General features: G+C 36.0%; 1 long non-coding RNA gene across 1 annotated transcript; it reads right to left on the bottom strand.

Moving 5' to 3' along the window:
- Nucleotides 1-33,507: 33,507 nt before the first annotated feature.
- Nucleotides 33,508-94,388, bottom strand: LOC126957038 (uncharacterized). The gene is made up of 5 exons (XR_007726632.1): nucleotides 94,097-94,388; nucleotides 93,851-93,942; nucleotides 93,465-93,570; nucleotides 42,535-42,708; nucleotides 33,508-34,031 (listed from the first exon to the last, which is right to left on the bottom strand). It is a non-coding gene; the product is annotated as an uncharacterized LOC126957038 (long non-coding RNA).
- Between the last annotated feature and the right edge of the window lie 49,791 nt (nucleotides 94,389-144,179).

The raw sequence follows: 144,179 nt of genomic DNA, 5'->3' as shown, positions 1-144,179 counted from the left end.
ACTTTGATATTTCACTGACAACCTGTCATCTCCTACCTCCCGAAGTACTCTTCCAGATGATTCAATAGCTTAATTGGATGGTATTAGTTTAAAAAAAAAAAAAACTATTTTATTTTCCTCCTACAACATAAGGGACAGGGAAATCCACAGCGTGACACATTGCTTCTACTGATTCTTTTTACACAGGTTACTTGGACTTTTTTATTTCGCTGTGTGTCCAATAACCTGGCATACTTTGGAGGTGCTTAATTCTTAGGACACCTTAGGGATTGAGCTATTATTTTCTTGTTAAGAGTTAGGTCATTAAACCTGAGAACATGTGCATATGGACAGGTAAGATCTCACAATAAATTGACAGAAGAATAAATAGTCTCTTGACTCCTATTACAATATCCTTTTTATTAGAGAATACAACATGCCAAATTGGAAAATCTGCAGGGAAGATAGTGATGATTAAAAAGATACTGTTTATGGCCTGACTTTCACCTTACCATCACAATCATTCATCACCTTTATATTCCAATTAGCCTGTGACTTCCATCCATTAAATCCTAACCACTAAGAAATAAAATACAGAATTATACCACACAATAATAGAAAAATAGCAATTCATAGTTAAAAATAAACAAGAAAAGTCTGCATGCCTTTGTTTTCTATTATGCTTTAGTCTATATTAAAATTCTTTTGCAAAAAATGTGAAAGATAGAGACAACAAATGCATCAGTCTTTAGAAAAGGTAATATGGAATAATGAAATAACTCTGCAAAAAATGAATTTGATGGCCTACAAATATAGTCTAAATTTACTGCAATTGTGGAAAGACTTGGAAGGATAAAGAAAACAGTATAGTCAGAGTGCATAGAAATTCCTAGAGGAACTTCCTGATGTATAGCTAAATGTGCATCACTTGTGCTATGTGGATTTACATTATTAGTTTCGCCCATTCAACCGGGTTGTTTCTTCTTCCTTTAGTGTCATTCACTGTGCATCCAAAAAGATACAACATAAAGGACAATATGATGTAGGTTTGTTTATTGAATCTGATGCATTTCATGTTTTATTTTAACTACCAACGCCAATTTCTTAAAAACTATGAAAGCATTCCCCTAATGTGATCATTGTATACATAATGACAATTAAAAATACATTATTCAGACAGTTGTTCAGATTCACTGACAGCTCCACACTAATTGTTGCTAAAGTCACTGCCTGTAAAGAACAAAAGGAGCTTGCGAATTATCTCAAGCCTTTGTGTTAAACAATGGAGAATTTTTCTTTTCTATTTTGAATCTAAGAAGATCAGTACATAATCAATTTGCATTAATGATTCCATTTTTAGAATAAGAAAAATGAGTAATTTTTATTCAATTTGTAGAAAATTGGCTTCATAAGCAAATTATTAGAAAGAAATATAAAGTAACGCAAATAGTCTGAAGAAATACTTTTAAAGGTCAAAATGGGAAATACATCTCTTTAAAAAGGTTCTGGAAGAAGCTGAAAGGTAAAGAGTGCAGTATTTGAACATCACTGTTATATGTTTACTAGACAAATATTCAGAAAACGAAAATGGTTAATTGTATATGGTAACACATTTTTAGATTTTAAAAATTATTTAAAAGTATCTTCATAATAAACATTTAGAAGGAAGATTGCTTTATATATCCCTGCCCTTAGATAACTTGGAATGTCTGGTACTGTCTCAAAGAGTGAAGCTGTAATCACATTCGTGGGCATTTGTGATATCTGTGGATGGGAAAAGTTCTTTTATGAAGTGGTAGTTTGTGAAATGTGTACCTTTACTCTAAGCAGACAATTCAAACTGATCCTGCAGATGTGTTTATGAGGCAAACTTACAAGAGTCATTAAAGATGCATACTGTGGCCAAGGAAATTATCTGTGGCTTTCTTCTAAGAGCACACTGAAGAACAGTAAACATACTAAAAAAAGAAATTCCACCTGTATTGTTTTAGCGCTGGTATCTAACACCAGGGTATTTTGCTACATGTTTAATCTCCAAGGAGTGGTGAAATACTTCAAAAAGCCTTTCCTAATTGGTGGCTTGGTCTCTAAATTCCTTTTAGCTCCTTTGAAATGCAATTTTAGGTGTGTTTGCATGCATTATCTACAGATATTTACTTTGGCGTATTGCAAAAAAGTCTCCATGGGAGGGTATCTCCTTCATCCTGCTCATGTGTGTTATAATATCGAGGCCTTTGCAAGAGGTTGACTGTCAGCCTGTCATAGAAAATCCTGTTAGATTATTTAAACTTTTATAGGACACTCTCACTATGAGGTGACATTAGCTTGTTTTTTTAAAAACTACTGGTGCTTTATAGAGTTTCAAGATCTTTTATTTTCAAAGTTAAATATAAAAATCCTACAAATATTGCTGACAGCAATGATGTTTCTTTATTAAAAACTGATTTGGTGGAGTGGTTCTTAAGTTCTTAACACAAATATTGTACATAAAATTATTTAGTAATTGTGTAATCCATAAAAGAGTTAGAGTTAATTTTATATGTATGTTTATTTCAATAGTACTAAAAATATATTTCATAGAAAATATATGTCTAGTATGAATTTATAACTAAATAGAATAAGCTAAGGCTTTCAAAAACTGTTAAGTTATTTTATGTGTCCTTTCATCACTTTGCTTTGTTAGTAACTATCATTGCAGTGTCACCCAATGGGGGTGAAGCAAGATGGCTGAATAGAACCCTCCAGTGATGGTCCCCACTACAGGGACCCCAAATTGAAGAACTATCCACACAGAAAAGCACCTACAGAAGAATCAAAACTCAGTTGTGCAATCACAATACCTGGTTTTAACATCCTATCAAGGAAAGAGGCACTGAAGAGGATAGGAAAGACAGTCTTGAATTGCTGACAATGCCCCTCCCCCAGCCCCCTAGCAGTGACCATGTGGTACAGAGGGAACCTGTGCCTTTAGCAGAGAACAAGTGCTGTGATTGTGGGCCTTTGCATTGGAACTCAGTGCTGCCCTGTCACAGCAGACAGCAACATGGGGGAGAATTCAGATGGCACCCACAGAGGAAGCATTTAGATCAGTCCTAACCACAGGGGAACCTTCCATCACAGATGTCAGAACCTGAGTTACAACTAGCTCTGTCATGACGGGCTAAATCACTCTATGGTCCTAAATAAACTTGAAAGATGGTCCAGGCCACAAGGAATGCAATTCCTGGGCAAAGCCCTGGTGCTGTGATGAACTTAGAATGAGTGAACTTGGGGTGCCTGTGACCTAGGGAGAAACCAGCTGCGTCAGCCAAGAGAGTGCATGTATCCCCCCTCCTGCAACTCCAGGTAGTGCAGCTCACCATTCCAGGGGAGAGACTCCTTCTTTCTGCCCTGGGAGGAAAAAAGGAGAGTAAAGAGGACTCTGTCTTGCAAATCAGATACTCACTCAGCCACAGTAGGATAGGGCACTAAGCAGAGTCCTGAGGTCTCCGCATTCCAGACCCTAGCTCCTTGATGACATTTCGAGATACACTTTAGTCCAGAAGGGAACCCACTGCCTTGAAGGGAAGGACCTAGTCCCAGCAAGATTCACCACCTGCTGATTAAAGAGCGCTTGAATAAACATCAGCGGTACCCAGGCAGTACTTGCTGTGGGCCTGGGTGAGACCCATGGCTGTGCTGGCTTCAGGTAGGACCCAGTTTATTCCCAGCTATGGTGGCCATAGGGAGAGACTACTTCTGCATGAGGAAAGGATAGAAAAGGGTGGGAAGAACTTTGTCTTGAGGCTTGGGTGCCAGCTCAGTCACAGTAGAGTAGAGCAACAGTCAGACTCTTAAGTTTCCCAACTTCAGGCTTCTAGATGGCATTTCTGATCCCATCCTTGGCCAGGAGGGGAATCTCAACACCCGGAAGGGAAAGACACATGCCTGGCTGGATTTGCCACCTGCTGACTGAAGAGACCTTGGGCCATGAGTGAATGTCAGCAGTAGCCAGTTAAAATCACAGGTCTTGGGCAAGACTCAGTGCTGTGTTGATTTTGGGTGTGACGCACCACAGTCCCAGTTGTGGCGGCCATAGGGGTGTTTTTGTCACTTCTCTCACAGCTCAGCATGGAAAAACAGACTCCGTTTTTTGGGGTGAAAGTAAAGAAAGAGAACAATAGTCCCTGGCTAGTAATCTAAAGAATTCTTCCAGATCTTACTCGAGAACACCACGGTGATACGTCTACAAGTCTGCAAGAGTCACAGTGTTACTGGGTTTGGGGTGCTGCCTAATGGCAGATGTTGCTGCAGTGTCCAAAGATTTAGATTACATCTCTCAATTTCCTTTGAACACTTAGAAAGCCTTCCCAAGAAGGATGGCTACAAATAAGTCCAGACTCTGAAGCCTACAGTGAATACTTAACTCTTCAACGTGCAGACATTGATAAACATCCACAAACATCAAGACCATCCAGGAAAACATGACTTCACCAAACAAACTAAATAAGGGACCAACCCAGTGATCAATCCTAGATTGACAAAGATATGTGACCTTTTGACACAGAGTTCGAAATATCTGTTTTGAAGAAGCTCAACAAAATTCAAGATAACACAGAGAAGGAATTCAAAATCCTGTTAGATAAATTTAACAAAGAAATAATTTTTAAAAATCGAGCAGAAATTCTGGAGCTGAAAAATTCAATCAACACACTGAAGAATTCATTAGTTTCTCAACAGCAGAACTGATTTAGCAGAAGAAAGAATTAGTAAGCTTGTAGACAAGCTATTTGAAACTACACAGTTAGAGGAGACAGAAATAAAGAATAAAAAAGAATACATTTTCCTACAGGATCTAAAAACAGCCTCAAAAGAGAAAATCTAAGTTATTGACCTTAAAGAGGAGGTAGAGAGAAAGATCAGAAGAGAACATATATTCAAACACATAATAATAGAGAATTTTCCAAACACGGAGAAAAATAACAATATTCAAGTAGAGAGGGTTATAGAATACCAAGCACATTCAACCTAAATAAGACTACATTGAGACGCTGAGGCTGAATGAAATAAATAAAATTGAAACTAAAAAAATACAAAAAAATTAATGAAATGAAAAGTTGATTTTTTGAAAAAAATAAACAAAATCAACAAATGTGTAGCCAGACTAAGAAAAGAGAGAAGACACAAATAAGTAAATATCAGATATGAAAAAGGAGATATTATAATGGAAAATTCAGAAATTCAAAGGATCATTAAAGACTACTATGAACAACTGTATGCACATAAATTGGAAAACCTAATAGAAATGGACAAAGTCCTAGATACACACAAACTACCAAGATTGAACCATGATAAAAAATAGAAAACCCGGATAGACCAACATCAAGTAATGGGATCAAAACTATACTTAAAAGTCTCTCAGCTAAGAAAAGCCCAGGACTGAATAGCTTCACCGATGAGTTCTACCAAACATTTTTTAAAATGAGATAATACCAGTCCTACTCAAACCCTTCCAAAAAATAACCGAGTAGGGAATACTCCCAAACTTATTCTATGATGTCAGTATTACTCTGATACCAAAACCAGACAAAGACACACAAAAAAAGAAAACTGCAGACCAGTATAACTGGTGAACATTGATGCAAAAAATTTTCAACAAAATACTACCAAACAAAATTCAATAACCATTAAAAAGATCATTCATCATAACCAAGTGGGATTATTCCAGGGATGCAAGGATGGTCCAATATACTCAAATCAGTCAATTTGATATATTATCTCAACAGAATAAAGGACAAAGAACCATATGGTCATTTCAATTAATGCTGAATGAGCATTTGATAAAATTCAACATCTCTTCATGAAGAAAAGCACTCTAAAAACTGGGTACAGAAGGAATATATTATCAAACTGAATGGAGAAAAACTTAAAAACTTTCCTCTAACACCTGGAAAAAAGACAAGGTTTCCCATTTTCTCCACTGGTATTCAACATGGTACTGAATGTCCTAGCTATAACAATCAGATGAGAGAAAGAAATAAATGACATCTAATTTAGAAAGGAAGAAGCCAAATTATTCTTGATTGCAGTCAATATGATCTCATATTTAGAAAAACCTCCTCCAGAAAACTATTAGAACTGATAAACAAATTCAGTAAAGCTGCAGGATACAAAATCAACAGACAAAAATCAGTAGCATTTCTATATGACAACAGTGAATGATGCTAGAAAGAAATCAACAAAGTTATACAGTTTGCAATAGCTACAAATAAACATAAATACCCAAGAATTAACCGAAGAAGTGAGTCTTGACAATAAAAATTAAAACATTGATGCAGGAAATTGAAGAGGACACAAAATATGAAAATGTATTCCATGTTTAGGATTGGAATTATCAATATTATTAAACATGTTCATACTATCCAAAGCAATCTACAGATTCAATGCAATCCCTATGAAAGTACCAACAACATTCATCACAGAAATAGAAAAAGTAATCCTAAAATGTATATGGACCACAAAAGACCAAGAATAGTTAAAGCCATCTTAAGCAAAAAGAACAGAACTAGAGAAATCACATTACTTGACTTCAAAGTATACTATAGAGCTATAGTAGCCAAAATGTGATGGATACTGGCATAAAAACAAACACATAAACCAATGGAACAAAATAAAGAAACCAGAAATAAATTCACACACCTAAGTAAACTCATTTTTGACAACGGTGCCAAGAACATATATTGGAGAATGGACAGTCTTTTCATATCAAGTTAAAAAGCTTCTACACAGCAAAAGAAACAATCAAGTAAGTGAACAGACAATACACAGAACAGAAAAAAGTATTTGCAAACTATCCATCTGACAACGGGTTAATATCCAGAATATACAACTCTATAGGAAAAAATCTAATAATCCCTCTAAAAGTGGGCAAAAGATCTGAGTAGATTCAGAAGAAGACATACAAATGGCAAACAGAAATATGGAAAAGTGCTCAACATCATTGACCACCAGAAAAATGCAAATCAAAACTGCAAGGAGATATTATCTCACCTCAGTTAAAATGGCTTTTATTCAAAAGACAAACAACAACAAATGCTGGCAAGCATGTGGAGAAAAGAAAACCCTTACACATTATTGGTGAGAATGTAAATAAATACGGCCACCATGAAGAAGAGTATGGAGGTTCCTCAAAAAACTATAAATTTAGCTACCACGTGATCCAGCAATCTCACTGCTAGGTATATATTCACAAGAAAGGAAATCAATATACCAAAGAGATATATGCACTCCCATGTTTATTGCAGCACTGTTCACAATATCCAAGATTTGGAAGCAAGCTAAGTGTCCATCCACAGATGAATGGATAATGAAAATGTGGTACATTTACACAGTGGACTACTATTCACCCATAAAAAAGAATAAGATTCTGTCCATTGCAACAATATGGATGGAACTGGAGGACATAATGTTAAGTGAAATGAGCCAGGCATAGTCAGACACATTTTGCATGTTCTCATTTATTTGTAGGAGCTAAAAATTAAAAGAATAAAACTCATGAAGATAGAGAGTAGAATAATGGTTACCAGAGGCTGAGAAAGGTAGGTGAGGATGGGAAGAGTTGGGTTGATTAACATTTATAAATAGATAGAATGAGTAAGATCTAGTATTTAATAGCAAAACAAAGTGACTACAACCAACCATGATTTATTGTACATTTTTAAATAACAGAAAGAGTGTAATTGAAATTTTTAACACAAAGAAATAAATGCTTGAAGTGGTGGATACTCCATTCACCTCGATGTGATTGTTATGCACTGTATAACTGTATCAAAATATCTCATGTACTAATAAATATATATGCTTACTACATATCCATAAATGTTTTAAAGTTGCAAAAAATAAAATGCAATTAAAATTAACATAGTAAAAAGTAATAAAATAAATTATAAGTCCCCAAGACATTGAGTAAAGAAAAAGAAATTATTATCCAAATTACATACCTATGAAAAGGGGTTGCCAGAATTAAAAACTAATGCATGAACCCGTTTTAAAATAGGAGAGGATTAGCCTCTGTGAGCCTCTGGAATCAATTGTGTTGGGAATTGGTCCAAATTCTGTCTTCGTGCATGAACAGTTCATATTCAGATGGATGGGGCTGCCCTTTAGAATTCTAGGCCATAATTTATCCCACTACCTACAGGCAATACTGTTTATAAAAGCAGTCCTGTAGAAGGGCTGTTCCTTATATTTCAGAGAAATAAACATTGGTGTAATTTTAAAATCACAGCCGCAGAGGTTCACAGACTGAAATTGTAAACACAAGCTTGCAGCACTGACATTGATTCTTAAAGGTTCAAAATCTTCCAAGCTTCCATATATGGTAAAAAAAATTGTGTTGGAATGTGGAGAAAAATAACTGTTAAAAGATTTTTTAAATAAATTGCTCTTTTTTTAAATGAGCGATTACTTTTCTCATGTGACGGTTCATTCAACTTGTATTTTGAAATATTGCATTATCATAACTGAAATTCTTAAAAGTTACATAAACTACCCTATATTAATAAAATAATAATATTAGCTATTATTTATATAGTGCTTATGTTCTAGACAAGTCTAAGAGATTTTACTTATATTAGTTTGTTAAATAATGGCCAATTGTTCACTAAAAAAGCTTTGGGACACAGATACAAAATATAAAGCATCTACATGAATCAATGGGCTGTGGACCCAAATTTCAGAATGGTTCTAGTTGTTTCCTTGGGCTGTTAAAAAGTGTATAAATAAGTGGTGACAAGATAGCCTGCATTGTCTAGTATAGCACTAAATTAATATGTTCTTTCTCCCATGTTTAAGACTGTGGGATATTCCAGGCTTATAACACATGTTCAGCTATCTGCATTTTAAAGAAGATTACAAGAACTGAGGACAGAAAAGTAGAGGTGACTATTTTGATATAAAAATGAAATCTAACTTCTTATTGGATAACTCCAAGTTAACTTAAAATGTCTCAGGATCCAGTGGATCAAGAGTTAGAAAAAAAAATTCATGGAGGATTCCTCTAAAATTTCAAAAGCCACTAAAAATACAAGAACAGCTGGAGACTCTCTTATAAAATGTGGAGGTATCTTCGGTAGATGCTATTTACTGAGACTATTATCACTGTGAACTGACTTTAAATACAATGTATAAAAATCAACTATTTTTATGACAGAAAAAAATGAGTATAGTAAAAATAAAATTGAAACATTACAAAAAGGTGTGAATTGATTTCTCACTTTCAACTGTGATTACCTCTCTCTCAGGGACAAACATATTTTATTTGTTTTTGTAACATCCTAGGTATTCTGTGCATACAGAAATTATGACCATTCATTTTACAAAAATGAAAAATGGGGAACATAAATAGTTTAAAATAGTAGAATACTATACGTACTATATTTGGAAGATTATTCCAACTAGTATGTATTCATTTTAATGGTTGCGTAATATTCCATTGTATGAATGTAACATAATTTATCCAACCAATGTCTTCATCAGACTTATGATTGGTTCCAGTCTTCTGATATAAACTATACTGCCATGGGTCACCATGTAAACATTTGTTCAAATATCTTAGAAGAATAAATGCAAAGTTAAGTGTCAATATAATCTTATTATTAATATGCATTACCCAATTTCCCTTTGGATAATTTGTAGCAGTTTGAATGCTTATAAGAAATGTATGAGTGTTTTGTTATTCAGTCAGAGACCAACACAAAGTGTTATCAAACTGATCTTTGCAAAACTAGCAGATGAAAAATGAGCTCTAGTATTTTTAATTTGTATTTATTTAATCTTGAATGCCATTGAGTATTTTGTCTTAAATTTAAAGGATATTATTTTTTGAAAAAAGTTTGACTTCTCTAATCATATCCTTTGCAAATACTGTTTTCTCTAGCATAGTTTGTCTTTTGGTAATTAATTTTTTGACAGGCAGAAAATTGTACACTTTGTATAGTTAAAGTCATTAATCTCCTATTTTGGGCAAAATTTGGGTATGTTAATAGAGATGCACTAACTCATTCCAATGAGTTTTTGATTAATTGACAAACTTACAATGGATTTTATTTTTTCTTGAGACAGAGTTGTTCTTAAAATTTTGGCTCAAGATCAGTTTGTCATTGAAAATGAACTAACGAAATTCTTTTCTCCTTTTTACCATATTGAACAAGCATACCTATCCTTATTTTGTTACAGGAGACAAATATTTGGAAACATTAATTATTTTGCAAAATAACATATGTAATAGGTCAATACAAATATTCTGATTTTAAAGGTACTATGCTTCCTACTATATTGTTCTCCTCTCTACCCTAATCAATTTTTAAAAATAGTTTTTATCTAAAATTAATGAATGTCATATTAATGGTTCAGGATGTCCTTTTAATACCAAGTATCTTAGAATGATTCTAGGATGTATTTATCAAGATTCAGTATATGAATAGGACTAAAAGAACTGCAGCAAAGCTAACCTTGGGAAAGTCAGAAACCAACCTATAAATATGGATGATTAATTAAAATATATTATTTAGGATTTGAGGTAGAGATATATGCAATCAAAGTCTAGTTACAGTTGCCAAATAAAATAGATGAATGATAATATAGTTTGACACTCTTGGAATAAGTTCCCAAAAATATAAGGTGCTATTTATCACCATTTAAATTGATTTATATTCACATTTAATACCTCATTAAGGCTGATATCCTCTTTATTGTAGATTTTAATTATTGAAGCCCTATAAGGCAGTTAAGTATATCAATTCCTCCCAAAGCAATTATTACTGTTTTTAAGCAAGAGCTCTTCTACACTTTTCCTGTTAAGATGTTTCTTCTCCTTTTTGATATCTATGGTAAATGTGATTTCAGCTGAAGCACTGAAACATTAATACTTTGGAAATTACAAATGCACCTTTCACTTCTCAGTATCATGTTTCTGTTAGTGACAAGCCTATGCAAGAGGATTGTCCCCCTTTTAGGATCATGCCATGTTCATACTCAGTTTTAGAACTTGATTTCAGGTGTGTTTGTTTTGGGTTCTTACAAAAATAAGAAACCTAATAAAATGATGTCTAAGCCACCTCCAGGTTGAAGTTCTATAATCCTGTGATGCATCCATAAAAAATCTAGAACCTAGGTATGTTTGAGAAAGTAATTGCACTTCAACACAAAAATCATCTTAGATTTTTATCAAGAAATATGCATGTTTTTGAAGTTTTCTCTATTAGATTTTCTATTAGATTTATTTTACTACTAGTATGAATATTTTATAGCTTTGAAAATTTCTCATCCCTTAGGAAATCATGCCACTTAACTATAACCCACATATAACACTTGGAAATGCAGCTTCTTGAAGAATGATCAGGTCGTTTCCCACCATCTCCAACTGCATCTGCCCCATCATCAGTTCACATTTTCACACTTACCCGGTTTCTCATTTATAACCATTTCTTTTTCCCCAACTTGCTAAATGTAATATCAAATTTATCACCAGAATTCAATCTTCTAAAAGAAAGTAAATACTTCCCCTTGAAAGATAAATAAAATTGTTCTGCAAACATAATGAAAATCATTAAAAACATGACTTCAAACTATACCACAAGGCTACAGTAACCAAAAAAGCATGATACTGGTACCAAAACAGAGATATAGACCAATGGAACAGAACAGAGCCCTCAGAAATAATACCACACATCTACAACCATCTGATCTTTGACAAACCTGACAAAAATAAGAAATGGGGAAAGGATTCCCTATTTAATAAATGGTGCTGGGAAAACTGGCTAGCCATAAGTAGAAAGCTGAAACTGGATCCCTTCCTTACACTTTATGCAAAAATTAATTCAAGATGGATTAGAGACTTAAATGTTAGACCTAAAACCATAAAAACCCTAGAAGAAAACCTAGGCAATACCATTCAGGACATAGGCATGGGCAAGGACTTCATGTGTAAAACACCAAAAGCAATGGCAACAAAAGCCAAAATTGACAAATGGGGTCTAATTAGACTAAAGAGCTTCTGCACAGCAAAAGAAACTACCATGAGAGTGAATAGGCAACCTACAGAATGGGAGAAAAATTTTGCAATCTACTCAGCTGACAAAGAGCTAATATCCAGAACCTACAAAGAACTCAAACAAATTTACAAGAAAAAAACAAACAACCCCATCAAAAAGTGGGCAAAGGATATGAACACACACTTCGCAAAAGAAGACATTTATGCAGCCAACAGACACATGAAAAAATGCTCATCATCACTAGCCATCAGGGAAATGCAAATCAAAACCACAATGAGATACCATCTCACACCAGTTAGAATGGCGATCATTAAAAAGTCAGGAAAAAACAGGTGCTGGAGAGGATGTGGAGAAATAGGAACACTTTTTTACTGTTGGTGGGACTGTAAACTAGTTCAACCATTGTGGAAGACACTGTGGCGATCCCTCAAGGATCTAGAACTAGAAATACCATTTGACCCAGCTGTCCCATTACTGGATATTTACCCAAAGGATTATAAATCATGCTGCTATAAAGACACATGCACATATATGTTTATTGCAGCACTATTCACAATAGCAAAGACTTGGAACCAACCCAAATGTCCATCAATGACAGACTGGATTAAGAAAATGTGGTACATATACACCATGGAATACTATGCAGTCATAAAAAAGGATGAGTTTATGTCCTTTGTAGGAACATGGATGAAGCTGGAAACCATCGTTCTCAGCAAACTATGGCAAGACCAGAAAACCAAACACCACATGTTCTCACTCATAGGTGAGAACTGAACAATGAGAACACTTGGACACAGGAAGGGGAACATCACACACCGGGGCCTGTCATGGGGTTGGGGGAGGGGTGAGGGATAGCATTAGGAGATATACCTAATGTAAATGATGAGGTAATGGGTACAGCACACCAACATGGCACATGTATGCATATGTAACAAACGTGCACGCTGTGCACATGCACCCTAGAACTTAAAATATTGTATATATATTTTTTTTTATATATATGATTTATATTTATTTAATAGAGCCAGTGGAGAGTAAAATGTGTACATAATGTGTTTGGGCATCAGTGGTATGTTTTATATATATACACACACACACACACATAGCTCTATTAAATAAATGCATATGATCTCACAACAATTTTGCTTAATCTAATATCCTTTACAGATAACTAGCATTTAGTGTTATACATGTAAAAATCAAGGACTAAATTGTGCTGGATTCTATAAATTCTTAAGAGTACTGAATGTCTTGTGTATATAATAATATACATCAAAATTGCTCTGATTTAGGAAGTAATGTGACTCAATTGTGCATGATAAAAATTGTGAGCAAAAACTAAACAAATTATTGTTTGTACTTTAGTTACTCCATATGAATATAGGAATTCACCTCATAGTGAGCAATATTAAGTTCTTCAATTACAAAACACATAAAAACACAAAGAACTTTCTTATTTTGACCATAATAAAACCAGGGTTATAATTAAACGATATTACATATATACAAAATATAGAGAAGGGTATCCAAAATATAGTATCATTAGGCTATTTTTTAAGGCTGTCATAAAATTTACATATCTATTTTTATTTTGTCCCCTCCCTACCACCCTGATTACAGGCAAAAGGCGATTGATGAATTAATCTAGTTGACTTTTCTGTTTTTGGCTCACTGTCATTATTGGTCTAAGCAAAGTTCCTCTCTATTTTCTTTCTTATTCTACAGGTTACTATTCTAATATATTTATGCATATGCATTCTTTTGTGCCTCTGTGAAATATTTAGTGTTGATGTGCATAGAATTATCTTAAATTTGCATAAATAATATTGTGTTAAGCTGCTGATTCTGTTTCTTACTTTCTCCACTTACCAATGCTTGTAAGATCTCTCTATTTTGCTACATGTGCATCCTATCAGCTGCTTTTCATCCTCTCAGAAACAGACACCTGCACTATGCTTAACTGTACAACATCACACACAGACACACAAAGCTGTAATGGGCATTCTCATTCTTGATTTCCTATTTACCTATCTTAAAATCCTCAGTGACACATAAAACATTAAAAAATTATTTATAAATAATGAGAAAAATACTTTAAAAATATATGTCAGTAAAGGACAAACTAACATTCCAGAATATATGCTCAAACCAATGTAAAAGATTAGTAGTCTGTTAATTCCATCTGCTTGCTATGTAAAGGGGAAAATGTAAGATGGTGTCTGTTGGTGTCGGAGGCCATACAAATAAATTCTTATGAGCATTTCAGAGTAAACATATAGGGATAAATTTTAAGAAAGAACTTTGTAAAACCAATATATGGAAACTTATAAAAATATGCTGAAGAACATAAAAGATGATGAATAAATGGAGTGTCATAATATGGGTCTAGATTAAAGGAGTCAGTATTTTGATGATGTCAGTTTCCCCCAAATTATTCTATAAAACTATAGAAGCAAATACAAAATGTTAACAAAATATATCATGGAATTTTCATGATTAATTCTAAAGTTAACATTGAAGGAAAAACATCTAATAATAGTCAAGAACTTATGAAAAATGAAAAATAAATGGAATGACTTATTCTACCAGAAATCAAACCTATAGCAGTAATGTAAAGCTAGAATAATTAAAATGACAATATATTGGTGAGGAAATACACAAATATCTATGTATCAAAATAGAAAATTTAGAAACTTACTAATGTATATGTGGAAATTTAGTATGATGTAGAAGTACACAGTACTTCAAATCAATGGGGAAAAAAGAAACCTAGGAAAACTTAATATACATTTAGAAATTAATTCCTATTTTATTAAATCCGTATTTTTCATTATTTGCAAAGATATCTCCAACTGGTTTAAAGATGTATATTTAAATCATGAATTTAGTAGAATAACCTACAGACTAATAGTTAATTACCTTGAGATGGTGAGAGTTTAATCTGATTAAAATGAAGAATCCAGAAACCAAAATATAGTTGGATATGAAAAAATGCCCAACATTACTAATCACCAGAGAAATGCAAATTAAAATCACAATGAGATTTTACCTCCCACCTGTTAGAATTATTATCATAAGAAAGACAAAAGATGAGTATGGGTAAAGATGTGGAAATGTCTGTTCATGAAGGAAGGGAAAGCTTGCACACTGTTGATGGGAATGTAAATTAGTACAGCAATTACGAAAAATATGGAAGTTTTTCAAAAAATTATAGAGGCCAGGTACAGTGGCTCACACCTGTAATCCCAACACTTTAGGAGACTGAGGTGGGCAGATTTCTTGAGCCAAGGAGTTCCAGACCAGCCTGGGCAATGTGGTGAAACCCTGGCTCTACAAAAAATACAAAACTTAGCTGGGCATGGCAGCCTGTGCTTGTAGTCCCAGCTACTTAGGAGGCTGAGGTGGGAGGATCACTTGAGCCTGGGAGGTTGAAGCTATGGCAAACCATGATAGTGCCACTGCACTCCAGCCTGGGTGACAAACTGATACCTTATCTCATAAATAAATAAATAAATAAATAAATAAATAAATAAATAAAAATAGAACTATCACACAATATAGGAATCCTAGTACTAAGTCTATGTTCAAATAAAATGAAACCAGTATGTGGAAGAGATATTTGTACTACCATGTTCATTGCAATGCACTACAATGCCAATGCCAACATATATAATAAAACAACCTAAGTATCCATCAATTGATGAATGGATACATAAAATGTGTTTACACATATACAGTGGAATGCTGTTTAGCCAAAAGGGAAGGAAGTATTGTCATTTGTGACAACATAGATGAGCCTAGGGGACATTAAGTTAAGTTAAATAAGCCAGGCACAGAAAGAAAAATACCAAATAATCTCACTTATATGTGGAACTTAAAAAAAACTAATTTAGTAGAAGTAGAGAATAGAATACTGGTTACCAGGGGGTGTGAAAATGTTAGTCAAAGAACAGAAAATTTCAGCTGGATAGGAAGAATAAGCTTAATAGATCTGTTGTACAACATGATGACTGTGGTTAATAAAAATATACTATATTCTTGAAACATGCTGAGAGTGATTATTGTGTTTGCACCACAAAAAATGATCACTGTATATAGTAATGCCTATGTCAATTAGCTAGATTAATCATTCCACAATGTGTAGATACCTCAAAATATCATATTATACATAATAAATATACAAAATTTTATCTGTCAATTTAAAAACATTAAAATAAAAAATATAAACTATAGTAGTTCAAAATAGATACCTACAAATTAACTGTAAATATTTACAAGGGAAACAGATGGCATATATTAAAGAGACAGAAAAACAAAAAGAGAGGAAAAAAACAGGAATAAATATCTGTCACAGATAAAACAAAGGCTTGTTATCAGTTATAAATATCATACATGATCACAGATTAATTTAATTTATTAATTTGATCAATTAATTAATTAATTGTAAAACCTTAATTTTTAAGTGTACAAATATATAAGCAGACAATTCCCAGAAGAATGATTTTAAAATTACAGAAAACATATAAGTACATCCTTAACTTCATTGGTAATTAAGTAATTATAAATGTATTTATTGGTCATCAGCTTCCCAAAGAAAAAAATTTAGAAATTGCTAATACTGAGAGTTGTTAAGGTGTGGCAAATGAGTATCTAGATCTATTTCAGAATGCAAATTGTTTATCAAAATATATTGTGTGCAATTACTACTTTTCTAAGAGATGGAGTTGCACTATGTTGATCAGGCTGGTCTTGAACTCCTGGTCTCAGGTGATACTCATACCTCAGCATCTCAAAGTGCTGGGATTGCAGGCATGAGCCACTGCACCCATAAAGAGTTTTTTTTTCTTTTTTTTTTTTTGAGACAGAGTCTTGCTCTGTAGCCCAGGCTGGAGTGCAGTGGTGTGCACATGTCACGATGCCTGGGGGTGAGACAGGAATCTTGCTATGTTCCTCAGTCTAGTCTCAATCTCATTGCCTCAAGCATTCCTCCTGCGTTGGCCTCCCAGAGTACTGGGATTACAAGCATGAGTCATCTTGTCTGGCTCTCCAATCACTTTTGATTACAGAAACTCCACTGACATTTAGAGTTATACATTATCATAGATATATGCAAGTGTACATATGCACATGGATGTTCTTTACATTTTTTGTAATATTGGGAAAAAGTGGAAATAATCTATATTGTCATCGCTAATAAAAAGGTTAAGAAATCATGTAATTCTATGGTATAAACCACTATGGAGCTTTCCTTCCTAACATGAAATAGTATTCTGTAAATACAATGAAATTATCTTCAAGACATTTTGAAAAGCATAATAAAGCTAGCTGCATAATATGTATAGCATAGGATTTTATTTATGTAAAATGGCACACAACATTCACCTGTGTGTGCACATATGTATTTGAACATATAGAAACTTCTCCAGAAGTAGATGTACCCCATTTGATAATGATTATCTGAAAAGAAAGAGTGAGATTAAAGTGATAGGGTAGAAGTGAGAGGACTTTTACTTACTATTCTATGGAGCCTTTTGAAATTTTTTAAACTTCAAACATTACTACATTTAATTATTAAAGGACAATTTAAAAGTGAGAGCTAAATATAGTAACTACCGATATTGGCATTCAAAGACATGTTTTAATAAAAGACTAAACAAATGTTTTGAACACTGGGTAGAGCAGATAAGATCAATCTCTCTCTGTGACAGATACAAGGGTTTATCTTTTTGTTAGAGTCAGAGCCAAAACTCAAATCTCAAATCTCAAAATCTGGCATTTTAGTTATTTCTTTAACTTGAATGTCTTGACTGCAGAAAAAGCTGCCTGGTTGTTTCCAGGAGGGATGAGGAAAACTCATGGGAGACACTCCCTCTCCATGTGCCTTAGAGCCTGGAGCCGCGGGGAGGACACCCCAGGGCAGCTAGAGGTTTGAGAGCTTTTGTGTGCAGCTGCAAGAACTTATGCCCACGATTTCATCGTGTTCAGTCTGAAAGAGCAGAGAGAGTCATCAAATCGCCTGAATAGAGGGAACATTTTTTATTGAACTGTCTACTGCGCTAAATTAATTGAGCAATGGAACATGACAGTTCAATAGGTGAGATTAGCAAAAGAAAACTGCCCCCCTAGGGCAGGAGCCCCAGATGGGTGCCCGAGTTTTTCTGAGAAAACTGATTGCTTCATGATAAAAATATAATTGCCCCCTATTGTTACATTGCCCTTTAATGAATCCCATCCAGCCCCTAAATATGACAAATAGGAAGGGATGATGTACAAGAGGGTTGACAGTTACATCTGATGTTAAACCATATGAGGCTACATGGTTTTGAACAGATGCTGACCTTTGTCTTGTTAAATCAAAGAATCTTGTCTTGGGTGCTTCAGCTGGACTTTCAATGTAAAACTTGAAGAATGTTGCATCTTATTTTAAATGACCCAAATACATTAATTTAATCTCAGAAAAAATAAACCAAAAAGACTGTTTTTTGTGAGAAAAACATAAAATATTAAGTGAACGGAGATTTGTAATTTAATTATTCCTTTATTAGTTGGCCAAAAAAAAAAAATGTGAGTAAAGGACTAGTTATAATGATAGCATCCATCATTTAAGAGAATCAAAGTTCTTATTTGGTACACAAAATATCTTAATTTTTAACGTTTAAACATCTTAACTTTAATTAGCTAGGATGCTTCCAGCTAGAAGGAATTGAACACTTAGCTCAAACTGGCTTAAACAACAATGGTATTTATTGGTTCACACGTCTGAAAGTCCAGGGGTAGGGCAAGCTTCAGGATTGATTTAATCTCATGTTTCCAGTGCTGTTTCATTGTGATTCTCTAGACCAACACTGTCCAATAGATCTTTCTCTAATAATAGAAATATTCTTTATCAACACTATCCAATGTTAGCCATTAGCCACATGTGGCACTGGAAAAGTGCAAGTGACTTTTAGAAACCAATTTTTCTATTATTTAATTCTCAGCAAGTTAAGTTTGAATTGAATAACCACTTAGGCCTAGTAGTTTCTGTATTACACAGTGCAACACTACACTGTTTCCCCCTTACATATTGTGTGACAGCATCACTCACAGGTTTATAATTTGTTGGCAGCAACCAATCAAACATGAAATCATTCAGATCAAAACAAGAACTAGCTATGAGAGCTCACCCAGAAGAGCAAATTCCTTCTTTTCACATTGCATTGGCCAAAACTAGATCATAAGCCTATTTCTGAAATGATTACTTGCAGAAAGATGATATAATCATTAGTCCTCTTGTGCCCATTCCTGTAATAGGAGAGGAGTTGGCTTCCTCTGGGAGGAAGGGCTATGGGCTTCCTCTGGGGCCCATAGGCAAGGTGAGATGGATGACCAATATTAGTGTTTACATGAGAGGAAGAAAAAGATGCAGTGGGGGCAACTAACTATATCCCTCCTTTCTCTTTAAACTGCAGTTGGTACCAACTAGTCAAAAGGAGCCAAATGTCTGTACTTTGATTCCTGCCACTGCCTCATGTCTAACATTCTCACTCTGCCAGTCTGCCAAAAGTTACGGGGAAAAACTTCTTAAGATATTTCTGCTCATATCCTCAGTAGGGTTGCTAAAAGTGACCACAATCTGCCGCTTTCCTATCCTTCTATGGATCAACTACATTCCCTGACATTCAAAAACCACTAAACTTTCATTTGAGTCTCATAAAGCTCCTGCTGCTCTGTTTTGATGTAGCCATACTTAGATTATTGCAGTTTTCTACCATGCTCCCTCTCAGTTAACATATTTCAAATTTATTATATTTCTTTATGTGCAGCTCCTTGCCACCATCTTCATAAGACATTCCCTGTTCCAAGAAAGCTTCCTAGATCCATTCAAGTTTAAGTTCGGTATCCTGTTTTGTGCCTCTATAGTGTTCCAATCTTTCATTATCTTAGCCCTTTTCAGACTCTTGTTTCCTTTATTTATTTGTGTTTGTCTTCTATTGAACTGAAAGATCTACAATGTCAGGGATTTGATCTTATTCACTTGAATATTCTTAATGTCTATCACAGGTATGTAGCTTTTTGAATTTTAAATGATACATGTTGAATAGATGAATTGGTTAATAAATGAATAGGGTGGCCAGTCTATATCTAATATATCACATCATATAATACACATATTTATAATCCTAAAAATTCCGACATATATCTATAACACATATAAAATGCTTCAACTTAGTTATATTTTAATAGTCAAGTTCTTAAAATATATTATTTTCTAAATTAAAGATATATTGCTAACTTAGTTCTCAGATTTTGGTTCACCAACATTGGCAAGACTCTCCTGATTCAGAAACTTCATAGTTGATCTTTTGGGAATCTATAGAATTTCATTTTCAGCATCTGTATGCAACAGAGTATAAGTCTTTATTTCCAAATAGCTCATCTCATTTAAAAGGCTGAAAATCCTTTGGGAAGTAGATAAACCATTGGAGCAGATCCTAAATAACAAGATACAAAGTCCTAGAGTGAGCCTCTCATGCAAATACTCTGTTTTTATTCAATACAGACTGCCTTTTCATCATCATTTGTTTTGTGCTCACTGCAGAAACCCATTTCCGTCTTTCTCTCTGCATCATTAATTAAAAGCTTTGAGGAGTTAAGATACAATACAGCAAAGTAAGTCATGCTTTATTGACATCATCCATCATGTGAATCTGCTGGACTATATACAGTCCTACATTCCCAGGAAAAGAAAATACAACTCTTAAAGCCCTTTCTCTTTAGAGAGGAAAATTTTTTTCTTAATCGCAGAAGTAAACATAGATATTCTCCACCTTCCTGTGTATATGTAACTTTAATCTTAGATTTTAGTCCTTTATTTCCATAGAAAATAGGTTAGAAGCACATTGAGGACAACAGCTGAGCATCTAGGAATATAACCAAGAAGGCATATATTTGACTACAGAGTCAGAAAAGGTGCTAGTGTAACAAAGTTGCTCCTCCTATGGAAGCTCACAGAGGGGCTACACTGGAAATTTATGGGCATGTATTCTTAATGTATAAAACCCACACATGTCCTGATGCTCAATATGTATGTATAAAAAGAAACTTTAATAATTTTTAACAATTTAACCAACACTTTTACACAAGTTACAATTTCAAACTTTGAGACATAATAGTGAAAATACAGATTATTGAGAACCCACTAGAATGCGACTTCATAAAAAGCTACTAGCAGTGGAATGAATAAGACTATGTAAGGTAGCTTAGCCTTTAATAGCAGTAAGTAAGGGGGAAGACCAAATAAAGTAGTCATCGCCTACAAAAGTCAGTGTTTTTTATCCTTAAAAGCACTCATTTATTTGTTCATTCAACAAATATTTATTGCTCAACTATAACGTGTTACACATGGAAAGGTCTCTGTCCACAAGTAGACCATAGCTCAATAGATAAAATAACTATTAGCAATATAAATTACAAAATCTAATTGATATTGTTTGATACATGGGTGTACCAAATAAAAATGGTGGAAATGAATTATAATAATTAATCTTGACTTTCAAGCTGGGGAAACTTTCATAGAAGAGGGATGATATGGTTTGGCTGTGTCCCCACCCAAATCTTATCTTGAATTGTAATTCTTATAATCCCCATGTGTCATGGGAGGGACCCGGAGGTAATTGAATCATAGGGGTGGTTTCCCCCATGCTGTTCTCGTGATAGTGAGTTCTCACAAGATCTAATGGCTTTATAACCATCTGACATTTCCCCTGCTGGAACCCATTCTCTCTCCTGCTGCCTTGTGAAGAGATGACTTCCGCCATGATCGTAAGTATTATGAGGCCTCCGCAGTCATGCGGAACTGTGAGTCAATTAAACCCCTCTTCTTTATAAATTACCCAGTCTCAGGTATTTCTTCATAGCAGCATGAGAATGGATTAACACATGGGGCCACTTTTGTATGGGACTTGAGACTCATATGAGTTTGGTAGAGGTATGCAGAGGGAAAAGATTCCCTTCAGGCATGTGTAAAAGTATGAACGCATACACTGCATACTATACTTAGGAAATAAAAGAGATCTAGAGATGCAGACAGAGAAAGATATCCTTGAAGAAAACTGTTAAAAGACTAATATGAAAAGATAATTGGGGTCAGAAAGGCAAAGAAACTTATAGTATAATCTACCTTGAACTTGTTCTATAGATAATAAGATAGGCTTTTAAGCAGCATAGGACAAACATAAATCACACATTTTAAAAGATTTTTCTGACAGAAAGGAAGAGAAAGACATGAAGCAGGGAGAGATTGGGAAAGAAGTTCCTTTGATACCACTAGGGGAAATGGTAATCATTTGGATGAAGTGGGCATTGAGCAGGGGATGCAGGTACAGAGGACATGGGAGAGGTAGGCAGTCTTTGTTGATTGTATGGGGTGGAAGCTGTAAGAAATGAGTCAAGGATTGTTAAGGCAACTGGCTCAGTGATAAACATTTCATGCTGGATAGGAAATACTAAAAGAAAAGTACAGTTAAAAAGAAAGGGAGTTTAATTATAGACATGCTGAATCTCTCATATCTCTAAAACCACCAGATGCAGTTGCTCAGTGAGCTGATAAGAATATTGATCTGGAGCTCAGGAAGAAGGTTAGAGCCAGAGGTATAGAAACAGGAGTTATAGCTATAAAGATGATTTGTTCTCTGAAACTAGATGAGATTTTCCACGTTCAGAGAATGTAAAACACATTTACACAGATGTGTAAGACAAAAATGGAAGAGTATGCAAACTACACTTACGGAGTTCACTCAACTAACTAAATAAATAATACACAAAGGTTGAAGGGTCTCTGAAAGGACAACTGGAATGAAGAAGGTTTTTTGCTTGATTGTTTTCCAAAAGTAAGAGTGGAGAGAAATCTGCAGGACCAGATGCTACTAGGAAGTATAACTAAATAGAAAAAGAAAGTCCCTGGACATAGGTAAAGGGAGATCTATAGTGACTTGAGTGTGTTTTTGTCTGTTCAAGTCATGTAGACAGAAACTGGAATGCAGTGCGTTGGACTGTTGATCACTATTCTAGGAAAGCTGACAGTATAGACAAAGGGAGAGGACAAGAGTAGGTGAATACAGTCAAAGAAACTCCATACATACCATTGTGAAAAACGGAGGTATAGCTACTAATAAGGGACATTAAAATGCCAAACTTTGGCAAAAATATCTTTTTTTAGAAGTATTGTGTTTCTAGTTTCACCAGTTGTTAGCCTGTAATTCAGATCCCCCATCAGCTAATTGAAAATGAAAAATATTAAAGAAATAAATACTTGTGGGTAAGTTGGTACTTAATTTTTTTAGCACTATACTTTCTTGAATGTACCCTGTCTATGGCAACATTTAATTATGTGTTTGGGACAGTGGTATTGGGAAGCAGCTATCAGCAACACTTATCTGCGATTCATTACCATCATTGTCACAGTCATAATATGAAATAAATGGGGTATAGTTTTATCTGGAGAGACCTTATTTTGTTTTTCTTTGTTCTCTGCTAGCTAGCTACAACATTTAATTACTGAGGATACAACAAACATAATATCTGTGAGCTATGCATAATTGCCTTCCAGTTCCAGAGAGAACCACTTGTATTTCCCCCTGAAATTAAAATTGAAACTGAAATGCAAACTAGATGACTCATATATAAGATCATATCCCTGTGATGTGTCTTTCTACTCTGGATACATCTGTCATCTTTAAAATGAAACAGTTTCTTTCCACTTGAATTTGTACTTAAATCTTTTACGTAGTCTGAGTCTGAATTAGATTTGGGTTCTAAAAGCTTATTCATGCTATTTATGTGCTTATGAATGTGAATACCTGGTTATATTGAAGGTATTAGTCTTATTTAGCCTATTTTTTCGACCAGTTTCCAGTGTTAGTCAGTTTAGGCTTGATGCAAAAAAAAACCTTAAGCCTAGTCAAGGCAAAGACTCTTGCATACCCCTACACTAGTAGTATAACTGTGGCTCTGAGACTGAAGTGGATCTTTTCCTATCATGTGACCCAAACTTCCCGGAATGAATTCACTTTTACTTTCTGTTATTCCTGAGTCTAGTGCATTAGATGGCACATGTAAGGTTATATTTTATTTTAACTAAAGAAGTAGAGACCTAAGTTGAAACTAAATTTGCTACCATTTATTTGGGTAATTCCCACCACTGCTCACCATCTTGCTGTTGTGTTTTCAAAACTTCTGTTCATCTGCTGCAAGCATCTCAGTCCTCAGGGCAAGCCTCCTTGAATCCTTGGCCTTGCAGAAGACAAAATCTTTGATATTGTGCTCAAATCCATACAACACATACACTGTATGTGTTGTAATGTCTCTCAACTCCAAAATATTAGTTTTCACTCAACAATAAAACTTACATGGATGGTTAGTCTGTATCAGTTTAAAATTATTATTTAATTTAATCATGTCTGTTAAGTTGGATCTCACACATTTTATTACATCATATAAATATGCTTGATAATGTACTAATCCAATGGAAAAAAATCACTTTAGTTGAACACAAATGTACTTTTATACCTGCTGGACTGAGCGATTAGGTAGGTGTAGAAACTATGGCAGGCAGTTTCTGACATCGCTTCCAATTATTCCTACCTCCCAGTCTTCATGCCCTGTGTTATTTCTTCCCTGTGAGTGGAGGTTGGATCTGGTGATTTGCTTCTAATGAACAAAATAGCACAACAGTGATGGAATATCACTTCTGTGATTAGTTTATAAAAGACTGTGACTTCTGCCTTAGTAGGAAGCTCTCTCTTACTGGCTTTGATGAAGGAGGTGCTATATTTGAGTGGCATGGAACTGCGAGTATCCAATGACCAGTAATAGCCAATGAGAAATTGACATCTTCCTTGCAGGAGCCCTGAGGAATTGAACTCTGTCAACAATCACATAAGTGATCTTGGAAGTGGATTGTTCATTAGTAGAGCCTTTCAGGTAACACTCTCAAAGCTTGATTGAAGCTTTGAAAGAGACTGTGATAATTGAAGCTGATTTCGCTGATGTGAGAAAAAAAAAAGAGAGCGAGAGAGAGAGCGAGAGAGAGAGAGAGATAGACTGTAATACATAGGGCCTAATTAATCTGTGCCCAGATTCTGGACTCACAGAAACTATGAGATATTAAATGTGTACTATATTAAACTGCTAAGTTTTGAGGGTAATTTGTTACACAGCTACAGATAACTAACACATTTAACATTCATCCAAATGGCAATTAAGCAGGACTGTAGGACTGTTCAATAGCTAGTAAAAAACAGGATTGGGAAGAGAAAAAGAAATTCTCAAATAGATAATGATCATAACTTTATTCTTTAACAATAGTGTCAGGTCCTGATCCAATTCTTATTTACTCTTACGTCAGAGACAATTCTAAAAATCTAAATTATCAGATTTTCCAACAAACAAACAACAGAAGCAAATTTTTTAAAAATTGAAGTGGAAACTAAAATACACCCATATCACCAGCAGTTAGATGTGACTCTAAGGAATCCAATGGGAAAGAAAGAATGTATTTTGAGGCTAAGTTTTGATCAGATCATTCAACGCATGAAAAAACAAAGTTTAAAAATTCTTTGACAGAATTAATATATTCAACACATTAAAATAATTAAGATATTAATAACTGTTAATAAAAGCTTAGAATATAATTTTAAAATAATTCTAAATATTTTTAAATAGGTTGTAATTTCAATACACTTTGGAAAGATTTATTACAGAAGCATTTACATTGGCATTGAAAATAAACTACTTCAACATTTGTTTTATAGAGCAATTTATTCCTAAATGAAGCTGGGTAAATGAAGTGCTGCTTTTATAAAGAATTGTGTGTTTGGAATAAGTCATTATGTCCATCTCATGCTTTCAAGAAAATTTAAACCATTGCCGAAAGAGAAGTTGACCTGCATGTGAAAACCTCCAATAAAGAGATTAGAATTTCATTGGTTACACATTCCATGCCTTAATAAATATCACTGTCAGAAAATTCTCATATCTAACATAAATCACGTTGGGTTCACTTCAGACCCAAATAGTTGTGTTCTCTCTATCACACAGATGGAAGACAGTTGGTGGCTGAGCTCTGTGAAGATACCATAAGAGACTTGAAAACAAGTTTCACATGCCGGAATCCTTCACACTGATTGATTTATAGCTCAGAGCTTTTAAACAACAGTGGTGTCACTGCCTTCTCTACTCCAGCCCCACTCCAGAGATATGCTTTAATTGACCCTCATGGTATAGAGTTTTGAAAAGATGAAAGTCAACATTTTGAGAGTCAAGAAAACAGCTCTTTCCATAAATTGCACACAGAAGGGCCTATGGCTATGAGAATTCCAAACAAATATGTTCCCACTTTCTCATCACATTTGTTCAAATATTTGGAAATCACTCTCTAATCACTATTATTTTCTCCTGTAGAATGAAAATCTTAATCTTCCTTCTACGTGTTCTTCCTGTTAATATGAACTTGGGATCGCTTCACTATTCTGATCTTTTCATCTGGACACGTTACAGCATGTTTCTATGTTTTTCCAAATTTCATTTTCTCTTTTATTAGCATATAACTCTCATATTCTCTCAATGGACTATGACTGTGACTGAGACTAATGGTATATTTTGTCTACCTACTCCAATTTTAAAAGCTTTTTTCGCTTTATTTTCAGAAATTTGTATTTAAATGTGCTAAAATATTGTTTATGATTTTCAAATTCAAAATAATATTATTATATTGAATTGATTTTCAAATTCAAAATAGTATTATTATACTGAATATCGTTTGAATAATATTATTATATTAATGTTATTACATTCAAACTAAGCATTTCTACCTGTGATTTTTACACCACCAGGAGATTTATGTCACTTACCTCTAGTTCACAATAATTGTACATCAGTTTGAATTTTTTTCTCAGATTATGTGACGTTAAGAGTTAGTTATAACACTCTAAATATTATTTGAAGCAATATAGACTTCAAAGAGATGTTTAATTTCATTCTTATGGCAATATATTTATCACATCATCCAAACCAGGGCAGTTTACTGAAGTTTTGATGTTGAGAGATTTTTATTGAGTCTTTATTATGTAGGCTTGATTAATTGATTGATTGATTTTCCATGTGCTTGAACTCAATCTTTCTTTAAATTGAACCAAGTGACCCAAAGCCCCCACTCTGGAGTGGCCAACTGCCATCCTGAATCACATGGTTAGACTGTCTGGCATGGCCAGCCACCAATCTAACTGTCTAGTGTGGCGAGCCCCACCTTAAGCAAAGGCTTAGGGTGAAGTTGATTATGGTGGGCCTCATTGTTATTTTATTCAGCTTTATTCTGCTTGAAGTTCATTAGGAAAATGTTCTGATCTTATTTTTTCACATATTTTTATGTGCTTTCATCTTTTCCTTTCGTCTTGTTTTGGTATTCCAATTACACATATATTATTAGGCCATATAAACTTATTCTACAACTCTCTGATACTCTGTTCAGTTTTATTTTCCTTGTGTTTACTTTTGATGTTTCTCTTGCTATATCTTCAAGCTCATTAATTTCTTATTCTGTAATATCTCCTATGCTCTCAGTATCATATGATATGTGTTTTTTTTTTTTCTTAGACATTTTAGGTTTTATTTCCAGAAATTTGATTTGGGTCTTTCTTATATATTTTACATCTCTAATGTTCAACCTTTCTTCTGGCTTCTTGAATATATAGAATGTCATTTTAAAAACTGGTTTGATTTTCTTTTCTACTAATTTTATCATCTGAATAGTTTCTGAGTTCTTTTAATTTGTTGATTTTTTTTCCTCTTACTGAGTTACATTTTTCTGCTTCTTTTCACTTATGGTAATTTTAGATGAGTTGTAGATACTGTGCATCTTATCTTAATCGATTTGGATATATTTGTAATTCCTACAAACATTCTTAAGCTTAATTCTTAGATGTAGCTAAGTAACCTGGAAAAAGTTTTATCCCTTTGGGTCTTGCTGTTAACTCACATCAAACAGGAGAAAAGCAGTATTTTAAAAAGGGCAGATTTTGTGTCATTACTGATGTAAAACCCTTCTAAAAATGCTACCTGATGCTGTTTTTCACTTTTGCTGGTGGTAAAAGGAATGATTTACATATTTGTGTTTTAAAGATAGTTCCATCTAATCCTTTCAAAGGTTAATTTCCCAGCCTTGATTAATTTTCCAGCATGAATGACTTCATAAGTGTTCAGCTGATAGAGTTGAGGGAGAACTATGGATATCTGAAATTCTATCTCTGTGTATTTCTTTCCTTTCTGGTATTCTGCTGCAAATTCTAACTACATAGGCCTCCTTAACTTCCCAATTCTGTCTCTTCAATTTAGGAAGACTTTCTGGTCTTGCTTGAGTTTCTCATCATGTTTTGAAAACTGTCTCCACGTAGTAAGCTGAGATAATTATATAGCTCATCTCATGTTTTTACCCCTTATAGATCACTGTCCTGCATTTCCTAGCTTCCCATCTTTTCAAACCATTGTTTAAAATCTATTCCTGGGTATGTGTGTGTTTTTTTAGTTGTTTCAGGTAAGAGGTTAAATCTACTCCCTTTAATTTCACCTTGGCCAAAAGTGTAAGTATTATTTACATTTTTCATATTAAACAATATTAGTAAAAGCAAATTGCCCAGTTTTCCACTTACTGATAGGATGGAAACTTTTAGTATTAGGCAAAATTTCCCTGGGATGCTAAATATTTACTCTTCGATTGAATGGTGTGCATGAATAAAGTGATTAGTTGAAATTTTTGAGGTATTTAATAGAAAATATTAATTTAAGTAAAACCTAATAATAAAAATCTACCTTTCAGAAATTGAAATTAGTTAGTACTTTATGTTAATGGGAAAAGGGGTAATGAAACTTTTTTAAAGTATTAATTCCAGCTGGGTGCAGTGGTTCACCTGTAATCCTAACACTTGGGAGGCTGAGGCAGGAGAATTGCCTAAGGCAAGGAGTTTGAGACCAGCCTGGGCAATGTAACAATACACTGTGTCTACAAAAAATTTTTGAAAATTAGCCAGGCATAGTGGCATGTGCCTGTAGTCCCAACTGAGGGAGTACTGAAGAGGCTGACAGGATGACTGTTCAAGTCCAGAAGTTTGAGACTGTAGTGAGATGTAATTGTGCCACCGTACTCCACAAAAAGAAAATGACAAAGAGGAAGCAAAGACAATAGAATATAACAAATAGTAAAATAAGATGAAAAACAATTTTAAACAATCTTAATGTTATGATAAGAGAATTTATATAAATGAAACCAACAAATAAAAAGAAATAGTGGAGGAAAAGTAAAATGTAATACTAAAGAGATATATTAGACACTATCAGTTAGGCTTTGTGTCCCCACCCAAATCTCCTCTTGAATTACAATCCCCATAAATCCCATGTATCAGGGGAGACCAGATGGAGGTAATTGGATTATGGAGGCAGTTTCCCCCATGCTGTTCTCGTGATAGTGGGTTCTCACGAGATCTGATGGTTTTATAAGGAGCTCTTCCCCTTCGCTCAGCACTCCTTCTTCCTACCACCATGTGAAGAAGGCGCCTTGTTTCCCCTTTGCCTTCCACCTTGATTGTAAGTCTCCTGAGGCCTCCCAGCCACACTGAACTATGTCAATTAAACCTCTTTCCTTGATAAATACCTGCCTCTGGCCATTCTTTAGAGCAGACTAATACAGACACAGTCAGTGAAAAATTGGAATCATAATCTTTTATGCCACAAACAATCTGAGTTTTACCCTGTTTAAAGGAAAAAATATAGATTTTATAAATTACAATCAGTATGAGAAATTATAATAAATCTCAAAATTTGACAGAACAGGAGAAAAATAGAGACGCTTTAAGTATAGTAATTAACATATAAATTCATCTATCTTTCTACTCTTGTACTTAGCAACCTTTTTCTATCTATTGATACAGATCACGGAGTTACAGTTCATAACCCTGACAAGGTGGTCAGAATGGCTTTCTGAAGTTGAGCAGACAAAGCAGAGGAGGAGAATGTCAGACAGGGAAAGTAGTATGTGTTAACTAAGGCACAGAGTCTTGAGAAATAATGCCCCATTCAAGGCTATAAGTACAGAACTAATTCAGTATAATAAGAACATTGGACGGCCTTTTGAAAAATGATCTGAAGGTTGGGCACGGTGGCTCATGCCTATAATCCCAACACTTTGGGAGGCCAAGGCGGGCAGATCACCTGAGGTCAGGAGTTCGAGACCAGCCTGGTCAACATGACAAAACCCCGTCTCTACAAAAATACAAAAATTAGCTGGGCATTGTGGCACACGCTTGTAATCCCAGCTACTCAGGAAACTGAGGCAGGAGAATCACTTGCACCTGGGAGGAGGAGGTTGAACTGAGCTGAGATCATGCCACTACACTCCAGCCTGGACAACAGAGCGAGACTGCTCTTAAAAATAAAAACAAAACCCAAAAACAAAAAATATATATATCCGAAGAGATAAATAAAGAATCAGTACAGAGAGGCTTTTTCTGCCTGCCAGATTGCTTAGATTTGCATCTTGTTGGTGATGAGAAAACAGTATGTTTGTTGCATAAGCTCTGGATGGGAGCAGACTTAGCTCCAACTGTGACTTTGAGACTTACCAGTTATGTAACCTTGTATACCTTACTTGGCATTTCTGGCTCTCAGTACTCTCTTCAGTAAAATGGGGGTAAAAATGCTTAACTATCAGAGTAAGAGTAAAGACTAGAGTTATGTAGCAGTGAAGACTAGAGCTATGTAGTGTGGGACATATTGGAGCTACTCAACAAATGTTAGCATTGTTTCTGAAGCAGAAAGGTAGCATGCTAAGTTTTTCCTTTAAAAATTGCTGCGTTTTCAGCAGGATGGAGCAGGAGACACAGAAGAGCCATAGGGATGCTTTTGATAATCAAGGTGAAAATTATATGGCTCTGAAGTGGAGCAGTGTTGGGCGTGAGTGAATGTGGAGTTGAAGTAAAGAGAGGGGAATACTTTAATTCAACTTTTCTGGTTTAATTTATTCACTTAAAGAGGAATTGCATGAGCAGAAGTAGGTTTGGAGGTAACAATAGTAGCTGCGCGTATACAGCTCTTACTAATTTCAGGAATATAGTGACTACTACAGAAGTATAACTACTGTATGGTCATCAAAAGTAGCATATATGATAACTGCCATCTCTATCTTACAAATAAGGAAAGTGGGATATAGCGAGATACGTTTACTGGCCCAAGGTCTCACAACTGATAAGTGGCAGAGCTGAGACATAAACCTGACAGAAATGTTCCATTTATCATGTCGTTAATCATTCTATTGCATAATTACAAAAATCTTACGAAATATGTAGATCAGATGAGGCAATGTTCTGGGTCTTTCTACTAGAATATTGAAAATATTAGTCTTAGTTTCCTCACCTATAAATTGTGATTATAAGGCTAATTGAAAATTTTCTTTCATTTCTAAGATTCCATTAACTTTACGTTAATAATGGTGAAGAAGAAAGTCAGTGATATACAGAGTTAGCAGCAGAGTCTAATTGGGAATACAAATTTTAAAATCCAATTATTTTTCTATATTAAGGGCTAGATGTAATGGGATTTTAAAATTATTATTCAGCTTTGTTTTGTTCACAGAAAATGTTACAGCACATATGCAAGAAAGCATTGCGGTGAGCTTGTTCTTCTCTCCATCTCTGTTCGTCTTCCTTATCCTTGAACCTTTATCTCATTGCATCCAGCCACCTTTTGTACAAAACATCCCCGCACAAAAATAAAAAGGTAGCATAGTTATTTAACTATGAAAGTACTTTTTAAAAGAGCACAGTAAAATAAAATTAAATAAATATCTTGTGAAATATATTATGGAATACAGTTGTACATGGCTACTCCACTACCAATCTGTTCATTAATACCTCTCTCTCTTTTTTACTCTTTGTTATTCATATTTGGGAAGGAAAAATTAAGAATAAGAGGGAAAAGGAGACTGCAGAAAAAAACATGAAGCCAGCTGTAGGAGAAAAAGCTAAGAGACAAAAGAGAAAACAGAAACAAAGTAGAGAAGAAGAAGAAAATGAATCAGAAATAATGAAAATACAGAGGGAGTGACAAAAGGAATGCTGATTTATGAGAAACTGTATGCCACATTAAATTAAAATCCTTAAACAAGAAAATACACACAGTTTTAAAGGTTTCTTTTTTTTAAAAAAAAATAGGTGGTTATGTGGCTATTTTATCTACTGGCTTTTGATGTTAAGAATTTTAATACCATTTCTTGAGCACCACGTATTCTGTACCATTTGTACATGAGTAATTAATGAAAGTGCTGTTGTTGCCATCTTAGTATTCATCTAAGTGTATACAAGATTATTATGCAAATAAGATGTAAATGAATCAATTCTGACTTAAGAGACTCTAGGTGACTCAGGGCTATCAAATTCACTAAGGGCAGGCAGTTAGGAAACATGAAAGCAGCAGTAACTACTGAATGTGTTATTAAAGAGACTGGCGTGATGGTGATTTGACTGGCCTGGATGCTGTTCAAGGAGGGGCTCTTTTCCAGATGTAATGCTGGCTGTAATGTTACCTAAACCTATAGTTAATTTATCTTCTTCCATCAAGATCCAAATCACACATAATATAATTGCCTTTGTAAGTACACTATTCATCATGACTAATGATGCAAAGATGAACTGGATGGCCAAAGGTCTGATACACTTATCTTTTACAGAATAAAAGAAAAGAACATCTCATTTTTTCATAATATACAAGTCTCCAAAAGGTAGAAATACTTTTAATTCTTTAACTAGTTGGGTTTTAATCAGTATACCCTGGCCATTTCTAATTTTAAAAATACATTGAATTTCAGCAAAATATACCAATTCAAAAATATTTTTTCTACAAGATAATGTTGGAAGTGATGGTTAGGCCACCCCCAGTATGCCTAATTCCTTATGCCCTCATGTATTATGGAACACTTTTTACGTGTCAGGCGGTAATTTATGTTCTTGGAATACAAATATGACAATGAACAACAGGGGTGAGTCCTTGCCCACACAGAACAATAAATGAACAAACAAAAAAGTAAATAAGCCCGGGTGCAGTGGCTCACACCTGTAATCCTAGCACTCTGGAAGGCCGAGGCAGGCAGATCACGAGGTCAAGAGATCGAGACCATCCTGCCCAACATTGTGAAACCCCGTCTCTACTACAAATACAAAAATGAGCTGGGCGTGGTGGCGTGCACCTGTAGTCCCAGCTACTTGGGAGGCTGAGGCAGGAGAATTGCTTGAATCTGGGAGGCAGAGGCTGCAGTGAGCTGAGATCGCGCCACTGAACTCCAGCCTGGCGACAGAGCAAGACTCCGTCAAAAAAACAAAAAACAACAAAAACAACAACAACAACAACAACAAAAAAAAACAAGTAAATACACAGCCTTGCCTTAGTTGCTATGAAAACGTATATATGCTCAACAAGGAGGAGGTGAAGTAACAGGAAATAGTTTCAGGTAGGTATCCCACTCTAGGTTCTGTGACATACTAAGCAGGTGCTGAGACAGAGTTCAGAGTTCAAAATTTTTATTTGTTTTTAATGCTGTGAAGTAAAAGGAAGAGAAGAAAAAATGAATAGTGGAAGGAGTCAAGCTGTGATGCAGGCAAGACACACCTTCTGAGAACCCACTGTGGAGCTCTGGAGCAGGTATTGCTCATTAATGCCCCTGTGGCTCATTAATGCCCCTGTGGGTTGAAAATTATCAGTCCTTTTTATCTCCACCTCACTCAGTGGATGAATGTAGACTGCTATAGGAAGGGCATGACTTTGAATGGGCCATTTCTGCAAAGGAGGCAAACCTTGAAGTTGCTGACAGACCAAGGTTTTCCGCTGATTGTACTTCCAACAGCTCAGCAGCATGTTCTTCCCTGGAATGGTATCTCGGTGGCACAGTTTTATGTCTACCACAATAGGATCACCAGGGAATGCTTTTTTCTGAACAGAAACCTGAATGAAATACAGAAATAAACTTTGCTAACATATAAAAATATATAGCTACACTCTAGACTCTAAAAAAGCTTTTAATAATCTATTTTACCATTCTTTAATTGTATTAAGCAACAACTTTTTTTATAATAATATCTGAAGGAAATGAGAGATAGGCAGTGAATAAAGAGATCAGGAAAGGGGTTCTGGGAGCCTGGGAAGTGATGAGAAGGACAGAAGTACAAGAAAGAGGAGAGAGGATAAGAGTGTATTGGACACAATGATCTAAATATCCATTGAGCCAACATTTCCTAATAATTGAAGGTGCCTCGTGGCAAAGACAGCCAGGTGGCCATGTTTAGTACTAGGCCACCCTAAACCCACCTTGGCATAGCTGTTTGGAGCCAGCACAGATACTTCACCCGGGGAAAACTAGCTCACACAGGCTGGACAGCACGTATGACTTGGCATGTCATAGAACTATAGCATTTTTTTTTTAATTCAAAGAAAACAAACCAAAACACTACTTATTTGAAAAAATCTTTGTTGATTTATTCTATCTTACTTGATGTGCATTATTTAACTTCACAGTGAGATGAAAAAATTCAGCCAAACTACTCATAAATGTGAGAATATAATTTCATATAATTCACTATTTTCATATAAACCTAAGTAATCTACTGTAAGCAATGAAAGGGAAGAGTAGTTGAAGCATTTTAAAGAAAAGAAGAGACACTAAGAACACCAAAAGCGAGAACCAGCAATATTTAGGAATAAAAATATCTGTACAAATCTACTTTCTAGATGAGCAGTTTTTGAATGTGTTTTAGAACATGCATAGGTAAGCCTATACATTTCAAATTATATATTCACAGACAAATCATTTTTCTAGGATCTTAGAATGTGACAAGATAGAAAAACAAAAGGAAACAGCAGTATATTATAACAAATATCTAGTAATATAAACCTCAGGCTGCTTCACAGCCCACCATTATCCTTATTTATGCCAACAGTTAATAAGAAAAGTATTTTATTTGCAATATTACGTGTCTGTGGGAAAGTCATGAAGCTGATGGAGACCTACCAAGCGCAATAGCCCTGCCCAGAATTCACAGATGACAGAATAATAAAGGATGCTGAATTTCATTAGGTGCCTGATATTTAGTAAGCGACACAATTATCATTCATTTTCTTTCCATCAATATTTATCAAAGGAGAAAAAAAGTTGATATTTTACTATTTCCAAAGATCTATTTCCTAAGCAATTAGCCTTTTTAAAATAACCAATTAAATTTGTTTTTTTTTAAAAAAACAAAAAACAAAAAAAGCACAAAAATGTGGTGTTGAATTTTTACTTATGTCTTTTTTTGTATACAGTAATTAATGATAACAAAATGTTTAAGTTCTACCCAAAGGGAGTTATGCTTGAAAAGTATAAGACAATTTACTTTACTTAGGTAACACCCTTATTTGAGCTGCGTTATATGAGAATTTTAAAAATATAACTTTTTTCCTCAATACATTAGGGTATAAACAATTAAAAAGATGAAAGTCAGAGACATTTTCAAAAGTACGTTGAGCTTGGTTTAGCTGCTGAAGGGTAGCAGATATACAGACACGAAGTCTTCAATATTTATTTTGATGTTGTCTGGGAACATCTACTGAGCATGGCAGCCCACTGTCTTTAGATCTGGCTTCAATCTTTAGCAGTGCAGAAAAGGCAGGAAAAGACTAGGCTAGAAGTGGGCTGGCATTGACAGAACTGACCGTCTCAACTCTTAGTCCAAGTCCAGTGTCAAAATATATGACAATATGCAGAACAACCCAGACAAAAAGTTACCAAGTAGGTGAAGTCCCATGATAAAGTATGAGAGTATCTCAGGGGGTGCCTGAGAAAGTGAGGGCTGCAATGGTTGAGGTGATACTTAGGTAATCATGTCAGCAGAAAGGTCCTTATCACTGTGCCACAATCCCACTCACTAGCAAGTTCTCCTCAGACCTATCTGTGGTTATAGGTGTGAGGAAAGCTACTGAAATAAAAGCTTGGGAGAGGAAGCATAGATCAAGCATAATTATGTGATATGAGGCACCAGGTGTGAGCTCCTCTCTGGGACTAGGAAGAAAAACAATTGGTCTGACTATGTGAACTATCTTCAAACGTACTCAGTACTTCCCTATGTCAAATCAAACAATGCTTTTTATTTGGTCATAACTTATCTCTCTTTTTTCTTCCCTTCAAAATATCTCATTTAATGAAACTGAATTAACCCAATTTTTACTCACCAATATCAACAGTACCCAGATAACTCTCAGATCAAATGGTTTCATTTCAGTCCTCACCCTGAAACATATATCCCTGTAGAATACTTCCACTTTTTTGAAATCAGCTCTCACTTCTTTTCCTTCTTTCTCTCCCTTAAATCCTGGGAAAGGGCAGGAAAGAGGAAGAGAACTGCAAGATGGGTAGATTTTTTACAATCCATCCCAAGAGGGAGAAAAGAGGAGCTCTGAGGTTACATGAAAGCCAGGTTTTGAGAATTATCTAGACTCGTCATTGTATTTAGCGGACTAAAACTATTCTTGAAAATAAAAAAAAATGACCACAGTCATTTTTATAATAAGGAATTATGTAGAGAAGGATCTGTTGAAGATGTTATACTAGTGGTTAGGAAATAGCTCTTTGTGAGAGTTTTAAAGGGCAGTGAAAAGAAAGGATCAAGCTATTTTCTGCTTATGAGTAATGAAGTCTAGGATTTTGACATGGATAATTATACTAATGAGTATCAACATGTTATCTTCAGCCCCCAACTCATTTAAGACTCACACTTCCAGTTTCTATTGAGTATCTTCACTTGTTAGTCAGGCACCAGGTTATTTTCAGGCATCTTAACCAAGCATACTCAAACCAAATTTGTACCTATCAAACATGTTTATTTTCCTATATTCTTTCTCAGTAATAAGGACATTATAATTCATCCAGCCTAACATGTTAGACATCTCAAATCAATTCTGACTTCTACTTCTCTCATGAGTCTGACATTTAATTCTTCAAGTACTTTGTCCTGTCTCCTGAAAAAATTTCACTTCTTTTCTTTGTATTTCTTCATGTCCAATCCATTGACTAAATTCTAACCATCAAAATCTTTTGTCTAGACTTTTGAAATACTCCTTTATCCATCTTACTGTCTCCAATGTCATATTTTAGCTGCTCTCCCAAACTACCTCCAGTTTCTCATTTGTAAAACAAATATGATTACTGCATCTTCCTTTGTCTATGTACACTGCACATGATCTTTCCTCAAATAGAATCATATCTTCTGCTAGAGAACTTTCAGGATCATTCAAGAATAACTCATCAGTTTCTGTGTCATAGCAGGATAAGTTCCCAACTCTTTTTCTTGATCCCATCACTTTGCACGAACATGAATTACAACGTGAATCACTATGAATTGTGATTATGCATTATTACTTCCCTCCTCCCTCCAGAGGCTGAGTGCCTTAAGTGTAGGGGCATTTTTCAGTCATTTTTTATTGTCCAAATGCCTGGTTGTTGGATGAATTATCCCAATGATGGGCTACCATATGTGATGCTAGACATTTGACTCAAACTAGGGTTAAATCCTAGGAATTAAAGGTAAAGCTAACCCTTTAGTTTTGAGCCCAATATCAAAATATAATCCTTGATAGAAATGGATGTATGAGGTAGGTGAGGGAGATGAGGGAGTCAAAGGCTGGAAACCAGACTTCGTAAGTACTAGGATTCAGCAAAGCTAAAAGCCATTCATTCATTTCAGTCTTGTTTCTCTTCTTTCAATATTTTATCCCTGTGGTTACTTAGAACTAGAGTTATTTGTTTAACACATTGTTAAGATATCATCATAATTCACTATTTTTTGTTTGATTGTTCAAACATCCTTACAGTTTTTTAATAGAAGTCATTTGCATTATAACATTGTTGCTCTGCTTTAGTACTTACTCAATTCTTCAGATTGTTGAAGAATGAAGTATTACATGAATGTTCAATAAGATTAAACAGTCAGTATGGACTGAGGAGCTGAACACATCTATGTTTAGAAATTGAATGAGGACTGCATCAAGAGAAGATTGTCTACAAAATGCAATGATTCTGCTTATTATTGGAACACAAATGTATTTGCTTTTTATAACTCTTATAGCTTTCTTTTACAATATCTACATGAGAAAAGCTTATTTACTAGAGCTGTCAACTAGAATGAAGTATTGTATTTGGAGGAGAGAAAGTGAGAGAAAAAGATAGCATGTAGTTATCTATGTATCTATATCTATTTATGTGTCTTATACATAAGAAGCTTTAGTGAATATATGGATCCCTGTGTGTTAGTCCGTTTTCATACTGCTATAAAGATACTACTGACTGGGTGCAGTGACTCACGCCTATAATCCCAGCACTTTGGGAGGCAGAGGCAGATGGATCACCTAAGGTCAGGAGTTTGAGAGCAGCCTGACCAACATGGTGAAACCCCATCTCTACTGAAAATACAAAAATTAGTGGGGCATGGTGGCATGTGCTTGTAGTCCCAGCTACTCAGAAGGTTGAGACAGCAGAATTGTTTGAACCCAAGAGGCAGAGGTTGCAGTGAGCCAATATCATGCCACTGCACTCCAGCCTGGGTAACAGCGAGACTCTGTCTCAAGAAAAAAAAAAAAAAAAGATACTACCTATGACTGGGTGATGTATAAAGGAAAGAGATTTAATTGACTCACAGTTCTGCATGGCTGGGGGGGCCTCAGGAAATTTACGATGAAGGTGAAGGGGAAGCAAGGCACATCTTCAAAAGACGGCAGGAGAGAGAGAGCACAGGGGAAACTGCCACTTTTAAACCATCATAGGGGAGATGGCCCCCACGAGCCAATCACCTCCCACTAGGTCCCTCCCTGGACGTGTGGAGATTACAGTTCAAGATGAGATTTGGGTGGGGACATAGCCAAACCATAGCACCTTGATTAAACAATTAGCCCCCAAACTAGGGATCATGTAGCAATATAATTTCCGATGTATGATTAACTAATCATCTCTAAGAATTTTTGTCATAATTTAGAAATTTCCTTTTTATGGTAAAAATTCAACATGTATTTGTGATTTTAAAACAACCTCTCAGTAGATTATGAATAAAAGGAAAATATCTTTATTTTTTATTTTTATTTATTTATTTATTTATTTAAGGCAGGGTATCCCTCTGTCATGTGACAGGATCATGGCTCACTGTACCCATAACTTCCCGGGATCAAGCAAGTCTCCTGCTCAGCTTCTGGAGTAGCTGGGGCTACAGGCATGTGCTAAGTTTTGAATTCTTTTTGTAAAGACAAGGTTTCACTATGTTGCCCAGGCTGGTCTTGAACTGCTGGGCTGCTGGGCTCAAGCAGTCTGCCTGCCTCAGCCTCCCACAGGCATGAGCCACTGTGCCTGGCCCAAAATTTCTTATTTTTTTTCTTAGAATTTTTATATTGACAAATGAAACTGTTTAAATTGACAAATGAAACAACAAGTTATTTTGAAGTCTATATACACTGTGGAAAGACTTAAGTATAGCTAACTAGCATGTATTACCTCTCATAATTAAGATTTTTGTGATGCAAAGACTTTATATCCACTCTCAGCATTTTTCAAGAGTATAATTTATTGTTAGCTATGGTCACCATGTTGTACGATAGCTCTCTTGAATTGAATCCTTTTTCCTAACTGAAATTTTGTATCCTTTGACCAGCTTCTCTCCCCTGCCCCCACCAACCACCCCAACTCCTGGTAACTATCATTCTACTCTCCAATCTATACTAATGTCCTAATAGATAGGATATCTCCAAATGACATATGATGGCAACAGCGATTGATGCATGGAGCAAAATGCAGGGCACTCTACCTTGAAAAATGATACTGTTTTAAATTATAGTAGCAACTGCAATGCTGTAGATGTAGGGTTAGTTAACAATTGTAACCTAAACAGATATATATCCTTAACACCAATAATTTCACTTCTACACATTAACCATTTGAGAAAAGAGATTCTGTCTCCATGTCTCCCAAAATGCCTAACACAGTAGTAAAAAAGATAAATATGTAATGACTGGTTATCTGTTAAAATTATGTAAAATTTTTGAGGAGGCACAAACAAGAACCTACTTCTTTCTTGGGTATTGCAATTTTCTCTTCCCTCCATTTTCTATTACTGTAAACATAGTCATCTTTATTACTTATTTAGAATATGTGACTGTTATGTTATCATTGCACAGACCTTTTCCTTATTATCAATCTTCTTTTGAAGCATTACATGGAAGAACAGGAATAGTCTGAGCTTCACAGTTCAAGATTTCAACAATCAGTTCTGTTTGCCTGATTTACAGGATGAAGGTGACAATAAGAGAAAGTGATCATAATAGTCAATGTTTAATACATATTTAATATATATAGTATATATTTAGATTTAACAACTGCTTAAATCTATTAGCTGTATATCACCTAACCATTTCTATTCCTTCCTTTCACTCTTCATTTCCTATTCTTTCTTAATTCCAATTTTCCTACAACACACACACACATATACACACATACACACATGCACCCACTATCCACAAGACCATCACGCCTGGGGATTTTGGAAATACAGAGCCTAATAAAATTCAGCAACAAAGATGATTCAAATTCATAACTTAAAAATTATCAGGTACAGAAATATATGAGCTGAGATGAAGAAAAGCTAAAATATTGTGAGAAGTGGAATATCTTTCACAAAAGACCTTCTAGGAAGATCATATGGTACTGTTCTGCAAATCTTTCCTTTTACAATATTGAATGTTTTAATGTGAGCTTTACTGATTCAGTTTCAAATCTTATCACTAATCCTGACCTTAAGCAAAGCTGTAAAGATGGTGAAATTAATTTTTGACATTTCCTATTCTGCATTCAGTGATCTTCTCCTTCCTTTGAGGGTCTAACAACCTCCTACCACTTTCTGCTTTTGCCCATTACAACCCAGATTTTCACCTTTTGCACCTGGAGCAGGCCTGGCCTTCCACAATGTTCTATGGGCTATGAAATTCAGTTTCCGCTATTATCGGTGTGTTCTATTATTTCATGTATTTTCTAATAGCCTTAAAGGTTACTTTGAATAGGCCTGGAATTTCTAACACTATTAAATACTATAGCAGGCATATAGTATTACCAAGGAAAGTAAAGCAAGACATGGAACAAACCTGAATGATGAAAACTGAGATAAACTGGAGGCAGGGACTATGTCCATAATAGACATCCATTATTCAACGGTAGCCAAATGTTATCATGTGGGAATGAAGGCCTAGTGTTGCAAGATTTTAGATTTTTCAAGAGGAACCAGAAATGTGGATCTTCATATAAAAATTTCAATATTCATAAAGCACCATAAAAGTGAAAAAAAAACTTATAAATCAGAATTTAGACTATGTTGACATTAACTTGCTACCTCTGTGATAAGCAATTTTAGAATAAGATTTTATTCTTGTTTAATTCTTCTTTTCAGAGATACTTAGTGTAGTAGGAGAATCCAACCCTTAAAAATAGGTCAGGTATGGTGTCTCACACCTATAATCCTAGCACTTTGTGAGGACAAGGTAGGTGGATTGCTTGAGCCTAGGAGTTTGAAAGCAGCCTGGGCAACAGAATGAGATCCTATCTCTACAAAAAATACAGAAATTACCCAGCTGTAGTGGCCTGCACTAGTAGTCCCAGCTATTTAGGACGCTGAGGTGGGAGAAAACTTGAGCCAAGAAGGTCAAGTCTGCAGTGAGCCATGATCATGCTACTGCACTCCAGGCTGGGCAAGAGAGCAAGACCCTGCCTCAAATAATAATAATAGTAGTAATAATAACAATTTTGTGATGGGTGATAAAAATCAGGGGCAAAATGTCATGGGAGCACAGAGATGGGAGAGGGGACTTTCACAAGCCTAGAATGTTCTCAGGGAGTATGTCCCAGAGAATATGAATCTCAAATGAAAGTAGGCCTTTACCAGAGAGAAAGAAAACAAAGGGTATTCCAGAGAGTTGTGTGCGGGAAGATGCAGATGTAAGAAACAGCAGCATTTACTTGGGGAAAAAATAGTTTAAGTTCTGTTCCCAGATAAGTGGAATTATATCAGATACAGTTTTTGAGGAGAGGCTATTTGGGGTAGGAGGACCCCTTGAGTTCTTATTAATAGCTTTAAAATGTGAAAACATCTTACTGCACATTCGGCACATGTACCCCAGAACTTAAAGTATAATAAAAAAAAATTAAAAAAAAAAAAAAAAAGAATGTGAACACACCTCTATTTCTCTCTCCAGGTAATTTTAACATGACCTTGCTACTCCCTTGGATGAAAGAATCATCACAAAGTTTTACAACAAATTTTATGGTTATGGAAGTTTTGTATTTACATTTGGAAGATGACGTTTGCCAGTAGCAGATATTTTAATTAAAAATATTTTCCTTACTATTCCAACATTTCTAATGTTTTAAAAAGTACATTTATCTTACAGGTTCATATGAGATAATTGAAAACATGGTGATCTCAGACACAGCAGCACACATGTGAGGAAATGTAGTAAAGTCAGTCACATTGGAATACCTTCAAAATCTTCAGTAAAATATGGTTGACGTTGACGAATGATTCATTCTCCCTATGGAGCTGTCCTCAGAGGCTAAAAATAGCTATAAATAGGACAATCCAGATAAAATCATGTTGTATCATGTGTCATATCAAGAGTAATATATACAAGTGAAAAATATTGTGAAAATAGTAGAGGTGGAGGACACATATGTTAATAAAGGGGTTTAGAGATAAAAGCATGGATAAATAAATATGGCATAGGTATTTTGAGCCAGACTTTTCAATGACCATAACATATTCTATATTTATATATTCATGTATTTTTGCATGTATACGAACTATTCACATTCCAAGAAGCTGTTGCAAAAGTGTACAAAAATGTCACTAAGAAAAACAAGATTTATCAGGTAATTGAAGTGTTTGCCATTACTTTTAATTACTTTTAAGGGTGAACACGGCAGTCACTCTTGCACCAACTTTTAATTACTTTTAATGGCGAACACCGCAATCCCTTTTGCACTAACCTAATATGTGGCCTCAGGTAATATGCCTGTAATTAGCTTGTTGGTTTTATTTGAAACAACTATTGTGTAGCAATTGGAAAGTCGTTAGCAGGACTCTTTTGTCACATTCATTTTATGCAGGATAACCTTGAGTCTACTCTGTTATATACCTATTTGCAAGAAAAGTCAGTTTAGTTCATCTGTCTCTTTTCCCATGTTCCCCCACCATGTTCTTATTTCATGAATGTATTTTGAGTGTGTTTACTTAGCCTGTAGATTTCTATTTTGTGTGGATTTTTTTTCATGGCATTTTCAGCTGATAATGTTGATTAAATTTATTCATATTCTTAACCTAATCCAAGCATGCTGATCAATATTTCTGAACAGAATTGAGTGTGAAACACCAGATAAGAGGAGTAAATGCACACTCATTGATGTTTCTTTGCAGTGAAAATTATTTTAAGATGTGGAATGATTTGTGTATGCAGATGTGTGTCTCGTGAGATATGATGATATAATCAATATGTTCCATTGAGGACAAAGTCATAAGGCTAAATGGTTTCAGCTGGGCTGTAAAGGAAAGCAAGTGAGAGTATCATTATTTTGAGGAAAATGCATGTGAGTTTATCTAGATAATGACAGTTTGTACTGTAGCAACATTCCTAGATGAAATCTCTGTATACCAGAGGTTTCCTCTAAAGCTTCATCTTTACTTATGTAATTAGGTGAGGGTGAGGCAAGTGTTAGGTGGGCCACTAGAAAGAAACTTCTGTGAGATTCTTCATTATGCTTCTGTTAGTCTAGAATTGTCACACTTGTTGAGTTCCATAGTTTTTATTTATTCACAAATGTCAAGAACAGGAAAAACCAAGCCAGATTCATAGAGCTTAACAAGGAAGAAGATAAAACAGCAAAAGTTGAAAATGAAATGTAGATGATGACACATAAAATTAAGGCATCATTGATTCATTTTTCAAATAATTTTTAAAAAGTCTTTCTTTTGTGAAAATCCAAAGAAAAAGTTCCTGGATACAGCGGGGGAAAGAAAATGGCATTTTCTTGATATCCTTCATCTCAGCCAAGAAAAAAATCTTATGTTAAAAATGAGTGGTTGCGTTAAAAACTTTCTTTTTCTGAGAGTCTTTAACATTATCAGAATAAATTATCATTCTGTATCAAATTCAAATGAAATTTATCTGGAACATTTAATGTAGGCGATATGGCTTGGCTCTGTGTCCCTGTGCAAATCTCATGTTGAATTGTAACTCCCAGTGTTGGGAAGGAACCTGGTGGGAGGTGGTTGGGTCATGGGGGTGGATTTCCCCCATGCTGTTCTCATGATAGTGAGTTCTTACAAGATCTGATGGTTTAAAAGTATGTGGCTGCATAGTATTCCATGGTGTATATGTGCCACATTTTCTTAATCCAATCTGTCACTGATGGACATTTGGGTTGATTCCAAGTCTTTGCTATTGTGAATAGTGCTGCAATAAACATACGTGTGCATGTGTCTTTATAGCAGCATAATTTATAATCCTTTGGGTATATACCCAGTAATGGGATGGCTGGGTCATATGGTACATCTAGTTCTAGATCCTTGAGGAATCGCCATACATATACACCATGGAATACTATGCAGCCATAAAAAAGGATGAGTTTGAGTCCTTTGTAGGGACTTGGATGCAGCTGGAATCCATCATTCTTAGCAAACTATCACAAGAACAGAAAACCAAACACCGCATGTTCTCACTCATAGGTGGGAACTGAACAATGAGATCACTTGGACTCGGGAAGGGGAACATCACACACCGGGGCCTATCATGGGGAGGGGGGAGGGGGGAGGGATTGCACGGGGAGTTATACCTGATGTAAATGACGAGTTGATGGGTACAGCACAGCAACATGGCACAAGTATACATATGTAACAAACCTGCACGTTATGCACATGTACCCTACAACTTAAAGTATAATAATAATAAATAAATTTAAAAAAAAAAAGTATGTGGCACTTTCTCTCTCTCTCTCTCTCTGTCTAGCATGTGAAGAAGGTGCTTGTTTCCCCTTTACCTTCCATTATGATTCTGAGTTTCCTGAGATCTCGCAGTCATGCTTCCTGTTAAGCCTTTGGAACTGTGAATCAAGTAAACTTTTCTTCGTAAATTACCCAGTCTCAGGTAATTCTTTATAGCAGTCTGAGAATGAACTAATACAGTAGGACTATCACTTCAAAATATGTAAGACACAGAGAATAATGTAGTTTGAACTAACTTTTGCAGATGTGAGGTGTTCTTTCCTCTTTTAATTACTAGACAAAACATTTGAATGAATCTTAGATGTATTCAGATGGATGAAATCACTTTTCTACCAATCTATCCCCAAGGCCATCATGAACTACCAGTTAGGAAAATCATATTCTGTGCATTTCTATTCTTTTAGCTTTTTCATTCTATAATTTATACTCTATTCCAGTGTTTATAGCTTTTTGGGTTGTGTATATTTTGGGGGCAATATTACTTACGGATAAGAAAATGGAGGCAAGAGGACTTTATCGATTATTCTTATTTTAAAGTGCAAGTTGCATTGTAAACAGATCTCAAAGTGCTGTGTGAAGTAGATTGGAGTCACAAGTAGTACTATTAAAACTTATGAATAGCCTAATGTTGTAGCTGCAGTTGAAATTTGAACAAGTAATTGTGAATGTGATATAAAATGAGACTGATCAGCCAATAACCACAGAATCACTGTTTTAAGTTCAAGGTCAAAGTCACTTCAGACATGTAGCACAATCTTTTTGAACAGACTTGAGTGTGTAATAAGTGGAATAAATGTTTACCTAATAATTTACCTCTGCAATATAAGTTATTCTAAGGTATGAAATGTTCCTTGAGCATTTTCGTGTTCTCTGAGGTTGTGATGGAATAACTTATTCATTCTGTTGAAGATCAATTGCTAAAGCTGCATAATTTCAGCTAGAAATGAAGGAAAGGAAGAAGCAATTGCATCATGCTTACAAAGGCAAATGTCAGTTACATTGAGTAATAATGACTTACACATTCCAATGAAACCTCTGTGGCCCAGCATCTCCAAAAGTAAATAAGTGCCTTGAAGAAAGTAAGATATAAACCTAATGGTCTGCTAGGCAAGCTCTGATCTAAGGCCTTTCATTTTGTATATCTATTATCCCAGGCATTTATCTTACTAACAGGACTGTAAGTATTGATTTATGCAGAAGGTGTCAGACATAGGAGCTCACATCTTTGGTCTGAATATGGTTTTTAATAATATATCTATCACGGCAGCTTTTTAAAGTTAAGTTATTTCAGGATATAGAAAACCTTTGAAGAAAAAAAAGTGACACATGGAGAAATTGTTTTCTTCTCATTTCCAAGGATTGACATTTCTCTCCTTCCTTCCTTCCTTCCTTTTTTTCTTTCTTTTTTCTTTTTTTTTTTTTTTTTTTTTCTTTTTTTGAGGCGGATTCTCACTCTGTCACCCAGGCTGGAGTGCAGTGGTATGATCATAGCTCTCCACAGCCTCGACCTCCTGGTTTCAAGGAATCATTCCCACCTCAACCTCCAGAGTAGCTGGGACCACAGGCACATGCTACCATGCCCAGATTGCCATTTTTTAATGCAATGTTTATAAAAAGTGTTTTCCAAGTCTATAATCTATGTGATATAAATGGCATTTACCCACTTTATAATCCACAAATATCATTTTTCTCATTTGAGAAAATCCATAATTATGAACATTGTGGCCAAATAATTGGCACCATGCTATTTACATTTGCTGTCTCTAAGTTTTATAACGTATTTTTATTTATTGATCTTGATTATTTTATTTAATGATTCTTCTATACTTAATGAGATGCCTTCTAGTTCTAATATTCTAGATCTGGATAAACAAATACATATTAATCATATTCACATCTTTTATAATTCTATAAACTTTGATTCCTCCAACCCTACGTTCATTCTTATCTCTAAGTTTTTGTCTCTTTAAATCACATATCTTAAAAAGCCCATTCTTCTTTGTATAGTTGTTCTTTTCTTTCTATACTGTTATTTCTTTCCTAAGGTATGGCATACAGAAGTGCATTCAGTACACTAATTTCAATAAATTATATTTTATTCAAGGATAAGAATAAACTTACTAATTTTTCTTTTAACTACATTCTCAATAATAAGCCTTATTGTTCTGTTGGCCTCATGTTTTTCAGAAAGTATTCTTAGGAATGATTCTACAAGAGGAATGCATTTTCCTCACAGTATAGAATGTATGTATGTGGGTATTGTGTGTGTGTGTGTAATTTTTATTTTTCAAATGCATTATTATACTAGTTCATTCAGATACTTAGCGTCTACTCATATGCCAATTTATACATAAGACTCAGTTGTAGCCTATACTCCTCCACCAGACATTTCATTATCTTTAAATATTTAGTGCTATTTGAAAGTCTTGAAGTTTCCCTACTGACTTTCTTTCATAGTGAAGATGTTCAGGTAGGTCTTGGCAGATCACCAAGTAGGTTATATCTTATGTATTAGTCAGGGTTCTCCAGAGAAACAAAACCAATTGAATATACAGAAAGAAAGAGTGATTTATGGTAAGTAATCGGCTCACATGATTATAGATGTTGGCAAACCCAAAATCTGCAGAGCCAATGTCCTGGTTGGTAATGGAAATTGGAAAGCTGCTGTAGAACCAGGAAGAACTGATGTTCCAGTCTGAAGATCATCAGGCAGGAGAATTTTCTCACTCAAGAAATTGTAGCCTTTTCGTCTATGTAGGCCTTCAACTGATTACACAAGGCCCTCCCACAATATGAAGGGCAATCTGCTTTGCTCTGTCTGAAGACTTAAACGTTAATCTCATTTAAAAATACTCTCACAGAAACACCCAGAATAATGTTTGTCCAACTCTCTGGGCACCTGTGGCCAGACACTGTCACATCATGGTATCTGTTTTTCATTTTTGAAAGGGGCCTATCTCTCCCTAGCCTTTGTTTTCTGTCTACGAGTTATTCCCTCCTTAAAGAGTTTGTTCTTCCCACTTCATACTGATCAATTGCTTTTAATACCCTTAATTACATACTTTTGTATAATTTAAATTCTAAATAAATTATATTAACTGTTTCTCATATAAATAATGTCAAATAATTCTAAAGTTAATAGAAAAAATTTCCCTTGAAAAAATACCATATTGCCTTTCCACTAAATTTCTATGCATATTTAAGTGTAAAATAATCTTGCCTTTTATTGTAATTCCAGTCAGATATGGTAGTGCAATTTAACAGGTTGTACTTTTCAGGGTCTTTTCTGGGTGCAAATCACATTAGCTATGAGCTTGTTTCAGTTGTTCAGCAGAATATGGATTTGAATGTTATTTCTTGACAACTGAGCTGAATAATTACTTACTTTAGCCATGACATTGTTTATATGTAAATTCTAGATTGCTAATTAGATCTAGAACAGTTGTTCCTAAACAAATCAATCATCAAAATCACATGGAAACTTAGGAAAAATACAATTGCAGGCCCCCAAATCCATACTTTTAAAGTATTACTTTTCTAATTCTAATTACAAGCCATTGATGAAGAGAATATTTGGATTTACAAAGTACTTTTATTAATTCTCTGTTCTTTTTTATTTTTTACAATTATGTGTAGCTAGATATTTAGCTAACTTTTTCATAATAAAAATCAAAATAAAGAATCCATTGATTCTCTTTGCTGAATTCTATTTCAAAGGTCAGCTTTTCAACTACCATCATTGTATAGTCCTGGTGATTCTCAAGCTGGCATCTTACTGTTGATTTATTTATTTGTTTTTTAGAGATGGAGTTTCATTCTTCTTACCCAGGCTGGAGTGCAATGGCGCGATCTTGGCTCACTGCAACCTTCGTCTCCCAGGTTCAAGCAATTCTCTTGCCTCAGCCTCCTGAGTAGCTAAGATTACAGGCAAGCGCCGCCACACGTAGCTAGTTTTGTATTTTAAGTAGAGATGGGGTTTCTCCACCATCTCTGACTCCATGGGGTCAGGTTGGTCTCCAACTCCCGACCTCATGTGATCTGCCTGCCTCAGCCTCCCAAAGTACAGGGATTACAGGCATGAGCCACCACTCCCAGCTGTTGATTGATTGATTTTTTAAGCTTTTATTATTTTCTTTGGAATACAAAGCACAGTATTCCTTAAAGTCTTGTTTTTTTTTTTTTTTTTTTTTTAGCTAGTCTTACAGGGTTTTTTTGCACTTGATTTACCTTATTTAATAGATTTTCTTGTTTTGTTCCTTTACCAATTGTACCTTTAAAAAATGCCATCTCCTTTTCCTCACCCACAATGACCTCTTTTGCTTTGCCAGTTAGCCATACAGAGTTTTTGTTTGAACACCTGGGTTTCTTGATCCTTGGCACATATTTTGCCTGGGCTTCTAATAAGGTGTTTTAAACAGCTTCCAGGTTTCTGGTAGATTATTTGCTTTTTTTTTTCCCCAACTCCCTTGCATTTTATTCTAACATTCACATTTTGATGTAGGTCTCTTTTCTAAAAGTGAGTTAGCATGTGTTCTATGTTTCTTGGCTTTTCCACCCTCAGTAGAAAGTGAAACTTAATCATATACTAATCACTAATATATAATGATTTGTGTAATTCCTGATTCACTTCCTGTCTTTTATGCAGAACTTGGTGTATTTCCTTTCCATGTGAATTCCAGAATTACTTAATCTAAGAAGCAGTTATTTATTCTCCCAAAAATGTATTCCTCATACCTATCCTTAATGAGAAAAATCTACGAATCCAGATGTGAATAATTAAAACTCTTATTTGATTACCGTCTGTACTGATTTCGAGTATTCTTACCTAGTGTCAATATTCTTAGCATATATATTATATTATGTGTATTGCATATTATACATACTAGCATACATATAGCATATAATATATGCTAAGAATATATATATATAATACACATATGGTATGTTTTTGGGCATCAGATGAAGAGGATTGAAGTAATCATAAATCTCAGTGCATAGCACATTATTTTTATTAGCTTCTCTCTTGATTGACTGATTAATTGATCAATTATCTTCCTGCGATAGTTTTCTATTTTCTCCTTCTAGACATGTGATGATGCTAAGAAATTTAACACATCTTTTTGCTTATTTAGTTCTTGCAAAATGTGCATTGTTGTTTTATTTGTATTTTGTTGCTTATTGTACTTGGTATATTTGTAAAAAGTATTTTGATAGATGCTTCCCACTGTTTCTTATGTTTAAATCAGTGCTCTGCTTCTGTATAGTGCTATGAGTCTATCTAACCTGTTGTTTCTAACTGCTGTATAGTACTCTGTGGTGGACATCCATGACTTTTCCTCTATTTTCTCTTTTAGTGACGGTGACTCAAAGTGCCTCCAACTCTCCTATATTATTTAGCCCTGGTTTATGGCACCATCCACTACTGATTTCTTGATTGCAATTAATTTAGGAAAGACTAATTCTCCTCCAAGTGGTTTCATAGTAAAATCTTTATTTAGATGAGTGCTTCTAAACCTTGGCACTTTTTACATGTATTGTAGGATATTTAGCAGCATCCCTAACTCCACCCACTACATGCCAATAGCACTGTATTTGTGAAAATTAAGTACAAACGAACAAACAAACAAAAAACTTCTCCAGACATTATCAAATGTCTCCTGGGGGAGCAAAATCAGTCATTGATGAGAACAATTGATATAGCTCTTCTAAATTTTTATTTAGATGCTACTTTTGTTAAATCTGATATATTCTTAGTTGTCTGTGACCACCTGTGACTCAGTGGCACTATATCTTAGCTTCTTTTTCTACTCATCTGTTGTTTTTCCAAGATGTCAATTACAGAAGTTTACTCATTTCTTGACAAGCATTCTATTGAGGAATAGAGTCTATCTGCTTGCTTGATTGGATTCTTACATAATCACTAAGGAAGAAAATCCTGGCTTCTTTGCCAAGACAGTTTTGACACTTTTCAGTGACTAACCCCTTGTATAATTTTTGTTTTTCTTTTCTTTTTTTTTTTTTGACAGGTGACTCTGTCACCCAGGCTGGAGTGCATGGCATGATCAAAGCTCACTGCAGCCTCTACCTCCTGAGCTCACACTATCCTCCCACTTCAGTCTCCCAAGTAGCTGAGACCACAAGTGTGCCACTATGCCTGGCCAATTTTTCTATTTTTTGTAGAGATGGGGTTTCACCATGTTGCCCAGGCTGGTCTTAAACACGTGGGCTCAAGCAATCTGCCTGCCTCAGCCTTCTAAAGTGCTAGGATTAAAGATGTAAGCCACCATTCCTGGCCCCTGTATGTTCTTTACATAAAATGATGTTCTTTTTTACTTAATACACAGAAGCCAAGCTTGAGGTTAAACAGAAATGTCAGCACTTGTCTTTAATTACTTAATTTCAAATTTGCAAGGAAACAAGCCCATGATTTTTGTCATATTCTAATTTTCATTATAACCTGAGTTATCCAATTATTTCACAGATTCATAGACTCCTTCTGTCTGTATTAAAAATGAAGCTTCACCAAAAGGTCCAAGATCTCATTACTCAACTAAGTGGCAGATTCATTACCCAAAGAATCCAACTATCAGCAGTTATCTTCTTTTTAATTACTATCATATATGAACAAGAAAATTACATATTTAGAGCCTGAATTAACATTTCATTTCAATGACTCCTAAAAATATATGAAATGTTATGTTGAACTTCCAATTCAAATGGTCTGAAAACATGCAAGCAGCATATTTTAAAAAGTTTAAATTAATGACAAGGTTAAAACTCTCAACAAAGGGTTGAGAGTCAAAATATTTGAGTTTAATAACTGATTTGTCCTTATTCATTTTGCTTTAAAGTCTCTAAATTTTGTTTTTTTTCAACTGAGAAATGGCAAAATTATTTTAAGATAAAATTAAATTAAAGTCCATTAAACTCAAAGATGTTACCAAATAGATGGGATCATTTAATTCCTTACCAGAATTTTAACAAAATTTTGACTCGTCTCACGTATGAGACCTTATTTGTAGTGGCAGGAAATTATCTACAGAAATTCATCTGGACTCCATGAAGCTACCGATATCATCTGATATTCGTTACATACTCACCTTTGATGCTCCCACCCCTCTACTTCTGCTATGACATCATAACTCACCACTTCCAGTTTGTCATTTGTTTTTCTTCCCCATCTTATCCATCTGTTGGTGGCCAACACAAAAGATCTGCTTACTTCTGATTTTTGGTCCAATATTCATCCAACCTGTCCCCTACCCAATTCTGGCTCACAAATATTTCTCACTAAATATTCAATTAATGGACCTAGTCGTAATCCCTAAACTGGTGTTCTTATACGTGGAACTCAAGAATATATATTTCCCGTAAACATCCAGCCCATAGATATTCATCAAAAGAGCAGAAACAAATCCAGATAGTTTTGGATTCTGAGGTCATGCAATGCCCCTAATGAATAGTCTCCATCAGCTTCCCATTTAACTGAGAATAGAATTCAGTATCCCTACAAACACATCCAAACATGATTTGACATATCTATACCATCTGACTTCATCTGCTGCAGCTGTACCCCAGCACATTCTACTTCATCCACACTAATTTTCTTTCTCATCGTTGAATAGTGCAAAATAGACCTTGCAGAGTTGCTTTTCTTTCTGCTTGGAATACATTCCTTTCATAATAAAATGCCTAATAAGTATTTGTTGAATGAATGAATGTTTCATACCTCTCACGTACTTCTGTTGCCATTTGTAAGGGCTAAGGATGAAAGCCAGTGTTCTACTATGTGATTTACAATACCATCTCATCTAAATGCTATGTCCATTCCCAGTTGCTCATTGGTCGTTATCCACTGAACTTCCCTCCAAAAATAAATGCATAACTATGTATCAAGTGAATATTTTCATAAACCTAAAGGAGATCAATATGTAATAATATATTTCACAATATTTTAGACTAGATCACGTGAACTTAAAATATGCATTTTTTTTACCTATTCTGTTTTCCAGCTCTACAAATCATAAAAAATAAAGAAATTATTATGTTAATAACATTAAAAAAATATGTGACCAACTTATTTTGCTATTAGTTATGTGATTTTTTTTTTTTTTTTTTTTTTTTTTTGAGAGAGTCTCGCTCTGTCACCTAGGTTGGAGTGCAGTGGCACGATCTCGGCTCACTGCAAGCTCCGCCTCCCGGGTTCATGCCATTCTCCTGCCTCAGCCTCCTGAGTAGCTGGGACTACAGGCACATGCCCGGCTAATTTTTTGTATTTTTAGTAGAGATGGGGTTTCACTGTGTTAGCCAGGATGGTCTCGATCTCCTGACCTTGTGATCCACCTGCTTCGACCTCCCAAAGTGCTGGGATTACAGGCGTGAGCCACTGCATCCTGCTGTGAAAGTTTTTTAACCTCTGTGTTTATTAATTTATAAAATATAAATGAATTTGTATGGAAAATGGGTAAAATAAAAAATGAAAATGTTTATAACATTCAAAATTGAAATCTGTGATACATAATTTTTTAATGATTACAGGAAATTGGCAGACCCATGAAAAGCAGGTTGAATTATTGTTTGGATTGATTCTCTTTATTCATGCTGAACTTTGCTAATACTATCTAACATATGAGGAAGCTGCAAGCTTAATCTTTGCCATAATCAGAAAATATAATAGTGATAATGTACTGCAGGCTCGCACAGTGCTGTGTAATGTTTCCAGCCAGCTGCAATCTCTCTCTGGCAACCAGATATGCAGAGCCACATCTCCTGGGGATGAAGGAGAGACAATGCATTTATACATTCAAGTGAGTGTGTATCCAATTTGAACATTCTCATCAACGAGAAAGACTTGTAATTTTTTGATCATTTTTTCCTTCTGTTTCCATTTCTGCATAAAATGCTTCTTAAGCAACATAGTAGGAGGAGGTTATTAAGCATAGGTTCAAGCATATGCATTATATAAACTACCTGAATGAAGAACGCCAGCACTTACATGGTAACAGGCCATTGGTGTTGAGTCATAAAAACATCTAAATCTCAATTCTGCCATTTATAGCTAAGCTTGGGCAAGTTTCTTCATTGTTCATAATTTAGTTCATGTCAGTAACATGGTGGTAGGTAACGTTTAACTTATAGGTCTAATTGGAAAGATTACAGTTTAAATGCCTTGCAGAGTTGTTGACCCATTGAGCACTCTAAAGTTTAGGCCTTGAAAAACCACACCATCAATTATCCAACTAATGATAGATTCAAAGCCATGTGGGCAGCACTCCATTGGAGAATTTTTATGTGTATTATGGTTAGGAACCATGTCTTGATTGACTTGGTATGGTTAGGATCTTGCTCCGTGCCCGGCTCTTGTCTGATTAGGATTGTGCTCTTTGCCTCTCTCATAATACGTGCTCATTAAATGTTGATCATTGTTGAATGACACTCAGCTGTTCAAAGTGAATATGGAGAACTGAGGATAGGGGAGAGTGGGTCATCTCTCTTTGTTTACCTTTCTACCAAAGAATTTGTTGATTCTTTTCATCCTAATGATTTGAGTGTTCTCTCATCAACACTTAGTTTCTCAACAACTTTGAGTTTAGCAATCTGAACCTTCCCCTTGTCTTCTACTGGCCAAACTCTGGGTTATTTTTCAATCCCCTGGGTTAAGTCCTGGGTGATTACCACAGCATCCCTTTCCTCCAGAAATCTTGCTGCTCTACAAAGCCATACAGAGCCCTCCAGATATTCAAACATAGAAATGGTTTCATAATAATTCATTTGTAACAGGATTATGTTATTTGCTTTTCTGAGATCTGCTCATTCAGGAAGCAGGGTTCCTTAGTGCAAAATCTCTGTGCAAGGCACAAGGTGAGAGGCTCAGAACATACTGTACCGATTTAAATAAAAAAGCCTCTCCTAGGCCTGTGTGTCTAGCTCCTCCACTGACAAAGTCTTTCTCATAGGAGAAAGAAGAGAACCAGGAAAAGAGATCTGCCCTAAACACACTACCGTCTTAAATATCTTTAAAACAGGCTTTCAGAACTCTTCTGGAGGACATATTGAGCTGCCCAATTGAATTGCCAGTGCTCATGCAGCATCTTGCCAGGGCAGCTACGGTTCTGCCCACTGTCAATAAAATGGGCAGAGTTTCAGTGAAGCAAAATAAACAGGCTCTAGAGATCTGCTATAACCATTGTCAACAATAATATATTGTACACTGAAAAATGTGTGAAAAGAATAGATCTCATGTTGCGTTCTTATCACAATAAAATAAAGTAAAACACATATGTTTTTAAAAATAAATAAAAAATTGTGCCTTCTTCCCTACAAGTGTGGGAAGAAAAGAAGGTAGACTCTTAGAAGTAACAAAGGCAGGCATAGAATAAGATGAAATTACATTTTAATGTGGTTAAATCTAACAGCAAAATTTTGCAAGCAGGGAGGGGAGGTTGCAAGGGGGAAGGAAACGATTTACCATTCTCTGTTACTCTGGGGTTAAAATTAGTTTCAGTGATTCACTTGTTATTGCTGTGTACTGTGAAGCCTTTATTTAGCTTTCTGTTTGGGGGTTTCTTTGTTAATTTAAAACGAATAAGGAGAGAATATTAGTTCATGAAAGAATAATATCCTTTGTATCATCTCTCAAGGACATTTTTTCTTGTTCTTCCAGAAACCTGGGGCTATTGCATTGATTTGTTTTTGCATCTACAGGCAAGTAGAGAACACTAGGAGAGCTTTGCTTAGAGTATTATAGATGATTTTCCCTCATTTTCCAGTGTTGAAAATCAGAATATCCAGTTCTAAACAGGTTGTCATGGTTGTGTGTTTCTCTCTTTTCAGGTTGGGTTTCAAAGCAAGTCTGCTTTATAATTTGTTTCTGAAAATGCTCATTGACTTGAATGCCAGTTGGATTAAAGGAGAAAAAACTTATTTTATGATTTGTACAGCTGTTTCTGAGCCCAAATTCTTATAAAAGGTACCCTGGTGGCATTTCCTTACCACAAGATTGACAGACTGGGGAAAGCTAAACATTTTCTTTTCTAAGGAACTAGTGGAAAATGGACCTATTTTCAGGATTGGCTTGTCCTTGGTAACAAGTTTGAAACCACTGAGTTGCATCATGACCATAAAGCAAAGAAATTATTCCAATGTTTTAATTTCTAGCCAGTGTTTAAGCAGCTGCAACAGAAAATAAAATTGCTCCTGACTTTCCATGTCATTCCCAGTAAACTGATTTTGCTGAGAAATTTCACAATGGTCATTTCCTCTTCATGTCCAAACAGACGTTTAGTGTTTTTAAGACCCTTTCTGTAAAAGTCATATGGTACTTAAACTATAATTTAGTGTGTACATGCTGTATGCCTTGGTGGTATTCTTTCATTTGAGAAAATATCAAAAATATCAGAGAGTAGGATAGGAAGTTTAGGTAGGATTTCTTGGGGGAAACCACATATGCACATGTTTCTTGAGGAGCTGACATCATTGAGATTTAGCAGTTGGAGTATCATTTAACCTGGCCTTTTTTTTTTTTTCTTCATGATTTTTTTTGCATTCCTTAATTGGTTTCATTACCATGTGAAGGCAAGCTCTGCAAAGATGAAGAGACATCATCTGCTCCCCAGAGAGGGAGGGAGACTAATATAACAGAATTTCAGGGTGTGAGCAAGAGTGCAGACACACAAACCTCCTGTGGATTGTGGGAAACCAGACAGCTATTTTTTTTAATATTATTTAGCTCCAAATCTAAGGGGAGAAACACTGTAAGAGTACATGTTACAGTCCAAAAATAATTCCTTTTTCCAACAGAAAAAGGCTATGATATGGTTCTAATTGATAACTTACTTGTACTTTTTTCCCACAAACAAATCTTCTTTCTAAACTTGTTGGCTGTATTCTCACAGTCTTGAACCCCACAATTTCTTCCCATGTCTAACTAAAGTACTTGTTGTTTAAAAGTTAAGTAAAACAAACAAACAACAACAAAAAAAAACCCTTAATTTCTTAAAATATTTAAACGTAGATTGGTTTTCTTTTTTTTTTTCTGTTTTCCCTTTAGATGCACTATTTAGTAATCTAAAACAATCATCTTATTATCGTATGATTTAACTTTCTTGTCTATGCAATAGAAATTGTAAAATGCTAAATATAAATCTCTCAACAAAAATATTTTTTCTCTTGCTCTCACTCCTAATTAGTGGTATGTTCAGATGGATCAGAAATGAAAACCAATATGAGAAACCTGAAGTTGAGTTTATTGGACATTTAGAACATTGTTGACCTAAGAGACATTAGAAATTGAGGTGGGGATATAGAGAACATTAAAAGAAAGATAATTTACTGCTGAGAATAGGGAAAAGGGCAGGAAGTGGCTATAAAATAATGATTGCTGCTTTCCATAAACCACATAAAACCTCCATCTCATTACCATATAGACATGGGTATACACACAGTAAAACCTTTGTAATACTGCATTTTAGAGGAAATGAGTTGCCAGCTAATGTCAAGTTATGGTTAATAAAGACTTAGTTCACGTTATCTCAGGTGGTATCCTTCTTGTACCTCCCTTATTCTCCCCTTAAAGTCTTAGACTAAAGCATAAAAGGGCAGTGGTTTATAGATGTAAATCAATATTATTTATCTAAAGAGAAAAGACTTTAGTACAGCAGGGATCTACCTTCTCACTATTCATCAAAATGGTTACATGGCAAAATGTGCCTGTTAACCTCCTTGTTTCTCTCCTTTCAGCATCCTTATCAATGAATCCTTTGCAAATGCTGGATTCATCTCATTAATTTTAGGAGAAAGGGATCAATACACACACATATAATATATATCTTATATTACATATAGATAAGATTCCAGAGCTTTTGAAACCGATATATGACACTTTGAGGAAAAGCAAGGAATAAACACTAGAACCATTCACTGATCTGTTAAAGTAGAGCTAAATATAGCTGTCCAACTATATTTATAGTCCAAATGTCCGTGTCCTTGATCATTTTAATGTTAGTCCAAACCTCATGCAGTATGAAAGTAGATAATAGACATCTCTATCTAATATACTTCCGCTAGTTCTTTTTAATTTTTGGTCTTCTCCTCTGTGTTGCATAGACCTTACAAAATGTTGATGGTCCACTCTCCCCAGTGAGAATGCTGCTTTCATTGATCAAGCCCTTTTTAGCATCAAATTCTGTGCCAGAAGTGAGGATGCAAATGAGACACAAATGCTGCCCTTGAGGGGTCTGATATGCTAGCTTGGGGGACTGACTCTCAATTCCCTTTACCTAAACATCTGGGCCTAATACTGGCCCTTTAGAATGACTACTCTTTCCCATGTCCTCAGAGCTTTGGTTCATCAGAACAGTTCTCATATTCTTCAAGCATGAGAGAGTAAGCTTTATGTCTGGGATTTGTGTTAGGGGAAAGTGATGGTGCTTTGAGTCACAAGTTCTTAAAGTTAAAAATATGACAAATTACTTAGATATCTAGAGCTTTTTAAAATATACATTCCTAACCCAGTTTGATCCTTCTGAATTAGATTTTCCATACATGAAGCCTATGGGATTCTGGTGGGCAGTAGAAGATAAACTGCACCTTAAGTGAGGTTGTTATAAGCCAGCTTGGGATCAGGCAAAGATCAGGTGAATCCTTCTTGATCTGTATTTGTATTTTAATCTATTTAAGAATTGTATGTAAAATAAGTTAAAAGCTTGGACTGGTGAATCATTCATTGTCCAAGTGTGGGGTACATTTTCACATCAACTTTTCTGTTTCTGTTCTTATGCAATTATAAGTCCACATTATGCATAATGAATAGTGAAAGAATTTCCTCTGTCAGTATATTGCCATATGTATTTCTGACAGATGCATACAGACAGATGTGAAGTTTTTTTTTTTTACTATATAAGCATATATAATCATATTACATATTTTTACAGAATCAATCTGATTGTATGTTAAACAAATATATGCAGTGTGTGTTTAGTCAGAGGGTCTTAGGAATATATCCAGAGACAACTGCAAAATTGTTGTTCATAAACAAAAGTTTTTACCACCACCTCCAGTGAAATATTTCAAAGGGATCCATGTGTACTAAATACAAATTGTACCTTCATTTGGAATTATTCAACGTTTAAAGTCCATGTAGCCTCAGAAAGCTCATCTTTTGTCCATGCAAGCCTTGGGATGTTTTTAAGGCATTACAGGTAGAGTGCCAGAGCCACCTGACATTGCTGCTTTCCAATCCTCTTCCTTCCCCACCCTTCAGAGCAGAGAGTACCAGCCTAGTAGACTGGCACAGGCAGCCTGAGCCACGCTAGCCTCTATGTGGTGTGCTCCGTGAGCCTTGGTTGGAGAGGTTCTGGCTCCCTCTGTCACATATGATTCTGTGGTTTTGAACATTAGCTCTTTTTCCTTTTCCACTTTTTCCCTAGTGCTCCAGACTTTTTTGTGCAGAAAGCAGCCTCTCCCATCACCCTGCATTAATCATCATAAACCCCTCAAATCAAAAGTGGAAAAGACCCAGTGATTCAGTCATCTGTTTGCTAACAATAATCTTTTTGTGGGTTTGTGTGTCTGTGTCCTTTGTTAAGCTCCGTTTTAAAAGAATACAGGCTCCCAGACTGCTGGGATATGGTGTGCTTGCTGTAACCTCTCTGTGAGATGCTCCAGAGAGAAAGGCTTCCCACTGAAAACACCAGACTCAGAGTTGTCTTCAACTCACATAGCCCATGACCCTGAAAAAAAAGAAATAAAGAAAAAGAAGAAAAAAAAAGCTCTTTTTGGAGCACATTTTTTCTCATCATTAAAGTGAAGAAATAGAACCAGATTGTCTTTAAAGTTCTCATTATTTTGTCATTCTATGGCTCCTTCTAGGAAGTTTGTCTTCTCTACTTTGGCTTAGCCTCCCATATATTTTATTTAGTCATCATATTTTCCCTATATCTTTATTTATCTGAGTGAGGATGTCATCTTTCCTTAGGGCTGGGTAGTTTCTATTCACATCTTTGCAGACTGATTGCAAAATTATCCTTAAGGGAACACAAGCATTGACTAGCATTTATAAATCCCTGGCAGCACACCACAGATGGTTAATGAAATAAAATGCATTATCTCATAGGCTTAGCTAATCTCAAAGTTATGGACCATCTCTGGATGTGAGGACTTAATATGGAGGCAAGCTGTAGAGTGACAAATTAAAGCTGATAAGATTGCTGCTCTGCCTCATCCTCCAAATATTCATAAACTTTGAGCTGAGTCTCTCACAGGAAGCAGGGGTCACTACGGAGATATGCTACATATTGTACTTGCTTGACAAGCATGCATGAGCATGAAATACAGGAAATACTAGGCACAATTACCATCACCTGTTGTCTAAAGTAAAATTAAGGAAAAAAGTTGGGTTCAGAGATGTTTACTTTAATTATATGGTGGGTTCAAATTTGTCTCACTTAAGAAAGAGCTAAGCAGTGGTCTCCAACTTTTTTGGCACTAGAGACCAGTTTCATGGAAGACAATTTTTCCTTGGATGGGAAGGATTTGTTTGGGGGAGAGTGTGGGGGAGGGTTGTGGGGAATGGTTTTGGAAAGTGTTTCACCTCAGATCATCAGATATTCTCATAGGTGCACAATCTAGATCCCTCACGTGTCCAGTTTGCAATACAGGGTGCAGGCTCCTATGAGAATCTCATGTTGCTGCTGATCTGATCTGACAGAAGGAGGAGCTTAGGTGGTAATGCTGGCTCGCCCATCACTCACTTGCTGCTCTGCGGCCTGGTTTATAACAGACCATGGAGGGTACCAGTCTGCAATCTGGGGGTTTGGGACCCCTGAGCTAAGGGACTGATAGAAACATTTTATAAGTAAAATTAATTACATGACCCCTGAGCTAAGGGACTGATAGAAACATTTTATAAGTAAAATTATTTACACACACAAATACTTATTTTTAAATAATAGTCCACAAATATTATCAGCTTATTGATCCCAAATGTAAAAGAAAATCCTCAAATGTTTACAGAATTAAAGAAATGATCAGTATCTTTATTGAATTTTCACATGCTTTTATCATTCTTAGCTTAATCTGGTAAGAATGAGGTCATAGCAAATTCTTTGGGTAGTGAATTCTAGGTCTCCAGATATGTAGTAAAATAAGGTACATAAAGTAGACAAAGAGAAACAAAAATGCATTTTAGTCTGGTTCCTCTTTCCTCATTTACTTGAAATACAAATATATATCTATTTATAATCACATATAACTTCTCCTTTCTAATATTCCATAAATATAAATTTCAATTTCTAAGGATTGAATATGTAATAACAGTCTTTTCAAAATGATAAAGCAAGCACATAATCCTGTTCTTGTTTATTGTAGCAAATGTCACAGTTTACTGCAGAAATTAAATTGTTATTTATTTGGAATGTTGGGTTAAACAATTTTCTCATTAGGTGAAAAATATACTGCTAAAATAAGTGATAGTTATATCAAGAATTAGATAAGCATTAGTGGAAAAAACCCACCAATGTCTCTGTTTCCTTAGCAGAACAGGCTATACAGTGTTGCAGCAAAACAGACATCCTCACATAGCAGAGGTGCTAGGGACAGAGCATCCCTATAGGCAAGTACTGGAGCTTCTCTAATGTACTTGTAGTTTGCAGATTCTCCAGTTACACTAGCCCTTGCTAACATTGTTCTTCTTTGAATTTGATTAGTCTGAGCTCATTCATGATTCTGTAACTATGTGAGTGGGAAGGGAAACAGGGCTCTGTGCTGCCATATTGCTTGGTTTTCATGCTTAGATTCAAGAATTCTTGAATGTGTATTGGTCACAGATCACTCATGGATGCTTCCCACAGCAAATGGTTAGCTTCTTACAAATAATTTAAAAGCATTGAGGATTGTGATATTTCTCTGGTTTGTCCTTAAAATTTATATGTAACTATTTCATCACATTTACTGGCTATTTTTGTGTGTCTAATATATGAAAAGATAATTCTACATTCAATTTAATGAAGTTAGATATCTTTAGAGAAAGGAAATACAAGATAATTATCTGAATCATACTTTGACAGAGACAGTTAATGAATTAATACATTCTTACCAAATTTTAAGGAAGATATTCACTTTGAAGGGTAATGTTTTTATAATATAGAACACATGTTTCTGCAAGAAGACAAAGATTCTCAAATTGCCATTGCCTTAAAAAGAAGGAAATTCACAAAGGAACAGTCAAGATGGCCAAATAGAAACAGTTCCAGTCTCTTAGAAGAATGAAAACAGCCAGTGAATTCTGATCTTTAATTGAGGTACCCAGGTTTTCTCACTGTGACTGACTGGGTGATTGGCGTGTACCCACGGAGAGTGAGGGAAAGCAGGGTGGAGCGAAGGCCCACCTGGAAGCGCACGGGTCAAAAGGAGCTCCCTCCCCGAGGTGGTCACGGATTGTGCTACCCCGTCCTGAAAACCATGCTTTTCCCATGAATCTCTGCAACCCATGGATAAGGAGGTCCCCCTGTGAGCTCATGTCACCAGGGCTTGGGTCCCAAGCACACAGCTCTGCAGACTCATGGTGCCTGCTTGGGTGGGTGACCACTCAAGCAGGCACTGAAACAGGTGGTTTTGCATACTCTGGCTCCAGGAACTCTGGTGAGGCAGGAGATCCATCCACTCCCATGGGATGTGGCTGAAGCCAGGTAGCCAAGCAGCCTTGCTCCGCAGGCCCCACTCCCACAGAACCCCACAAGCTAAAACCCACTGACTTGGAATTCCTGTCCGCCAATGCAGCAGGCTGGAGACTGCCTAAGAAGACTGAATTCGGGGACAGAGAGGGGCAGCTGCCATCACTGCGGATACAGTCAGTCATATTCCTCTGCTGCCATTGTCCGCAAGACTGGGTGGTTTGGTGGAGGAATTCCCCACAGCGCAGCATAGCGGCTATGAGAGTTCATGGTAAGACTTCTTGAAGTGGGACCCTGACCCATTTCTTCTCACTGGGAAGGGCCTGCCTGCAGGATTCTCAGCATGGCCAGCCAGGTGGTTATGGACAGAACTCTGATTTCTCTGAGAGGAGCTCCTGGGAGGAAAGGTGGCCACGGTATCATGAATCAGCTGTCTTAGTCTTTTATGCCTGCCAGCTCTGGAGAGTCAGGGCAGCCCAGACAAGTGGGATTACCCCCTGCACAGCGCATCTGCTCTGCAAAGGGGCGCGCAGGCTGCTTATTTAAGCAGGTCCCTGATCCTGTTCTTCCTGACTGGGTGAGACCTCCTACCTGGAGTCTCCAGACACCTCATACAGGAGTACTCTGGCTGGCATCAGGTTGGTGCCTCCCTGGAACAGAGATCTCAGAGAAAGGACCAGGCTGCCATCTTTGCTATTCTCAGCCTCCACCGGTGATAATTCCAGGTATAGGAGGGACCCAGGCCCATCAGTGATAGACTGAATCAAGAAAATGTGGTATATATACATGATGAAATACTATGCAGCTACAAAAAGGATCAAGATCATTTCCTTTGTAAGGATGTGGATGGAGCTGGAAGCCATTATCCTCAGCAAACTAATGCAGAAACAGAAAACCAAACACCAGATGTTCTCACTTATAAGTGGGAGCTAAACAATGAGAACACATGGACATAGGGAGGGGAACAACACACACTGGGGCCTGTTGGGGGGTAGGGTGGAGAGAGGGAGAGCATTAGAAAAAATAGCTAATGCATGCTGGGCTTAATACCTAGGTGATGGGTTGATAGGTGCAGCAGCCACCATGGCATGCATTGACCTATGAAACAAACCTGCACATCCTACATATGCACCCCAAAACCAAAAAGAAACATCTTTTTTAGAAAAACCTCTAATGTAAGAATTAAAATTCTGCTTGTACAGATAAGAAAACTACATTTTGGTCACATTATTAGTATGGGATTGATCCAGGACTCAAACCAGGGTCTGATGAACTCCCAAGCCCCTGCCTACAACTTTGATACGCACTGCCTTATCACATTAAATGTTCCCAGTGCCAGTCTCATAAGGAAACATAAATTTAAAAATACAAGTAAGAAGGAAATTCATATATAGCTCTTATTTTTTTTTTATTAAATTAGACTGTGGGCTCCTCCAAGATAAGAATTATAGGGTTTTTATCAACATATTTATTTTTTTCCAATATAGTTTTTGAAAGGTAGGTGCTCAATAAATGCTTAATGAATTAGTAAGTTAATGTGTAACTAAATAAATGAATGAATTTTCACAACTTGTGTTGATATTTTCTTCATTATTTGATGTCCACCAATCACAGGAAAGTCATTAGAAGGTGAGAACAGCACTAAATCTTTTCATTTTTGATAACAGCATCTTCTCCTCCCTCTGCATACTTGAGATAGGGCAGACATTCTAAACAAGATAGCTAGCTACTAAAAACAATAAAAAGGTGTCCGTTCATTTTTGCCTTGTTACTTTCAACTTATATATTAAGTCAGTAGTTATTTTGGAAAACCATATTTTATATCTTTAGAGTCGTCATTCAACACATCCTACATTAGGATAAAGTAGCTTGAAAATGGCATGACTTTTCTTGAGTAAGTAGCTCTTCTACATCATACCTATGTAGCTCAACTCTGAGTTTCAGTTTCTTCCTGTACAATATAGTTTTTAAAAACTCACTTTCTGTTGTGTGTGACAGTAGAGAATGAAGGTAAGTTATTTTGCTCAGTGCTGGCATATGGTGGTGTTAATAATAGCTGTGACGAACACCTGCCAGCAGTCATTCATTGGACCGAGTGCTTCCCACGTGCTGTGGTTTGAATGTCCCCTCTGAAACTCATGTTGAAATGCAATTATCCTGTAACAATATTAAGAGGTGAAGCTTAAAAAAGTGATTAGGTCGTGAAGGCTCTACTCTCATGAATGGATTAATCACATTATCGAGGAAGTGGGTTATTTACTGTGTGAGTGGCTTTGTTATAAAAGCAAGCTCTCTTTTGCCTTCTACTCTTTCACCATTAGTGAATGGTTTGACTCTCTCAAGATGCCAGCACATGTTCTTGAATGTCCCAGCCTCCAGAACCATAAGGCAAATAAACCTCTTTTATTTGTAAATTTCCCAGTCTGTGTTATTCTGTTATAGCAGCAGAAAAATGGACTAAAACAACATGCACCATCACACTTAATCATTTCCACAGACTCCAAAGGAGGTCTTACTCTCATATCTCTTCACTTCACAGAGAGGTTAAATCACCAGTCCTAAGGGATAAAGCTCCTAGATGGCAGAACTGGACTCAGAACCCAGGTCTGCTAAGGCCATAGTTACAGGCTCTAGTCCATCATACAGCACCAGCTGCCTAGATGTCCACGGTAGTTCTCAAAATAAATAGCTATTATAGTCATGTATTACCTAACCATAAGGATATTTTAAGAAACGTATCATTAGAATACTTTATCATTGTGCAAACATCATAGAATATACTTACACAAACCTAAATGATATAGCCTATTACACACGTAGGCTATACCATGTAGCCCCTTGCTTCTAAGCTACTACTTGTACAGCATATTACTGTACTGAACACTGTAGGTAATTGTAACCCAGTGTTAGTATTTGTGTATCTAATCATATCTAAACATAGACAAGATAGAGTAAAATCATAATATGAGATTTTGAAAATAGTATACCTGTATAGGGCACTTACCTACCGTGAATGGAGCTTGCAAAACTGAAAGTTGCTCTAGGCCTTAGTGAGTGAGTGGTGAGTGAATGTGAAGGCCTGGAACATCACTGTATACTATAGATATAAAAACTGTACACTTAGCTAAGACTAATTCTTTTTTTAAAAAAATTTCTTTCTTTAATAATGAATTAACCTTATATTACTATAACTTTTTGACTTTATAAACATTTTAATTTGTTTAAACCTTTTGTCTCTTTTGCAATAACACTTAGCTTAAGGCACAAACACATTGTACAGCTCCATATACATTTCTTATATCTTTTTTTAGGCTTTTTTTCCTATTTTTTTTACTTTTTAAACTTAAAAAAAATAACAAAGACACAAGAATGCATATTATCCTAGGCCTACATATGGCCAGGAACACCAATATCACTGTCTCCCACCTCTACATCTTGTCCCACTGGAAGGTCTTCAGGGACGATAATAGGCATGAAGCTTTCATCTTCTATAGTAACAATGTCTTCTTTGGAAATACAACCTGAAGGATCTGTCCACACCTGATTTACAATTAACTTTCTTTTTTTCTAAGTAGAAGAAATACATTCAAAAAAAAAAATTATAAGCTGGGTACAGTGACTTCTGCCTGTAATCCCCGCAGTTTGGGAGGCTGACATAGGAGGATAGCTTGAGGCCAAAAACTTAAGACCAGTCTGGACAAGATAGGGAGAGCCTGGTTCTATCAAAACAAACAAACAAACAAACAAATAAATAAATAAATACATACATACATACATAAGCTATGCATGGTAGTGCGTGCCTATAGTCTCACCTACTCAGGAGGCTCAGGCAGGAGGATCATTTGAATCTAGGAATTCAAGGCTGCAGTGAGCCATGACCATACCACTGCATTCCAGCCAGGGTGACAGAGAAAGAACTCATCTTTAAAAATGTAAGTAAATAAAAATATACATTACATAAATTAAATAATGATAAAATATAATGTAATAAATTAATAAATCACTATGTATTATCATTATCAAGTATCTCATGCTGTACATAATTATATATGCTATACTTCCATACAACCAGTGGCACAGTAGCTTTTTTACACCAGCATCACCACAAATATGTTAGTAATGCATTATGCTACAACATTATAATAGTTATGACATCACTAGGGATTTGAAATTTTTCAGTTTGGAAATAATATTGTGGGGCAACCACCATATACATGGCTTGTTGTTGACCAAAACATCATTATGTGATATGCATGAGTGCTGCTGTATTTGCTGTTCTAAATTTATCTTAAAAATAATAATACATGGAGTGTGTGTAGAGATTCAAGCAAGTAAAAGGAAAATTATACATGTATCCAAACAACATCCTCCAAGTCATCACTCATTTACCAAATGAGCTATCGAAAAAGAAGATTACAGGTTTTCCAATATTAATGAAAGTGGACAAAGTGAAAACAGATCTCTTTCATGTGTTTGTTAATGCGTTTTCTCTCATGTGGTTGGAATTGGAAGGGATTCAAACCCTGGCTTAAGCACAATGTAAACTGGGCATAAGAAGCCATATGGATGCAGCTATTTATTGCTGACAGGGTGTTGACCAAATTGTCACATACATTGACTGCCTTATTCAGAGGGCTGGGAAAAACCATTCCAGATGGCCTATATTCCAAGTGGTGCCACTTTCCAGAATGACCATCGTGAGGTTTTACCAAATCCTAAAGGCTATCTGATTTTGAGGAACTGCCTTGGAAAACCTGAGCAAACCTGTAACAAGATGTAATGATCACAAAAAGTCGTGGGCTTTATAATTGGTCCACATGGAGCATAGCCTCCAGATTTAAGGCTTTATGGCTCTAGTTTAAAATATTAAACAGGAGGTCTATACTGGGTTCACTTGCTTCCGGTTCACTTAAACCCACTTGTGATCTTGCCTATTGTTCTTCTCTCATTATTCCTGCTGGTGCTATCTGTGGACAGCCCAATCCAGTCCCCTTTCCCTCTTAAATAGTCAGTAGTTATTGGTAAGATGTGTTAAAGGCATAGTAAGCTTTGAAGACTTTTTTCCTAATGTAGGAAAAATTTAAAGAATTTGAAAAGCTGCAAAATAACTGACAGCTTATATATTAAAATTTTATTCCCTCAAAGGAGAGTCAATTAAAAAGGGGTCCAAAATAGATACTTATATAAAAATTTAAATGCTCATCATAGAATGTATTACTCTTTAAGAGCACCTGAATCAAAGTTAATATGATATCTTGTTTCTGCTACCTTGACAGCTGAGGTCAGTTTTCCTGTGTTTCTAGCATAAAATGATGAGAGGGGAATGAAGAAATATAAAGGTATATCTTACCCTGGTAAAGAATGGCATGCACAGAATTCTACTTAAGAGTGAGGGGATGGTGTGGTTTCACTAAACTTAGAGTCTCAGAAACAAAGTGATTAAAGCAGGTGTGTTCAGACGTGCATTTCTCCTGCTCTCTGTGCATTTGCCCTTCCCTTGTCAATAACTTGAAGTGGTAATATCTCATTTGGAAGATATTAATGAGTAATTTTTAAAAGGACAAGAAATAGTAAAAGAAAGAAAAAGTCATGGCAAGTGTTGTTCCACACATGTGAACTAAACAATTATATCTGCATTTTATATTTTATTTTAGTTGGAAAAAAAAATTGTTCCCTTTTTCTTTTTGGCACCCAGGTAGACTACATTTTCCAGGCTCCCCTGCAGTTAGAGAGGCCATGCACATGCATTTTAGCCATTGGGATGTGGGTGAAAGCAACGCATGACACACAGTTATCTCCCACAAAACTTCCTACATGAGATCCTTCATGCACTTTAGCCATCTGCCTTAGAGAGAACTCAAATGACCTAGGGGAAGGCAGAGCCATAGGAGCTTGCATACCTTAGTCACTACTACAAGGATAGCTGCTAAGACAAAGAACATCACCTTAAGATGGTTGTGTAAATTATGGTGCACTAAACGTGATATTTTTGACATAATTTTAATAGCAGTTAACCTACTCTCACTAATATAATCAATTATAAATAAATTTGAACCCTTTGAAATTCAGTAAGTGATAGCTTATAGCTCTTGAAAGTGTGTATTTGAAATATAAATTACATGCCCTCCTAAATTGTATTTAATTGCATCCAATGACGTGAGCCCATACTACAGATGTACAGTCCTTATATAGGAAGCATGGGAACACCTGAGAATACATGTGGTAGAAAGAAGGGTCTATAAACTAAGAGAGGCATAATTTTCACCTCCACATCTGTCTCCTTCCAGATGTTTAATCTCAAACTTCTTTTGAACCTCATCTCAAAATGGTGAAATGTTATCTCTCAAAATGAAATAAACTAGCCCCTGCAATGTGCCTGGTATAAAGTAAACACTCTGTATCAGGATTCTTATCAACCTAAGGTAACTTTTAGGATATTAGCATATTTCTGAATACACACTCAATTTTCTTCTTGAAACTCCTTTTCTATTTTTGTGAAAGCAATCCTTTTTATTAGTCACTATTATTTATATAGCATTTAGTGATAGTAGACACATGGTATATATTTCCTGAATTAATAATAAAAAAAAAGTAAGTTAGGAAGGCAGGGAGGGTAGGACTTCAGTTTAATTGCTTTGGCATTTAGCCTGAATATTGAGTTTTGAAAATTCCCCAGATGACTTTAATATTTAGACAATGTTGAGAACCAGTTATCTAAAGCCTTGATAGTCAAAATGTAATCCATAGCATTGCCATCATCTCAAAGCTTGTAAGAAATGTAGAATCTTGGGCCCCACCTTGGACGTTACTGAATCAAAACCTGCATTTAACGAGATGCCTAGGATATCTGTATAAACATTAAAGGTTGAGGTTGAGGGGTGTTGCTCTAAAAGTTGTAGTCATATCAAATGCAATTCAGTTAGTCTTTAAATACCATGATGTCAAATTCAGTGAAGAGACAATTGCAAAATTATTTCAGTTGGCAGTCCAATGCAAAAGTCATACAAAGCAGCAAGTGATGCTGGAAAATTCGTTCATAAAAGTGATTGCATGTCGTGCATCTAAAGCTTCAATAGAATATAAAGATTCCCTTCTGGTGTGGACTAATGTTAGCATTCCAGCAACTCCACGAAGTAAGTATTGTTCTCTCCATATTACAGATGTAAAAACAAACAGTTACAGAAATTACACAATTTGACCACATCAGGGAATTTGAAAATGTAGTATCCCGGACACTGGGCTGGTTCAGTACGGCAGTTGGAAATACTGTTACTTGAAAGCTACAAGGCCACCAAAATTCACCCCACATATCTCAGATCTCAGGACTGTTTGATAGTGAAAGACATTTAGGAATGAATATGGGAGCCCAGCTGCAGAGCCAGATAGCTCAATCAGGTGACCATACATAATCATAAGTCTAACTCAATTTAAGAAAAGGAAAACCTAGCTGTCAGTGAGGGGCAGCATAAGGAGGCCTAGGAAGAGAGGTCACCTAGGAGATGGGCCTGAAAACAAGTGCTCCAAAGGAAAATGTAAGCTATTCTATAATGGGAGAAATTTGGGAGTTCCCAAACTCTTACATTCTCATTGTAGGGAAAAGTCTTAATCTATATTTTTCAAGCAAATGTGGAGGGGATATCTTTTCTAGATTTTGAAAACTATGTCTTTTCTGGCTTGAATATGCAGACACTGTAAATTGCAAAGGTCTGACATTAATCTGGAGTTACAATGTCAGCAGGAGGCACACTAGTTAACTAGGCAGCTTGTGAATTGATAGATGATCTTTTGGCACAGTATAGAGTCTTGTAATCATTAAGCAGCAGTCAGAAATTGTATAAATTTGCTACTCCCAAATAAAAATAATATGAAATGCTGCAAAACCTGAGGTGCTCAAGGGGATTTACACAGTAATTGATACCTTTTTCTCTTGAATTGCCTTCAAATTTTACCAGTGTTCCCAAAAGAAAAAGAACAAAATATGCAGTGACTTCAGTAGTTTTCATTGGGTCTTCTCTGAGCAGCCCTCTCTATAAAAGAAATGCTGTCTCTTTACCATTTGCACTCCAATTGGGACTTGATTGAGGTAATAAATTAGAAAATGCCCTACTTTGGAAAACCAATGCATCTGCTGTTTGATTTTCTGTGTTATGTCTGAGCCGTGACTTAAATGTATGTATCAGGTACAAGAGTCAGAGGGAATTGTCAGGGTACTTGGGTGTGTCTTTGTCACAGCAGAGCTGAGAACACTACATATTAAAGAAGAAATTATAACCATAGTATCCCGGGCCTTAGTTGTAGAGAAGTGGGACTAGATTAGAAGACTGGAAGAAAATGAGCCTCATAGAACATATTGGCTTCCTCTCACAAAATCGAGCACAATATATATGAAAATTATACTTCTGAGTAAACCCAAATCCATAGAAGGTCGCTTCTGTATCATTCAGAGACATATTCAGGTGGTTCAGTGGCCTATGTGGATGTGAAATCTTCCAGAGCTGAAAGGCAGTTCTTTCTACTGCTTCTTAGAGGGGTCATATCACTGACTAGAAACAACCTGCACTAGCATGCTGGCCTCCATTTGTAAAGGTCAAATAAAAGCCTTGTACATTTGTAGGTCCTTCTGATCTACAAGCTTCCATCTATTGATAGATACTAAAGCAAAGTCTAAGGATCTGCCAGAGAAGCATCAGGAACTTGCATGCTTAGAGGGAGAGGGCACCTCTCCCTTCCTGTATGCATTCATCAGCAGGAGTCTCGGAAAAACCCCAGAACTCCTGGCAAGACTTCCAACTTTCCCCCAAACAACACTTATAGATGTTCCACTTTGATAGATATTGGAACCATCAGGACTTATTTTATCATATTCTTTATTTATGTTTTTGTCAGTCACAGAAGCCCATGTGTCCCAGGTCATCCTTCACTGTCTAATTTCCATAATTTTTGTATATTCCCTTCCCAATTCCTGAAACCCTTCTATTATACTCTCTGGAATTTAAAGGGATAAATTCATCAGCAAAATATCCTATACCCTCAAATCCTTCAACTGCTCACTTCACTATCTGGCTGTAAATGAAAACTGGGCCTTCCTTGAAGACAACACGTCCCCTGTGGTCCCCTCAAGCGAGGGCTTGTTCTCTTCCTCAAGCCCTTTACTGCTGGGCCTGGAGGTAGGTTAACAGTCCTCTTTGCCTCCCATCCCTGCTTGCAAACCATTCAGACTCTTCTGCATGCACACCCTGACTCCCAGCTTTGCATCTCATTTCATCTTCATGAGCCCCACTACCCTCCTTGTTGCCCTCAGTGATCAACCTTTCAAGCACTTCCCCTTGTTTCTTAAAGACTCACTGTCACTCTCTCCACGATAACGCTGTTTCAATTCTTGGTGATTTTAATGTCCTTGCAACTATCTTTTTTCTAATACCATAGTCTCTCAATTCCTTGAATTCCTCTCCCTAGTGATATTTTCTTCCATTCCCTGAGCCGCTTACTCCATGGTCATTCTTTAGACTTGTTATGATTTTTCTAGTTTGCTCCCTGACAGGATGGAATTTCAGAAATACCTTATCGACATAGGGATCTACAATCCACCGATCCTCCCACCTTTGCACTCTCTCTGCCCTTTCATACCCTTGCTTCCCTCCTTCTCAGGTTGGTTTTTCATGATCAGCTATAATCATACTTTTCTACGCACTGTCAACTCCCTTCTCTTTCTCTTGCTTTGTCCCAGAAAACAACTACATTCTTGATTTAATCCAACTTTCAATATACTTCACAGCTTTCTCCTTCACAGCTGACCCATATTCTATGTGTTGTCAAATCAGATTTCCTTTTGTCAGCCATGTAAGCATTATTTGGCACAGTTGAGCATTTCTTGCTTACTTACTTGGCTTCAGAAATCACACTCTCCTAGTTTTCTACCTTATTGGCCACTCATTTTCAGTTTCTTCTCAGCTTCTACCTCATCTTCTCATCCTTATATTTTTGGAGAGCCTCAAGACTTGGTGCCTGGATATTTTTTCTTTCAAGTGTATACTCACTCACTTATTGATCTCATTTGCTCTCGCAGTTATAAATACTATCTAGATTAGTATAGTTTGCAAATTTCTATCACTAGTTCAGACCTCTCCCCCTAGAATCCAGAATCATATGTCCCACTATTCAGCTAACTACTCAGCATATCTACTTAAATATCTAAGACAGTGGGATCTTACTACAGGTTTTTCTATTTATCCCAAACTCTCACTATTTAAACTTTGGTCACAGAAATCTAGGAACGGAATGGATTCAAACAGGAAAGATAATTCTACATCCAGATTCAAGTCCTGATCTTCTTTAAAATACATACTATTCTTACTGTCTTTCTTATGCCAGAAAATGACGATACAAGCTTTCCAGTTTCCTCAGGCTGAGAATCAAAAAGACTTTGAACTCATCTTTGTCTCCTCTCTACTCTGTCAGAAAATCATGTTGGTTCACTTTAAATTTAAATTCAGAATTGACTCTGTCTACCAATCTCACCATCACCTTCCTTGTCAAAGCTACCATGTTCTCCCTCCTAACCAGTCTTCTGCCTTTACTCCTTCTGCCTTCAGTCTCTTCTCAGCACAGCAATCTGAGCAATCCTGCCAGCCAGATGGTCTCTAATGCGCTTACAAAATGCAGTGGCTTTCCAGTTCATACTGGCTAAAAATCAAAAGCACTAGCATGTCCCACAAGACTTTACCCTGTGGCCTCATCCCTTAGGACCCCTCCCTGTGCTCACTCTGTTCCAGCTGCACTGGCTTTCTTTCTGTTCTGTTCTTTAGACATGTCAATCCTACCCTTACTTCAGAGCCCCTTTCCTTGATGTTGTTTCTGCCTGGTATACTTTCCCTTGGACTCTGCATATCTTCCTTCCTTGCCTATATCAGATCTTTCTTAAAATAGCATCTTGTATCTGTAGTCTTCTATGACCACTGACCAAAATGAACCAACTCCAGATGCACACACTATCCTCCCTGCTCTCTTTCCTGCTTTAGCTTTCTCCATGTGATATGCTATACATTGTGCTTATATATTCAGTTATTGTCTATTTCTTTCCCAGAATGTAAACTTCTTGAAGACAGGAATTTTTCTATTTTTTTTAATTGCTAAGTACCCAGTGTCTGTAACAGTGCTTGACACATTTTAGGCACTCAAAAAATAAATATTGAATGAATAAATAGACCTGTTACTCATAAACAAAATCACTAACATCACCTAGGCCTTATGGATGGGTTTTGAGCCATGACATTCTTCCTGCACTGGCACTTGCTGGAAATCCCTACTGTGACAGCACTTATGTCCTTTCTCTCTCTCTCTGTTTCTCCTACCCTCTTTACATTCTAATTTTCAACACTCCTTTGTCTGCATCTACTGTGTAGCAACTAGGAAGTCATGCATGTCTACTCAGTGTCTTCATGACCACACCTGGCCATGGCTTATCACACAAAGGTCTGTGGGGACAGTAATTAAGCAGGGGGCTGGAAGAGTTTTCTAAGGCTGCATAACAAAGTGCTACAAACTGAGTAGCTTAAGCAACAGAAATTTATTATTTCACAGTTCTGGAGGCTAGAAGTCCAAGATTATGGTGAGAGAAGGGTTAACTCCTTTCAGGGGCTGTGAGGAAAAACCTGTTCTATGCCTTGTCCCCCAGAAGTTGGCTTTACCAGAGGGTTATTTTCTCCCAGTCTTTGGCATTCCTTGGTTTATAGATGCATCACATTAATCACTGACTTCATCTCCACATGGCAGTCTCCTTGTGTGCCTATCTTTCTCCAAGTTTCTCCTTTTTACAAGGACACCAGTCAAATTGGATCAGGGCCCACCCAGTGACCTCATTTTAACTTGTTAACCTCTGTCAAGACCTTATCATTAAATAAGGTCACATTCTAAAGTACTAAGGGTTAGGACTTCAATGATGATTTTTGAGGGGACACAATGCAACCCATAAAAGCTTTTATATCCCTGTTTGGAATAGCACGCTGATAGAGAGGATGAATCTTTTATTCTCCTGAAGGTCTCAGAAAGAGTAAATAACTAAATGATAAGAATGAATTCCCTGAGTTTAGACTCCCTGACTATCTCACCTACAGTTCCAACAATGTTACAAAACCCTCTCGAAAAAAGCCTTAATTAGGACACATAATATTAAAGATACTTAGGACACATAATTATTAATAAGGAACTCAGATCAAAATAGTACAATTTCATGGAGTTCATGTTCCAATTAATTCATCATAGTGGAAGGAATTTACATATAGAAAAGTAATTGAAATATTTCAATCCAATTTAACACAGTTTCAAGATAAGTCTTAGGAGACAAAGCAACAGATGTCAGCCTGACCAGGCTGATAGAAGTGAAAGCGCCCAGAGGGTATCTCTGGAATGATGGGTAATGAATGAAATGCTTATTTTGTCCAAAGGCACAGACTTTAATTCCTTCCAACAAATCCAAATATAGAGCTTACTATTTTCAAGGCTGAAAATATACAACAGCTGCCACAACTTCTGAAGTGGTAGAAGAATGACTTCTTGGGGCTGGGAGCATGTTTCAGCAAAAATCTAAATATAACAGTGAAAATAAAATGATGCTCACATAAGGTGAACAGATTTCTATAGTAGAGAGTAATGAATTCTGATTTTTTATGGTTAGACAATATGCATACATCTTTATTGACTTAGCACTAATGACGTGTTTATTATTATGCCTTCTATGTGCTAGACACATTTCACATTAATAAGACACAATTCCTGACCTCAAAATGCTCACAATCTAATGAGATAGTTAAGAAAATTAATCTTTTCAATATAGTGAAATAAGTGACCTAAAGAGCATATTAGACGAGTACAGAACAAAACAGCTTCCTTGTCTTAGCCTGCCAAGATTAGGAAATACATCCAAAATCCTGATCTCAGCCGAGTCACTGAGGAACACTTACCTGGCAAAGAGGGGTTGGCAGGTGTTTCAGGTGTCAGGAGAAGCAAAGGGAGAGGCATGAAGGCGTGAGGTAGCCCAGTGGTCACAAAGCACAGGAAGTAATTCAATATGGTTGGAACATATTTTTACGAAGGACAAAGAACATGATCTTTTCTTTTAAAGACCAAAAATAAAAAGTGAAGAACAAGCAGGAAGAATGGTAATGTGGAACAGCCTGCTACCAGAAGGGGAGGGTGTTTAATGATATTGAATATCTCAGAAAGGCAAGTATCAATGATGTGAATTTATGAAGCCATGGTAATGGAGTGTTTGTGTCATCAGATAGAAATTTCCAACAGGTATTTCAAACCATTTCTTCTCATCTGTCTGCCGTTTTCTATTCTTATTTTCTCTTTTCCTTTATCTTTTCACCCTTGGATTTTTCTCTCGTCTGACAGTTTCATCAATAAAAGAACACTGTTGGATTAGTGAGAAACACAATAGAATATTTTAGATGGAGTAAGACTGAGGATCCCACCGTACATGAAAGGCAGATACGGGTGGTCTCAGCCAACTAAGACCTTATGAACTGTAAAGTGCAGTACATTTTTTGCAAATCAGTGACAAAATCTTCCATAGCGGGTTTTTCTAGGTTTTGAAATTTACATGTAACTATTAATCTCCATGAACATCAATGAGCTTTACAATATTGAGGGCATTGTGAAAGGTGGTTAAAAAAATGAAAATCCGTAAGACACAGTACTGTTCTGAAGAAACTTACAGACATGTACAGAAAAGTAGCTTTCACATCAATAGCAGTTTGGATTGAAACAATTTCCAATGTTAAACTTCTGTCAAAATGATAACATATACCAAGCCAACTTAGATTTCATTTCATAGAATTGCTATCCCAAAGGGCTGTGAAGTCCTTTTTGCCATTACACCACCACACTGGGTTACCCTTTACCCACATTCTCCCTTCACCCACTTAGTACAGACCCAGAACTGTAACCTCCACTGACTTCTGGCTGCTTATTTGTTGCTAGAATTGCTTTGTGTTGGGGTTTGAGGGTGGAAGAAAAGTGTCTTAACTAGTTCTCTCTTCTTTTTTTACCACCACATACTGAAGCTGTCACCTTTAATATCTATGTTAAACTTCCAAGTCTTTCTTGGTGATAAAAGAAAACAGTCGGCAACAGTCTAGCTTTAATCTTAGTTCAGGGCTCTAGAAACCCCAAATTCATTGTTGTCATCTATGTAAACATTGTCTTTTCCGAGATGGAGATGGGGGAAGGAAGCATTACACAGATGGAGGACATGTTAGGTCAAAAAAAAAAAAAAAAAAAAAAAAAGAATGAAAAATAGGATAACCTGATTTTACCCAGATTACTCCTAGCTGATTATCATTGTCCCAGTGTAATTATATAATAAATAGCATTCCTTTAGGTCTCCAAAGTGTCCCATTCTGGACAATAAATTATTTAATCACTGCAGTTAAAGTTCTATTCCAGGTCCAAGGAATTTGCAGTGATTAAGTGAGGTTCTCGTAAATATGGGAAGAAAGTAGGATCTATTTTCAATTAAAATAGAATAAATATTACAAATAACTTTTCTTCTGGTGAGTTTTTAAATTGCTGATTTACTTTTTAAAATCTTATTATAAAAATGTTAAATATGCGTATGTGTAAACAGAATATTATAGTGAACCCGTGTATTTATATGCAGCTTCAATAATTATTAACTTATGGTTAAGCATATTTATTCTATAACACTTCTCATTCTTCCACATTATTTTAATTTATTATACTTTAAGTTTTGGGATACAGGTACAGAATGTGCAGGTTTGTTACACAGGTATACACATGCCATGGTGGTTTGCTGCACCCATCAACCTTCCATCTACATTAGGTATTTCTCCTAATGCTATCCCGCCCACTGCCCGAGAAGCCTCAGTGTGTGATGTTCCCCTCCCTGTGTCCATGTGTTCTCATTGTTCAACTCCCACTTATGAGTAAGAACATGCAATGTTTGGTTTTCTGTTCCTGTGTTAATTTGCTGAGAATGATGGTTCCCAGCTTAGTCCATGTCCCTGTAAAGGAAATGAACTCATCCTTTTATATGGCTGCATAGTATTCCATGGTGTATATACGTCACATTTTCTTTATCCAGTCTATCATTGTTGTGCATTTGGGTTGGTTCCAAGTTCCACATTATTTTTTAAATAAATTTTATTTTTAGGACAGTTGAACGGATAATACAGAGAGCTCTTATAGACGCCACACTGGGTTTCTCCTGTTTTTCATATTTTATATTAGTATGATAGTTTTATTACAATTGATGCCTTTTTAGTAAGTAAAGTCCACAATTTATTCAATACTTTTTAGTTTTACCTAATGCTTTGTTGTTATTGTTGTTCCAGAATCCCACCCAGGGTACCACATTACATGTAGTTGTCTTGTCTCTTTAGGCTCCTCTTGGCTGTGACATTTGCACAGACTTTCTTGGTTGCTGATAATCTTGGCAGTTTTGAGGAGTACTAGACAGGTACTTGGTATAACATCTCTCTACAAATCTCTATGGGATTTGTCTGGTGTGTGTCTCTTGATTAAACTAAGGTTGTGAGCTTAGGTGGAAACATCAAAGGGTAAAGTATCATCTTTCCCACATCATATTAACAGAATATACTATCAAAATGACTTATCACGGATGATATTGACCTTGATAACTGGCTGAGGTAGTGCTTGTCTCAATTTTTCACTGTAAAGTTACTTTTTTTTTCTCTTTACATACAGTACTCTTTGGAATGAAGCCATTATGCACAGCCTACTCTTTAAGCGGTGGGGAATTATGTTCTACCTCCTTGAAGGCAATGTATCAATATGGACCAACAGATATTTATTTTATATTTTAGGTTCTAATGCAATACTACCTCTTTTGTTGCTCAAATTGTTACAGCTTTGGCCATTGGGAGGTCTTTCAATTTGTTCCTGTGTTCTTTGAGAAATGTCTATCAATTGTTTTTCTTTTTTTCTTTTTTGAGACCAGATCTTGCTCTGCAATCCAGGCTGAAGTGCAGTGATAGGATCACAGCTCACTCCAGCCTCAACCTCTCAGGCTCAAGTGATCCTCGCACCTCAGCCTCCTGAATAGCTGGGACCACAAGTGCGTGCCACCATGCCTGGATAATTTACTTTTATTTTTTGTTGCTACAGGGTCTCTCTATGTTACCCAGGCTGGTCTCAAATGCCCGGGCTCAAGCAATCCTCCTGCCTTGGCCTTCCATAGTGGTGGGATTATAGGTGTAAGTCAAGATGCCCAGCCATTTTTTTTAGGCTCTCTCTAATGGAAGATCAAGAAAATGTAAGTGTTTATATTACTCAGTGTACATACACATATCTATAAAAACTCCAGATGTAACTATTTTTATCTATATTAAGTTAAATATGAGTTCATACTGATGTCTCCAATTCTAATTCATTACTATATGGATTATTATAGACTTTTTCCCCTTACCTGTTATTCTTACTTTACTCCTCCTTCTCTTCTCCTTCTCCTTCCCTCCTCCTCCTCCTCCTCCTCTATAAATAAAATATATATATATATATATATTTAAGTTATTATACTTTAAGTTCTGGGATACACGTGCAGAATGTGCAGGTTTGTTACATAAGCATACACTTGCCATGGTGTATACCTATGTATAGATATATCTCCTCCTCCTCCTCCTCCTCCTCCTCCTTCCCTTCCTCCTCTCCCTCTTCTTCTTCTTCTTCTGTCTATATTGCCCAGGGTAATCTCAAATTCCTGGCCTCAAGTAATCCTCCCACTTTGGCCTCTCAAAGCACTGGGATTGTAGATATTAGTAACCATGCCTGGTGTCTTTTGTTTTGTTATAGTTGAGCTCCAAGAGCTCTTTCTATGTTTTGAATATAAATCCTATATTGAATATATATTTTCTGTTTTCCAAATATTCTCTTTCAAATTTTTTGTGTCTATCTTTTTATTCTTTTAGCAGTGCCTCTCAAAAAACATAAGTTTTAATTTTAATGATATCTAACATTAAATTATTTTTCATGAATCATGCTTTTAGTGTGTATCAAAAATATAATGTCAAACCATAAGTCACCTATATTTTCCTATATTTTATTCAAGAAGTTTACTATTTTGTATTTTACATCTAAGTCCATGGTGCATTTTGAGTTAATTTTTGTGAAAGATATAAGGCTTGTGTCTAGGTTAAGTTTTGTGTGTTGGTTTCAATTGTTCCCACACCTTCGCTGAAAGGACTATTCTTTCTCTATTTAGTGGCCTTTACTCTTTTGTAAAGGATTGGTTTACTATATTTGTGTGACTGTATTTCTATTCTCTTCCATTTATCTAAGTGTCTGATATTTTACCAGTATCACACTTTGTTGATTACTCTGATATTATAATAAGTTTTGGAATTGGATATAATTTCTCCAACTTTTTCGTCTTCTTCAATATTATATTGGAATTCTAGGTTCTTGGCCTTTCTATATAAATTTTAGAATGAGTTTTCAATATTGAAAAAATAGCTTTCTGAGATTTTGTTGAAATCTATAGATTTGAGATTTATGTTGAATCTATAGATGAAATTCGGAAGAAGAAACATCTTTACAACACCGAGTTTTCTAATCCATGAACATGGAATATCACTCCATTCAATTAGAGCTCCTTTGATTTTCCACAGGGTTTTGTATTAATAGCTTCTAGCATATAAATTATGTACATATTTTGTTAGATTTATGCCCAAATATTCCATTTTTGGGTGTTATTGCAAATGGCATTGTTATGTTTATTGCTGGAATGTAGAAAAACAATTAACTTTTGTATATTAACCTAGTATCCTGCATCCTTATCAATTCCAGTATATTTTGTTGTTGTCGTTTTGATTAATTGGGATTCTATCATGCTCTTTGTGAACAAAGACTATTATATTCCTTTCTTTTTCTTGTTTTATTGCATTAGCTACCACTTCCATGCTAATATTGAACAGGTGTCATAAGGGGGAAATCCTCATCTTATCTTGATCTTAGATAGAAAGTGTCCAGTTTCTCACCATTAACTATTACACTACCTGTAGTTCTCATGTTATTTATAACTGATACTTTAAAAATATTTGAGAACACCTAAGGTTGTTGCTATTTTTCACTTATGTTATATTCCCCCTTTTGTTGCTACCAATAAGCTGCTTATCATCTTCCAAAGAGCTGAGTTCATTTTAAAGATAGGCTAGGAAAGGAAAGAAAGCAAGGATTGTCTGTTCTGATGAATAGTAAAGGATAAATGAAATCTTAATCAGAAGCAATAAGTTGAAGCTCATAAGCCACTCCTTGGAGCCATATTTTTAAAAAAGGGAAGCTATGAACCCCGTCTCTACTAAACATACAAAAATTAGCTGGGTGTGGTGGCACAAGCCTGTAGTCCCAGCTGCTTGGGAGGTTGAGGCAGGAGAATTGCTCGAACCCACGAGGCAGAGGCTGCAGTGAGCCAAGATCGCACCACTGCACTCACTCCAGACTGTCAACAGAGCAAGACTCCGTGCCAAAAAAAAAAAAAAAAAAGATCTAAGTTTGTAAGTTTTGTTCCTGGGTTGGGTAGTGTCTTTTTAGAAATACCTATTTTTATCTGATCCCCTTGGAGTTTGAAGAATTTGAACAGCACATAGAAAATTGGAAAGATGAGAAAAGGAAATTTCAACTCTCATAACCTGAAGAATTTGTTTCTTATATTCCAAATTGGAATTCTGAATGAATTCTATTACAGCAACATATCTATATCTGGTAGCTATTTTCTCTAGAATTCTTGGTAGGATACCATGTTGTACTTCACATATTATGCATTCATTTATTAAACATCCATTGAGTGTGGTCTCCATGGCATTGAAAACCTACCCAGTATATATCCCTATGCATGAACATACTCTGAATTCAAAACAGCTGATTTCCACATGCAGCATTAGATTCCAACTATTTGAACTAGTTGAGTCCCATTAGCAGAGTTTTCCTTTTGCAGGGACAAGGCAAAAGCATTACATAAAAGGTAATTTTTAGTCCTCATGAGAGTAATATCTCTGGGCTCATCTTCCCACTTTTCTTTCAGTCCAGTTTATTCTGATCTAATATCTCCAATTGTCATCCTGGATTTTATTATCTTGTGTGAGAGAGATGCAAAACTATAATAAATTATAACAAGTATACATCCTCTCTGATTGATTTACATAAGAAAAGGTTCCTTCTGGAAGAGAAAAGGTGTTAGAAAGATACAAGAGAAGGAAAAAGCAAAAAGAAAGAGTTTGGACCAGAAAGAAATTAGACAGATAGGCAATTAGATTAAACATGTATAGTAAAAGAACAGTCATGGTGAGTGAAACTGAGTAGAGAGAAGAGCAAAGATAAATTTTGCTGTGTATTAGGCAACATAACCTCTTCATTGTGACACTTTGAGCATATTTAATAAACATTTACATTCATTTTTCTTTTTCAATATTGAAATAGTGCTTCCTTCTCTATGACCTCACTCAGATTACTTGGTTACACTATTTCCTTCTTTCTTCCTAACCACTTGCATAATAACACTACTTGGCTGCTTGTGAGGCCTGATTCTAGTTTTGCGCCTAGAATCCATGGCTCAATTTTCCCTTGATTCCAGCCCAGCCTGCCTGCTGGAGCAAGCCTATGCTAACAGATACCCCACCCCATATCCCACGCTCTGTATTCCCTCTTGCCCAAGACTCTCTGACAGTCAATTGTGTCAGGAAACTCATAACAAGTGATTACATTAAGAAAATCAAATTTTATATGGCAAACTAGTTATAAAGCTTCCAGGAGGATGATAAAACAAAGAAGGAACAAATTAACAAAAGCAGGAAGCGACTAGCATTACTAAGATGGCAAAGACACGGGGAGAAAATGTTATACAAACTGATAAGCCAGGGCCATGCAGTGAGAAATCAGAGTCAATTTGGGGGAGCTGGGACTACGGAGAAGGAGACACAGCCACTGCTAAAGAACTGCCTGAAACCGAAAAGGTAGAGAGAATACTCTGGCTTCTCTCTTCCTTCTACCTCCCAATTTCCCTCCAGTGCTTCCCATTGATGAAGCTTAGCCAGAAGCCAATGGACAAAGAAGCTAAGAAATGTGATTTTTGAATTTGTAGGGCCAATCAGCTCCCTATAATTCATAGCAAAGCAAGGGGAGACTAGAGAAATGAGCTGAAAGCAAACAGAAAAATTACATACAAAAGACAGTAATTCTCTGAGGCCCTAGGTCACAGGTTCTCACCACTGATCTCAATTCTGAGATCTATTACTATTACAGATACCACCTGCCCATTGTATATTCATTCATAGTTGCTGCATTGTATCCCAGTTAATGAGGATGTGTCTAGAGTTTTGTGTTTAAGGATCTTTAATGTTATGCTATGACCACTTACAGCTTTAGATGCTTTATGAATTGATGCTAAAACTGCAGATGGTTCTCTGGATTTGGGTCCATCATAGAGAGCACTACCACTGCTGCCCCCCCTACCCCTCACCACAAGAGCAATTTCTGGAGAAATGTATGTGCCTCTTCTTGGTTTCATGCTTTGCACAGAAGCCATATAACTGCTCCATAACCCTCCTTTCTCCAGGTTGTTTGTTGAAGATACCTTACCTCCAAGCAGTACTAAGCAACATCTTTCACAGGTTCACCCTGGGAAGATGCCTGCTGATAAGATGGGTGGATGCTGGCAGGATCAGAATCAATGACCTGTTGCCCTGTAGAACGTTGGCCCTAATTCCAGGACATAAAGGAGAAATGACTCAATTGTGTAGGCCCAGATTCAGGAAGGCTTCAGGGAAGTCCTGTATGCACAGCTGTCTGGGTAGCGTGAGCCTTCCAGAACTTCTGAATTGGAAGACCTCCCCCATGAGCATCAGAAGCACCTGAGAAATAACTTTTCTTTTCTCCTTGATGCTCTGCCATTAAAACTCAGACCACTACTATAGAAACAGAATAAAGCCCTGTTATTCTCTGCCCAGACTAACCATTTGCTGATGGCCAGGAAGAGAATAATATACTAGTTTGGGAACCTGTGCCAAGGTGGCCATTGTCCCCATGTGCGCTGAAGCTGCGGTGGTGGCAGATCCCAGTTGAGAACACTGCTGAATCTTACCCTACAGTAAACTGTAAACCATAAAATGAAACCATCCTCCAAATTATAAGATGAAAACAGTGCAGAACTGCCTTCTACATCTTCTTTCAAATCCTAACTGGCTCTAGGACACTACTCCCTTTATTATTATATTCCTCACCCAGATATGACTTTCACCAGAATCACCAAGCCAATCAATTTCTTCCTTGGAACTAATTTTGGAGTTTTCAAGGTCTTCAAAAATTACAACGTTTGTCTACTATCCACTGTCCTCCTACTCCACCCTATCATTAATAGGTAAATTAGATTATATCATTTACCTATACTCAGCAACTTCAAGAGATTTGGGTTTACATAATTTTTACTCATCAGATCACTAATCCTTTTAACTCTCCATCACAGAATTGACTTAAAATCTTTTGCTGATTCTCCACTCACAGCACCCCCATTGAAAATAGCTCTGCTTTCTGGTCCAGTTCTTGTCCACATTCCACTTGGAAACAATTCTCCAACAACTGACCATCTGAGTAAATGTCAGTTACTACCTAGAGGGATCATCAGGGCAGTCTCTGGTGGGCCAAAAACTGGCACAGTTCTGTGAATTTCTGACAAAGAAATCCTTTTGAGCAGGCTGCCCGTGACAGATGCACTTGTGCCTCTGCTGTGAATCGAAAGGCTGCATCTGGTTTCCATTGGGTTATAAAAATCGCCAATTCCCTCACTCCACCATCTTCTACCACTTAGTGCCCCAAGACCTGATCATCACATTCTCCTGCCCCCAGGTTGTTTAAATAATTTCACTTACTTCAATGTTACCTCCCACCCAAAATAGCAGGCAGGAAAAGGGTCTTATTCCTGCACCTCAGTGTCTCAGGAATATGACTGACTTTCTGTTCTTGCCTTCATTCTAAATGCACTTGCTCTATTTAGATGATTCTTATTCTACCATCTTGCTATTTTCTTTGTTCTCTTTTCTCTGTTCGGATATTTACTGTGATATGAGTAAGTATGGTCTAATTGAATCTCAGTTCTGGCTTTACTCATGGATTTTATCTTTGACATCACATTCTGGCAATCACAAAGCGGTTTTGACTCAATGCTGTGGCCAGCCCAGACTCCCAGAAACAATGGGGTCAGGGGCCAGGGCCCTAGGCCCTGCTTGCATAGGAATTAGGTTAAGACTTAAGTAAGTAAAGACTGTATTTGCTTGTATTTGCAAAATGGCTTATGCTATGAATAACACTGGCTATATCTTTCATTTAAGTTTTTAAATGGATATGAAGACATAAATGATTTTCTCATCCACAGTTTCTAAACACACACACACACACACACACACACACACACACACATACAAACAGTGTTTCTCCAGTACTTTCCTTCTTCTACCCATCACCTCAGGATGTTAATTGAATAGGTATTGAACTTGATCTTCCTTACGGGGTACTAAGAAAGACCTCAGATAAAGTTTTGTGTATGGGATCATACAGTAACCTGAAAGAATTGTTCTCTTTAAATACGAATAATTTTCTTTTCCATCACCTATAGGGCAACTATTTCTATAAATTCCACTCTTGAATGTCGCCTTCGAATGCAAAGGAAAACAGTTTCTTGTGAATTAAACACTTTCTTCGTATAATTAGAGTTGAACCACCATAAATATACTTCATCATCCATGATACAATAAACTAAAACTTCAGAAAACTGTAAAATATGCCAAGTTTTGAGGCCTGTTTTTTTGTATCTTTTTTTTTAAAGCATAAGTACTCTCATATTATTTGTATATCTTGCCTTCCAACCAAACACACCATGACAGAAAACCATGAAACCACAAAGGAAGACAAGAGAGGAAGAAAGCAACAAAGTATCTTCAAGAAAACAGTTAACAAAATGGCAGTGGTAAGTCCTCACCTATCAATAATAACCTTGAAGGAAAATAGTTTAAAATTTTAAATAAAAATAGAATGAACGAATAGATAAAAAATAAGATCCAACAATATATCACCCACAAGAGACCCACTTCACTTTTAAAGACACACATAGACTGAAAGTGAAGGGATGGAAAAAGATATCCCACACAATTGAAACCAAAAGAGAGCAGGGGTAGTGATACTTCTATCAGACAAAGCAGATTTTAATTCAAAATTTGTGAAAAGAGACAAAGAAGGACATTATGTAATGACAAAGGGATCAGTTCCTCAAGAGGATATAACAATTGTAAAGACTTATGCATCCTACAGTGGAGCACCTAAATATGTGAAGCAAATAGTAAAGAATCTAAAGGAAGAAATAGCTTGCAGTTCAATAATATTAGAGGACTTTAATACATCACTTTCAGCAATGGAATGAACATCCAGACAGAAAATTAAGAAGAAAACATTAGACTTGAACAACCCTTTAGATCCAATGGACCTAACAGACCTATACAGAATATTCCATCCAACAGAATACACACTCTTCTCAAGAACATAGAAAACAGTCTCCAAGACAGATCTTATGTTAGGTAACAAGACAAATATTAACAAATTTGAAAAGATCAAATTATATCAAGCATCTTTTCCAGTCACAATCAACAACAACAGATATTTTGGTAAATTTGCACATACATAGAAGTTAAACAACATGCCCCAGAACAACCAGTTAAAAGTGAAGTTTAAAATATCACAAGACAAAATGGAAACATAAAATACCAAAACTTATGAGATGCAGCAAAAACAGTTCTAAAAGAAAGTTTTATACCAATAAACACCTACATCAAAAAAGAAGATCACACTTGTAATTCCAGTTACTCAGGAAGCTGAGAGAGAGAATCACTTGAGCCCAGGAGTCTAGACTGCATGAGCTATGATCATGCCACTGCACTTCAGCCTGAGTGACAGAGTGAGATTTCATCTCTTAAAAAAACTTAACAAATAAATAACATTTTGTCTTAAGAAAATAGACAAAGAAGACTACACTAAGCTCAATGTAAGCAGAAGAAAACAAATAATAAAGATCAAAGCAGAAATAAATGAAATAGAGACTAGGAAAACAATGCAAAAGATTAACAAAACGAAGAGTTTTTTTTTCAAAAAGATAAAATTGACAAATCTTTATCTAGAAAAACCAAAAGAGGCTCAAATAAATAAAACAAGATATTAGAGAGGAGATATTACAACTCACATCAAATAAAAATATCATGAGACTTATAAGCAATTATATGTCAAAAAATTGGATAACCTACAAGAAATGAATTCCTAGACATATACAACCTACCAAGACTGAATCTCACACACACACACAAATAAAAAAAATAAAAAAACACAGAAAATCTGAACAGACCAAAAAATGTAAAAGAGGCATTAAAAATAAAGAGGCTTTGGAATAATGAGTAAAGAGATTGAATCAGTAATAAAAAGTCTTCAGCTGGGTGCAGTGTCTCACGCCTATAATCCCAGAACTCTGGGAGGCCAAGGCAAGCAGATCAAATTGAGCCAAGAGTTCCAAACCAACCTGGCCAATGTGGTGAAACCCTGTTTCTACTAAAAATAGAAAAAAAATAAAATTTTTTCTACTAAAATTTTTACTACTAAAAATACAAAATACAAAAAAATTAGCCACGCATGGTGGCACATGTCTGTAATCTCAGCTACTCAGGAGGCTGAGGCATGAGAATTGCTTGAGCCTAGGAGGAAGAAGTTACAGTGAGCTGAGATTGCTGCACTACGCTCCAGCCTGGGGGACAGAGCAAGACTCTGTCTGACAAAAAAAAGTCTGACAAAGAAAATAAAAAGTCTTCCATCAAAGAAAATTCCAGGACCCAATAGCATGATCGTTAGATTCTACCAAGCATTTAAAGTACAACTGTTACCTGGGATAATGCTATGTGACATAGCTGAATTTCTACCCTGCTCTAACTCTGCTTATCTTTAAGAAACAAGACACCTATGATAAAAATTCTTGTTGTAGTCAGACTGGTTAGAACCAGAGCTCTTTGTTTTGAGATTGTTTAGAACCAAGATAGCCAATTAAATTACTTGAAAAAGACCTCAGGCTTTATTATAATCTCATTTCTACACTAAATGACACTACCATCAGTGCCATGACAGTTGACAACTGCTGTGGCAATGACCAAAAGAAGCCATAAAAGGAAGAAAAAGGGAGGAAGCACTCCATTTCCAAAATGTTCACCACCCATTTCCAAAAAAGACATGAATATCCTTTCCCTCTCTTTTAATGTCCACCCCATGCATTAGAGATACTCCATATTTTAACCCACTCACCCTTTGCTAGTCAAGAAGTTTGCTCATGAGCTATGCTCCCACTTCTCAATTCCATGGCCATTAAAGAAAGTCTGCACTGCTTGAAACTCACTTTCAGTTTCCTATATTTGGTTTCATGACAGTGAACAGGGAAAGATTCCATCTTATAGGGGACCAGCTTTGTCAGTAACAGAACTGGTTAACCAGTGTGTGGCCCTGGACTAAATGGTCCACCTCCCTATATGGGAAGCTCCTTATCTCCCTGGAGACCCAGCAACTGGCACCTGATAGCATCAGCTGACAAAGAATTCTTACCTATACAGAATATTCCATCTGACATAATACACATTCTTCTCAAGAACACACAAAACATTCTCCAGGATTGATCAATGTTAGCTAACAAGACAAATGTTAGCAAATTTGAAAAGATCAAATTATATCAAGCATCTTTTCCAGTCACAATTAATAACAACAGAAATTTTGGTAAATTTGCAAATACACAGAAGTTAAACAATATGTCCCAGAACAACCAATTAAAAGGGAAATTTAAAAGAGTATGAGACAAACAAAATGGAAACACAACATATCATAACTTACGGGAAGCAGCAAAAACAGTTCTAAAAAATGTTTATACCAATAAACACCTACATCAAATAATGTATGTTTGTCCTGACTCTAGGTGCCAGGGATCAGCTTTGAGGAATGTAATATATTATTGTTGTGATGGAGTAAGCAGGCAGGCAAAGGGTTATAGAACTGTACTGGGAAGGACCCACTGAGCAATGTATGGTGGGACATTTTCCCAGGATTCTGGTTCTGCGTGAGGACTCCTGGCACCACATCATTGTCCCATCCTCAGTAAATGGCACCTTACATCCCGATACTCCCTTAAGTGTCTTGGCAAAGGTGAGAAAGGAACTGAAGGATGGCTACGCCCCAAGTAGAGGGCCTACAAAAGGCTCTTGAAAAGATGAGAGAAGAACTGAAGGGCTGACAGTCTAGACTGCAGGATCAGGAAACAGCCTATAGGTAAATTTGTGTGTGTGTGTGTGTGTGTGTGTGTGTGTGTGTGTGTGTGTATCCTTCTCTGTTCCTCTCTGTTTACTCCTGTTAGTGTTTGTTCTCTTACATCTGTAAAAACCTCCAACATACCATTTTTCTTGCACTGGAGAAGCTTGGGTTTTACCCTTCTTGGAAAATACCTCTTCCTACTCTTTGACAAAGCCAAAAGGACAAGGTAGCCTTGGCTACTCTCCTGAAAGAAGAGATGTCAAGGATGCCTAGCTGGCCTTCAAGAAGATATCAGGGATACCTGCATGCAGTGATAAATAGTAGTTTTGTGCACAGTAAGACATATTTAGAGCTCAAATGGTGAGTCTGCACTTATTAAGCAGTTTTCTAAAGCTATTTTCCTCTCTTTTCTTTGCCTGCTGTGAATCCCCTGTGATCCAGTTGCTGGTGCTGAGATAAGACTTATTATTTATGGTCTGATTGAAATGGAGACATTGGAAACCCATTTGGAACTGAAGAAAAACTGTAAAAGAGGATTACAAAAAAAAAAAAAAATCTGCCGTAAAAACTGCTTTACCCAAATTTTGGTCGACAGCCTTCCTTGAATACCTATTGGGGCAAATGAAATTTAGTCATGTGAACGGGTTCCAATTTTGTCAAAAAAAAAAAAATTAAATCTGCCATTTTGTCACTTATGAAATGGTGAGTTTGTATTGTATCTCACGGCTAAAATTCTGAGGTAAAAGCTCTTGGATCTTTGTGTGTATGCAGAGATGTGTTACCTTATGCAGGAAGTCTAGCATACCACCAAAGTGGCTTGTAAGTAAGTAAGTACTCATGAATTAAGTAAGTCCAAATGTTCTTCAAGTTCACATGAATTTAGTAATCTTTGATGAATAAAAATGGTTTTAAAACTAATAAAATAAAAATTTTAAACATGTCTTCAATATTGTCAGGATACATTTTTGTTCAGATTTGCTCATTATTTTTTATTTAAAACTCAGTGAAGGGAAACATAGCCTCTTACCCACAGGGAAGAAAGAGAGGTGGTGGGGTTTTGGAAGAGAGGTAGACTTGACAGTTTCACATTCGTTCACACTCACCTTCCAGGATCCTAGGCGAGGCCCCAGTTGAAATGGGCAAGGTTCCCTCACCCCCATCTCAGGGAGTGTGATGGGGGTGTGGCTTGCTTCTCCAGTGCCCACTGCTGGAACCTCTAGGGGAGCATACAGACAGGCAGGCTGTGGGGCAACAACTCCATGGCAGTGTCTAGGGGTTAATGTTCACAGCTGAAGCCCCAGTGGGCATGCGTTACAGGGACCTCTTTTAGTTTGCCTTCTATAGGCAGCTTGTGTTAACCAGCTCAATTAGACCCCCTTCCTTATCACAAGGACAGAAGGAGTTCTGTATCCCAGGGTTTCTTGCTTTGGTGTACCAGAGGAATCAGATCACACATGGGCTTGGAGAATGAATGCAAGGTTTTATTGAGTAGAAGTAGCTCTCAGCAGATGGAGGAGTCAGAGGGGAGATGGTTTTCCCCTGGGGTTGGACAGACTCTTCTCTGACTGCCCCAGCTAAACTCTGCCTTGTCCCCCTGGTGGATGACCTGTGATGTGCTAGCGTGCCTGCCTGCTTCTGTCGGTGTACTCTTCTGCTGGCGTGCTCCCTACCCGTCCTCTAGGGTCCAGCCGCTTTTGTCTTCTTCTGCTGATGTGTTCCTCTTGACATGTGGCCCCCTGTGTGTCTGCCCGCTAAGGTCTTGCCCACGTAGGATAGGGGTCAGGATGGTCTTGAAAAATGCAACATTTGGGCATGAAAGCAGGAGTGCCTGTCCTCATCTAGTTCCGTGGGGGTGGAGCCCTTGCCAGGGACTTACCTGTGGCTACCCAGTACTGCCCTACTCTCCTCCTATATCACTGTGTGGACCCAGGCATTCAAAAACTCCCCCACAATATTTGGAGAAGCCTTAGCTAGGGACCCAGAGCACCTGATTCTTCTGAATGGATGGCATAATGTGACCAAGCATTCTGAAAACTTAAAACCCTACTCACAAGGCCCCCACCATTAGCCCTAACCAACTTAAACAAACCTTTCCGTCTTTATGTTTCATAAGAGGAAGCAATTGCTCTAGTAATACTAACTTGAAGGTTGGGCCCACTGACCTGGATAAACGATCTACTTTTCCAAGCAACTGGAATTACTTGCTAAACGCTGGCCCCCTTGCCTTGGGTCAGTGGCAGTCACAGCCCTCCTTTTAAAAGAAACAGAAAAGTTAACCTTTGGCCAACCCCTAACCATCTGGACTCCCCACCATACCCAGACCCTCATGAATGAAAGGGGGTCAGAATGGCTGTCCTCAGGCAGTGCTCTCCAGTTACAGACAACCATCACATAACTTTGAAGGTATGTAATATCTTGAACACAGCCACACTCCTTCCACTTGAAGATGGTGATTTATCTCACAACTGCTTAGAAGTGATGGAGTAAGTTTACTTCAGTAGGCTGAACCTTAAACGTGAATCTATTAAGAATGCAGAATCCCAGCGGTTCACCAATGGGAATGGCTGTATGCAAGAGGACCAGGGGAGGGCAGGGTATGCTATGGTCTCACTGATACCGTAGAAGCGGGCACTCTCCTACCTGGATGCTTTTAGCCTGCACTGTCAAGCCTGCACTGCTTGACCCTCACTTTCAGTTTCATTGTATTGGCTTTGTGATACTGAACAGAGAAAGACCCCATCATTTGGGGGACAGAAGGCAGAGCTTGTTGCTCTAATTGGGGCATAAAATTGAGTGAAGGGAATGAGTATGCTGATTCCAGGTACTAATAGTCCATCTTTCACACACATGGCACTAGTTAGAGGAAAAGAGGCATGTTAACCTCTGATAATAAACAGGTCAAAAATGGTACCATCATTTTAAGGTTATTAGAGACTGTAAGAAAACTCGCCCAGGTGGCAGTAGTTCATTGCTGCAGCCACCAGAAGGGGGATGTTAAGGTAATTAAAGAAACTAATAAAGCCAACCTAGTGTCAAAACAGGTGACTTTAGGGAAGGTCACTTTCAAAATGCCATTTTCACCTTCTTTCCTGGGTCCTGCTCTTTTACCCTCTTTGACTCTCAAAAGGAATGGAAAAAAGCCTCCAAATGGGGTTATAACAAAAGTATTGATCAGTCAGGATGGCTAATTAGCCCTCATGGACAATTTATTTCCCCAAAAGCAGCTGACTTGCAGACTGTTAAAACAGAAACCATTCCAACACTCACTGGTCAAGAGGCCCGTCAACTGACTTTGTAAAAGTATAACTGCCCCAACCCTCAGCGAACTAATCAGAGAGGTGGGTGAGACTAATCCATCTGCTATGTTAATAACCCTAATATCCACCTTATGCAGTGGGTGGGGAGAAGGGAAATGAGACTACACAGCTGGTCTAGTACCAAGGTAGACACCCAGGGAAGGACTGGTAAATCAGTTTCACAGTTATGCCCAGAGGCTCTAAAAGCTTATATACCTCCTGGTTCTTACGGACACCTTTTCAGGATGGGTAGAAGCCTTTGCCACCCACACTGAAATTGCCCATGAGGTGGCAAAGGTCCCCAGATTCAAGCTGCCTTGGTCAATCCAAAGTGATAATGGACCTGCATTTATAGCTTTCATTACTACGGCTGCTTCTTGGGGCTTAGAAATAAAATGATCCCTACATACCATCTGGAGACCACAGTCTCAGGCAAAATAGAGCACACCAACCAGGCCCTTAAAAGGACTTTAGCCAAAGTAAGCCAGAAAACCCATCTCCCATGGATTTCATTACTCCCCACAGCCTTGTTAAAAATAAGAAGAACTCTAAAAGAAAAAATCAAACTGAGCCCTTATGAGCTAATATATGGCCAACTGGTCCAGGTCTGGTAAGGTAACCAGGAGGTCCTCAGAAACATGAAAAAAATAAAATATGCCACCAAGGTTAGAAAAACAATAAAGGCCTTTTAGGAGTATAGAATTCAAGGATTACCTTCATCATCTCATTTGGCCTTTCATCTTTTACAACCAAGGACTGAGTTTTGTTAAAAACCTAAAAGTGGGAGGACCACAAGATTATTTAGAACCTAAATAGACAAGACCATATCTGGTAATTTTCACAACTAACTCTACCTTAGAGTTACAGGGAGTGACACTTGGGTCCACCATACCCAGATAAAGGCAGCCACGAAACCTAAGGAAGAAAGTGCCACTTACTGAGCTGAAGCATTCTCAGATCTAAGGTTCCTTTACAAAAGGATGGACAAGAAACCTCAAACAGATAAGTTACCTTGGGCCTGCATATACTTTTCTGCCAACACTTAATCTACTTGTCTTGCTTACAGGTATTCTAAGCTTTGCTCTTGGCGTCACCTTGTTTCATTCAGAGCCTACCCCTATTTGGAAAATATATGACATCAAGGAGAGTGCAGTTAGGGAACCTAACGACAAGACAAGTCAAAATATTTAATTGTTTTCCATTCCCCTCTTGCTCAAGGAGTAAAACGGCAATTTGGCTTATTCTGGCTGGCATCAGGATAGTGGGCAGTCTCCTTGCTTCATAGAGAAGATTTGCCTGCAATGAAGTTACCTTTCACAACTTCAAAACAGTTATAGAAACTTTAGCCTATAAGACTGGTGATGGCCTTATCTGCCTCACAGTCTCCTCAGACTTACTAGCCATTATCATGCATCATAACTGTCTGCTCTTGATGACCTCTTGGCAGAACAAGATAGGGTGTGTATAGTCACCAACGCTTCCTGTTGTGCTTGGGTAAATAATTTCAGATAAATAAAAAAATACATTAAAGTCATCTACAACCAGACCAAGTGGTTGCACCAATTTAACCAAAAGGGCATGGGCCCTCAGGGAATATGGAAAAATTATAAAACAGGCCATCCCTAATCTTGCATGGTTCTTACCCTTCCTGGGCACTTTAGCTGACATCCTACTTCTTTGATTTTTGGGCCCTGTTTCTTAAACTGCCTTGTTTCTTTTGTGTCTAAGCAAGTTAAGGCCATATAGCAATATGAATGGCTAGGCTTATACCCAGGAGATAACTAGACCTACCTAAGACTAGCTAAGAAAAATTTCACTCCTCCAATGGGTCCCATATCAACACCCGGATTCAGCTTAAAGAAGTTATAGAAGATGGACCTTCGTCCCCTCACACTCCTCAAGAATGAGGAGTACCTATAGAGAAAAGGAAGAATTTGCTACACAATTTAATGGTAACATGACATAGCTGAATTTCTGCCCAGTCTTAATTCTGCTTATCTTTAAGGAACAGGACACCTGTAATAAAAAGTTCCCTTTGTAACCCTTACGAGCTGACACTGGTAAGAACCAAGATAGCCAATCAAATCACTTCAAAAAGACCTCAGACTCCATTATGATCAGATTTCCATGCTAAATGGCACCATGACTGCTGACAATCACCATGACTGCTGACAATCACCATGACAGTGACAAAAAGAAGCCATGAAAGGACAAAAGGAAAGGCAGCACTCAGGTTCTGGGACATTTCCCTCCCATTACCAGAAAAGATATGAATATTCCTCTTCTCACTTTTAAGGCAAATCCCTTCATTAGAGAAATCCTATATTTTAACCCTTTCACCCCTCACTAGTTGAGAAGTTGATTTGTGAGCCATGCTTTTACTTCTCAATCCCATGGCCATTGAATAAAGCCTGCACTGATGGACGCTTTCAGTTTTGTGTGTTGGCTTTGTGATACTGAACAGGGAAGGACCCCATCTTTTGGGGGACCAGCTTTGTCAGTAATAGACTTAATACCAATTCTCTACAGACTTTTCAAGACATTAAAGAGAAGGGAACAATCCTAAACTCTGTTTACAAGGCCAATGTTTTTCTGATATCAAAGCCAGACAAGGACATCACATGAAAAGAAAACTATGGGCTAATACCATTAATGAACATGATGCAAAAATCCACAACTAAATACTAGCAAACTGAATTCAGCAACACATTAAAAGGATCATTCACCATAATCAGGAGAGATTTGTCCCTGAGATACAAGGATGATTCAACATTCACAAACTGATAAATATGATACACTACATCAGCAGAATAAAGGACAAAAATCATATGGACAAAAATCAACTCAAAATGTATTAAAGACTTTAAACATAAGACTTGAAACTATGAAACTACTAGAGGAAAACACAGGAGAAAAACTACATTACATTGATTTGGGCAATGATTTTTTTTTAGATTTGACGCTAAAAGCATAGGTAACAAAAGCAAAAGTACACAAATGGAGTTACATCAAAATTTAAAAGTGTCTGCACAATAAAGGAAAGAATGAACAGAGTAAAGAGAACCTACAGTTTGGGAGAAAATATTTACAAGCCACACATCTGATAAGAGATCTATATCCAAAATATAAAAGGAACTCAAACGAGTCTATAGAAAAAAAAAAAAAAACCAAATACTCTTATTAAGAAATGAGGAAAGGACCTGAATAGACATTTCTCAAAAAAGACATACGAATGGCTACTAGATATATGAGAAAATGCTCAACATTACTAAACATAAGAAGATGCAAATTAAAACTACTTCACATCTGTTAGGATGTCTATTATCAGAAGATAAATGATAACAAGTGTTGGCAAGGATGTAGAGACAAAAGAACCCTTATACACTGTTAGAATGAAAATCAGCACAACCATTATGAAAAACAGTTTGGAGATTCCTTAAAAAACTAAAAATAGAATTATCATATGACCTAGCAATCCCACTACTGGGTATTATCCAAAGATTTGAAATCAGAATGTCAAAGATATGTCTGCATTTCCATGTTCACTGCAGCACTATTCACAATAGTCAAGACATGGAATCAACCTAAGTGTCCATTAAGGGAGGAAAGGACAAAGAAAATGTGGTATATGTACACTGTGGAATTCTAGTCAGCCTTAAAAAAGAAAGAAATTCTGTCAATTGTGACAATGTGGATGAAACTAGAGAACATTAGGTTAAATGACATAGCCAAACACAGAAAGCAAAATATCATGTGTTCTCACTTATATGTGAAATCTAAACCTATTTAACTCATAGAAGCCGAGAGTAGAAAGCTGATTATCAGGGGCTGGGGGCAGGGTGGAGAACGGGGAGATCGTAATTGACGGGTACAAGCCTCTTAGATAGGAGAAATAAGTTTGATTTGTTTCTTTTTTTGTTTTGTTTTGTTTTGTTTTTGTTTTTTGGAGATCCATTGCACAGCATGGTAAACATAGCTTATAATTGACTGCTGTACATTTCAGTATTGCTAAGATAGTAAATTTCAAATGCTGTCACAAAATATGGTAATACTTGAGGTGATAAATGTTAGCTAGCAGGATTTATGAATTCTACATTGTATTCCAAAATCATAACATACTTTTTACCCCATAAGTATTTTTAAGCATTATATGTATATCTATATATACACACCTATAATTTATCAATATAATAAAAATAAAATACCCAAAACTACAAAATCATATTCAGGTCCCCCAGATTAGACCAGTTCAACTTAAATCTTAAAATACAAACAAATAAACAAACACAAATTCTCCATTTTTAAAAAATAACTCTCTTTTAAAAATATCTCATTTTGTCACAGTTTTACAGCAGTAATAGTATGATGCATATAAGCTTGAGTATCCCTTATCAGCTTTCCCAGGAGAAGGATGGCAGAATTAAATTTCCATGCAACACACTAACAAATAACAGGCACAACTTAGAATCAAAGATAAAAATTCAAATGGACTAGTTTCTGGGATGAGATACCACCTAGAAAATGTGGCAAACATTAATGTTTCCAGGCAGTGTCACTCTGCCTTGTGAAATTACCTGGGTCTTTTGGTGTGCTGGCTACCTCTTTGTAAGTGGTTGAATAAATTCATCATCTCAGTGTCATATGAGCTCACTGCTGGCACGGTTTCAAGAAATCTCATTATTTTTTGATGTCTATGATGGATTAAAGATGAGAATATTGCTGGCCTAAGGGTTCGTTAGCCTTGCCTGTCATATTTGTCAGCTACAAAGCAGCTCTGCTGAAGGGTTAGGAGGGCGTTTGGGAGAGTGGGCCATTAAAACACAGTTCCATTACTTACACTCAGTTAGACTGAGGAAATGGAGGGTAACAAGTGTGAGAGTTGCCCCATGGGATCCATTTTCTTTGTTACACACCCCCCCCCAAAAAAATCAAGATGACAGCAGAAATAGCAAGAAACTCTCCCAACATGGGATGGCTACATCTTGTAATTTCTCACTGCGGGAGAAAAGTGCTTGTTTGGGTAACCTCACAGGCAGTTCTGGGAGTTATGTGGCCAGGCAACATCCTGCGTGATCAACCCCAATTCTTACAGTGAACTGACGTTAGATTGCTCTGTAGCCTCTTAGAGGCGGAACAAGGCTATCTGAAATCTTCTAAGTCCTAGAAACAAAGGCTATCACAGCACATATGGAGAATAACCAACAATACATTGTGATTGAAAATATTAAACATATTTCAAAGATATTTTAAATGCCTAACATAATGATAATAAAATTATCTTTAGTGCTGTAATTTTTAAGTAGATATTATGTTCACAGGTTTTCAGGAATGTTGTACATACAAGGTAAAGCAATGGATATCTGCAATGTTACCGAAAAATTGATTACCTAATTCATGGTAATGCCTTCCAAGATTATTTATCTCATGTTCATGTAGGAAGTGCTACTTATAGATCAGACCATGCAAGGATATAGATACCTTTGGAAATTTCTTCTCTGAAGTCCAATATAGCCATTTACTGCACCAAGTTTTCTAGTAACTGATAATGATATAGTGGTGAAAAAAAATACAAGTCCTTTCCTTGCTTTCTTGAAGCTTACAATTTAATATGGTGACAGACATTAAACAAATCTTATCCTATAAATACATAATTCTTATTTGGTTTAGTTCATTTAAAAATGTAGGTCTATCTACTACTTGTAAGATAATGCGTTGCTAGTTCTGGATTCTACAGACATGAAAACAACACAATCCTTTTGACCTGCATGATGCTTACGGTTTTGTGGGAGAGAAAGATATGTAAACAGATCATGACAATACTTTGTAACACATCTAAGCTTCTGTCTCACTCAAGAGAGTCCCCTCCCTTCCCCTTCTGCTTCTGCTTCCTTTCCCTTTTCCCTTCCACTTTCTTTTCCCTTCCTTCTCCGACCTTCCTTTCTTCTTGCTGTTTAACTATTACATTGTTAATGTATATCAGGGACTATATACTAAGTGAAGTTCAGATAGGGTCAATTGGCTGCTTATTATGTGCCAGGCACAGTGTAAATTATATTACATGCATGATTAACTCAAACAAGTCTCAGAATGGTAGTATTATTATTATTATTCCCATTTCATAGAAGATTAAACAATTATCTAAGGAGCCAAATGGGAATGCTGACATTTGAGCAAAGATCTGTGTGATTTCATAGTGTGTGTTCTTATCCACTGTATAACTATATAGGAGATCTGTGTTAGAGAGAGGTGTTATTTAAGAAAAATAATAAACCTTAGCCAAAAGTGAATAAAGATAAATTATTTCTATAAAGTGAAAATATGTACCCAAGAAAAGTTATACTTGTCACTTTAATTTATTAACATTGTCCCCAAATGGATTAAGTAACACTAAAATGTATTTTTAAATAGTACAGTATAAAACCTTTCATTAAGTAATACTATAAAATAGTGTGTATATGTATAGGTATATGTGTTGCCACTCATGCAATTTTAAAAACTTAAGTAAAAATATTTTTATCTTTAAAATATTAGCTCTGGGCTTAGTGGAAGAATTATTGGGCTTCACTAATTGTACCAAAAGCAATGGCTGTAACAGTGCAACCCTGAGAAAGTGTGACTTTGGATGAGTGGTGGTGAGGGTTTGGGGGACATCACCGCCTGCTCTGTCAAATCCACTTGCACATCCAGGAGGATGGAGGGAGGCAAGTGGATGGTTGTTGAAGGATTATGTTTTTTGTTATCTTAGTTAACATGGAGGCCACATGAAAACACACATCAGCTCTTTTTAAGCCAAATTTTCACCTTGAGGGAGTCACGCAAGTATAAAATACGATGCCTTACAGCTCATTCAGTGGTGTTAGAGGGAAACAAAATTAAAAATGAACTGCAAGAGGCATGGATCCTCCCATACCGCCTCTGAGGCTGAAAGTCAGTAGAAAGATAGGTCAGGCTCTGCCTTGAGATACACACAGGCTAGCAGAACTGAGACATCACTTGACACTATGGAGACTACTGAGATTTGCTGAACGCGGTGTTGGTAGAACCATAATGAAGCCAGGTCATTCCTATGTATTAAAATTCTGAGAAACACCAAAGCCAAGCATGTTTCTCTGGATGCACCATGGGATCTGGCTTGCGAAACAACTCATTCGTTTGCAGGGATGTGCACGTCTAAACCACAGCACAGGTCATTCACATCTTCTCACTCCCACAGCCTCTTGTAGGGAAACTGTTCTTTACTCAAGAGAATAATCAGCTGTCTAGAGTCCCTAAGATAAGTAAACTAAAAATCTCTACCTTAAGGACTATTTGGTAGACAACAATTATAAACAAGCTCAGATTTGTACTCCTCACCCTTATAGTGTTATATAATAAATAATTCAAAACCTCCAAATTTGATTTTATACATTCAGTGTTTTAAGAATTTAATCTTACTGTGTCAGTCTCCAAATCAATCTCCCTAACACATTGTTTTCTCCATCCACCACTTACTGAAATTGTTCAATAATGTATCTCATCTGCACCCCTTACCCATTGTACCTACAACTTCTCGCTGCAGGATAGAGTCTACAGTCGAGAAGACTAAGGAAAAAGTATTGAATCTAAATTCCCAGAATTTTTCCCATAGTATTCCTATGAGTTCAAAGATCCTAGAGTAAAAGGACCATGTCTATTATTTCTTTTGAATTCCCAAGTGCAATATCTAGTGCCTTAAACATAACATGTTTACATTAGCACTTGAGAATATTTGCCTCTTTGATATTTATTATTTATTTTTCATACATTATTTTGGGGGGTACTTGTTTTTTCTGTTTATTTATTTAAGTTTTGGGGTACATGTGCAGGATGTACAGGTTTGTTACACAGGTAAACATGTGTCATGGTGGTTTGCTGCACCTATCAACTCCTCACCTAAGTATTAACCCCAGCATACAGTTAAGTTACTAATTTGGAAACAAAATATATTAGGAAGTGAGAATCATTCATCTTATAATTTTTAAAAGAGAAAAGAATATATTTTAACATTTATCTATGCTTACTCGATGCAATACCTTGTTCTACTGAATTTTCAGCTGTCCATACTTTTCTAAGAATGGAAACATGTCTGCTATATTTCGCACTAGAGAGTTACTGAAGCTTGAAATTTTCACAACAGAAACAATGTCTTTTGCTTTTCCTTAGACAATTCAGCTGCTTCTTTTCAATACAATCTGGTCATTTCACTTTTTAAGAGTCACAGAAATATCCCCTCAGGGATGTTTTTCCCTTTCTTTCTTCACCCCAGCACTTTCTAATTTCAGGACAAAGGACAGTCAAGGTTTTCTATGTACATTTTCCATACTGTACAAATTCCCTGTATTTTCTCCCAATGGACACAACCTGTCTCCTTCCCTTTTATTAATTGCCCCATTGCAAAATGAAAACTCTTTTTAAAAAGTTGAGTATTAAGTTTTTTAATTTGTTATTTTTTGTGAAACCAAATAAACATTTAAATTACTCAGACAATATAGAAATTAAATAGAATGATGAAGGAATATAATAAATGACTGTATGCTGAAAAATTCACATGTAGATAAAGTAGCAATATTTCTGAAAAAGTTTACACCAGGACAAAATAGAGAATTTGAAAATACAGTGTTAAAGAATGAAATATGAAGATAAATTATTTAATTAATTAATTTTAAAATTATCACAAATTAATGTAACCAGAATAACTATATAATTTTATATTATATTAATTTGAAACATAATCTGATTATTCAGTACCTACACTTGTGAAATTACTATAAAGGCATTTGATATAATATGAAAATGTTTCTCTGTGAGTCCATCTTATTTATGAATATTATTTTTGCTAGATGCAGTGGGCATTTAGCAAGCTTCTTGGAAATTTCGAATGGTAAGACAAGATGCTGAGCACTAATTCAAAGACAAAGATAAATTAGCAACTTTCTAAACTTGGGTTCGTTAAAACCAGTGAGATCATTACTTTTTAAATAACAGAGTAGATGAATAAATAAATATACAGTTAAATAATTTAAAACTTTTTCACTTCTTTTGAATTTTTCACATGAGTTCTACACATGTTACATGGATAACAGAACATGTAAACCCAAAAAACTTTGATTCACTTTTTGTACCTTATGCCCAAAAGCTGTTATTTTATTCAGAACATCACAAAAGGACTATAAAAACCATACAAATTAAGTCACACAATTGTCTTCATCTCTTATCCAAACTCATTGATTAAAAGCCAACAGGTAATTTATCCCAATGTATTAGGAAATGATCATTTTGTTCCCTTTTTTTTGTGGTTGTAATGGCTTTACAGTTATTCATAAGACTCCAGAGAATAAACATTTAATACATTTTCATTCTCACATCTTAATGTTTATACTTGAATAGTAATAAAAGGAAGATTATTTTTCTTTCATTTCTACAAGTTATATTTTAATTGTATGTGGAAATATAGTGAGATTATTAAAATACCATATGAAATGTAAAAACTATACAAATGGTAGTAGTAGCTGAATTAATCCTGCAAAAAGGAAAACCTTGCAGAAAACCCAAAAGGAAATTTAAAGTTTTAATACTAGAACTTACAGATTCCACTTCAAGTTGTCTTAATGAATAATGAGGGTAATAAAATGACCCTTAATATACTCAGTGAGTTTTCATCAATCACTTCTTAAAATGTCTGTAACAACAAATTGCTAGCTTATTTCTGATAGCAAATTGTTTTTTGAAGGTTCAGGTACACACTGATAGAATTTTAAAACCAACAAAACTATGAGTTACTCCATATAAAAGAGGTATATCATGAGTCATGAGTCTTGTGTACAGACAACATCGATGGAGTTGGGAAAATGAGGTTGAGTAAGGTGATTGATCCAGCAAAGGAAGCTTCTATATCTGGATGAGTGATATCCTGAGTTGTGTGAAAATTTTACAGAAGGAGCTCATTAAAACTAAATCAATCTTTAAAAATGTCAAGGAGATGAGAATAATGTCAGAAGACAGAATAAAGACCAATAAGATAAGACTTTCTAAGTGATCTAAAAAATGGATATTTGACAGTGACCGTCCCCCAAAAAATACTATGATAGATTCTCCAACTGATGATCTAAAAATTTAGTAAAAAAACACACACACTTGTCACTAGGAGCACATAAAAATTTACTAAAAGCAAGTCATTTCCAGTAACTTTATCTTCTCCTTTGTTGAGTATATCTCAAAAGCATAGACTGATCAGTAGGTTTCATTTGAATCTTTGGACTCGGTAAATTAGGGAAACGAAGACAAGATTACCTACCAGAATATGCTAAGCAGAATGAAGTAAGACTTTTTTTTTTTTTGCAATAAAGATCATATATTCGTGCTGTTTGAGAAATAAGATGCAGGATTTCATAAAGTAATGTTTGAGATCACAAGTTACTCTTCACACAGTTCTGTAATTTAGCAACATGGAATTGAAGAAGTGAAAGGTTTTTCTGTGGGGTGTAGATGAGGTAGCATAGATGTTATTTCAGTTCCATTGAAATCAACATTCTGAAAAACTGGCCCATAAAGTCTCATTCCTGATACAATTTTAAGCTAGCTTTCCTTTTTTAAATGAGAATTTGTATAGTTATATATTTTAATAAGTTTAAATCAAATGTTAGTTAACATTTACAATGAGTTAATTTAATGTGAAAATAGTTTTAGGAGCCATCTTGCTCTCATAAATAGCATCATCTTTTATTTTTAGATGATTTTTGCTGCTTTCTACCAGTTCTAACTTTGCTAGAAGCTAGAAATGATCAAAAATATTTTTGTGAAATTTATATACCAATTTCTCCTTGGTCTTAACTCCAGAAGAAATTATAGACTTTAGGGACCTTTAGGGTATTGCTAAAGGTCAAAAACTCTATAAAAATGGCAAGGTTTAAGTGACAGAGATCATGAAGAGCAGACAAGGCTTGATGGCTGGTAAGAAAATGTGTGGAAAATTGTGCTTCAGAGTACAGCAAATAAAGCAAAACATTTACACAAACCAGCCCTAATTTGATCTGTATCTGAAACATAATGTCATCCTTTTGATTTTTACTTACTTGGTTAAATTTCATTAAACAAAATATATAAGCATCAGTAATTTCCTGAGAAGCACTGTCATTTGAGAAAAGTGTAACTATAAAAGGACTAATAAATGCACAATAATTAAGCCCAAGCTAATTACATTGAAATAAATTTGTTAAGTCCTCTCACCTTTAAATTACATAATAAATATATCAAATAGATGCCTGTACACAAATCAAGTTTTTATATTTTATTTTTGTAAAAAGGATATTTATTCCATTGATTCAACTTTATCAACTTACAAAAACAACAAAAATGCTAGACAGTAACCAAATTTAATTTGAAGCTTATCTCTCCAAGTCGTTGTCAAAGAATATGAATCCAAGGAGTAATTAGCATATGTGCCTAATATCCTTACCTGTTGCTTTGGCTGTGATTCAAATGCACAGTGAGAAATAGGGTTGGGCTCACTTTCTTGATCTACAAGACTCTGCAAATGTCAAAAGGCGAAACCTGAGTTTCCTGTGCCTTTTGTCTACTTGTGGTGAGATAGGATAACTATCCCTCTGGTTTTCCCTCTGGTATAAGCTGAGCATTAGGGAGAATACAGAGCAGTTTGAAGCAGCTGTTAGAAGTAAAGCTAGAGAGTGATAAAAAAATTTCTAACAACTGGACTAAAGGATCATAGTTCCTTATAAAGTCCCTTTAAGCTGCGATCTCCAAACTTTTGGGCTCCAGGGACGGGTTTCATGGGAAACAACGTTTCCATGCATGGGGTCGGGGTAGAGGTGGGCTAGAGGAGATGGTGAGTTCCACAATAGGGTTCGTGCTCTTATGAGACTCTAAGAACCCTGGCTCATCTAACAGGAGGCGGAGCTCAGGTGTTAATGCTCCCTCCCAGGCCGCTCACCTCTTTCTGTACACCCCTGATCCTAACAGGCCACAGACTGGTACTGATCTATGGACGGGGGATGGGGACCCCTACCTTTTTTTGGAAAGCGTAGTAAACAATCTTATCTTTGCATTAACCTATAATGTAACCCCTTTACCTCCTCTTGGTTCATTGTAAACTTTCTTCTTTAACTCAGGTGGAGAAATAAATATATTGACACATACGGTTCTTGAATATATTTTTGCATAGGAATGTACTATAGCTATGTTTACCCACTAATATGCAAAGTTTGCACTGGAGAATTCACATTGTCGGTATTTGTGTAAACATATATTCACGTGTATATATATATCTACATATTTTTAATAAACGTATCTACATATCCATAGTGTATACTTGCCAGGGAAAATTAGGAAATGCCTGCTTTCTTTAAGTTTGTCTTAGTGAAAGTTCATGATTTGTCATGCATCTGGAAAATAATATATATTATTGAAAATTTTCACTTCTTTCATTATATAAATAATATAAATATGCCTCACTCTTTTCCCAATTTCAATCAATATCCAGAATTTTCCAGTTTTACTCATCATTCTCTCCCTTTATGCAGTTTCCTCATTAGCCTCAGTTCATGAAATATCTTCAAATAATGTTTCTGATGGAAAATAAGAGAAACAGAAAATATGTTTATATATCCAACTGTGATAAAATGCACCAGGCAAATCTGTCAATGGGATTCAGCAACACAAAAGCTCATAATATATGTGTGTCCTAAAAAGGGCACATTGTGTTTCTAGCTATATTACTGTGTGCTGCCAACCCTGCAAATTATTAGGTGCTATTTTTTAAACATTATTACTTTTTGAAATTTTTAAAAACTTTTATTTTAGGTTCAGAGATACATGTGCAGTTTTGTTATATAGGTAAACTCATGTTACAGTGGTTTGTTGTAGAGATTATTTCATCACCCAGTTATTAACCATAGTACCTGACAGTTACTTTTTCTGATCCTTTCCCTCTTCCCACCCTTCACCCTCAAATAGGCGCCGGTGTCTGTTGTTTCCCTCTTTCCATCCAAGTGTTTCTATTATTTAGCTCCCACTTATAAGTGAGAACATGCGCAGTATTTGTTTTTCTGTTCCTGCTCCAGTTTGTGAAAGATAATGTCTTACAGCTCCATCCATGTTCCTGCAAAGGACATGATCTCTTTGTTTTATAAGGTTTTTGTTGTTGTTGTTTGTTTGTTTGTTTTTTGCTGTATTACCGGGTATATATGTACCATATTTTCTTTATCCATTCTGTCATTGATAGGCATTGTATCAATTTGTTCTCACATTGCTAAAAGACGTACCCAAGACTGAGGGATTTATAAAGAAAAGGGGTTTAATTGACTCCCAGTTCTGCATGGTTGGCAAGGCTACAGGAAACTTGCAATCATGGTGGAAGGGGAAGCAGGTATGTTTTACATGGCAGCAGGAGAGAGTATGTGTGTGTGTATATGACTGCAGGAAAAACTACCACTTATAAAACCATCAGATCTCATGAGAATTTACTCACTATCATGAGAATAGCATGGGGGAAACCGCCCCATAATCTATTCATTTCCTACCTGGTCTCTCCCTCCACACCTGGGGATTACAATTGAAGATGAGATTTGGGTGGCAACACAAAGCTAAACCATGCCATTCCACCCCTTGCCTCTCCCGAATCTCATATCTTCACATTTCAAAACCAATCATACCTTTCCAACAGTCCCACAAAGTCTTAACTCATTTCAGCATTAACTTAAAAGTCCAATTCCAAAATCTCATCTGAGAAAATGCAAGTCCCTTCTGACTATGAGCCTGTAAAATCAAAAGCAAGTTAGTTCCTTCCAAGATATAATGGGGTTACAGGCATTGGATAAGTGCCACCATTCCAAATGGGAGAAATTGGCCAAAACAAAGGGACTACAGGATCTATACAAGTATAAAATCTAGTGGGGTGATAATTAAATCTTAAAGCTCATAAATAATCTTCTTTGACTCCATTTCTCACATCTAGGTCATGCTGATGCAAGAGGTGGGCTCCTCTGCCCCTGTGGCCTTGCAAGATAGTGCTGAGATACTTGGCAAGCCATGTAGGAGAATGAAACTGAATCCTCATCTCTCACCTTATACAAAAACCAACTCCAGATGGATCAAGGACTTAAATCTAAGACCTGAAATTTTAAAAATTCTGAAAGATAACATTGGAAAACCCCTGATAAACATTGGCTTAGGCAAGGATTTCATGTCCAAGAAGCCAAAAGCAAATGCAATAAAAACAAAGATAAATAGCTGGGACTTAATCAAATTAAAGAACTTCTGCATGGCAAAAGGAATGGTCAGCAGAGTAAACAGACAACCCACAGAGTGAGAGAAAATTTTCACAATCTATACATCTGACAAAGAACTAATATCCATAATCTATAACTAACTGAAACGAATTAGCAAAAGAAAAAAAAAAGCAAACAATCCCATCTAAAAGTGGGCTAAGGACATGAATAGACAATTCTCAAAAGAAGATATACAAATGGCCAACAAACATATGAAAAAATGCTCAACATCACCAATGATCAGGGAAATGCAAATCTAAACCACAATGCAATACCACCTTACTCCTGCAAAAATTATCAAAATAAAAAAAATAATAGATGTTGGCGTGCATGCAGTGAACAGAACACTTCTACACTACAGTGGGAATGTTAACTAGTACGACCGCTATGAAAAACAGTGTGGAGATTCTTTAAAGAACTAAAATTAAAACCAGCATTTGATCCAGCAATCCCACTACTGGGTATCTATCAAGATAAAAAGAAGTCATTATTCCAAAAAGATACTTGCACACACATGCTTACAGCAGCACAATTTGCAATTGCAAAAACATGGAACCAACCCAAATGCCCATCAATCAACAAGTGGATAAACTGTGGGGTGTGTGTGTGTGTGTGTGTGTGTATGTCTCTCTGTGTGTGTGTGTGTGTGTGTGTGTGTGTGTGTGTATGGAGTATGATGGAATACTACTCACACATAAAAAGGAATTAATTAATGGCATTCCCAGCATCCTGGAGGGGACTGGAGACTATTATTCTAAGTGAAGTAACTCAGGAATGAAAAGGCAAACATCGTTATGTTCTCACTCATAAGTGGGAGAATGTCACTCTAAGCTATGAGAATTCAAAGGCATAGAATGACACAATAGACTTTGGAGACTCAAGGGAAAGAGTGACAAGGGGGTGAGGGATAAAAAACTATAAATTGGGTGCAGTGTATACTGCTCGGGTGATGACCAATATTTCACAAATCACCACTAAAGAACTTACTCATGTAACCAAACACCACCTGTTCTCCAACAACTTATGAAAAAAATAATTAAAAAATAAAACTATCAACACAGTAAGCAGATATCCTATGGAATGGGAGAAAATATTTGCAAACTATGGATCTGACAAAAGTGCTTTGTTATATTGCTTGTTTTCCTCTAGTTAAATCATATTTCTGGTATATGAGTAATACTAGAAAAAAATTTAGTAAACAAGAATATTTCACTTCTATCCTGTATGTTCTCGCTAAGAAATTCTAAGAAAGAGCTGAGAGTCTATTTTACTACAGACATCAGCTTGTGTTCTCATAACAGAATGACATAAATGACAGTAGAAAAAAGCTAGGAATAGCATGTGGACAGGTGAAAATGTAAGTACACTCAGGTTTTTGGGCAATCATACACAATTGGTATATTAATGCAGAGATTTTGAAGACAGCAATTTCCCTCTTTCCAGCACCTCTCTTCCAAAGTTAATTACAGAGTAACTTTTTTTTTTTTTTTAAACGAAAGCCATTATAATTCTTGTCCAGGCTCCTCATGTATTACCAAAGGTTGAGAAAGGCAAGTGGAGAATAAATGGACCTCAAATACTCTTGCCTTATCTGGTTTTGTTACTTGAAAGGCCCTCTTCACTCATCTCTCCATCTGCTGTCTGTGGGTCTCAGGTGTTGCTGAGATTTAGATAAACAAAGACACCTCAAGGCACAAGAAGACACACTGAACATGATTAGTAAATGTTCGGTGCTTTCCTTGGTAGACAATGTGTAGCCAGTGAATTTAGGTCTGCACTAAATGACTTCTAATATCTTTTGCAGGCCTGAAATTCCATTATGAGGAATCAATTAACAAGAGTAAGTTTCTGATGTGTACACCTGCTCTCCTTATTTTGAGGAAACAGCAAGATAATATATATATAGCCCAACAGAACAGATTAACACGTAGACAAATAGAACACACTAACATGCAGACAAGCTGGAGGGGATATTGGCCTAATATTTTGAAACCCTTGCTTCACAACTTGGGCCATAAAGATACAGCTGGTATATAAGGGATATTTATAAGAGTATTTGTTTTAAAATTCATGTTTGGTTTACCTGCAGTATATAAAAATCACCTCAGATTTGTATATATATAGGATTTTATATAGAGAATATACAAAGTTGATGTGACATCCCAGAGGTAACATTTATTTCATTATTTGAAAGAGATATTTCAATATTACTAGAACTATAAGCACCTTGAATCCTAGGATAAAATGATACTTCATATTTTAATATTTGGGGTAAAAAAATATATATCTCCTTACATGTTTATACCGAACCTGGAACCCAAAGAACATTTCCTAAACACTGGTGGGCTGTATCCTGTCGCTGTTCTACAATTACTAAATCCAGCATGCAAAGTAGGTTCACATGACAAATGCCTGTTTCTATCTGTTGAGTTGCCACTTCTCATTATTTGCTTGTACTCAAAGGGGCCTGATTGATGCAAAATTCCAAGCCAAAGCTTTTGCTAAAGCAAAACTGTGCCTATTGATATTGCAATTTGTGGGGTTCAATATTTATGAATAGTGAACCCGTCATAGGGGAAATGACTAAAACAGAAAGCACTGAGCAATAAGGTAGGTCATGTCCCAAACTTTAACATCAACTTTGGTCAGAGAATTGGCTGACTCCTAGGTATCTGGAAAAGAGAGATTCTGTGTTGTATTGTTGTGCCAAAAAGTAGTATGTTAATGGACTACTCACAGAAATGGTTGCAGGCTAGAAGCTACAACGTCTTGAGAGTGTGCCCACCTGTGACCTTTCACTGCCCGTTTGCGCATTGGGGAATGTCAGGATGCACTTCAGGCCATTTTCTAAAGAACAGTCTCGAGTTGTTGATAGGAAAGAAAGCTGACCTTTTTATATAGCATAATTTTCCCAGTCAGTGCTTCATAAATACAGATGTACCAACCTGCTGCCTTTCCCTCAGATACTCTGGTTTAGAAAATTAATGAAGATAATTATCACCTTTAATTTCAGTTCCAAGCTCTCAGTTCTTTGTCCAGGTTAGTATTTTCTAAACTGTGTATCAAGGTCAGTTGAATTTCTCTAATACAATATATTTATTTCAAAAGAGAAAAAAGAGGAAAAAAATTAAAAAGGCATCCATTTCCACCAGTTATGCATTTGCACACCCCCTGCCTAGGAACAAATTCACCACCACAGATGGTCACAGTGTCGTCCTTGGGTGTTAAGTTGCTCCAGCTGTTATTTTCCAGTAATGTAGCAAGTATCTCAGAAACAAATGCTATCAAGGCATGTTTTCCCAACTGTAATACAAAAAGGTGTATTTATACAATGCTATTAAGTGTGCTGTTTTACTAAGCACCTCTATTATAAATTTTACATTCCTTTGAGAGAAATGCTTTTTCTCATATTTCATTTGCTTTACTTACAATCTCTAATTCACTGAGTCAGATAATATTAGAGTGAAAATTACAGTGCAGGTAGATCACTTGGGCAAATGTAGTGCAGAACTGAAAAAAAATTTGAATTGTTTGAATTCCAATTCAAGTTTAAATCTGCTAGGTAAAGTATATATTTTGATATACAAACCCTCATGAATCTCATTCCAGACTTATAAATTTTATTTTGTTTATGTCAACTTTCTAATCAGTTAGTGAGGCACACAAATATGCTTAGTGCACTGTGAAATGCAAGTCGTTCTCAATAAAGGCCAGACAGAAATTTTATTTTCCTTTATCAGATCGGCAAAGCAGAAAACAAAGTTGGAACATTACTTTGAGACTTGTTTTAGCAAAGGGGTTAATTAACTCTCAAATTGTTTTCTTCTCCATTAATGCTTTACATGAAAATCTGTGATATTCAACTCCATCCTATTTCATCCCCGAATTAACTTCTGTAATGGCAGGCTCCAAAATGTATCCAGAAGAGAATGCTGAAACAGAAAGCAATGAGCAATAATGCTGCCATTCAGGCTGCAATATAAGTGACATTTACTTTGAAGAAACAGGTAACACCTCATCAATAGGAGTAGTAGTCCTATTGTAGGATGAAGTGATGAGGAGACAATTGCTTATTTTATCACTTTGCTGGAATGACTATAACAAGGGCCACAAACTGAGTTACTTAGAACCACAAAGATGTACAGTCACACAGTTCTGGAGGCTGGAAGTCTGAAATCAAGGTGTTCGCAGGGTAAATTCCTTCTGAGGACAGTGAGAGAAGGATCTGTTCCAGTACTCTTTCCTTGACTGGTATATGACCATCTTCTTCCTGGGTATCTTTAGATAGCTTCCTCCATGTTTACATCCCTTTGTCCAAAATTCCCTTTTATAAGGACACCAGTAATATTGGGGCAGGGCCTCACCATACTCCAGTATGACCTCACTCTAACATAAAGAATTACATCTGCCACAACCTCATTTCCAAATAAGGTCACATTCTGAGGTACTTACTGCTAGAATTTTAACATATGAGTGAGGGGGGAACACAATTCAACCTAAAACATTCATATATTTTAGGCATGTTCTCTTACTTGCAAAAGATACAAGAAGAGTATTCAACATCATATATCCTCAGGGAAATGAAACACTGAAGCCATGAGAAATACCATTATATCCCACCATGATGGCTAAGGATTCACACATCTTTCAACAGTAGAATGGATTTATTTGTTGTGGAATATTCATAGTACAATACTACACAGGAATTAAGAAGGAAAATCTGCTACATGCAACACAACAGTTGAATTACACAAACTTTGGCAAGGATGTAGAGCAACCAGACCATTGTGTATTGCTAATGAGATTATAAAATGGTTCAACCACGCTGAAAAACTGTTTGGCATAATCTAATGCCAATGGTATATAAATTATCATCTTTAATTTCAGTTCAGAGCTCTCAATTCTTTGTCCAGGTTAGTCTTTGTCCAGTTAGTTGAATTAGTCCATTCTCACACTGCAATAAAGATACTACCTAAGACTGGGTAATTTTAAAGAAAAGAGGTTTAATTGACTCACAGTTCTGCACAGGTGGAGAGGCCTCAGGAAACTTACAATAATGGTAGAAGAAGAAGCAGGCACCTTATTCATAAAGCAGCAGGGGACAGTGTGAGCAGAGAGCGAAGGGGGAAGAACCCCTTATAAAACCATTAGATCTCATGAGAACAGCATGGGGGAAACCACCCCTATGAGCCAATCACCTTCCACCAGGTCCATCCCTCGACAAGTGGGGATTACAGCTCGAGATGAGATTTGGCTGGGGCCATAGAGCCAAAACATATCACTGCTTGTCCTATGACCCAGCAAATTTCACTCCCAGATATATGCCAAGGAAAAATGAGTGCACATGTGCAGCAAAGAACATGTGCTAGAATATTCAAAACAGCTTTGTTAAAATTATCAAAAACCTGGAAACAACCACGTCTTTAAACAGTAGAACTGATAAGTGAACTGTAATATATTCATAGTAGAATTCTACCCAGTGATTAAAAACAAAACAAAACAAAAAACTATACTGCCACACACAACATTATAGCTGAATACTACAGGCATAATTTGGGCCAAGAAACCACAACATAAATGAGCATATACTATAAATTTCTATTTATATAAACTTTGGAAAAAGGTAGAACTAGTAGTAATAAAAATCAGAATAAGAGTTACCTTTAATGGGTTGATACTGACTAGGGACATGAGGAAAGTTCTTGTGATATACTTCGTGTTCTACATCTTAATCCAGGCTGTGGTGAAGTCAGTAGATACATATGTAAAATTTCAACATTTTTTTGTATATGTGTTATAATATATCCAAATAAAAAAATTACAAAATACAAGAACAATAAAAAAGATTAGGTAACGTATAGTACAGTTCTCATAAAATCATAAACAGAGTTGAAAGAGAAAAAGCCAATTAGTAAAGGCAGAATCTAGTCATAGGCTCCAGTTTTAAGATTTCATACCGCTGGTTCAGAGGCTCAGCTATAGTAGAGAATTGGGAAATTTCACTTAACCTAAGAAAACTCTTTGCCTTCTACCTGCTTACGTTGGGAAGTAGTGGTAGTGAGATAGTTTGGTCCTCACTTTCTGCCTCACCAAGGCCTCTCTCAGATATCACACCTACACTATGGTTTCCTAATTCAACATACATTAGGAAATTCCCATTTTATGATAAGTATTTATGGAAAATATAGGGCTCAGGTGGATGATTAAAGATGCCCCTATATATTACATTCATTTTCAATCTTTTACACTTTAATCAAAATTCAAGGCCCAGGCCTGAGGCATTTTCAGTTTATGTCAAAATACTATAAGGAGAATATTTCCATTGGAATGACTCAGGCTACTCACTGAATATTTACACATCCTTTCACACCCTTACCTCTAAAGAGCTGTAATGCAATGAAGAATTTGTGAATCTGGAGATGTTCCAGAATCATATAAATCCACATATTTTGAATTCAAAACCAAACACCTTGAAAGAGAAGACTAATCCTTATTGAAAGTATTAGGAACACTGATTATAAATGTCAGAAAACAAAGATTGTAAATAATTTATCTATCACTGTATACATTTCACCAGTGGAAGAAAGGCAACAACAATACACCCATCAGGTTAGAAGTTGATCTCCACCTATTTTTAACTTTGAGTTGTGCACAGAGAAGAAGGAAATTCTTCTGGAGTTCATCAGCAAATGGACAGATGTACATATGTTCTGAGTAATGTTGCAAAAAGTCTTCCTTTTTTCTTCTCTTAATCAATTGCCTAATTAATAGCTTTTTTTTTTTTTTAGCAGTAAGCATCAGGTTGCCTTAGGGCAACTGTCTTCTGATGCATAGGAGAAAAGTAATTTGTAGTTTTAAATCCATGAGATCACTAAACTTTTGAGTCAAGACTCAAGACACACTCTCTCTCTGGCACTTTTCATGGACAAAGGCACTGAAGTATCAAAAAATGTAAAGGATAAAAATGTATGGGTCAAAGACAATGAAGAATGAAAAAGATGATTAAATCTACTAATTATCAGGCCATTGATAACTTTTAAGGAAGTTGTTTTACTGGAGTAAAAGCCTTAATTGTTTTACTAAAATCTGTAGGAAACGCTGACATAATTGGGTGGGCTAAGTATGTACTCTACATAGATATTTCAAGCATTGCTGCTATATTTTCTGTCTTCGATTCAGTAAAATAACTGTCTCCTACCATTGCCAAATGCCTCTAGTCAGGGCTGATCCCAATCAATGGTAGAAGGATAGTGAGGTTTGATCCAACCACCTTTCTGTTTAGCTCTTGCTCTAAAATCCAGAGACCCAGTGCTTGGAGACAGTCCTGTATGGGAGGAGCAGCCGTCTGCGTATTCTTCCTGGTTTAGGATAACGCACAGTCTCCCAATTTACTGCTTCATTAAACTCTGTCTACTTGATCTCCATTCTACCAGACACTGAATATGGCAGCCACAAGTGGGGGTAAACCAATGTGATGGCTTCCTGAAAAGGTACCAATCTCAGCTTAAATGATCAGCTTTTATGAAGGTACTTTAGGAAGAATTTAATATGGGAAAGTTCAAACAACTTAAGGAGGGTCCATTTGAAGGTGAGGGTCCATTTCTCTCTCCCCTTCTAATCGCACCTCATAAGTCATTATTGGCTCTGCTTTTTTAATGTTGCCCTTGCCTAGAGTATTAAAGACAAAAATAGGGAAGTAAAGGGAAGTGGAAATTATTCATCAATATATACCCTTCTTTCTATGTATCCAGGGCACAGACACAGACCTGTGGCATTCTGATGCATCTCTCGTTTCACCAGCTGTGGAAGTCCAGGTGTATGTTTTCTGGATACTGAGAGGTTCTGTAGATATGTTATTAATTGACTCTTTCCTTTCAAGGGGCTTCTGCTCTTTTTTTTTTTTTTTTTTGAGACGGAGTCTCGCTCTGTCGCCCAGGCTGGAGTGCAGTGGCCGGATCTCGGCTCACTGCAAGCTCTGCCTCCCGGGTTTACGCCATTCTCCTGCCTCAGCCTCCGAGTAGCTGGGACTACAGGCGCCCGCCACCGCGCCCGGCTAGTTTTTTGTATTTTTTAGTAGAGACGGGGTTTCACCGTGTTAGCCAGGATGGTCTCGATCTCCTGACCTCGTGATCCGCCCGTCTCGGCCTCCCAAAGTGCTGGGATTACAGGCTTGAGCCACCGCGCCCGGCCAGGGGCTTCTGCTCTTGATGCTTCCTGCAACATATGTAGATATTTTATGGCAGGAAGCTATAGAATTGGGCCCACTGGGAATACTTTTATTAGAACCCAACATGGACTGAAATAAAGTTCTATTGCAATTGGGACAGTTTGCAAGCTCTTCTACTTACTAGTACCTTCCTAATTTCCAAAAGCTCATCTCTTCCCTACACACAAAGCAGCCTGGGGAAATGTTGGTTGACATATGTAAGTAAACCACAATTATGTTTTATTGTGTATGACCAGTCTATTAAGGGGAAGACTCATTATGTACTAGAGACAAAGATATTTTCCCTCATTCTCATTACTCTAACATCTAAAGTGCTAATAAAGGTTTGAAAATAATGTCTGAGCAAGCACTGGACCCTTTCTTCTCCTAGGTCTCTCTCTTCAGGTCCTCAAATCAGATCCCTGATATCACAGTATGTGAATCCCCCATGGACTGAGTCTCTGGACAGCATACAGAGTGGAGTATTGTTGAAGTCACTTTCCTCTGCAGCTGCAATTTAATAATTCCAAAATAATTTATCAAAGACAAAGAAAACACAGATTTATAAGAGCACTTGAAGGAAAAATTCTCCCCACCATGTCTAAACTTCTCATCAAAAAAGAAATATTGAGAAAATTCACGATATATAGATTTTTTTCGGACTTCAAACACAACCCTGTTCATTACTTTGTTTATGCTGATATTTTACCAGAATCCCTGGTGGTACTGAAACGTAACGTTATAAAGTTTTGATTGTTGGTGCTATTTTTTACCTGCACCTGAAAAATGCCAAATATTACATGATCAGAAAGTATTATTCCTTAATTCACTTACCAATTGCGATATATGTTAGGAAATCATTGGCACATCATTCTTTGCTAGACAGTGAGTTTCTGAGAAGGGGAATGAGAAAGGCAATATTTACAAAGACTGTTTTGCTGTAGGAAACATTTTCCTAAATTACTTTATTTCTTTCTGACAATTTATGGATAATTTTTGCTATATGGGACAATTTGACATACAGAAAAGACATAGATGATATAGGTAGCATCTGATTACTTCAATATCAATGGTTTGTGTGAGCCTTTTTCTAATAATAAGGAATGGAAACAACCATATTTCTCATATACTTTTCTGAGCTATCAATTTATAAATAATTTCTTTGTATTAAAACCATTACTGCTTTCTTTTAAATCAGAGGAGAATATAATTAGAAAATGTTTAATGCCATAGAAGCACAATAATGAATTTGAAAACCTGTCCATTCTCTCACAAAATCCACATAAGACATGTGCCACTTGCACATAAAACAAAGCTGTTTAATCAGTATGACTGAAAGATCCTCAATGCTCGAGGCAGAAAAGGTTTAGAACAATATTGTCCTGGTGGTGAGAATAATAATTAGGTGCCATAAAGAATTATGTAAAACCTACAAAGCTAGTAGTAGAAATTAATGTTTTCCCCCAAGTATTAGTTACACATTGATTCTTGTAATGTTCTAGCCTAGGATTATAGGAAAGTAAAGCTTAAAAAGCATGAACAATCATCTCAGAACACATTTTTGGGAATTGTTCCTTTCTGAATTTTGGAATAATAGGAACTATAACTAGAAGAAAAGAGGAAGATAAAAGCAGAGAGGGATCTCAGTAAAAAACTGATGATCTTATTTTGTACATAGCAAAAGGTAGGCAGAAAAAAATTCCATTGAGGGTTTACTTCTCAGAACAATAGTCCCATGCTGTGTGCCACACAAGGACAAAAACGTCAAAAACTATTCACATATGTGTACAATATTAATTGTAATCAGGTGGTGAAATTTTATATTCAAATTCCTCTATTTAGCAGTATTACTTTAACTATTATCAAAGTAAAGCAGAGTTTAAATTGGGACTGAAAAGATAAAAGCAAATATTGCACCACTTCATAATTCATTCTGCATCATTTTAATTGTATCACACTTTAAGGAATAGCATCTTAATAGGTAAAAAAAAAAAAATGCACTTCACAAATACTTCTATCTCTGTTGATGTGACTGGATGCATTAGAAAAGGTTTGTTCCAGGACAGAAAAAATTTCCTGCTTCCAAAATCTCTTTGTAAATCAGTTAGCCATAGTTATTTTATTATTCTTTATGGGAAGGATATTCAGATTGTTGAGGCAAGTGTAGATTTATCAGCCCTGGGAGGAACATTTTTACCCAGCCTTTCCTTGAATCAATGTTTTTTTTCTGAATTATTAGTAAGCCATATTTCCAACAATTATAGTAAGTAGATTCATGAGAAAAATAAAAAAAAAATGCTGTTGACTTTTTAGTGAATGTATGCTGGGGTCATTTTCTTAATTTTAGTGATAGATTGTTTCCCAAATTCAGTAATTACAGAATGTGTATGAAGAAAGCAGCTGCAAAGTTGCTGCTACAAGTAAGTAAAATATTGCCTTTACGTAAAAGGTCTCTCAAATGAGTGGCTCTGTGCCCATTAGAGAAACTCTGTATTGTGATAAAACTAATGTAAATATATGTGAAGACTATAGGAATGTCAAGCAAATTCAATGTCTATAGTTATTACTTTCTTAGTTTTCTAAACTTTACTTACTAAATAATTAACACTAAAATCAAAACAAAACAAAACAAAAAACAGCAACAGAGAAACAATACTTTTCATTTTGATTCTAAATCTGACTTCACATGTTATGCATTATTGTTCTCTGTGCTGTGATTTTGATTTAATTAACAATATTTTGTTTCAAAATGGAGTAGAATCCAATTCTGCAGAATGCAGTGCCTTAAATACCCTTCATTTACAGTACTCCCTTTCTTTTAACCAGATTTGTACTACGAGTTAAATTTGAATAAGCATATACCAAAATATTTTATTCTTTGATACTTAAATATGTGTTTACCTTAAAACTTTTGAACAGTCTCATTGTATTGCTTGAAACAATTAAACTTTATACCTTTTAAATATTATCTGACTATTATTTGGATATATCTTAACGGGGGAAAAGTCAGATTTCAAATGTGTTAGCAAGATATCTTATTGTGACTTTTAACCATGAAGTTTATATTGATGCAATGGCTCCATTTAAAAAGGAAGTTGCCATAATATGCAACTCATTTTAAATCTCAATACATAACTGACATAGCTAATTCAGTTTCTTTGAAGGAAGGCTCAACTTTCAATCATATATTTTCCTGAAAAACCCTAATTATTATATTTTATTGGTTCTTTAGTGGAATAAACCAATCTTTCTCTGCTGTTTAATTTAGAGCTATAATGACTGTCCAGATACATAAACCGAAAACTGGCGAAGAGTTTGTGCCATTGTCCAGTGAATTCAGGTTTCAGGAATAGTCACATATTCATAGAACCAATGTTTATTGAACATCTACAATGGACAAGGTACATTTTTTGGTATTGGTGAGCAACGATAAACAAAATAGACAACACTCCCTACCTTCATGAAACTTGCATTCTAGTTGCAGAAACAATAATTCAGGAAAATTTAAATATTTATTATATTCGTTATAAAATTTCTAACAAGGAATAAAAGCCTAAGAGTGAAAAAGGAACATGTGTGCATGGGGGCAGGGTGGGGGGTGGGGCGGTGTCTCTATATATGTTAGCCTAGGAAAAAACTGCTTCCAGATAAATCAAGAAATGCATTGAACTAATTCAGTTTATACCCTGAGAGAAACACACCACTTTATTAAAGAATCAAATGATGTTTCTTCGTGTGAATTCTGATGAAAACGTGGTAAGAAACATGCTCTTCAAGAAGTATGTTTGAATCTAGCATAATAAGCAGAAAACAAATCTTTATAACATTGTATATTGATATATTTGGGCTAGTTGGGTCTGTCTTTACCATTATCTTTCACAAAACTGAAAGGTTCTGAGGAACAACAAGCAAGTTGTTTCACCTCAGTTGGAGGTCTAGAATTGCAAATGAATTAACAGTAAGGGAAAAAAAAAATTTGGCTCCAAACTTCAGTCCCACATGTGTTAGAGTAGATTATAAAACACACAAGAACAAGTGATCTTTCAGGCTACTTGGCAAACTAAACTTAAGCATCTCAATATAGGAACCATAAAATAATATTGCACATTTTTGTAGTTCCAACAATCACTTTGAATTATTTTTAAATACATTTTTAATAAGTAGTTTTGACTGAAGGAAAACTATCATGGTAATGATACAAAATATACTAAAAGAATAAGGAACATTTCTCACTGAAAGACACAGGAAATACATATACCTGCCTTTCAAGAGATGTCAGCACATCACATTTAAGCCATCTAGTCTGTAGAAAGATGACAAGGTTATCTTATACTTTCTGTAAGATATTTAATATCCCTCTATCATTCTCCCAGCAGAAGAATTTGTAAATTTCCCAAATCTGTGTTCAAGTCACTTTGCCTCTCGGGATTCTCAGAGCAGCTGCCAATTTCTAGTATCAGATGTAGAGAAGGATCTCTCATGACCATAAATCAATTCTGTCATCATCTGGGACTACATAAGGACATAGAAGGAAAGACTTTGATCTGGACACTAAATCCAATTAACAGTGAGCTAGACATTGAAGCAATCAGTCCCTTTCTCAGCAATCTCTTTTCTGAAGCGTCCTTGGCCTGAGATCCATTGAGGTGAAGGTCCTTGTGGGCTCAAAGACTACTCTCATAGCTAATATTTGGACCTGCTCTCAGCAAGAGCCAGTGTTCCTATGATATAACCTCTTTCAGATTCTGGTCTTAGCTAAACTACCTCTGGCGAGGCATGATCTGTGTGTGAACTCTAATGAAGCACTCAGCAACTGGCTTCTAAAACCTGGGTCCTGTTAGAGGCAGATGAGTTTTATTAAAACGTTACCAAGTCACTAATTTTATTATTTGAAGAGCCCCATTAAGAGTTGCTTACAGAACTCCTTGCTATTTTTCAAAGAACTAAGAAGGGAAAGTTGGATTTTTTGTTAGCAGTGTTTCATCTTTCAGATAAGATCATTCTTGCTCAGCATACCCACCTTCCTCACTAAAATGAAAGGGAATAATTCCCATAGGAGTAAAGCTGTCTCTGCCAATTTCATTTTCACTAGAAACAATCAAGAAAAGACCATAACATCTCTGATTTCTCAGCAGAGTTCCTCTCTCTTCCTAAATACGGGTGTACTTAGCCAATTACTGTGAACATATGGATCTTTAATATTTATATGATTTAATATCAATGATGACAATCTATCTCAAGGGAACTGACTCATGTAAGAAAAAAAGTTTTCTGGATTTGGATTTTTCAAAAAGGTGGCAAGGGTTTTCTTCTCTAAGGGAAAATCCCCTTCAAGCTGTCTGTGGAGATGTGTTTTCTAATTATGTGTAAGGCATGCCAGCAGGAGGGGCCTGACACCTGCGTAGAGGAGAGATTCTGAGTACTGTGGTAGTGACCAGGGTCAGGTGGCTCAGGTTAGAGATGCCAGGTGTACACGCCCCAGGCCAGTTTCACAGGCAGCCATTGTTTCCCCAAATCTAGTCAAGACCAGAATGTCAGTGATGAACAACCTTAAGGGAGCTAATTCTCACAGTGCTGTGTATCCAACTGTGTTGGAAATTACCCAGGGAAGCCTGTTTCAACAGGACTTCTAGCTGCAGTGGTGCGCCCAAAAGGTTCAAGGGAGTCTTTGAACTTGAGGATGCCTATCATTCCCAGGTTTTGAAAGCTTCTAAGAACTGCTAGCTGCCAGCCGCCAGGAAACAGAGAAAGGAAGTTAATAAGCTAACTCACTTTAGCCGTAATTTATTGCAGTTCATGTTTTTCCCTGTCTTTCTCGCACATTTGGAATGCAGTGTTAACATAGAAGGATCTACTCCTCAGAATGTATTTTGAATCTTTTTTCTAATCCTTGCTTCACAGAGTTTCATAATCTCTGAAAAAATATATGCTTTTAGTTATTCCTGTTGGTAAAATTTCTATGAGATTTAGCCACAACAGGCTCATAGATACACCTAGAGACTAACAGACACATAGTCTAATAGACTCACCTTCATTTCTACTGACTTCTAGTGACAGGCACAGACTGCTGTATTGCATGCCACAGTGAAAGAACTTGAGAAAAACAATCCAAAATTGGAATGTGAGGCCTCATGCCACAACTACTGCTTTAGGACCAGGGGGTAGTTTTCCTAACCTTTCTATAGTTTTAGATCTATAAAATGGCCATAAAAAATATGCCCTACATCTCAAGACGTTTGCATAAGAATCAAAGGAGATAATTTATTTAAAAGCTGTTTGATAAGGGCAATATCCTGCAGAAATAAGCACTTTTGATTTTTACAGATACGCTACATGCCAGAGCTTTCCCAAATTTGGGTTGTCTACTATTGAATATTTTATTTCTTAGGCCTCTTGCATTTATATAATTATATAATTCTCCACTCTGGGTGATAATTATATGTATAGGAAGAAAAACCCTCGATAAAGGGAAATAGAAAAGGTTTAATATCTTCCTCCCCTAATGTTGCTCCCCTGAGGGTACAGTGCCTGGCCACGGTGGACTAGTCAGAAGAGAAATGCACTGCAGACGTTCCTTCATGCTTCTGAGATTTTTTTAAAAAAAGATAAAACTCAAAGCACCATGAGAAACATGCCATCTTGAAGGGGAAAGACCCATTAATTGAACAAGGAGTGGAGTAACTTCTAATGGGGAAAATCAATAAAAGGTAGTTAAAGATAGTGTTTTCAAAAACCTCTGCTCTGCCAATTCTCATGAAAACTTCGTAAGTCATAGGATATTTGTTTCTGGCCCTTGAGTGATTTGTAATTCAATGTGCCCAATCCTTCTGATCTCATTGACCAGAAAATAGCCAAAGAAATTATTAATAAAACAAATGAATGTTGTTTATTAGTTGTCATATATTACTTATAAGTTAATTAGGAATGAATGGGGAGTGTATGGCTGCTGAGTTGACAATGTGGTTTTAATATCACTACTGATTGTCTACTGTCAAATGGGCATCATATCACCTTATAAATTCTCCTTCTTCATTTGAACAATCATAATTTAATTTCATAATGGCCAGCTATTTCTTTCAAAGTATTTATTTTTTGATTCTAAATTGTTTAATTTTTCTTCCAAGACTTCCTCAGAATGGATTATCTAATAAAATTATTTGAAGAATCTAGATGCTTCTTTTTTATTCCCAGTTAAGTTTTTGAATTAAAAGTCCTGTCTTCTAGCTCACAACTATTTTTTTGTTTGTGTTCAGGTCACTTCTCTACTGTTGGGCCAGTTTATTAACCCTTGGTTTTCAAAGGTACTTAATTTTAACTATAACTTACTCTGAAAATCAAGTATTCTTTCTCTTTTTCCATTTCAAATACTTGCAAATAAAACAACATTGTAAATTCTCATTTAAAAAAATACAGCTGTAGAAATCAGAAATATTATTTAAAACGTCCTCTAGAAGTAACATTATAAGTAAAACTTGAAAATGAATTACTATCTTTTAAAAGTAAATGTGAATCTAAACTTGATGTATTAATAATGGAGGGAAATCAACAAGCCAGTAACAACCCTATTTACAAAATGGGCAAAAGATACAAACAGACACTTCTCAAAAGAAGACATACACGTGGCCAACAAGTGTATGAAAAAATGCTCTGTATCACTGATCATTAGGGAAATGCAAATCAAAACCAAAATGAGATACCAACTCACACCAGCCAGAAGAGCTATTGCCAAAAAGTCAAAAAATAACAGATGTTGGTGAGATTGCAGAGAAAAGGGAATGCTTATACACTACTGATGGGAATGTAAATTAGTTTAGCTGCTGTGAAAAGCAGTTTGGTGATTTCTCAAAGAACTTAAAATAGAACTACTATTAGAATCAGCAATACTGTTACTGAGTGTATACCTCCCAAAATGTAAATCATTATACCATAAAGACACATGCACGGATATGTTCATCACAGCACTATTCACAATAGCAAAAATACAGAATCAACATAGATGCCTATCAATAGCGGACTAGATAAAGAAAATATGGTACATATACATCATGGAATACTACACAGTCATAAAAAGAAAGAAATCCTTTGCAGCTGTGTGGATAAAGCTGAAGGCCATTATCCTAAGCAAATAGACATAGGAATAGAAAACCAAATACCGCCTGTTTTCACTTACAAGTGGGAGCTCAATATTGAGTAAAAATGGGCATAAAGATGAGAATAATAGATATTGGAGTCTATTTGAGAAGGGAGTGTGGGAGATAGGTAAGCGTCAAAAACTACCTATTGGATACTGTGCTCATCACCTGGGTCATGAAATAATTTGTACACTAAATCCCCACAACATGCAATTTACCTATGGAACAAACCTGCACACGTATCCACTGAACCTAAAATAGAACTTGAAAGGAAAAGTAAATGAAACAATTGGAATTACTTGGGGAAAAAAAGACATAGTTGTGGAGAGCAGAATTTCAGAACAAAGCTGCTTTGAAAAATGAGGACATTGACATCCAGGATATGCAGATGTTTGAAAAGGTACAGCAAATGAAATGGATTCTTTGGATATATTTTTAAAAGGGAAATAATTGATTTAATACAGGAATCACAGGCCACAATAGTATATATATATATATATATATATATATATATATATACTGCAAAAAATGTTAAAGTTTCTGATATGTCTGACTTAACTAAAATTTGAACTTGCATTAAAGGAAGCAAATGGAGATGACAATCTTTTTGGAAGAAAGCAAAGCCTAGCAGCTGGAGACCTGGATGTCTTCCATGGACAAGAGACAGACAGCTTGAAATACGGGAGTTAAATCAAAAGATTCAGATTAATAATGAACATATTCAGGTGGACTTAGCAAAACTAAGAACTTTAATGACAAATTGAAAAGTTCAGTGCATTTCAGAGTTAATTAGTAAAAATGAGTCAAATTTCTATAAGGCTGAATTAAATAAAAGGAAATTTCTAAGTTTTTCCATGAAGCTAATATCTGTATTTATTATAGTATCATAGTAGAGAAACATTAATGTGAATGAAATAATTATGTGAAAATATAACATCTACTACTGACATTTTGGAAACAAATGTCTTGAATAATCATTTCCACTGGTCCTGAAATCATGAGTATTTTAATTTTTACAGAACTTAATTTTTCTTAAATCTCTTAATTTTAATTTTTATAGATCTTAACTTTTCTTAAATCAAGCCCATTTTAAGCCTTATAAGAGCTTTGAATATAAAAACAATTTATTTATGTAGAATAGTGGTTCTCAAACAACTGTAGACATCGGAATACTGTGTGGAATTTTAAAAACAGTAATGCCTGAAGTCCAGGCCTGGAAATTCAGCTTTAATTTTTATGGAAGTGCAATCTGGGAAATGAGGGCTTTTTAAAGTTCCCCAGGTAACAACAATGCACAGCCATGTTTGAGAACCAATGATGTAAAAGGAATAAGAAAAAAAAAATCAGTTGATGCTTGTTTACAAGAACACAGCAAGCTACTTTAGCACAATCACTGCTTAATGCAGTCTCTTCAATTTATTTTCCAGCTGTGACTGAAATTATTGACCACAGAGTGCTTATGCAGTTAGTAACACTCATTCCAATTAAATGTGAGCAATAATTTTCTTTCTGTTGTTTCTTTCCACAGGGTTGCACAGTAGTATCTGATATTCTAAACAGGTGTCTCCATTAATGTGAATTTGCAAAACCAAATATCAACAGAGCTGCTAGTTAAATATGCCAATACTGTTCGTGATGGCTTCTAGTTCTGTCCTTTGGAACTCACTGTGAGCCACCAAGAACAATTAATAACTGGCATCTGCTGCTCAAGTTTACTATATAAGAATTTCAAAATGATTTTAATCTTTTTGGTAACAGTACTTTTTATCAAACAGAAAATGATCCATGCAAATTATTAACTTTCAACTCATGAATAACAGTGAGGAATTTTATACAATCTTAGAAAAAAAAAAACATTCCTCACTGATGACCTAAAAAGTACTCTCACTTTTTCACAGATGAGAAAATTAGCCCCAAGAGGTTGATGTGACTCACTAACTACCACATATCCAAATGAGACAAAGCCCTACCTGGAACAAACACAATCACAATCTGTTTCTCAGTCCACTATTCTTTCTGTAACGGAATAACTTCTCTTGGAAATTTCAGAATACTACAAGTAAATATTTATTATTTGCTGGAATCAGACTTTCTATAAACTTAAGGTTATTTTAAAACCTTGATGAAAACATAAATTGATTTCTCAGTTCTTAGATTTCTTTTTTTTTTATCATTATACTTTAAGTTCTAGGGTACATGTGCACAACGTGCAGGTTTGTTACATATGTATACATGTGCCATGTTGTTGTGCTGCATCCATTAACTCATCATTTACATTAGGTATATCCCCTAATGCTATCCCTCCCCGTTCCCCCAACCCCACAACAGGCCCCAATATGTGATGTTCCCCTTCCTGTGTCCAGGTGTTCTCATTGTTCAATTCCTACCTATGAGTGAGAACACATGGTGTTTGGATTTTTGTCTTTGCGATAGTTTTCTGAGAATGGTGGTTTCGAGCTTCATCCATGTCCCTACAAAGGACATGAACTCATCCTTTTTTATGGCTGCATAGTATTCCATGGTGTATACGTGCCACATTTTCTTAATCCAGTCTATCATTGATGGACATTTGGGTTGGTTCCAAGTCTTTGCTATTGCGAATAGTGCCGCAATAAACATACTTGTGCATGTGTCTTCACAGCACCATAATTTATAATCCTTTGGATATACACCCAGTAATGGGATGGCTGGGTCAAATGGTATTTCTAGTTCTAGATCCTTGAGGAATTGCCACACTGTCTTCCACAGTGATTGAACTAATTTACAATCCCACCAACAGTGTAAAAGTGTTCCTATTTCTCCACATCCTCTCCAGCACCTGTTGTTCCCTGACTTTTTAATGATTGCCATTCTAACTGGTGTGAGATGGTATCTCATTGTGATTTTGATTTACATTTCTCTGATGGCTATTGATGATGAGCATTTTTTCACGTGTCTGTTGGTTGCATAAATGTCTTATTTTGAGAAGTGTCTGTTCATATCCTTCACCCACTTTTTGATGGGGTTGTTTGTATTTTTCTTATAAGTTTGTTTGAGTTCTTTGTAGATTCTGGATATTAGCCCTTTGTCAGATGAGTAGTTTGCAAAAATGTTCTCCCATTCTGTAGGTTGCCTGTCCACTCTGATGGTAATTTATTTTGCTGTGCAGAAGCTCTTTAGTCTAATTAGACCCCATTTGTCAATTTTGGCTTTTGTTGCCATTGCTTTTGGTGTTTTAGTCTTGAAGTCCTTGCCCATGCCTATGTCCTGAATGATATTGCCTAGGTTTTCTTCTAGGGTTTTTTATGGTTTTAGGTCTAACATTTAAGTCTTTAATCCATTTTGAATTAATTTTTGTACAAGGTGTAAGGAAAGGATCCAGTTTCAGCTTTCTACATATTGCTAGTCAGTTTTCCCAGCAGCATTTATTCAATAGGGAATCCTTTACCCATTTCTTATTTTTGTCAGGTTTGTCAACGATCAGATGGTTGTAGATGTGTGGTATTATTTCTGAGGGTTCTGTTCTGTTCCATTGGTCTATATCTCTGTTTTGGTACCAGTACCATGCTGTTTTGGTTACTGTAGCCTTGTAGTATAGTTTGAAGTCAGGTAGCATGATGCCTCTAGCTTTATTCTTTTGACTTAGGATTGACTTGGCAATGTGGGCTCCTTTTTTTGGTTCCATATGAAGTTTAAAGTAGTTTTTTTTACAATTCTGTAAAGAAAGTCATTGATATCTTGATGGGGATGGCATTGAAAATATAAATTACCTTGGGCAGTATGGCCATTTTCATGATATTGATTCTTCCTATTCATGAGCATGGAATGTTCTTCCATTTGTTTGTGTCCTCTTTTATTTCGTTGAGCAAGAAGAAACTGCATCAATTAATGAGCAAAATAACCAGCTGACATCATAATGACAGGATCGAATTCACACAAAATAATAATAACCTTAAATGTAAATGGGCTAAATGCTCCATTTAAAAGACACAGACTGGAAAATTGGATAAAGAGTCAAGACCCACCACTGTGCTGTATTCAAGAGACTCATCTCATGTGCAGAGACAAACATAGCCTCAAAATAAAGGGATGAAGGAAGATCTACCAAGCAAATGGAAAACAAAAAAAGACAGGGATTGCAATCTTAGTCTATGACAAAACAGACTTTAAACCAACAAAGATCAAAAGAGACAATGAAGGCCATTACATATAGGTAAAGGGATCAATTCAACAAGAAGAGCTAAATATCCTAAATACATATGCACTCATATTCATAAAGCAAGTCCTTAGAGACCTACAAAGAGACTTAGACTGCTACACAATAATAATGGGAGACTTTAACACCCCACTGTCAATATTAGACAGATCAATGAGACAGAAAGTTAAAAAAGATTTCCAGGAATTGAACTCAGCTCTGCACCAAGCAGACCTAATAGACATCTACAGAACTCTCCACCCCAAATCAACAGAATATACATTCTTCTCAGCAGCACATCGCACTTATTCCAAAATTGACCACATAGTTGGAAGTAAAGCACTCCTCAGCAAATGTAAAAGAATGAAATAATAACAAACCGTCTCTCAGTTCTTAGATTTCTTATCGGTGAAATTATTTCAAAGTTAACTATTAAAAGAAAGTGATCAACATTTAAATTTCTCAAAAGTCTGTATCACTTTTCACCAGAAATCGTTCCATTAATTGAATGCATTTCTTTAAAACTGTTGATTGGTTCTATTAATGTCCATTTCTTAAGAAAGATATGTCTTAAGTATACCTCTAATTTGGATCAAAAGTTCCAACATTTCATCTAGTGAGAGGCAAGAGAGCCAGTCTGATTCCCAGTTTCCACTTATGAAATAGAGTTCGTGAAACATAGCTTTCATTCATGCAACAGCTTATACAGCCCTATGGTGGGGCTGCTCTTTATTGTATTTTGGAGGACTCTCAAATTCTCACCAGCATTCAGACCAGTGTGGTTAGCCTCTAAGCTCCTATTTTAGTTACTGGTGCCTTCCTTTTCCCCCTATATGAAATTATCTGTGGCTTAAGTTAAATTTTCTTGATAAGCATTATAATATTTACAGCTTTATACTGAAGATCAAAATTTCCAGTCCATGCAGCCACCTTTGCAAGGTTTTATTTGCCCCTTTCTATGACTGTGTTTTAATAGAAGAATTGTAGAACAGCAATGGAGTTTATCTTCACATGAACCTCCACAATTTCAAACTCAGAGAGTTGTATTATATTTCCTTTATACTCTTCAAAGAAGGAAACTGTGACATCCTCTACTCAGGTATTGCTATGTGTCATGCTATTTCCAAATACATGACTGTGTTTTTCAAATATTCTTTCATTGTGGTTCATTAACTTTTTCATCTATTATAAAAAAATTAGTGGATCAATTACAAAAATGATTCTATCTCATGTAAAGAATAAAAGTTTTGTTTTTCTATTTATTTTGTTTTGTTTTCCAGGCAGTCTCTAAATCTCTTTCTTGTTTGCTCGTTTAGTTATTGGTGGCTTCGTTTGATGCATTATGTCATTCTTGCCTCAATTTAATTTTCCTGGCATGCAATACCTGGGTTTGAATTCCAGCTCCACCATTTCCTAGTTATGTGATCCTTAGAAACTTACTTAAACTCCATAATTTCTGGTTTCCTATGAATATAAATGAAACTAATAATAGTACTAATATCAAAGTATAATTACTAGGGCTAAACATAAGGCATATAGCAGGTGTCCAGTACAAAGTAGTTTTTTGAATGTGAGTTATTTTATTGTTTGTACAATTGGAGGTAGTGGCAAGAGTGAATAACAGACAGCTAAAGAGGAAAAAAGGAGGCTGTATTAGTTCTTTCTCATGCTGCTAATACCCAAGACTGGGTGATTTATAAAGGAAAGAGGTTCAGTTGACTCACAGTTTCACAGGGCTGGGGAGGCCTCAGGAAACTTACAATCATGGTGGAAGGGAAAGCAAACACATCCTTCTTTGCATGGTGGCAGCAAGGAGAAGTGCTGAGCAAAGCAGGGGGAAAGCCCCTTAGAAAACCATCAGATCTCATGAGAACTCGCTCACTATCACAAGAACAGCATGGAGGTAAGTGCCCCCATCATTTAACTACCTCCCACCAGCTCCCTCCCACAACACATGGGGATTATGGGATCTACAAGGTGAGATTTCGGTAGGGACACAGCCAAACCATATCAGAAGCCAACTCCAATTTTGACCTCTGGGATCAGTAAAGCCTATTAGTATAGGGAGATGGATCCCATGATTCCTTGTTGATTGTCTTCCATTGCTACAATAAAGGGGAAAAATAGAATTAGTCACCAGATCCAAACAAGTCAAATGTTTCTCTAGATTGAATGCCCACTAACTCCTTAGTATTATCAGCACAGATTGTACTGCACAAGTTACACATTCCTATGGTAACAAAAAGCATGAAAAGATTATAAACGGTAATTGGGTTTCAGTACCACTCAGTTTTTTAGCAAATCTGTATATTTCACTTATCATCTTTATTGTCTTTACTGAAGAACATTTCTGGCTTTCTAAATAATGTCTTCAGGACATATCCTTCCTTCCTCAGAGTGTTTAATGAATGTACACAGAAGCCTGCTGTGTTCTAAGAGCAAACATGAAAATAATTTCTAAGCTATCTTTTTCTGCAAAAATTTAAAAAATCAATAGCAAACCAAGGGCTCTGTTTCCTGCATTAATATTATAACCTCAAGTATAATAAGAGATTTCTATATACATTTATATTTTTGAGGTTATAAAATGCTTTACTAAAAGTTTATATTTGGGTAGTAGGAATTCAAGGAAAGACAATACAAAGTAAATCACAACTCCACTGTTATATACTTTGTTTCTCTCATTTTTGAAACTGTATAACACTACAACTTCCCCTTTTGAATGTATTCCATTGACAGATATCTTCATCATAATTTAAATTTGAACACAAACATATGTTCTTTAATCTTTCCTTTGCTACAAGATCATTTAGCAAATACAAAAATTTTATGTATCTATATTTTAATTAACTTTTTCATAAAAGGTTAAAAGCCCAAGTAATATGATAAAATAAAATTCAAAGAATTAATGAGACTAAAACATAAATTATTCATCAAGTAAATGAGATATGATACAGCCATGTTACGTTTTTACCTAAAATAAGAATTAAAAGAATGGTTAAGTTTCAAGGTGAAAGTCTGGTGCTCTTTTGTAACTTAATTGAGGAAGAAATCACATCAGCTCAGGAAAGAAGACAGAAATTCAAGAAAAGTGATAAAATAACGGAATTTCGTATTATTGAATTTAGCACCTGAACTGAAAAAGCGTAAAATCTTAGTCTTTCCTGATGAACATTGGGCATTAAAAAAACATATTTGCACTACAGGCCAGAAAAGTTAAGAGGTGAGATGCAAAGGTGACAGTTTGACAGGTTACCCAGGTGTGGGAACATTTGACCAAAAGTCTGGAATCTCTACATTGATGAATTTGTAAGTAATGAAAGTGGGAAGAAACTGACAGTGATTGATGGCTTTACTGTCAGAATTAGACTGAAATGCTTGCCAATATTAAGATAAGGTCAAATAATGAAAACATAATTTATTTCTATAAAGTTTCCCAGGTTATGAGAAATTTCAGATACATTATCTTACTTAAGCTTGTCAATGATTTTAAAGTAGGTATGTCAGGAATCATTGTTTTGATTTTACAGAGAAGGCATTGAGCCTCAGAGAAGGAGCTGCCTAAGGTGAGAATCGTAATCAAAGCTCTCACTCAAATTTTCTGACTCAAACTCTTATGCTCTTTTCAATAAGCTGTGCAAGGAAGAGAAGAGAAGGAGGTAAGTACATACTTAACATTTACTTTTTTCAGGAACACTTTTGTGATTCCATTCAATCTTCCTGACACCCCAATATTAACCAATGATAAAGAATTATCATTTACTCTAGCCCTATTATATCTTTCAGAACATGCATATCTATCATTCCTAAGTGCTCATAATAGCACTGCAAGGTAGTGTTAATATTTCCATTATGCAGATCAAGAAAATGACTCACAGAAAGATTAGAATACTAGCCCAGGATCCACCAAGCATCTTTTAAAAACACACAGCCCATGTCACCTAGCCCCTTCTGTTTAACCCACTAATGGATTCCCACTGGTCTTAAATAATGATTTGCTACGTGAAGTCTTGATCTTCTTTCTTCAATCTTATATTGCCCCATTATCTTCCTTGTTATCACCCTTGTCCTGTTCTCTTTGCATGAAACTCTAGCCTCATTCACCCAGTTAACTCTTGTATTTCCTCAGATAAACCTTTCTGACTAAACCAGTCTCTACCATCACCTTCACTCAATTTTTACTCTTGTACAGCCTCTTTCTCATAGCACATAAACAGCAATAATTTTATGTGTATCTGTATAATTAGTAGAATATTGCTTATCTCACCCCAAATCATCACTTAGATGAGGGCTGGGATGCTGTCTTTTTCGTGCCATTTTACCACCAGCTTCAGTATAGCACTTGCACAAGTCTTTTTAAAACAGAGATTATTTATTTTATTTAACAAACATTTGTAGCATACTTCAATGCGCCACATTAAAACTGTAGAGTGTACCAATGGAAAAGAAACAGTGTCTTGAATGGATCTGCTCTTTCATAAAGTAACTGTCATTCTTGACTTATTTCTTCCTAATTATATGACCTAGTGTTATATAGGTGAGAAATTTTTCAACATATTGGTGGTGATAAGCTTTTCTCTATCTCTTTGGATGCCTTTAATTGGCTCCATTTTACAAAGACAAGTCCAAATAAGCATTCTTCACAGAAGCTGTTTTTTATTATTATTATTCACTTTCTCTCAACTTACAGGAACTGTTCACTTTTACACACTTTTATGATACCTTGGTTTTTCCATATAATCTGTCTATTTTGTGGTATAGTTCTTGAATGTGAATTTCTTTAGCTAGTAAATCCAGATTCTTCATTACAGAAGCAATGTCTAATTCATCTTTCTGGCCTTTGCAGTTCTAGAATAGTGATTTGCATATAGTCAGGACTCAGGAAATTCATGTTAATAGAGAGCCCGTGACTGCAGAGACATCCTGGTAGAAAGGGCCGGTGTTATTAGTAAGGTGCCAGAAACCTAAAAACATAGCTCCCTTTGACTTGCTTCTATTCCCAGACATTTCATGCATTGTGGCGTATGTAATTTCCACTCAAACTCTCTAATATCAATTGGATTCCTACAATTCACTTCAATTCTGACAGTAGCTACCTAAAGTTTATGTCAGATACCACAGGTTTGAGGACTTAGTCTCACGAGACTACCCTCACTTCAGAAGTTCCACACTTCTGATGTATGGGGACCCCCCAATACTATTGATCAGCTGGCTATAAATGCAGGGTTCTCATGATCCTCTTTCAGTTTCATAGAATTCACTGCAATGACTGACAAAACTCAGGTATGCCCTATTTATTATTACAGTTTTACTATAAAAGATACAACTCAGGAATAGTCAAATGGAAGAGATGCATAGGGCAAGGCTAGGGGCATAGGACCTGTGCAGAACTTCCATATCCTTTCCAGGCTCCCAGCACATCTCTGGGTTTACCAACCCAGAGGTTCCTTGGGCATCATTGTTTCAGAGTTTTTATATGGGCTTTTCTTTTGTATATGTGATTGAATAAAGTATTGGTCACATGATTAAATTTAATCTCCAGTCCTTCTTTTCTCAGCAGGTCAGGGAGTGGGACTCGAAGTTCCACCTCTTTAATCATATGGCTTGTGATAAATAACAAAAGACACTGTTATATCTGAGGAATTTCCAAGGGTTTTAAGAACTCTATGCCAGGAACCCAGGAAGAAGCCCAAATGTAGTTTTTATTATATCACATGATAGAATTGGGAAGGAAAGCTGGTTGGAAGACATAACCCCACCTCTAACTTTGTTGCCAATGAAAGTCAACCAATCTGTGCCTCATATTGAGGAATTTTGACAAAAATAAAACAGCTTTCCTCCAAATTTGCTAAAAACCCAAGAATATGAGGTAAATTAGAAATTTATTTTTACTTTAAACCATTTTTGATAGACTAGAAAACGTCTTGAAAACAACATAAAAATAATTAAGATTTTGATTTCAGATCAAAAGAATATGTCAACAACTTCAAAACAATTCCTGCTAATGAATCATATATATATATATATATAGAGAGAGAGAGAGAGAGAGAGAGGAACATTTAACTAAGTGATAGTATTCATAAATGGGCTTAAATACTGGATACATTCATTCTCTCTCTTTCTCTCTCTTTCTCTCCTCTCTCATGCTCATGCACTAGATTGCTTCCTTTCATTTCTCCTCCTTCCCCAAACAGAACAACCATCACTCTTAAACTACAGACACATGAAGTTCAACTGCTCCACATCTCCGTGTAGCAGGACTGTTTTAAAATTTAGTACTGGCTTGGCTGATTTTAGGGATCCCATTCTGCCATTCTCCCCTAAGTAAGAATCAGAAAAAATTCTATCATAGCAGTGATAAAAAGATGGGAGAGAGATAAATTGGGATCTTAAAAATGTGTATGCATACTCATGTTTGTAGGGGGAAGAGGAGACACATATTATTAGATGGAGGAGTAGATAAGAACCAACCGCATCAAATAACAGGGAGGCAAATGCATAGGATCTTTTTATGGTGAAATTTAAGAGAAGGAACCTGCCAACTAGCTGCACAGACTTTCACACCATGCAAAGCATATATATTGAAACCATCATGCTGCATTTAGAATATTTTATAAACTAAAAATTATATTTGGATTCACTAAGATATTTTACTTGCCTGACAGAAAAAAAATTACAAATCACACTATGAAAGCTTAAAAATTACATTCACTAACATGAACGTTTTAAGTCTTACATAGCTGTTTCTCCTCCCTTCTTGTCAAAATATGGTATTGGGTGATTGCACTGCTTACTTACCGTCCCATTAGATGCAGTCAATTTTAGCTTTTCATTTTCTAAGATTCCAATGAAAGCCTTGTACCACTTCTCCAGAAAAATATAACTCACATGAATATAAATTTGGATAATTCATAGATGCTCTAAAGCCTAGGAAAATCCTTAGACAGGAGTATGCAAACATAGTATCCCAGAACTTCTGCCACTCAGACCAGACCATTTTCTGAAAATATGGTGGATAACAGAGCTGTTCTCCTTCTTGCACTGGAGAAACTTGTGTAAAATATATAGGTTGCCCTTAAGACCATATAGAAATATCTAATATTTTTAATAGAACAGTCTGATTTGCCACATCTAAAATTATAACACAGGGTTCTGTTTCCATTTCAAATCCTTAAAGCTTTTGATTTGTTTAGTACCAAGAGAAAAAGAAATACAAAGAGATGCATACATCAGGTCAACATCTTCATCCCTAGAGTTTCATCAGGCTGTTTACATCTCAAAAGAGATCTTCTAGTTTTAAAAATTAAACCTAAAAATTTTAAAATTATTTACACATGTGGGATCCCTTAGTTTTCTTTTGAATTTCTCTTTGAAAGAAAACTAAGGGATCCCACATGTGTAAATAATTTTTAAATGTATAGTAAGACTCATCCCCTCCATTTAACCAGTAAGAAATATAAACATAGTCATTTTTAATGATCCTCTTATATTTATGTGTTTAGCAAGTAGTGATTCACCATTACTGATAGATTCATTCACGCCCTAACTTTTGAGTCAATAAGATAAGAGCTAGTAATACTTATTTTTACCAGGCATCCCAAGTGATGGATTAGTCATAAACTGTGATATTTCTTAGAACTTTTAAAATCCTTAGTTCATATATATTAAATCTACCTCAGGAGCTCTCTGAAAAAATGCAAATAGTAAACAGCTTCACCCAAGACCCACTGAATCAGACTCTGTAAGGGGTGGGGTCTGGGAATGAACATTTTCAGGAAGCTCCCAATATTATTCTAATTCACACCAAAGTTTGAAACCTACTTCACTGGAAGTTCCTTCCAGTCCTATGATTTTTATGATCCTGGTTTATGACTAATCAGCCTAAATTTTACATGGTAGACCACACATCTCCCTGCCAAACTTCCTCGGCCAAATATAGCAAGAGTTGACAGATGCCAAGCGGCAGTGGTCTTTGTCAGTGCCCATCCTATAAGCAGCTGGGCCCACGTGGCCTCATCCCCAGCTGTCTTGAGCTGGGCAGCAGGTGCCGGGATGGCCAGCTGTTCTCCCAGGCAAGTCTGGCAACTCTGCTTGTCCAGATCTCGAATTTTCCCCTGGGTGGCCTTGCTTTTGTGGGTGGTCCAGCCCAACCTTAATCCTAGTGAGTGAGCATTCCAAAGCTGAAATACCCAAACCAGAGCCAGCAGAGAGCGCATATGTGTTTTATGTTTATAAATACATATTCATGCACTGGATTGGATGATCCCTCAAAGTCCTATCTAGCCTTAAATTCTATAAATTATGTGAGTTCATGTATAAATATTACACAAAGTGTTGTCATACATATTCTTGGTTGCAGATGAAAATTGGTATAGTCCTGCTATTTCTACTCTGTCTCAACCCTCCTCTATTTTTGAAAATACGAACGCCAAGAAAGCAAAACCTAAAAACCACTGGACTGAAATAACTACACCTAATAAATCTCATAGGAAAGAAAATGATGTGACAATACACTGCCTATGTGCAAAGGACATAAAAATTTATAAAGGAGAGGGAGGGAGGTATGAATAGGCAGAGAACAGAGGGTTCTTAGGACAGTGAAAGTATATATACACACACTATGTATAATACTGTATATATGTATACTATGTATAATATATAGCATAATACATGTGTGTATATATACACACACACACTATGTATAAAGAGTGTATACTTATAGTATATACAGATATATACTATATGTATACATATGTAGTATAATGGTGGGTATATGTCTTTATATATTTGTCCAAACCCACAGATTATACAACACCAAGAATAAGCCCTAATGGACTTTTAATGATAATGATGTGTCAATGTAAGCTCGCCAATAGTAACGTATGTGCCACTCTAGTGTGGGAGTTGATAATGTGGGAGGCTATCCATGTGTGGAATACTTCTGTACCTCCCTCTCAATTTTGCTGTAAACCTGAAATTGCTCTAAAAAAGTCAAGTCTTTAAAACATGTTACATATATGTATAGGAATAAAGACAATACATGCTTTTGCAAAACTGTAGGGGAATGATGTGGTTCTATTCTCATTTTGCTTTTGTTTTAAAATACAAGTAGCAAAATGTTGTATACTATAACAATATAATACCCATATTCAATATGTAAAATTGATACAAAATTGTAATTACAATCAAAAGTGATGTTTTTAGTGCCTTGAATTTAGGTATTCTTTACATTTGTATTATTTTCACGTTCTTTTTTTATAGTAATAGTAAAGAAGAAAATCTCCATAATTTGATATTGTCAGATAAACTTTTGCTTAGCAGATTTCTCACCATTCCAAAATGAACTGATAACTGTCTTGCAACTTTATGGAATGAAATCATCTGTGAAGGTTTTTAAGAAAAATACAGTCCTTTAATACTCTGAGTCAATACAATTTTAATCTGCTTCAGCTACACCCTGAAATCATGATAGAATAAAACTGAAAAGCCTTAAAGCATTTGGTTATTATTTCTTTTACACTTCTTATGCTAGATGTTATTGAAATATAATATCACAAATCTTTCAAGAAACAATAACTTTGTAATCAACTATCTCTGGGACTACATGAAAGATGACAAAAATACCCAATGATTCTTTTGGAGAAGACTACCAGATGTATATACCAGCCTATACCCGCAGAAATATTTGGACAAAAGAACTAAAATTGCAAGAGAGTAAGCAATGCTTTTATCTGAAAAAGGTGAAATTGTATTTTACATATTTATCATCAAAAGCAAAGAAACTTTCATATATACATCATATAGGCATATAAATTATACAATTATTTTAGTTGCTAATAAAATGTCATTATTTTAACCAACTTAATAGCTTACTTCAAATGTCTATACAACCATTTGCAAAGTTGAAATAGACATTCGCAAATGCCTATATATATGTTATAAAATGAAGAGGAAATTTGATGGTTGACTAATGTGATCAATAAGACAGGAAAAGTGGTATAAACAAATTGATGTGTAATCTTGAATTGTTCAGGGTGTCCACACTGATATGCTGAAGCGGCAAGCTCACAAACTTCACTTCATTTTGTGGGAACTGGGACAGAACTCCTGCAGGGCAGATATGGTAAAAGTGGCTCTTACCCCAGGGCCTCCTGTTGGACATTCTAGGTCTCACCTTTTACTCTCTGCAAGGTAAATTTAAGATCCCCAGGCTGGGCGCAGTGGCTCACGCCTGTAATCCCAGCACTTTGGGAGGCCGAGGTGGGCGGATCACAAGGTCAGGAGATCGAGACCATCCTGGCTAACACGGTGAAACCCCGTCTCTACTAAAAAATACAAAAAAATAGAGGGGGTGGTGGTGGGCGCCTGTAGTTTCAGCTACTCCGGAGACTGAGGCAGGAGAATGGCGTGAGCCCGGGAGGCGGAGCTTGCAGTGAGCCCAGATTGTGCCGCTGCACTCCAGCCTGGGTGACAGAGCGAGACTCCCGCCTCAAAAAACAAAACAAAAAACAAACAAACAAAAAACCCTAAGGCTCTCACTGCTTCCATGCTTTTCCTTTCTATTCTGTAAATAGATTCTTGTTCTGATGAAGTCATCTGTAATATAGTTAGCAAACATGTAAACATGAGTGAACATTTAGAATACTATCTTTATTAATATATATTTACTTAACTTTTTTTCTTTTAAAATCTTAAGAAGCATCAAAATCTCCTGTTGAAAAAGAGAACTGATTTTAAAATTTAACAGATGAGGAAATGGGAACTTCAGGGGAATTTCCCCGTGGATGGCCCCACATGTACAGTTAACAGTCCATCTCTACATATGACAAGACTCTGCACACCCACACATAGCTTTTGTGATGTATTCTCTAAAATCCCAGCAGTCTAAGAACAGCTAGGAACTTAGATTTCTTTTATAAGAGATAATGTAACAGAGAAGCTAAAGCATAGGCTCTGAGCCAACAGCCAAGATCATGTCCTACTTTTACTACTTTCTCATCACAGCTTTAGCCATTTAAGGCATCTGTTGCGCTGTGCCTCAATTTTCTCATTTCTTATAATGAGAATGATAAAATGATCACAACAGGGGCTTACTGGGCTGTAATGAATGCTAAATGTGTCAATATTTGTAAAGTATTTAGAATATTGCCTGGTGCTATGTAGACAAACTATTAGTCTTATTTACAAAAAAGAATTCTTAAAAACAGACTACAACATAAAAATAAATGCACATCTGTTAAAGATGACATAAACAAGTTTAGAACACAGAAAATACACTTAGAAAAAATATTTGCAACATAGAAAATAGGTAAAGAACTTCTACAGATCAGTAAGAAATAAACAAGAAAATAAAATTGAGCTAAAAGCAGACCCAAAAAGTAGAAAAAAATGAAAAATTTTAACATGCATATGAAAGATGCTAAACCTCACTAATAAATCATAATAATATCTCTGCAAATTAAAACAAAAGTGAAATTCAATTTTTCTATGATACTAGCAAAAATGAAAAGAACTAATGATATACAGCATTAGCAAAAGATCAAATGCTTTCAACACTGTGTATGAATGAAGTCACCAGGAAAGTATTAGAAGACAATTGAAAGTACTTATCAAAATATAAAATATCCTCGCCTAGTAAGCAAGAAATCCCAAATCTAGGAATTCTTACAGAAATGCTTAAAATTATTTTAAATTTGTAAAACTGTATGCACACATGAGTTTACTGAAGCATGCTCTTAATAGGAAACATTTGGAAATAAACTAAATGTTTATCAATATGCAGTTAATACATTATGCTGTAATTATATTAGAAAATATAAAGTAGCTGTTATACATATTACCCATCACATACATTAAATGCAGAAAATAAAATGTCCCAATGTGTATCAAACCGATAACTCTGGTTACCGGTAGAAAATGGAAAATCTTTAAAGACTTTGCAAATTTACATTATGTATTCTATTTTGAATTTTAAATCAGAAATATTTTAATTTTAAAAGGGAACATATTTCAAAGCAAAAATAAAAATTTTGTATTACTAGTCATTCAATAGCAAAGTACAAAAAAGTAGATGCAGTATCATTCCAAAGGGAGAAAAAGATTAGTGAAGTACATAGCAAATATTGGTATTTATTATGCCTAGATAGTAGGACTGCAGATGAAGCAAGAGTAGTTCCTCTCCTTTTAAACTTTTATAAATTTTCCTAGTTGACTGAAATAAAATTGTATTATTTTCACATTTGGTAGTTGGGGGAAGCTAATGTTTTTTTGTTTGTTTGTTTGTTTGTTTTGTTTTTTTGTTTTTTTGAGACGGAGTCTGGCTCTGTTACCCAGGCTGGAGTGCAGTGGCCGGATCTCAGCTCACTGCAAGCCCCGTCTCCCAGGTTCACGCCATTCTCCTGCCTCAGCCTCCCAAGTAGCTGGGAGTACAGGCGCCCGCCACCTTGCCCGGCTAATTTTTTTTGTATTTTAGTAGAGACGGGGTTTCACCGCGTTAGCCAGGATGGTCTCGATCTCCTGACCTCGTGATCCTCCCGTCTCGGCCTCCCAAAGTGCTGGGATTACAGGCTTGAGCCACCGCGCCCGGCCGGGAAGCTAATGTTCTTTAAAAAAATTTAACACATAAAAATCCATGATTAAAGACTTCATTGGAATAGAGGGCATGGGACTCCAAGATAAGGGAGTCTACGGTGAAAACGAATTTTTTTCTTATAGTTTTCTCCTGCATTCCTGCTATACACATCCTTGCTCTCACTTATTTAATAAACCAAAAGCACAGAAGATTATAGGCAGCAACATAGCAACCTATATGATTTATTGAGCTTGAACATTTCTGACAAAATACTGAAATGAGTCTATCAATCATCAGACAGGAGCTAGGAGTTAGAAAATGCATTATGATAGAATCACCGCAAACCTAATAAAATAAATGTGTTGAAAATCAATCTTTAAAGTTCATACTAAATTTGAACTATGATGTTTCAACCAGTGTATTTGTGTCTTTTTAAATAATTCTAGAACTTTTGGTCACTTAAATATATTAGTCTCTAAAATTATGTAACTTTTTTACCTTTCTAATTTTTTTATACATTTTCTTTTTCTATTGCACTTGGCCAAACATGTCTGAAATTATGTCAGAATTGTAGCTTTTGGAGGTAAAGTCTCAAATGACCAAATGGATCAAATCAAATTTAATTCAATGTGATTTTAAAGGAGCCAAGATACTAAATTTTGAAAATTGGTGTTTATTCTAAAAACACTAACTAAATATTTTGAGAGAATTACTAAGGAAGCAACCTATTTTTCCTTGGGCAGCTTTGTTACATTTGGCAGTAATTGTAAAAATTGTATCGTATAACTATATTTAGTTTAATGAATACATATATAAGAATTGTACCATAGTGCTATTGATGGTAATGGAATTGCTTATTAAAATTAACAGTACATAAATGAGTTACTTTCAATTATTCATATAGCATGAAATTTAAAATTCAGAGAGAAAGAGAGGCCTTATTTTAAACAATAATTTTGAAGCTTATAAAATGTGCTTTAAGCTTCAAACACGCAGTGAAATTTACTGATTGAAGTTTTATACCATTTACCTGGCACCCAGGTAAGAGAAGAATAGGCAGAATGAGAAAGAGTAATCCATAGTTTTAAAAAAAGAGAGTTGTCAGTGCAATAGTCATAATCTCAAGGACTCCCTACATTGTCAACAATAAAGAAAAGTCTCTGTGAAAATAACATACAAAGTGGGACTCTTGAGACTGTATTTTCTCTATATGTTCTTGACATAAAAGGTATTAATTATTGTGAGTTCAGAGTCAAGAAAGAAAAATGACTCTGTTCTTCCTGGAAGACAGGGTATTCCATAACTTAGAGTCTAAAGCAATAATTATCTAGCTTTTCTGAATCCAAGGTATCTTGGAAAAGGCAAACTTCTTTTTTTCTAAAATAGACTTCCCTCTTCTTTCTCATGTCAATCTATGCCTTTGAAAATATAATTAATAAAATATAATAATAAAATAAAATTAAAAGTAGTGGAGTCACCTCTTCTTTTTGAGACCAGAGAGGCAAAATGTGAATGAGAGAGAAGATGCCAAACCTAAAATGTAGATGACATTTTAAAACTCTACATATTTTAATATGAAGTTATGTATACTAATCTACACTGTCATAGTTTTTTTTCAAATTTTAGTATAAATAAAAATCACCTGGTTATCTTGTGAAACTAGTCTCATTCTGATGTCAGGTGATGCCAATGTTACGGGCCTAGGGACCCCCATTTTGAAAAGCAATGCCTCTCATATACTTGTCAATTATAAAGAAAGAGAAAGCATACCTCCGGGTCTTTCATTAAGTTGATTCATCTTATTACTATTCTTTAATGTCTTCTTACAATGATTCTAATATGATGGCTCTTGCTCTAATATCAATATTTTCCACCTATCATGTTAATACTAAATCTAGGAGTCTATCCATGATGATTACAATTTCTTATAGTGTTTTGGTATAAAATATTGTCAATAGTTTTGAAAAATGGCAATAGTTGTTCAGACAGAAAGATACTTGGGCATTAATTGCATAAATAAGTAGTTTGAGCCTGGTGTGTTGTCACTCAGATCGGATCATTTCTGAAAATACAATGGATAACGAACTGTTTTCCTTCCCGCACTGGAGAAACTTGTGTAAAATATATAGGTTGCCCTTAAGGCCATACAGAAATATCCAATATTTTTAATAGAACAGTCTAATTTGCCACATCTAAAATTATAACATGGGGTTCTGTTTCCATTTCAAATCCTTAAAGCTTTTAATTTATATAGTACTGAGAGAAAAAGAAATACAAACAGATGCATACATCAAGTCAACACCTTCATCCCTAGAGTTTCATCAGGCTGTTTACATCTCAAAAGAGATCTTCTAGTTTTAAAAATTGATTTAGCAATCCCACTACTGGGTATCTACCCAGAAGCAAAGAATTCACTATATAAAAAAGACACTTGCACATGCGTGTTTATAGTGGCACAATTTGCAACTGTAAACATATAAAACCAGTCCAAATGCTCATCACTCAACAAGTGGATAAAGAAAATGTGGTATATACACATATACCATGGAATACTACTGAGAAATTAGAAGGAATAAAACAATGGCATTTGCAGCAACCAGGTTGGAGTTGGAGACAATTATTCTGAGTGAAGTAACTCAGGAATGGAAAAAAAAAATGTTGTATATTCTCACTTATAAGTAGGAGCTAAGCTATGAGGACACTAAGGCATAAAATTATATAATAGACTTTTCAGGACTCGGGGGAAGAATGGGAGGAGGTATGGGATTAAATACTACATATTTGGTACAGTGTACATGGTTTGAGTGACAGGTGCACCAAAATCTCAGAATTTATCACTAAAGAACATATCTATGTAAACAAATCCCTCCTGTTTTCCAAAAACTATTGAAATGAAATAAATTATAAAAAGGATAAAAAATTCCTTTAGGGCAGGACTTTTGGCTCACTCCTTTAGCCCTGTTGGAGTACAATATGCAATTTGTCACTTAACGAATAGTTTTAGTTATCATTTCTCTTCCGCATCCAATGTAATAGAAGGCAGAAGATACATCCATTAACTTGTCTATGAACATGTTGTTTTACAAATTGTTCTTATGCCCAGAGTATGTGCACAGGAATTCACGTCAATATACATAGGATTTTATGAATCTGTGGGGGGAGTCGGAATGTGTTCCAGTGCTTTGAGAAAACCACTTTTGCTTCCAATTTAATGGTCTGAACCACAATTCCCTTAATATATTCACATAGTGTATTTACTTGTAACTCATATCAACAAATATACCAGCCTATGACATCATAATGCCATGGTATGAAAAGATATATGGTGTCTTGGATTTGAAAGAAAAAGATTATTGTTCCTTTCTCAGTATCAAGGGAATAAATGGACCCATTCATCAATATTTAGAGATGTCCAGAGATTTTCTTTCATGGCTGTTGAGCTGGCTCACACAAAATTTAAGACTTTCAATAGTTAAATGTATATGTCAAGATGAACAACCTGCTCTTCAATGACTACTGGGTAAATAACGAAATGAAGGCAGAAATAAAGATGTTCTTCGAAACTAATGCGAACAAACACACAATGTACCTGAATCTCTGAGACACATTTAAAGCAGTCTCTAGAGGAAAATGTATAGCACTAAATGCCCACAAGAGAAAGCAGGAAAGATCTAAAATTGACACCCTAACATCACAATTAAAAGAACTAGAGAAGCAAAAGCAAACAAATTCAAAAGCTAGCAGAAGGCAAGAAATAACTAAGATCAGAGCAGAACTGAAGGAGATAGAGACAAGAAAAACCCTTCAAAAAAATCAATGAATACAGAAGCTTGCTTTTTTAAAAGATCAACGAAATAGATTGACCACTAGCAAGACTAATAAAGAAGAATAAAACAGAAGAATCAAATAGATGCAATAAAAAATGATAAAGGGGATATCACCACTGATCCCACAGACATACAAACTATCATCAGAGAATACTATAAACACCTCTGTGCAAATAAACTAGAAAACCTAGAAGAAATGGATACATTCCCGGACACATACACCATCCCAAGACTAAACCAGGAAGAAGTCGAATCCCTGAATAGACCAATAACAAGTTCTGAGATTGAGACAGTAATTAATAGCGACCAAGAAAAAAAATATCAGGACCAGATAGATTCACAACCAAATTCTACTAGAGTTACAAAGAGGAGCTGGTACCATTCCTTCCAAAACTATTCCAAATAGGAAAAGTGGAAATCCTTCCCTAACTCATTTTATGAGGACAGCATCATCCTGATGCCAAAACCTGGCAGAGTCACAAGAGAAAAAGAAAATTTCAGGCTAATATTCCTGAT

This window comes from Macaca thibetana, chromosome 6 (assembly GCF_024542745.1).
Source record: "Macaca thibetana thibetana isolate TM-01 chromosome 6, ASM2454274v1, whole genome shotgun sequence".
Taxonomy (NCBI): Eukaryota; Metazoa; Chordata; class Mammalia; order Primates; family Cercopithecidae; genus Macaca; species Macaca thibetana.
Note: the sequence above shows the minus strand (reverse complement) of the source record. Positions and strands in the feature narration are given on the sequence as shown.